This window comes from Bidens hawaiensis, unplaced genomic scaffold, assembly GCF_021521415.1.
Source record: "Bidens hawaiensis isolate Kalapana, Puna unplaced genomic scaffold, B.hawaiensis_p1.1 tig00001087_1, whole genome shotgun sequence".
Classification (NCBI taxonomy): Eukaryota; Viridiplantae; Streptophyta; class Magnoliopsida; order Asterales; family Asteraceae; genus Bidens; species Bidens hawaiensis.
The window spans coordinates 3,741,349-3,842,757 of record NW_027491062.1 but is presented as its reverse complement, the minus strand read 5'-3'; the positions used below and the strand labels follow the sequence as shown (position 1 = coordinate 3,842,757).

At 37.7% G+C, this 101,409-nt stretch overlaps 8 protein-coding genes across 10 annotated transcripts; 4 read left to right on the top strand and 4 right to left on the bottom strand.

The window, feature by feature from the left end:
• Window positions 1-9,469: 9,469 nt before the first annotated feature.
• LOC143558825 (biotin carboxyl carrier protein of acetyl-CoA carboxylase, chloroplastic-like) lies at window positions 9,470-12,809 on the bottom strand. The gene is made up of 7 exons (XM_077047586.1): window positions 12,625-12,809; window positions 12,454-12,507; window positions 11,593-11,708; window positions 11,207-11,522; window positions 11,070-11,141; window positions 10,898-10,963; window positions 9,470-9,733 (listed from the first exon to the last, which is right to left on the bottom strand). Exons 1-7 carry the CDS (start codon window positions 12,778-12,780, stop codon window positions 9,710-9,712), a joined length of 804 nt encoding a protein of 267 aa, XP_076903701.1. The 5' UTR covers window positions 12,781-12,809; the 3' UTR covers window positions 9,470-9,709.
• A 2,234-nt stretch (window positions 12,810-15,043) lies between these two features.
• On the top strand, window positions 15,044-21,278 carry LOC143558817 (diacylglycerol kinase 1-like). The gene is made up of 8 exons (XM_077047576.1): window positions 15,044-15,322; window positions 17,345-18,671; window positions 18,763-19,129; window positions 19,205-19,281; window positions 20,223-20,342; window positions 20,432-20,596; window positions 20,749-20,886; window positions 21,033-21,278. Exons 2-8 carry the CDS (start codon window positions 17,499-17,501, stop codon window positions 21,180-21,182), a joined length of 2,190 nt encoding a protein of 729 aa, XP_076903691.1. The 5' UTR covers window positions 15,044-15,322; window positions 17,345-17,498; the 3' UTR covers window positions 21,183-21,278.
• A 3,017-nt stretch (window positions 21,279-24,295) lies between these two features.
• Window positions 24,296-27,298, top strand: LOC143558795 (uncharacterized). 3 transcript variants are annotated; one of them, XM_077047566.1, is made up of 3 exons: window positions 24,296-24,488; window positions 25,425-25,560; window positions 26,220-27,298. In XM_077047566.1, exons 2-3 carry the CDS (start codon window positions 25,431-25,433, stop codon window positions 27,149-27,151), a joined length of 1,062 nt encoding a protein of 353 aa, XP_076903681.1. In that variant the 5' UTR covers window positions 24,296-24,488; window positions 25,425-25,430; the 3' UTR covers window positions 27,152-27,298. The 3 variants fall into 3 exon arrangements, with proteins under 3 accessions (XP_076903681.1, XP_076903672.1, XP_076903678.1); XM_077047557.1 differs by having other exon boundaries at window positions 25,425-25,566; XM_077047563.1 differs by having other exon boundaries at window positions 24,296-24,539; window positions 25,425-25,566.
• Window positions 27,299-42,201: 14,903 nt separating this feature from the next.
• Window positions 42,202-44,368, top strand: LOC143557407 (zinc finger protein ZAT9-like). Its single transcript, XM_077046488.1, has one exon. The coding sequence runs from the start codon at window positions 43,160-43,162 to the stop codon at window positions 44,342-44,344; it is 1,185 nt and encodes a 394-aa protein (XP_076902603.1). The 5' UTR covers window positions 42,202-43,159; the 3' UTR covers window positions 44,345-44,368.
• Window positions 44,369-50,813: 6,445 nt separating this feature from the next.
• LOC143558785 (uncharacterized) lies at window positions 50,814-54,219 on the top strand. Its single transcript, XM_077047548.1, has 3 exons — window positions 50,814-51,032; window positions 52,680-53,057; window positions 53,143-54,219. Exons 1-3 carry the CDS (start codon window positions 50,922-50,924, stop codon window positions 54,049-54,051), a joined length of 1,398 nt encoding a protein of 465 aa, XP_076903663.1. The 5' UTR covers window positions 50,814-50,921; the 3' UTR covers window positions 54,052-54,219.
• Window positions 54,220-59,776: 5,557 nt separating this feature from the next.
• LOC143557396 (uncharacterized) lies at window positions 59,777-60,243 on the bottom strand. The gene has a single exon (XM_077046481.1). The coding sequence runs from the start codon at window positions 60,213-60,215 to the stop codon at window positions 59,943-59,945; it is 273 nt and encodes a 90-aa protein (XP_076902596.1). The 5' UTR covers window positions 60,216-60,243; the 3' UTR covers window positions 59,777-59,942.
• A 1,948-nt stretch (window positions 60,244-62,191) lies between these two features.
• Window positions 62,192-64,638, bottom strand: LOC143557386 (uncharacterized). Its single transcript, XM_077046475.1, has 2 exons — window positions 64,607-64,638; window positions 62,192-63,061 (listed from the first exon to the last, which is right to left on the bottom strand). The coding sequence occupies exon 2, from the start codon at window positions 63,002-63,004 to the stop codon at window positions 62,246-62,248; it is 759 nt and encodes a 252-aa protein (XP_076902590.1). The 5' UTR covers window positions 63,005-63,061; window positions 64,607-64,638; the 3' UTR covers window positions 62,192-62,245.
• A 3,087-nt stretch (window positions 64,639-67,725) lies between these two features.
• On the bottom strand, window positions 67,726-69,442 carry LOC143558776 (threonine synthase, chloroplastic-like). Its single transcript, XM_077047543.1, has one exon. It carries the CDS (start codon window positions 69,422-69,424, stop codon window positions 67,877-67,879), a length of 1,548 nt encoding a protein of 515 aa, XP_076903658.1. The 5' UTR covers window positions 69,425-69,442; the 3' UTR covers window positions 67,726-67,876.
• Window positions 69,443-101,409: the final 31,967 nt, after the last annotated feature.

Here is a 101,409-nt window from a genome sequence, read left to right as displayed (position 1 = left end):
CTTGACGATCTGAACTTAAAAAAAAAATTATTAGCCAACGGAAGAAAGGAACTAACAGTTGAAGACATATTAAGACTCCCGACAATCAGCAGAAGTTGTATTTACCGTCCTCATCCTCATTAACCTAAACCCTTGAACCACCACAAAATACCAAATCCCTACTCACACAAAACCAACCTATATTACCTTCTAATCTATGCAACCCTTCACAAAGGTGGAGATTTGAAATTGCTACAAGCTTATTTTTCACATGTTGCATTTTGACTAAGAGTGTTCACATACATACATCACAGGTATGATCAGATATAAAACCGAGTGTGAGTGAACATTGTGAGAACGTGACGTTTTGCATAAACGGAAACTCATAAAAACAAAATCACCTTTTTATATATCACTACATATATTCCTATGATTTAAGGTTGGTTATTTTGTTCCCATTTTCTTGGAACTCTTTTGGGGATGTTTAAGCTATAGTCCTAACTTGCTATTTTTAGAGAATCTTGATAAGTAGCTTGCCTTGAGGACAAGCAAGGTTCAAGTGTTGGGATGTTTGATGTATATAAAATTATACATCTTTTTAGCATCAAATAATCTCTTAAAACTGCAACTTCTATCGTATAATATAGTTAAAATAACTACTTATCATGTTAAAATGTATTTTCAGGTGAATCCAAGCCTCAAACGAAGAAACGAATGAAAAAACAAAGAAAAACCAATGAAAACAGCAAAACATGGGGCTGTGCTTCAGGAAACATGGGGCTGTGCATCAGGAAACATGGGGCTGTGCTTTCAGGAAACACGGGGCTGTGCTTTTGGAAACACGGGGCTGTGCTTTTGGGAACACGGGGCCGTGCTTTTGGAAGCACGGGGTCGTGCTTACCTTCCAGAAACGACAAAAATAATTAGCACATGTCACTAAAAAGCGCGGGGCCGTGCCTCAGGAAGCACGGGGTCGTGCTTACCTTCCAGAAACGACAAAAATAATTAGCACATGTCACTAAAAAGCACGGGGCCGTTCCTCAGGAAGCACGGGGCCGTGCTTATCTTCCTGAAACGACAAAATAAATCTGGCACATGTCATAAAAATGCACGGGGGCGTGCTTATTAAGCACGGGGCCGTGCTTATCACTCCAGATTGCCTATAAATATAAGCTCTTGTGCCATTTGAAGAGTGTGCCTTGATAAGAATTCTCTCCGGTTTTCACTTATAAAAACACACACTAACACTCACTTTGAAGATCTAGTGAAGAGTTTGAAGGTTTGGAGTCCATCACCACTAATCATCATCATCAACCATCATCACCATCATTAAGAAGAAGGATTCATACATTTTTGGTTAGATTGTTCTAAGTTTGATCATGTATTTGCTTGTATCAATCATCTTAATGTTTATCATCATGTTTATTATGAGCTAAACTCCTTTTACCATCTAAAATCTATGAAGAAGCTTTGTTTTACTTGATAATTAATCAAGACATGTGATGTAGTCTAGTAAAGTACATGGTTAAGTTACAATTATCTTTTGATGAGAAATGTTTCACCATCTTAAATCACTAAATCAAAGTTGGTGGTTGTCAATATCATTGGCAATCGTTCATGATCGATTCATGTTATTGAAAGATAGAAATACTTTGATACATTATCGAAACATGGATCCTTATATCGTACTTAGAAATGATGAGATATAAGTTATGGTGTATTTTTCTAAACCTTGGTAATCCGAAAATAGCTTTGCTTAGGATATCAAATTAAAAAAAGAAATCATATGTTAATAGAATGTGTAATTATAACCTACATAAATCGATCAATGGAAGGTTGCATAGGTTAACCACAACCCCCCATTGTGGAGGTTGTGAAAGTCAACCACAATCGCCCGAAAGTTGTTAGACATTGGCTATCGGGGTATCGATGTCAATCCTAATCTTTATACTTATGAAACTACTTGTCAACTTAAATCGACATCATTGAGATGGCTTGACATTAGGAAAGGGTCGACTTTAAAATGATTCATACCATCTCCTTAGTGCCGTAGATGCTCACTTTGGGTTAAGGAGCTATCTATCACATATTGCTACGGCAAGTTAATCACATGTCTATATATTAATTATCAATGCTAAAATGGAGTGGATTCTTGATCTTAGATGGTAACCTTCGCATAATTGAACAACTCGTTTAGAATTTCTTATCTCGGTCACCTACATATTATCTATAAGTATTTATATTTTATGAAAAGTTCAAAACTAACCTCAAAATAATTAAAACCTCCGATTAAGGTAAAACGACGATTTATTATTAGAAACCTTTGTGTCCACGGATCGATACTTGGTTCTTACCAATACTATCCTACATATACGATAGGTACACTTGCCTAATTTATGTGTGTTTAGTCTTTGTAGAAATCACTTTTATAAATTTAAAACACGATCTTGTGCAAAAAAGCAAATCACTCCATCTTTCATCTATATTAACAAGACTGCACTGCACGCATCAATCATCATCACCATCATTAAGAAGAAAGATTCATCTACATTTGGTTAGATTGTTCTAAGTTTAATCATGTATTTGTTGTCATCAATCATCTTAATGTTTATCATCATGTTTATTATGAGCTAAACTCCTTTTACCATCTAAAATCTATGAAGAAGCTTTGTTTTACTTGATAAATAATCAAGACATGTGATGTAGTCTAGTAAAGTACATGGTTAAGTTACAATTATCTTTTAATGAGAAATGTTTCACCATCTTAAATCACTAAATCAAAGTTGGTGGTTGTCAATACCATTGGCAATCGTTCATGATCGATTCATGTTCTTGAAAGATAGAAATACTTTGATACATTATCGAAACATGGATCCTTATATTGTACTTAGAAATGATGAGATATAAGTTATGGTGTATTTTTCTAAACCTTGGTAATCCGAATATAGCTTTGCTTAGGATATCAAATTAGCTAAAGAAACCATATGTTAACGGAATGTGTAATTACAACCTACTTAAATCAACCAAGGGGAGGTTGCATGAGTTAACTACAACCACCCAAAGTGCGAGGTTGTGTGAATTAACTTCAACCACCTAAAAGTTGTTAGACATTGGTTCTCGTGGTATCGAGGTCAATCCTAATCTTTATACTTTATGAAACTACTTGTCAACTTAAATCGACATAATTAAGATGGTTTGACATTAGGAAAGGGTCGACATTAAAATGCTCATACTATCTCCTTAGTGCCGTAGATGCTCACTTTGGGTTAAGGAGCTATCTATCACATATTGTTATGGCAAGTTAATCATATGTCTACATATTAATTATCAATGCTAAAACAGAGTGGATTATTGATCTTAGATGGTAACTTTCGCATAATTGAACAACTCGTTTAGAATTTCTTATCTCGGTCACCTACATATTATCTATAAGTATTTATATTTTATGAAAAGTTCAAAATTAACCTCAAAATAATTAAAACCTCCGATTAAGGTAAAACAACGATATATTATTAGAAACCTTTGTGTCCACGGATCGATACTTGGTTCTTACCAATACTATTCTGCATATACGATAGGTACACTTGCCTATTTTATGTGTGTTTAGTCTTTGTAGAAATCACTTTTATAAATTTAAAACACGATCTTGTGCAAAAAAGCAAATCACTCCATCTTTCATCTATATTAACAAGACTGCACTGCACGCATCAATCATCATCATCAACCATCATCACCATCATTAAGAAGAAAGATTCATCTTTCATAAATTAACAAGACACACTGCACACATCAAAAACCAATAGGAAAGGGCCTATTTTGTGTTAATGGATATTTGGGTAATTTTTTGTTTGACTGCACAAATCTTTGACTTGAGATTCCCCTTTAACCTTTAATGTAGGAAAACACTATTTCACCTAAAAACAAAGAATATGTCTTATTTGTTATGTGATATATCATCTTTATTTCACTTACATATGGATATATTTTGTTTTTTAGGTGTTAGAGCATTCTTATCTCATTCTACATCTTTATCTCTATAATTACACTAAAAAAACACTACATTTCTCTCTCATGTTCAATTAAATAATATTTTTTATACCTTTATCATTACAGTTTTCTCTCTTATCTACTCACAACCAATCCAACAAATATTAAAAAATAAATATGGGCAAACCATGTTCCCCAAATTTACAAAAAATCACTACATATTTCTCTCTACCCTATAATTTACACTCACAACCACTCAAAATCTCACCCTATAATTTGCATACTCTCGGGATGGGATGTGAATGCTTTTAAAAGGATATTTAAGCCCTAAAGCCATGTAGCAACCAATGATATAAAGAAACATACATATGTTATATTTTTGGACTCGATAATGTCAATTTGAACTTGCTTTAGTAACAAAACGGTCATCGGTGACCAGTTTCAATTAATTAAGTCATAGTGTACAGTTTGGTTTGCATTTCACATAAAAAATCAGACCATAAGACTTGATTATTATCTTTTAAGTACTTTAGGATAGATATATTTATTTATTTATTTATTTTAGCTTTGTAACTATCTTTTTAAGTGTAATTCTTTCAATATTAAAGAACACGTTTCATACTTTAGTTGAAAACATAAGACCAAATTTATAATTTACTCATGGAAAATAACTAAATATTGGATGATTGGTCTTGGGATTCAAGTTACGCCCATGATAAATAAAAAATAAAAAAATTATGGGTTAAGGTTAGGTGGGATGTTTTCTCACACATATCACACATAATGGTTTTCTCAATGACTCTTGAGAGTTGAATAATATAATAGGAGGGGTATATAACCCGTCAGTGATTTAAATAGGTGTTATAAATATAGCTTTTTAATTATTTTTATATCAAATAGTTGCTTTTTGACTACTTAATGTAAAATCCAGTTGTCAAACATTAAATCTGAGCCCCATCCCATTTGGTGTACCGCTAAAGCAGTAAGACTTGTCGTTTTTACCGCTAAAGTATGCATTTACCTGAGTTGTCATATATTGAAGTTTGTACCGCTAAAGCAGTAAGGTTTGTCGTTTTTTACTTTAAATTTGAATCAAGTGTACCGCTAAAGCAGTACGGATTTTTGTTTTTTACTTTAAATTTAAATCAAGTTACGGTTCATGTTTGTACATGCATGTATTTAATTGTTTTTACTTTTTTTTAACATATCTTGTCTTAAGTGAGACTAAACACAAAATAACAAAGTCTTTTTGTATGCTAAATATAGTTAATTTTTTACTCTCTCCGTCCCATTATAGGTGTCCATGTTTCCTTTTTTATCTGTCTCATTACTGGTGTTTGCTTTCAAAATTAATAAGCCAATTTCGCAATTTACACTTAAACACACACAACTAACAATAATAAACAGTACTGATGGACCCACTTTTCAAGGGCATTATTGTCACTTTTAATTTTATGTTAAGTTGTTTTAGACTTTTAGTTTGTTTGTTGTAAAGGTAATGGTGTAATCTTTTGTCAGTTTAGACGTTTTGGCTGGGTGTTCAAGAAAAAAAAAACTATAGACAGCAAAACATACAAACCAAACCGTAATGCAAACCCATGATTACTATTAGTATTATTATTATGGTCGTCGTCTTCATCATCATGGTAAATAAATAAAGAACTATGAAATGACCGAAGTTAATAAACATAAACACTTAAATAATTTAAAAGTGCGTATGTAACTAGTTATAACGGATCCTATTAAAAGAAATACGAAAAAACAAAAGAATAACACAAATAAACGCAGTACGACGGGACGAAAAATCAATGTATAAACCAATCGGATGTTGGCTCCGACGTCTTACCGATCCATTAGTTGGACAAGCAGACTAGTTGAACAACATTTAAACTAAAAATATTTTAGCACCGGAATTGGACACACACATCAATATTTTAACTAAAAATCATCTTTACAAATTGAGAATTTTGCCATTTGTCTCCCTGGTTAATATACACATTCGATTGGTTTCCCCCTAAAAAAGAATTTGCGAACTTTGGACCATCGTATTATTTGAGCGGGTCTGTCTGTACCCAAACGTTAAATATTTTCGTTAAAGGCTGTTAAGATGGAGGGTGTTTTGGTCTTTTCACAAATGAAATGTTGGTGCTAAAATTGTGCCATTCTGTTTTTTATTTTTTTTGAAAGCTTGGAAAACCATGTTGCCGCTAAAAATGGAGTCCGATCACCGGGTATTGTTTTTTTCCCCTTAACCCCAACCCAATTCCCACCCATCTTCCCCTTCTTTTCCTTTCTTCCTTACCTCCATCTTCTTCCTTACCCACGTCAACTTCTCATTCTTCCTCAACATCTTCTTCTTCATATATATATACCAACTACCCATCACCATCTTCCATCCTCAACACCAAACCCGAACACAACCGTCTCGGCTCCTTCACCGTCTCCGGCTCCCCGCTCCCGTATCCGGCTCCCCGCTCCCGTCTCCGGCTCCCCGCTCTCGTCTCCGGCCCTGTCTCCGGCTCAAGCAACATGGTTCTAATATTGAACCTCAACTTCAATAGGGCACTTTTTGGACTCCCAATCCAACTCAATCTCCGGATTGAGTTCAGAACCCGTGAGATCACGGGTTGGTTGTTGGTCGATTTAGCCGACCGAAACCAGAATAACTTCCACCATCGGTGGAATTTGGGGTCGGGTCTCCGGATGCTACCCATATAAAATCCCGAAGCTTATAATTCGGGTGAACTAATTATTATTATTAGGTATGTAATGTATGTGAAATCCCGAAGTTTATAATTCGGGTGTTTTGATATATGTATTTTGTGTTCGTGTTATATATAAAAAAAATGTTTGTTTGTGTTAATTGTGTTCGGGTTCGGGTGGTTTGGGTTCGGGTTCGGGTGATTTGTGTTTGGGTTCGGGTGGTTTGGGTTTGGGTTCGTCGTTTTTTAGTTAAAAGTTTACTAAAAAACGAGCCGGTTCGGCGTTTTTTAACAAAAAAGTTTGTTAAAAAACAAGCCGGTTCGTCGTTTTTTAACAAAAAGTTTACTAAAATACGACCCGTTTTGTCGTTTTATAACAAAAAGTTTGTTAAAATACGACCCGTTTCGTCGTTTTTTAACAAAAAACTTTGTTAAAATACGACCCGTTTCGTCGTTTTTTAACAAAAAGTTTACTAAAAAACGAGCTGGTTCGTCGTTTTTTAACAAAAAGTTACTAAAATACGACCCGTTTCGTCGTTTTTTAACAAAAAGTTTGTTAAAATACGACCCGTTTCGTCGTTTTTTAACAAAAAACTTTGTTAAAATACGACCCGTTTCGTCGTTTTTTAACAAAAAGTTTACTAAAAAACGAGCCGGTTCGTCGTTTTTTAACAAAAAGTTACTAAAATACGACCCGTTTCGTCGTTTTTTAACAAAAAGTTTGTTAAAATACGACCCGTTTCGTCGTTTTTTAACAAAAAACTTTGTTAAAATACGACCCGTTTCGTCGTTTTTTAACAAAAAGTTTACTAAAAAACGAGCCAGTTCGTCGTTTTTTAACAAAAAGTTTACTAAAATACGACCCGTTTCGTCGTTTTTTAACAAAAAGTTTGTTAAAATACGACCCGTTTCGTCGTTTTTTAACAAAAAACTTTGTTAAAATACGACCCGTTTCGTCGTTTTTTAACAAAAAGTTTACTAAAAAACGAGCCAGTTCGTCGTTTTTTAACAAAAAGTTTACTAAAATACGACCCGTTTCGTCGTTTTTTAACAAAAAGTTTGTTAAAATACGACCCGTTTCGTCGTTTTTTAACAAAAACTTTGTTAAAATACGACCCGTTTCGTCGTTTTTTAACAAAAGGTTTGTTAAAAAACAAGCTGGTTCGTCGTTTTTTAACAAAAAGTTTACTAAAATACGACCCGTTTCGTCGTTTTTTTAACAAAAAGTTTGTTAAAATACGGCCCGTTTCGTCGTTTTTTAACAAAAAACTTTGTTAAAATACGACCCGTTTCGTCGTTTTTTAACAAAAAGTTTGTTAAAATACGACCCGTTTCGTCGTTTTTTAACAAAAACGTTGTTAAAATACGACCCGTTTCGTCGTTTTTTAACACTTTACTAAAAAACGAGCCGGTTCGTCGTTTTTTAACAAAAAGTTTACTAAAAAACAAGCCGGTTCGTCGTTTTTTAACAAAAAGTTTACTAAAATACGACCCGTTTCGTCGTTTTTTAACAAAAAGTTTGTTAAATGACAGTATATATACATATATACAGCATACGTACAATATATACATATACAGTATATACATACATATAATATACACAGACATACATACAGCTACATACATATAAGTACAACATACATACATACAGCTACATACATACATACATATAATACACACAGACATACATACAGCTACATACATACATATATATACAGCATACATACATACAGCTATAATATATACATACATATATACATAATATATACACAGTTTATATACATATATATACACAATATATACAGCATACATACAATATATATATACAGAGTATATATATATACATCATACATACATACAATATACACAGAATATATACACATATACAAGAAACTACTATTTTCAGGTGCTTAATATATATTAGATATTGTGTAGTTTTGTTAAAGGGTAGCTCAGTCCAACTGGTTTGTTTTGTTTGTTGTTAAACCGGGGGTCTGGGCTTCGAACTCCACCAACTACACGAAACAGGGATATTTAGTTTTAAGTTTAATTATAGACTCAGGGGTAAAAAGGTAATTTCACAGTTTTTTTGTCGGTCAACTGACGGCAAGGAGTCAGACAGACCCGCCCAAATAATACGATGGTCCAAAGTTCGCAAATTCTTTTTTAAAAGGAAACCCATCGAATGTGTATATTAACCAGGGAGACAAATGGCATATTTCTCTTTTTACTATATTGGAAATTGAATTCTTATTTTTAAAGTTAACATGTTTGAGTAACGAATGAAATTGGAATTAGAATGAATTTGCCATTCCAGTAATGGTGGCAATGACGGTGTTAGTGGTAGCTATGATCGTGGCAATGATGGTGCAGCTGGCGAAGCCGACAAAGGAGGCCCATAAGTGGTGGTGTGTGTGGGTAGAGGCAAGCTATAAGTGGTGGAGGTTCGACGAGAATTAGTAGGTGGTGGCACCGTGGCAGCAGTTGTGTATTCCAATTTCTTCATGATTCTTTTGTCAACCAAATACATAAAAAAACTTAACTTCTTCATATACCAATCTCGTTTAGACTTGTCAGATTAATGTTTTTATAAAAATAATAATTTTATTCAACATAAAAACTATATAATAAATATTATTACATAGTAACTGATAAAAATAACTAAATACTATTAAGTGAGCTGAGCTAAAGTTTGAAAACTCTTTTGCGAGCGGACCTTCAGCCCTATCAACATCGACTCGTTTATGCAATGTGAATTGCTTTGATACCATAGTAACCAACCAAAAGATAATCGATTTTCCATTCCATTAGAATACAACCGAGTTAATAGAGGATACCAAGTTTACCCATCATAACCAAGATGCTACAATCTTTTCCAATTTCTACTACCTATTTATAACCTGAAAACTAGTTACAAGATCACATGGCTGATAGATTGTCCTCACAAATAATGGTTAGTTGTGCTTTCTTACATAAGGCATACAAAAACGTGTCACGTGACACGAAACAAAAGTGACAGCCTAAGCTAGTTGGTCCTTCCGTCATGGTTCGATAACAACTAGAGGCTGCAGTAAACAATGATGTTCTTAGTCACATTAACAAGAAAAAAGATACAGTTTTGAACTGTTTAATTACGAATGGATTGAATTTGGTTGTGTATCATCTCAACCAAATCAAATCAAGAAGTTTAGCTAAAAGGAGAACACGTCAAACAAGTTAAAACTTAAAACTTACACAACATTCATTTTTGATGCATTAAACCTGCAAAATTATTCGTATACAATAATACATTGTTTTGTGATCATAAGTAGTAGGGGTGTGTTTTTTATCCGTACCCGAATAAGGAACCCGAACCGAAGCGGCTCGAGACCCGAATAACCCGATCCGAATTCACCCGAACCGATTAAACTCTTAACCCGAACCCGAGATAAAATATTCGGGTCGGTATTTGGGTTGAAATACCCTTATTCGGGTTGACCCGAATAACCCGAAGTATGATACATCGATGTATGTATCCTAATTTTTATAAGGTAGTTTAGCGGTGAAGTAACATAGTGACCATATATATTCTTGTTCGGCTTTCTCAATACTCCAATTAATATCTGGATCTATCACATTGGATCCCAATGTATTAATTACCATAAAACATGTTGAGAATGTATTTTCAATTCAAAAAATTAAATAGTATAGTATTTAAACCAATATGTATTGGGCATGTTTTTTCAATCTACACAAGTATTGATCCACATGTTACAACACTCTATCCCGTCTAATGCATGCTTGTATGATAAATATTAGGTTTTGCTAATTATTATAATTCATTATTGAATATGGTTGTATATTACGGTTTTATAACGGCTTAGAATATGTTTTTTTTATATTGTATAAAGGTGGATAAATTTTTTTAATTTGTTGAACCCGAAACCCGACCCGAATTAAACCGACCCGATTAACCCGAAACCCGAATAAACCGAACTTATTTGGGTCGGTTCTTGGGTCAATTTGTTCTGAGCTCAAACCCGAACAACCCGACCCGAACAAACCGAAACCCGAATAAATAACCCGAAGAACACCCCTAATAAGTAGTGTGCATTGATTATTCATAAAAAATCGCACAAAATGCTCATTTTGACCTGTTACCCAACCCACCATCTTGCCACTTTGAACCCTAAACATGTATATTTTTTAACGACTCTGTGTGTGTGTGTGAGTGAGTGAGAGATATATACCATATCAAGACTAACTGGTTTTCCATCCTCAGCAAGAATGTCAACAATCGTTCCTGATTGATCAGCCTAACAAAATAACAGAGGTCAATAATAGCTGCATATCAATATGTATTGTCTATATGCTAAAGAGTGTCATGCCAATAAATATTGAACCAAAAATGTGAAGAATTACCTCAATCTCATTCATCAACTTCATAGCCTCAATAATGCACACAACCTGACCTTTTTTAACCTTGTCTCCAACCTAAAAAAACATGCACTGCATTAAAATGACAACATAACACATATAATATACATTACAATTACAACCTTCACAAAAGGGGGTGCAGCTGGTGCAGGAGAACGATAGAAGGTTCCAGCCATTGGGCTTTTTAACGGAGGATGAGAGGACTTTAGCTTTGCAGGAGTTGCTGGTGCAGAAGGAGATGCAGCAGCCACCACTGTTGGTGGTGGTGGCGGCGGTAGTGGTTGTGATTGAAACACAGCCTGGGGCTGCGGAGATTGCATCATAACCATAGGAGACGCTGCTGCTGGTGGTAATGGTAAAGCTTCCTTCTTCCTTATAACAACTTCACATCCCGGCTGCTTTAGCTCCAGCTCCACAATATCAGTTGAATCCACAAGCCTGAAAATACAAATCATTAATCATTTGTGGTAAAGTTAATGGTTTTGTATGTAAAAGACTTGATTCATACCGAACAAGCTCTGAAACTTGTTTCATCAATGCAGAAACTGATGCATCATCAGGAACTAGGGTTTCTGGTGAAGTTGATTCCACCGGCTTCTCGGAAGACGGTGAAGAATTTGACTTCTAAAAGCAACATTAAATAAATATGAGACTTGGAGCATATCCAGCGTGCAACAAGTGAGCATAGGCCATAGGGCTGTATACGAACCAAACCAAACCGGGCAAAGCCTCGTTCATGTTCGTCCATTAAGCTTTAAGCTTTATCGGACAAACGAATGGTTCATGAACACCTAACGGACCGAAATTTCTTGTATGTGTTCATTAATGAAATGAACTTGTTCATGAACACATAAGAACATAATTATAAACAATATTTTAGTTTATTTTATTTTCTACCCGAAAATGATCAGTGCTAACGGCTTGGTCCGACTACTAAGTTTGTGTTGGTGTTCTTTTGACATTCATATTCATATGTTAATTCACATAGAAATTAGTAAAATAATACTTATATATATTTTTAATAGTACATATAGTTTTACTTAAATCTATATAATAAGATTACAAAAGTCATTAAAATATAAAAAACCTTTAATGAACAAAAATAAACAAACAAACATTAGTGAACATAGACGGACGTAAACGAACGCTAACAAGCACCTTATCGAACTTTCATGAACACAATTGCACGCACAAGGCTTATGTTCATGTTCGTTCATTTAACTAATCAAACGAACTTGTCATTCATGTCCGTTTATTTACTAAACGAAGAAACATAAACGAACTTCCAGCCAAACAGTTCACCTTTCAATTCGTTTACAGCCCTAAGCGAGCATTATAACCGTAAGTACATAATAATAATAATAATAACCTTTTTAAGGTGAGCAGACATTGCCATACCATTGTTCTCATACTTCTTAGATACCTACAGATAACGAAATAACAGTAACTTAACCTAACAGGTTGTGATGAGAAATCAAATCCTAGCAGATATATATAAATATATATGCAATATGTAAGTATGCAACAATAATAGAAGTACCTTAAACCCTAGAGAAGGTGTGGTTCCAGCAGTGTTGGACTTCAAACCCCACCGGATATGAGCAACCGAGTTCTGGCCGTGCTTCGTGTTCCGTCGGCTTCGCTGAAACGCGCACAAAGCCGGTGATTTGGGCGACGGGACGGCGAATGACGCCATTGATGAACGATGGCAGTAGTTACAAGTATGTGAATTGTGTGAGGAATTAATTAATTCGATATGTGGTAATGGGTTGGGATTGTCTTATTCATACGCATATGTTTCGTGAATCGGAACCGAAACCTATTATAGAAAACCGGATCAGTTATAGAACCGGAAAAGTCAGTTCTCACTAATCGGATCGCGAAAACACAGTAAGACCCGGCTCTAGAATGTCAATTGCAAAAGTTCAAATCTTACTTGGAACATTGTTTATGTCAGTATTCTACAACACAATGTTTTAAACATTGGATAGTGAAAATACAGTAAGTTTCGACTCAAGAGATATCCAAATGAGGTAATGTCTTTGAGCTTCCATCCTTCTTATGCTCCAATCTTTTTTTTTAGAAATTATAGTATTCCAAGGAAATTGAGAATTCAAAAACCATTATATTGCTTAGACTATTGAGGCCTAGTCGACCTTGTATACTGAAATGTCTCGAAATTTGTTCTTTATTTTGATTAGGTTTTAATTACTATTTCGGCAAAATCATTATTCATCCATTGTTCTCAAACAAAAGTTAAGATTAGGAATCTTGATTCTAGTGGAATTAAAGAATATTCGGTTGTTCTCAAACAAAAGTTAAGATTAGGAATCTTGATTCTAGTGGAATTAAAGAATATTCGGTTGACCATTTTTTATTAGGTTCTAATATTTTTTTACGCAATTTACTATTTTTTATGTAATTATCTTCATTTTTCTGTTTGATGAGATTGTATTTTAAGTTTTAACTTGATTTATGTTGAATGTTTCTGTTAGTAATTTGTTTGGTAAATTTGCTAAAATAAAATTTAGAAAGAGGGTCTCAGATTCTTACTTCGCTTTAGACCTCCACGACAATTGAGCCGGCCGTTCAAAAGTAAAAATACCTCAAGTTAGTTTTTTCAGTAACCTGATTAATTAGGTAAAATTTTCGAGAAACCAACTCTGGATAATCGACACCTTGAAATCATGATATTAGTTAAAAAGAAAAAACAGAGAAAAAAAAACTTTTAGGTTCGGTGATAATAATATAAGGCAAAATCAACCATAGAATGTTATATTATTATTATTATTAAGTTAAATAAAAAAACATGATATGTCAATGATGGCTAGCTCAGTCGGCAAATCGTCAAACCCTCCACCGAGTTATTACTGAAGCCAGGAGAGTGTTGGGTACCGGGCTTCGATAAACACCCGTGTCAAATCCTCGGACGCATTTACCTGCCAAGACGACAGCCGAGCACCGAGTGCTAATAACCTGATTGGGGCCAGGCACTGTCTAAGTCTCCTATGACGCGCGCGTACAAAAGGAGCCATTACCCTACATGCCGTCCAAAAAAAAGCATGACGTTATAACGTGTAATGTGGATCTGTCGGCACTACTAAAATCCAATGACTAGGCACACATATCATTTTCCTGAGGGGTTTTTTGAGACACAATCGACTAATAGTAACAAATATCCCATGCTCCATAATTATTAATATTATTATTATTGTGACATATCTATACTATATATAATACACCAAATAAGGGCAAATTAAGGCACTTATTTTTAAGTAAATTACAACTTTTAAAGCTTAAAGTACATCTTATATAGCATGTAAGAGATGGACAACTACAAATTATGTCTTGAAATAGTTACAACATTGCCCCCTCAACTATAATCAACTTTTGTAAATATAAGAAATAGTTACTTCTTTGAACCTTTATCTTTACCTATACATTCATTTTAATTTAATTGTAAATAACTTCTCACCAACAATTTACAACGGCCATAACTTTTTCATACGTTAATATTTTTTATAAAAAATTACGCCATAAAAATGAGCATTTTATTGTCTTTAATTTGGGCATGGTATTGCTATAATTTTTCAAATAAAAAAATTAACATATTACGTATGGCGTTCACAATTCGGTTTTAACGGTTTCTAAGTTATACCGTTGGTTCGATTATTTGTTATTGAGAACCGAAATTGAACCGTAGAAACTTTAAACTAAATCGTTACCAATGGTTTTGGTTTCATGAATTGAGCCTTAATAATAAGTTTACCGTCCAGTCCGGTTTTATATGGCCAAATTTCTGTATAAACCACAAACCAAACTGTTTGCTATGGTTTGAACATTCGGAAACCAGCTGACCAAAAGTGATGATTAGTTCAAACGTTTTCAAAGTTTCAAACGAACATGATTACTATGATTTTTTTTCCCGCTGCATCGCGCGGGCACCCGTCTAGTCAAAATCAATATAACCCATGCTACGGATCTGCCACGGGATTGCCACGTATTACCCGGGGGTCTAATCTCGTGTTCTCGCGCCCACATAACGAATCTGAATCTTCTTTTCCGAAACATAATATTATTATTAAAGCTAAAACGCACAAGAAGCTATACATACATACATACAGATCTATCATACGACGACGTTTCCGTGGTGTATGCTGATTGCGTGATCCTCAAGACTTGTTTCCGGCTAGGGTTTTTCTGTTTGCCGGATCATTACACACGGAAACCGACGCGTTGTAAGTATTCTGTTCGTCTTATTGTTTGAATGATTATTACGGTTGATTATGTTATTACTGTGTGAGATTAATAATGGTGACTGTGGTTGAATGCTTGGTTTAGTGATACAAAACCTACAATTTTGTTGTTCAATTGTATTGTATTGTATTTGTTGTGGTTTAGTTATTGTTTACTGTGTTTGTTAGGGTTCTTTATTTAAGACTTTAAACTAGGGTTAGGGGTGTGCCAGAAACCGAAAATATTGATCTGAAACCAAAAATTTTAAACCGAAAAAACCGAACCGACACTTTGGTTTTATGGTTTTGGTTTTGCATGTAATATAAACCATTTCAAACCGAATTCCTAGATTTTTATTTTTTTTATTTTTTATTTAGGTAATTTATAAGAATTTAATGAATATGTAACTCAAATATGTTTTTGCCTAATGTATAATAGTCTATTAGTTAACAATTAACAAAATTATTTATACTTAAATTCATTATTTTTGGATTACTTTTTTTTCGGTCTAAATTCTCAAGCTCAAAAGGCAAAAACCGAAAACCAAAACCAAAACCAAAACCAAAACCAAAACCGGAAAACTGAAACCGAACAGTTTCGAAATATTCAAAAACCGAAAATTTGGTTTTTGGTTTGGTTTTAGCCCCAAACGGCACCACGCACACCCTTAACTAGGGGTGTGAACGAGCCAAGCCGAGCCGACCTGAGCTTTACATCAAAAGCTTGATCTCGGCTTGTGAGTCTACTTTCAAACTCGAGCTTGGCTTGTTTATGTTTATTATATTATATACATATTTAAATACATTTATATATCTTGAGAAAATCCTTAGACGAGCCTAAGCTCGGCTTGAGCTCGGTTATGCTGTGTGAAATTAATACATAGAAGTCCAAAAGTGTTAAAACTTAAAATAAACAAGGCTCGATGAGCCTAAACGATATTCCCGTACAAGGCTCCAATTTTGTCTTGTGTTGGGGAAAAGAAGATTCAGATTCACGGTTTAGTGATAGAAACGTAGAAATTTGTTGTTGAATTGCATTTGTTGTGATTTACTTATTGATAATTTGATACTATGTTTGTAATTCAAGACATAAAATTACTGCTCTGTTCTGGTGATCGGATGGGGGTATATAATATACTACCAGGGGGCTAGTTCTATGATGATTGTGTTGGCGGTGTTAGGTTATTATTAGGCATTACCTCAGTTTTTGTTTTCTATTGTAGTTATTATTATCATTTTTCTTTAATTTAGTCATTATTCAATCTTTGGTTTGAATATTATAAGACTGAGTGTTGTGGTTTGGTTAGTTAAGCCGCCACGTAGGCAGTGGGCTTTAACTGACACACTCTTTAAAAAGGGTCGTGGTTTAACCGAATATTAAAAAAAAGAGTTATGACTGGCTGAAATGGGGTGGGCCCCACCTTTTTAGCCCTCTTGGGTGTTACTGGGATGGCGAGCAGGGGGTGGAAGAGCTTGGCGCTCGGGGGTAGTGGTTTGACTATTGGAGAGATTTGTGCTCCCCACATCACTGCAACACACAGTTTAATAGTTATTAACGTATTATTATGATCATTAGTTTGTTAGCTTTTAAATTATTATTTTTCATTGTAATCGAGATTTGATTTTCAATTATTTAGTACACATAAAAATAGTATTCTATCAATACAGTTTTTAAGTTCCTTTAAATCATTATCATTAGTTGGTTAACTTTATTATTATTATCTTTTTCATTGTAATCTCGATCTGATTTTCAGTTATTCAGTACACGTACATATTAGTTGCCAATACAGTTTTTCAGTTCTTTTGAACTCATTCAATTACATTGTATCTGAATGAAATACTTAACATCTATGGTAGTAATTACTGTAAAATGATACTTTAACTGGGTGATTTGGCTGTGACATAAGTAGAGACATGGGTTTAGAAATTTATACATTAGGTATCGTTTCATTATTGTGTTCAGATTTGCTATCTTTCTGTAACCTGTCTAATGTTCACACTTCACACAATTAATTTTTTTTGTAGGTGATATATAGTGGCTGTTAAGTTATCATCATAAAGTCTAGGCTTATTATATGCTTCCAGATTAACTTTTGAAGACCATCATCATTTGTGTAAAGTGTGTTTGCATGTGAGCATGAGTTGACCTTTCTAGATGCATAATATCCCAAATTAGAGAATGGACGACTACAGTCAGCCTGAGAGTTTGCCTCCAGCATGGATAAACAAAAATCCATCTGAATTAGCAGAATCACCTGTCTTCATCATCTCTTGTTTTGTTGCTGGCATTATTGGTATCCTAACTATTGTATATACTGCTTTCCAATGGAGAAGAGACCTAAGTCTAAGTGTAATGAAAGCTACTGTAAGGAAAAAGAAGGATCCTAAGTTAAGAAACAAGGTTCCTCTAGCCGCTCATACATGGTATCTAGATTCTGGGCCCCGTGCAAAAAACTTAAACTGTTGCGTGTGTTTAAAATCAGTTTCGTCCTCTCAGACTGTTGGACATATTAACCGTTGTAGAATATGTGGGGCTGTAGCTCACCTCAGTTGTTCAAGAAAGGCTCACAGAGATTGTAAATGTGTATCTATGATTGGGGCTAGTCATGTCCTGCACCTATGGGCTATCAGGTGGACCGAGGTGGTTGACCAACCTGATGAAATCTCATTTTGCAGCCATTGTGAAGAGCCATGTAGTGCTTCTTTTCTTGGTGGCTCACCAATATGGTGCTGCTTATGGTGTCAACGGTTGGTTCATGTTGACTGTCATAGTAGTCTTTATAGTGACACAGGTGATGTTTGTGATTTGGGCCCGTTTAGAAGGTTGATTGTGTCACCTCTTCATGTTAAGGAGTTGAGACGGACCTCATCTGGTGGAATCTTGAGTTCCATTACTCATGGTGCTAATGAGATTGCATCTACTGTGCGCGCGAGTATTAGGAACCAAAGTAACAAAAATAAGCAAGGAAGTGAAGTATCTGTGGGAAGTAGTAATAATAATGTAGGGGAATCTTCTACAGAAAGCACCGCCGATAGTAATTTAGCAAATGATGCTTCAAATATAGCACAAGAAAAGGAAAACTACAATGAGAACATAAACACGAAAACGAATGGTTCAAGTCAACACCAAGATGGTGATGTGGTCAAGTTTGGTAGAAAGCTCAGTTTCAAAAGAAGCTTATCAGATAGTAAAAAGATTGAGTCCTATGTAACAGGAATGAAACAGAAATATGAGTTGACTGATTTGGGTCCAGATGCAAGGCCTCTTTTAGTCTTCATTAACAAGAAAAGTGGTGCTCAAAGAGGTGATTCACTCAGGATACGGATGAATATACTCTTGAACCCTGTTCAGGTCAGTGGATCATAACGAGATTCAAGTTTATTGTTTTTATAAAAACTATTGTGTTTTGCCTATATCCGAACAAATGCTCTATATTTTGCAGGTTTTTGAGTTGAGTTCAACAGAGGGGCCGGAAGCTGGTCTTCATCTATTTAGAAAAGTACCTCATTTCAGAATTCTTGTATCTGGTGGTGATGGGACGGTGGGATGGGTACTGGACGCGATTGAAAAACAGAATTTTGTTTCTCCGCCACCTGTTGCTATCCTGCCAGCTGGCACTGGAAATGACCTGGCAAGAGTTTTAGGTTGGGGAGGTGGTTTGGGATCATTAGATAAACAGAGTGGTCTCTGCACAATGCTGCATGACATAGAACATGCTGCTGTAACCCTTCTTGATCGTTGGAAGGTTTCTATAACTAACCAAAAGGGAAAGCACCTTCGATCCCCGAAATTTATGAATAATTATCTTGGTATGTGAAATCTTATTACTATACCTGATTTTGTTATAATCACGTATAAACGGCTTTTGAAAAATGTTACTGTAGGTGTTGGATGTGATGCAAAGGTTGCTCTAGAAATCCACAATCTGAGGGAGGAGAATCCAGAGAAATTTTATAATCAGGTGTGAATTTGTTTTTATTATCTTAAATGTATGTTGAGCCATTGAGGCTTGGAACATGTGCTTTATTTAAATTTGATAGAAAAAATTAATATTAGAAATTCGCATGTAATTGCATGCGGCTCAATTGGCTTATATTAATACTATATTTAAGTGACAACTAGGTTCTCAAACGAACCGAATGAGCATGAGCAGAACATGTTCGGGTTTGTTCATTTAACTTTAAATGAACAAACGCTCGAACACGGACAATTATATGAACATGGTTTTTATGTTCATGTTTGTTCATTAACATTGTAAATGAACTGTTCACAAACGAACAGACATAACTGAACATATGTGAACAAACATATATGTTCATTCATAACTGAGCTAAAACTATTTAACTAACCTCAGGGACTTTATGTTCATGAGCATTCATTTAAGTTCGTTCATTAAGTTTCTTCGTTTTCGTTCATGCATGTCCGTTAGTTAATGTTTGTTTAAGTTCTTCATTTGCATTCGTTAATATTTTATTTAAATGATATATGCCCATTACAATGTACCTAATTTTAATAAACTTTTAGGCCCAACACTTTGTTTTTCACATTTACTTTTATATTGTTTTAGCTCAATTATGTTCGTTCATATATGTTCAGTTATGTTCGCTCATATATGATCAGTTATGCTTGTTCGTTAGTGAACAACGAACTTAGATGAATGTTCACGAATTACGAACAAGGCATGTGTTCATGTTCTTTCATTTAACTATGAACAAACTCTTTGTTCCTATTTGCTCGTTTATTAAATAAACTAACATAAACGAACTTCTCACCAATAACCGAGCGTTTACAAACGGTACACTGAATGTTCGATTTGTTTACAGGCCTAGTGGCAGCTGGTCACATTTTGTTTCCTGTACCCAATTATTTTCACCAAGCTAAAACTAATATTTATCATTGCAGTTTATGAATAAAGTTTTGTATGCTAGAGAAGGTGCTAGAACTATTATGGATAGAACATTTGCGGATTATCCTTGGCAAGTTAAAGTCGAGGTAGATGGCGTTGATGTTGAGGTCCCTGAGGTTAGTTAAATAGTTTTCATTCAATTTAATTCCGGTTATTCATTTATTAATTACTTGTACTGAACAATAATATGGTTTTATGTTTTTAGGATGCTGAAGGTGTTTTAGTTGCCAATACTGGCAGTTATATGGGTGGTGTAGACTTGTGGCAGAATGAGGAAGATAATTATGATAATTTTGATCCCCAATCTATGCACGATGGGATGCTTGAAGTTGTGAGCATATCAGGGACCTGGCATCTTGGAAAGCTTCAGGTAATGTTGTTTCAGAAATGCAGTTTATTACATTATTATGCAATTAACGTGACGGAAATTTTAACCTCTGTTTGCTTCTTGTGTCTGTCCAATCCGTTAACGTCTTTGGTTTTACATATTAATCTAAGAAGAATATTTTATATAATTCTCAGGTAGGGCTTTCTCGAGCTCGAAGGCTTGCACAGGGTCGGACCATTAAAATTCAGCTTCTTGCTCAATTGCCTGTTCAAATAGACGGTGAACCATGGATGCAGTCACCGTGCACATTGACCATCTCACATCATGGCCAGGTTCTCTCTCTCTCAAACACACACACACACTGAGTTGGGATGTGGGCATAGTTTGTGTAGATTTTTTTTTAATTTGAAAAATGAAAGCCAAAAACATTAATTGTTAATGATATTGAGCCGAACTTTTGTTGGGTTATGTTGAACAGGCTTTCATGCTGAAAAGATCTTCAGAGGAACCGCTTGGTCATGCTGCAGCTATAGTGGCTGATGTGCTGGCACATGCTGAAACAAAGCAGGTGATAAATGCGTTACAGAAGAAGACTCTTCTTCAAGAAATGGCACTTAAACTATCTTAAAACGCGCACTATTAGTGAGTTTCACTTGTAGAAAATCATATATATTTATAGCTATATTTTTCTTAGTGTGCATTATGCTTTTCTTTCACACTTGTATACAAACACATATTATAAGTATAAAATGGAAAAGTTTTGACTTGTTTAACGGACCCGTTAAGGTTACACGCCATAACCTCAACTCACGCGTCCCAAAGTAAACAAAACGTGGGCACTTGGGCCACAATCTACTAATGAAACTGCAATTAACACTAAAATTGTTATAAGTTGTATGATCTTAATGAATCCGCCACTGAGACTTGCTATGAACACAAGGTGATGAAATGATTCCGTAATTGAACTTTGATATCAGATTTTGAGGAGCGGTATAGTTCAATTTCACACTTGTGCATACAAGTGGAACAAGTAACAATCACCCAAAAGCAATTGGTGGTCTATAAAATCTATCAAACATCCAAAAGTTTTAGGTTCGAGTGCTATAAAGTAAAATAAATTTTGCCTTAAAAGGAGATACTATAAACGCCTTCAAAAGTTGTTTTGAGTTTATTAAATAAAATCTTTTTGTTTCACAAAAGAAAAACTTCAGAAAGTCAAATAAAACTATAAAAGAAACAAGTCTGCTAATTTCTTTTTATAGATATTTACTATATGTTTCATATGGTAATTAAATAAATGAATTGTGGCTAACAAATAATATGTGCCGCAAGGTATATTGCTCCAACCGCATTTGGTATGTGGATATTGTTTGTATTAATGATTTAGTAGATCACATGTTTTGAAATGCCGTAAATAAAATCTTGATCACTAAATACGTTAATACTAATAGATAATTGAATAGTGAAAATCTATAAAAAGATTTATTTCTATTATGAAGTGTCGAGTAGTGTGTATTGAGGGTTAAATTAACTGAGTTTTCAATCTATCATGTCCAATGGAATAACTAAGATTTAGATGTATACAAGGAAATCGTTGTTTGCAATGAAAAATGCAAGTGTGAAACCTATATAGTCTTTACTTGATTCATCGTCATCGGCGTCGTCGTCATCACCACCACCACCACTACCATCATCGTCGTCGTACTCAGTATATCCCACAAATAACAATATGGTAGGGTCTGAGGAGGGTAAGATGTAAACAACATTATCTCGACCCCATAGGAATAGAGAAGCTGTTTCCGGTGAGACCTCCAGCTCGATAGTAGTTTTGCATCAAGCCTTAGACATAAGACACATAACACTCAATTAACGGGACACCGGCTGATTGGTGCATGTACCCTTGTCTTTCGGCTATCAACGCCACCACATGATGCATGACTAACCTTCCGCCACCTTTAACGTTATTTTCAGGAGATTAGTAAAATAACGTCAAAATTACTACATATTCACTTTTACCCACCCGAGAGTTCACACATATACACATTGAGATTTCACACACATATATATACGTTATATGTGACATATATCCTATTCCATCATGAATAACAAATCGATTATTAAGTCGTCCACGGTAGACAATCTATCACTTTATTGCTAAAGACCTAAGTGGGTTGTTTTGTCATTAGTACCCCCATAATAAGTTGCACCGGGTATAAATTATTAATGGATTTGAGCCAGTGATGGAAAATTTTCTTTTTCTAGATCTTGATTCACATAGAAATTCGTTAATTCTAGTCCTAGTTAACCTGATGATACTCAAATCTACCTTTGTAGAATATGTACTTAAATTCCAGTTTGTAGCATATAATTACAACCCTCCTCTCAAAACTAGGGATGAGCAAAATCGGGATCGGTACCGAAATCGGTACCGATTTGGTACCATCGGTACCGAATCGGTACCAAAGTTTTAAGTTTCGAGATCGGTACGGTACCGGTACCGGTAAGGTACGGTACGGTACCGGTACCGGTACCGGTAAGGTACGGTACGGTACCGGTATTTCCCGATTTTTTTACCTTCGGTACCGGTATAATCCCGGTACCGTCTCGGTACGGAACTGAATATTTCGGTACCGGGATCGGTACCAAGAATTAGGGATTTTCGGGATCGGGATTTTCGGGATCGGTACCGGTCCGATCCCATGCTCATCCCTACTCAAAACCCATGTATGGATTATTCTATTATCGATAAAGAGAAATATGTCGGGTAAAGAATTTGTTGAGAAGTTTATATTCCGCTTGCACTATAAATAGTTTTTACTATATCACACTATAATTCATTTCTTATCCTAAAAACCCTTTACCGTTATAATGTAATTTTAAATAAATCTATACTATTTAATAAATTAAGTTTTCTAAATACCACATGACATCACTATATTGATCCTTACAAAATTTGCCCCTCTCTCTCATATTAAGTGCATTTCTTTTTTTAACATTTTATTTTCAATTTTTAATAATTACATCATAATTTAAAAGAATTAATATCGTCATAAATATGTTAATTTGTTTAATATAAAATATATTTCATTAGTTATTAATATTAGATTTTTATAAGTAACCAATACGAAACGGGTGGGCTTCTTTAACCGGTTAAAGTATCAAACATTGTTCATGTCAAAATAGTTTAAGATTATAATGAGTTTTGATCCACGAGTTGGTTCAAAAAGTAGCAATTTACAACTAATTTTTGATATAGAAAATAACAAATAATTAATTTATGATTTATAAATTTTCTAACAACTTTTTTATTTTCAAATTGCGTAATGTGTAATTTTTTTTACCGTATAATATATTTTTATATACGTGATACATTTTTGTAGTATTTCATATTATATTATTATTTAACAAAAAATACTTATTTTATCCCGTGTGCTACACAGGTAACTAACCTAGTGAACAAATATATACATCCCGATACGGGTCAAGTCATTTTTAACTGTTATAATTATACAAGTTATGCCTTTTTAATTATGTCGAAATATACTTTACAAAATAAACGCGTATAAACCGATTCTCTTTTATTGTTCGATAAGCAAATCCATTTACAACATCAATATTATTTATTTCTTTTCCTTTTATAAGAAAAAAAATTGTACCACAATAAATAAAAATATACAAAATTTAAATTTTAAGATAAAAAAAAAGAAAAAAAGTAAAATAATTTTCTTTAAATTGTAATTGAACATGTGCGACAACAAACGCTGACCGCCGCTTTCCCCCTTTTCTCGCGCAATTGTGTTCATCGATTAATCCCTAAATTCGGTCTCGACTTACTCGGATTCTTCCAAATTACCCACCGATTCTTTCGATTGACATCTTTGCCTTTCGATTGACCTTTTTTTCAACGCCTGCCGTTCAGAGAATCAGTTTCTAGGTTAAGGTTTCAATATTTCGTCGGTTTTATTCAGATCTATAATCTTTTTAGGTAAATTAGTCGTATTGGCCATGCGATTGTTTGTTTTATTGCTATTGGGTTTCAATTCGATTTATGATTTGTATTCGATTAAGGCCAATTCTTGAAAATTTTCAATTTGGATCTAGGGTTAGGGTTTCGTCGTAAAATTTGGGGATTTTTTTAATAATTAAAAATTGGGTTTTTACATGGTTGTTAAAATTGGTTTGTAACGAAAATCTTTTTTTTTTTTTAATTTTGTTACATATATTTTTCTTTAAATAATCAAACTTATTGTTATTAATTATCTATAATAATTATACATAAAAAATTATACATGTTAAGCAATAAAAACCCAAAATATGTTTTGTATTATTACTAACAATAATTATTATACATATTATTTATAATAAATTTTCTTTAATAAATAGGTGTTTATTTGTTTTTGCTAAACATATTATGCTCATACATATAAATTTTTGTCATATTATAATAATTAATTTTGTCACATATATTTTTCTTTAAATACTCAAAAACATATTAATGTTATTATTATTTATAATAATTACTATATTTTTAGTAATAATTTATTATTATTATTATTATTTTCTTGTGCATGTGACAATTGTTTTGGGCTTTATTTGATGTGTATGCCGTTATTGGAATGTTGTACTTTCTAAATATTGTCATAAGAATCTTGTTTTTAGTATAGGTATTTTCATAAAGTTTAAAGCTTTTCTTGTTTCTTGCCACGTCATTGGTCTTAAATGTGTTCATGTGTAGACATCAATAGAGAAACTTACCAATATTTCAAACTTAAATGTCACTCTTTGATGTCCAATTAAATAACTTTTTTATGAACATTGTGATGAAACTATATGCAATATCTTGATAATGAACATGTATTTCATTGTGCAGATAAACATGGTACAGAAGCGTCAAATAGCCGAAGAAGAATATGATTTTGCATCCAAACACTTGAAATTGGAAAACAGTTACCAGTTAGTTTCATGTTTGGAGTTTCCTTCAAAAGACGTGCTCCAAAAACCTTGCAGTTCTGGTGAGTGAGGGTCGTTAAAAGATTTGCTTAGTTAATATTTTGCGAAATTTTTATCGCTGCAAACCACATATTAGGGGGGTGTTTGGCCTAGCTTTTATTTTTAAGCTTATGCTTATATATAAAACTAGCTTATAGCTTTTTTTCTATTATTTGATAAGCTCTTTTTAAGTGTTTGGATTAGCTTATATTCTACAAGTTAATTATGTGTCTTAATAAGTTGTTAAATTCAACATTCTTTAATTTGTTAGAGTAATAATTACTAATCCACCACCATTTGAAGACAAATGAGTAATTTACACCCTTAAACAAATAAGCTTTTAACAAATAAGCTAAAAAACCATCTTCACAAAAGCTTCTCTAAATGAGCTTATATAAGCTTATAAGCATAAGCTTAAAAAGCTAAACCAAACACTAAACTAAGCTTATTTTGTAAAAAAAGCTAAAAAAGCTATAAGCTTGGTTAAAAAAGCTATGCCAAACACCCCCTAGGGTGTGTTTGGATGCGCGTTTAAGCTAATAATTTTGTTTTGAAGTGACAAAAACCAATTTTGAATGATTATTACAGTATCTTTTTGCCAACTGAAACAAAGGCCATTTTATTTGCTTCTTATTTTCTTAAATTAACTCATGCGATGATATATGATCTTTTTTAGCCGAGGACTATTTCCCAATAGTTATTTCTGAAAATGACCGCCAATTTGAAAGCGACAAGATAATCGACAAACCAACAACATTAGTACAGACAGACGATGCGTATTCTCGTCTCTTAAGATTCCCTCCTCAAAAAGTGGTCCCCGTGGGACCCGAATATCAAGCCGATTTTCCTGAGATTCCAGAATGCTGCGCATACGACACAAAGACTGATGAAAATAAGTTTTTAGGGACTTGTATCGTTCCAATGCCCGAGTCAAAGTCAACTGCAAACACGGATCTTGCAGTTGGAAAGGGAAGAAAAGACTGTTTTTGTGAAGATCCCGGTTCTCTTAGATGTGTCAGACAACATATAGCCAAAGCAAGAGAGAATTTAAAAGTAAACATCGGCCGTGAAAGATTTTCAGCCCTTGGATTTGATTCCATGGGGGATATTGTCGCCTGCAAGTGGTCTGAAGAAGATGAACAGTTGTTTCATGAAGTTGTGTACTCGAATCCGGTATCTTTAGGGAAAAACTTCTGGCAAAAACTTGCAGAAACGTTTCCTTCACGAACTAATCAAGAAATCGTTAGTTATTACTTCAACGTGTTCGTGCTGCAAAGACGGGCCGAACAGAACAGATTTGATCCGATGAATGCTGACAGTGATGATGATGAGTTGCAGGTAAGTGACCCATCTGAAGAAGATGATGATTCATGCCCGGATGAGATTCAAGAATACGGGTTTAGTGTTAAAAATCCAGTTTTTGATAATTACGATGAAACGAGGTTTATGTTTGAGGATTCCAAGGTTTGGGATGTCGGGTATTTTTCATTCCCAAGAAGTAAAGCCGAGTTCTTGCCCACTGGTAGCATGATTGAAGAAGTATTTGGAGTCGAATCTTGGAACCTTGATGTTGCAGATAATGATAATGATAAAGGGTCTATGAATTGATCTTGAATATGTTTATATTTGATTAGATTAGTTGGTATTTTTCATTGAAGTCATCAAGGTATGACTGTCCCATGATTCTTGTAAATATTCGAATGTTATTTAAATATTTATATTAGATTGGTCGATTTTATTAAAGGGACTAGCAAGCGACTAGACCCAAAAGCAACACTAAAAAATACAATCAATTACGTCAAACACACAATCGGGTTTTCAAAACGCCGCTTCTCTCTATTTACCACGACTATTCTTCACCCGAAGGAACGTTAATATCCGTATATCTTTTTTGATTTTTGTAATCGACACCCTTGTATTTCTTAACAATGTTTCATTCCCTTAAATAAAAATTATATTGAAGATTGAAAGCTATCAAATAAAAAAAATTATATTAAAGATACACTATTGCATTATTTAAACTTAGAGTATAATACTTACATTAAGTGGAGTAGGCTACTTTTATCATTTGTCATGGTGTATCATTGGGGGACATATTATTCATGATTTAACTATAGCAATATAGTGTTAACAAGGAGTCCCTTTAATGGTTTTTGAAGCCTATTAATGGTCACGTTTTAAAGACGTGATGAATGATTGAAAGACTACCTTTTAATTAGTCAAGCATCTTAATGATTCAAACAGGATTGTCAAATAGTTCCTAAGTACGAATATCACTTATATGTATCCCATAATGACATGTTTGATCTTTATTAAATTAGATCCAATTCAAACATGACTATATTAAAATAAAATAAAAAAGATAGAACTAATCTACATATTCTAGAATAAAGTAAAATAACTGTCGTCACACATCCATCCTCGGTATTGTTTTTGCGCTCAAATTTGCCCATGCTCTATAGGTATCTTGTAGGGAAAGAAGAAAGTGAGACTTATCATTTTGGCTTGCAATAAAGGTATTCAACACCAATTAGTAAAAATGTGAAGCTTTTTATCATTTTGGCTGATGAATAGTTAAATTGTTTACAAACAGATCGGGGATTCGAGTATCATATTGAAAAATCTATCACTGGAGTTGCTACCTAGGACTTTACCAACACCGACGATGGTGTAGTTTATGGTCAACTAAGTTATGCTCTTTAGGACAATGCAAATACTAATTTCAGTTTTTTAATCTACGGTTATCGCTTTAGTATCGAGATTTTAGAAGTTTATGTTGATTGTTGAAGAGAAAAAATTTACCCATAAATACCCTTAAAAGGACTTTCAGTCTTGGCGTGCAACAGACTAGGTAAATTGCTGCATAGTTTGTTATCAATAGTTGTCGATGTGTACTTTTTTGGTGTGTCAGTCTCAACCATTTTGTTTACTAGTGAGTTTTATTTGGGTTGTGTTTTTGTCTTTAATGGGTAGAAAAACATTACTTAAAAAAATAAACAGGTTAAACAAGTTAAATATCCGCATGCCTTGGGCTATAGCCAATGTGTACTACATCATAAGTATATTTATTTGAGTATTTGCTTAGTTATTGTTTCTGGTATTGTATTTATAGGTAAAGTTAAAATATAGAGGGAGACAAAAATGAGAAGTGTGAGAAGGATTTGTGACTATACAAAAAACTCTTTAAAAATAAATTAAAATAAATCATAATAAAAAAATCATAACTCAAAATATAAATAAATAACTAAAATGTTTCCAACATCATTCCCCTTCAATTAAAAAATTTTAAAAATAGAAAAAAGATAAAAAAAATTGACGAAAAGACACAATGCCGAGATCAAAGACACAATGAAAAAAATGAACAAAAGAATTATAACTAAAAAAGACACAATAGATCGCAATATATAAAACAATGCCGAACAAAATATAATACAATGTTGAGTAATATAACACAATATAAAGAAAAAAGACACAATGTCAAGGAAAAAAGACACAATCAATAACGAAAATAAGCACAAAACACAATGATTAACAAAAAGACACAACGACTTTTTTCACTTACCATTATGTTTCTTTTTATGAGAACGAGAAAGACGGTGGAAACATTTTTGTGTTTTTACTTTTTTCATTTTTTTATTATATATTGAGTTATGATTTTTTTCATTTACTTTTTTTAAAGATTTTTTTATGTGGCTACAAATCCTCTTTATCCTTTTTCATTTTTGTTTCCCTCTTTAAAATAATTTAACCCTAGTATTTAATACATAACTCTCAATTAAGATTCGAGCGAATCCACTAAAACCACCGTACATTTAGCTTTCTTCTCTTAACACTTTAGTTTTATATTTATTTTATATTACAGTGAATTATGCATTTTAGAAAATATAAGTTGGTTTCATAAAAATTATTTCTGCCACTTTTAGGCTGGTGTATGAGTTTATATATCAGTTATAATTTTTTATAAACTAAAGTATTTACAATTGTTAATTTAATTCATGATATTTGAATTATACAAATTGAACTTCATAGTTTAGTTGTATTGCAAATTTGCAATTATATGTTTGTCAACACTTTGAACGTGTTAACACTTGCTCACTCCTTCTTCAGGTGACATTACTGAATTATTTAAGAGTTAAGTGCCTTGTGCGTGTAGCCTTGCTGGGCGGGTAGCCTTCCCTGATGGCTAGTACCGTTGCTGCGGGAACAGGCGGAGTACGTCGACATTGGGAGGCTTTTCCTGCGGGAACAGCTTGCGTACTGCGCGTAAGGACGTCACGTCTCTGAGCATGGTGGGTCCTGCGGATCCAGTTGGTTTCTGCGCAGACGTCTCTTCAAGGTGAGTCTTGCGAGTTTAGCCTTTGCGCAGACGTCCCTGTTGAAGGTGAGTCTTGTGGGTTCAACTGCGCAGACGTCCCTATTTGAGGTGAGTCTTGCGGGTCCAACTGGGCTCTGCTGGGACCTACCTCTTCAAGTCCCCCCAGTCCAATGTTCTTCTCATGAATTGTTAATAAGTGAGGTGAACTTTTGGACTTAAGCAAAGGGTTTTGAAAAGGGTTTAGTTTTAAGGTTTTCCATGGGGATTCTTCCTGCGGAAGTCCTAATGTCACGTGCAGAAATTCCCGACTTTTCTGCTTGATCTTTGGGTATGATGCGGGTAGGTCTGTAACCTCCTCGCAAGTCAGGAGCGTTGAGTTCCACTTGTATAGATTCTCCATGAGGGTTTGGTAGTTTTGAACATAGTGATCAATTATGTTAAAACAACCAATTCCATCTTGGAGCTTCAAACAATCTAGTTCTCGACGTTCCCGCTATGCGGGGATGTTATTCCCGTTTCCGCAAGCATGGCCCAGAAGATCCTTCTTGGTTTCAATTCCCTGCGGAGTGCTAGGTATGTGAAGGGTTTCGCCTTGACACTGTACCCGCACTCGTCTTATAGTTACTTTACTTCCAAGGTATTCCTGGCTTCAATTCCCTGCGGGTGCTAAGTATGTGAAGGGTTTTGCCTTGACACTGTACACGCACCCGTCTTATAGTTACTTGGTCGCCGAGGTATTCTTGGCTTCAATTCCCTGCAGGTGCTAAGTATGTGAAGGGTTTTGCCTTAACACTGTACTCGCACCTGTCTTATAGTTACTTGGTTGCCAAGGTAAGGGGTATAGTCCCGCTTACTTTTGAATCTTTTTGAAATTCGAAGAGTTGGTGAAAGGATAAGAACAGTCCAAACTGTTGAAACGTCGTCCGACGGTTTCTTCTGACAGTGTCAGGACGTGCAGGAAGTTATGACGACGTGACAGTATATGGTCATTCCAGACGCTTTTTCAGGCGCGTGGGCGCGAGTTTTCGGGCGCGTGGCCGCGAAGTTAACGGCACGCGTCCTGTCAACAGCTGTTGCCAGCTTGCTTTTTCCACGTGTCATAGTTTCATTGCACCAGCGTTTTCCTCTCTCTTCCGCATTAAATTCATCGCATTCATTGCGATGAGTATATAAAGGGAGGAGAGGTTGCATCTCAACTCACAGTTTCACCTCTCTTCTTCTTCTAAACGATTTCCGGCGAATACTCTAACTTTTCTGTCGAGCATTCTCCTGAAATCGTTCTTGTTTACATCCCAAACATGTCTTCTCATGATCCTGAGGTTACTGTCGAGGAGTCTGATGTATACCTCGAGAATCCGTCGTCCACGTCGGACAAGGATGACAAGAGTACTGCTGGCGAGTGCCAGTGTGCTCTTCCGGTCGACCTTTATCAGTACGTCGTCAGGAAGTTCATGCTTGAGCCTTTCGAGCCTGAGTTTCCTGCACCTCATCAGACGGTGTACGATGCCCCCAAGGGCAAGATAGGGGTGTACGCTGCATTCTTCGTCTATGGGAATCTCAGGTTCCCATTGACGAAGTTTGTATACCGTGTTCTGGAGAGACACGGTGTGCATCTGACTGAGGTACACCCAACGGCGATCGCCAAGATCCGCCATTTCGAGTGGGTGTGTCTCATTCTGGGTGTGGAGCCCCATGTTGACCGCCTGATGACCTTCTATTCCTGGAGGAGCATCCAGGGGTGGTATACCTTGGTCAATCGGATCAAGGGTTTGAAGATCTGCGCTACCGAGCGCAGTCTTCGATCTTGGAAGCGGGAGTTCTTCTATATCTCCGCTCGCGTCGTCCCCATAGCGATGACGTTCAAGAACGGGAGAGCTCTCCCGAACCTTCACGCCTCCAACTACCAGGAGGCGGAATGGTTCTCCAAGGTTTCCCGGATCCAGTCTCCGGTTTACCGCTTTGCGGAGTCCGGGATGGTGATGCTCGGGATGAGCCGGGTGTGGAGGGAGGCGTCACAGATTCCCATCGTCCTCGAATACGGTTTGAACTCTGTCCCTTACGGTATGCTTCATATTATCCGTTAATTTAGGGTTTTTGTTCTAACCGTTTTTTCTTTTTGTTTTCAGAGGGAAACGACTTGCAGTCTCTCCTGCAGCCGCGGGAGAGTGATGGTCCCGCTCGGATGGGTACTCGTGCTCTAGATGAGAACGAGTTGCCCATCCTTGAGCAAACGGCGGATCGGTTCGTGGAGGTCTACCCGCCAGGCCACGAGATCCTGAGCGCCAGGCGGCCAGGTAAAGAACTTTTTGACCCTCGCCCTCTCAATGCTCAAACCTCTGCGGGAATTCCTCTAATTTTGTCATCTTCTGATGAGGAATCCGCAGATGGTCCTTTATTGGCGAGGAAGAAGAAGGCTGCCGGCGGGAAGGGCAAGGCGAAGGTTGCCTCCACTGCCGATCAGGGGAATCGGTCAGAGTCGGAGACCGGGAGTGAAGAGGTGGCGGGGAACCCTGGTGGTGATGAGACCACTGTTCCGGAGGTTGAGACAGCTGTCACCTCCGGGCAGCCTAGTACAACGACGGTGACCGGCGTGAAGAGGCCGGCTCCATCGGGTTCGTCCCCGCCTATTCGCACCTTCAAGCTCAAGATGACTCGTAAGTGTAAACTTTAACTTTAACTTCATATATTTCCGCCATTATATTTAAATATGTTTTCATGTAGGCGTGGATGCAACCGCATTCCAGGGTGGAGCGGGGAGGAGCACTTCTGGACCCATGACGGTAGGTTTGGTCAACCTACCCGAGGCGATGACCCAGGCGGCTTCGCCTGCTTCACGTGTTGGTTCAGTTACTCACTCGGTTGAGGCAAATGTTCCAACTGTGACGTCGTCTCCGCCGGCTGTCAGTGCCATATTCACTGATTCCTTCACTGAGCCGGCGGTGAGTTTTTCTGCGGGCTCTTCCGCAGCGGCGACCACGGTTGTGAGTTCACCTCCGGTGAGTTCACCTCTGTTGGTTCCTACGACGGCGGCTTCAACCGCGCCTCCGGCACCGGCGACCACCTCGCCCCCGGCCGGTTCAGCAGGCATGTTTGGGGTTGGAGCGTCTAGCCAATCTCTGCCTCCTTCCCATCTGCCTGACCTCTTGGATGGATATCCGTTACGTTCGGGTGATGGGTTTGGCGGCTACAGGCCTGTCGTCGACCCTACAGGTGCGTAGGGTTATTTTGGCCTGTTATGTTTTTTTTTATCATCTTTTCCTAACTGCTTTTTGTTTTTGCAGTGTCGGATTCGAATGAGGTGTTTGTTCCGCGGTGGAACATCCGCCGGGGAACCACCCTTCGGACGGCTGTGGACTGCGTCGAGTGGGCGCGCCACGCCGCCCCCAGTGGTGCACTGGGAGAAGCTATGTCAAGCTACCAGGAGGGTAGGCTGACAAACGAGCTTCGAATTCTCCTTGCCCGGATGCAGCCGCGCGTCGAGCTGCTTTGTCGTGAAAACGACAAGTTAAAAGCAGCTCGTATCCAAGAAGTAGCTCAGGCGCGGGCTGTCCGGGAGGAGAACAGGAGGCTCTCCGCAGTTGCTGCGGAGAAGGAGAAGGCCTTCAAGGCCCTTGAGGTTGAAGTTCAAGCCCGTCTCGAGGCCCGTTCCAAGGCTGCCCAAGCTGTTAACGAACAGCTTCGGTTAGCTAAGGAAACCGCTCGGAACGCAACTGAGAGGGCCACCAGGGCTGAAGCTGTTGCTGAGCCTCTACGCACCGAGAATGAGGAGCTCAAAGCCAAATTAGAGAGGCTCCAGCAGGCTCATGACGCCTTGGCCATGGAAGACGCCAAGAAGCTTCAAGAAATCTTGGACCAGAGGGGTATGCTTAACCATACTGAGCGTAAGCTAAAGGGCGTTGAAGAGGCTGCTGCTAAGGAAGTGTTGCTTGCCAACCTTAACAAAAGTGAAGCCGAACGCGCCCGTAACCAAGCTCAAGCTGCCCTCCAGGAGGCTCTGGTTACCAAGGAATGGCTTCTACGAGAAGCGTTGTCGCAGGTAAGCTTAGCTTCATAATGTCTTCACGCTTTTCTTTATACTTAGAAAAGGTTTTGATACTTGTATTTTTGTTTTGTAGGTTGTGCATCGGGTCTTCACGGACACATCATATGACGATGCCATGAGCGCAGCCCTCAACGCTTCTCATGAGGATGGGGAAAAGGCTGGCTTCCTGCTTGGTCTAGGGTTCATTGAGAAGGGCATCCCGCCTTCCAACTTCCCTTTATATGATGTGGATACTGAAGCTGCTTATGACCAAGCAGTGAACCAGTATGCTGCCTTCCCGCATCCAGTGGTGGAGAAGGTGAACGAAGTTGCTGCTGCTGATGATGGGTTAACCATTCTCAAGACCTTCCTTGAACCGCCACAGCCAACTGATGGTGCGGGTACAAGTGGGTTTGGAGGGAGTGGTCCTGAAGCTTGAACCTTTAGATCCCTTCCCACTGTTAGGATAGGTTAATGTTTTTGTATAGATTTACACTCTTGTAGGCGGGTAGATACCTGGCCATTCTTGTAATACTTGAATTTTTATGGAATGTAAATCTTTTGTGCGGGTAGGACCATCACTCTTGCTTTATAAACGTTATACGACTTGCTCATGCATATTATAGTTTAATTTGGCACTTGTTTTGCCGCATAAACAATATATGATTCGCTTGTGCATACTTTAGTTTAACTTAGCAATTTCTTAAGTACTTTGGATAAGTTAACCTTTCAATGTGGCAGATAATAGGTTAAAGTTTTGCTTCCTCTTTCGTGATTGTGCGGGTAAGACCGTCACTTTCACTTAGTAGGATGGCTAAACTTTACCTATATCTGACCTGCGTGGAGGTTTTTCTCATTTTTTCCTTAAGAGATTTTCTAAGTGTTTTGAATAAGTTAACCTTTCGACGCGCGGTTGTCAATAGGTTAATGTTCAGTTTCCTCTATCATGATTGTGCGGGTAAGACAGTCACTTGCATTTAGTAGGATGACCAAACTTTACCTATGACTGACCTGCGTGAAGGTTTTCCTCATCTTTTCCTTAGAAATTCTTGCCGTTTTTTGTGTTTATGCGGGTTTTGCCGCCTTCCACACGCAGCGACTTCTTTTCACACTTATTTATGCGGTGAATACCGGCATATCAGTGTTTTGGATAAGTTAACCGTTCGACGCGCGGTTGTCAATAGGTTAACGTTCAGTTTCCTCTATGATGATTGTGCGGGTAGGACCGTCACTTTCATTTAGTGGGATGACCCAACTTTACCTATAACTGACCTGCGTGAAGGTTTGTCGTTTTTTATGTTTATGCAGGTTTTGCCGCCTTTCACACGCAACGACTTCTTCACACTTATTTATGCGGTGAAGACCGGCATATCAGTGTGGAAAGTTCATAAGTATAAATGTAAGATTATCAGCGTCAATGTGATAAGGAGAATCATTTCCATTAGAAGTGGCTCTGGGCCTTTTCTTTTACAAGTTTGGAATTGATCTACATGCACTGTGTAATTGAGCTCCCTTCCATGTTGTTTGGATGGGAGTGCCATCGAGCCGATATGCACTTGGTTCGGAATCTCGTTGTTTACGCAGTATGTAGTCTCCAACATTGTAGCTGTAGTTTCGTGTTTTTCCCAACTGGGGTTCTACACGCGTTGGCCTGCTCAGCATCCTTTACGCCACGAGGTGTGCGAGTTCTCCATCTCTGACGAATGTCTCGATGATGTCTTTCAAGTCTATGCATTCGTCGGTGTTGTGGCCTTTTGTCCTATGGAAGTCACAGAATTTGCTCTGATCAGCGTTGTGACGCTCTCGGATTATTGGAGCCTTTGGCCATGGGAGCCTCTCGGTGTCGAAAATCTCGGTGACGCTTTTGGTGAGCGGCGTCCACCGGGGGTTCCGGTTCGACGACTGCCTGTTGTCCTTTCCGCCTAACCGAGGGTGCGAGCCGGATGAGGTGTCGAAGTTTACCCTTGACTGCCAAATACCTAGCTTCCTCCTTTTGTTTAGTCGGGCGGTAAGGACGTTATTTTCTCTTGTTTTCTGGGTGTAGAGGTTTGTGCTTTGGGGAAGATCTCTACCCAATTGCTTTTCCGTTTCCGCGAAGCGTTTAGCTGCTGTCATGATGGCATCCCATGTGGATGGCATGCCATCTTTACCCGTTAAGGTGCGGATGAGCTCTGGGTCTTTCGCGGCCTGGATGAAAGCAGCGCGAACAAGATCTTCGCTAATACTGCCCAGACTTAGCTTCTTTGAATTGAAGCGCGTGATGAAGTCTAGTAAAGACTCATCTTCCTCTCGGATGCAGTTGAGGATTGTCCATTGCTCTTCAGTGTACTTTCTTTGTTGACTGAAGTGTTGGCTGAACTTCTGTTGGAAGTCTGCCCAATCGTAGATGTGGTGGACCAGTAGACGGTCGAACCACGCTCTGGCTGCTCCAACCAACGTCATCTAGAACATATAACACCACGTGGGTTCCGTCCAGTTGCTGACGGTTGCCCCCGCTATGAATCTGTTCAAATGATCGTCTGGGTCGGATATACCATCATAGGTGCCGATGTTTGACATCTGTTTGACACTTCTTGGGGCGATTGCTTCCGCAATGTCCCTTGCAAACTTGGAGGTTCCCGCATTTGCAGCGGTTGGTCTGAAGGTTTTAGAGAAGTCACGTGGGTTTCCACCCGCGTTTTTTGGTTTGAAGGTTTCTCCAAAATTCCTTCTTGGTTGGAAGTCCGTTACCTTACGCTTCCCTTTCGCCTTATGGCGAGGGTTTACGTCGGTGTCGGATTCCTCCGAATCATCGTCCAAGTACTCGCACTCATTGCTCATGTTGAGCTGTTGTCGAGTGCTTCCGAATTCGTCAGCCTGTTGGAGTGAACGTAAGCGTTCATCCAACTCAGCTTGGAATTCCCTTTGACGTTTTTCCGCCCACGCTTTAACTTGTTCAAGTGTTTGGCAGGGGGGCCTCGTCTGTTTGTCTTTCCACCTGGGTATCAATGAATCCCAGGGGAGGATTGTTTACTGCACTTGCCCCGGCTCGGGTAACCGGGGTAGTGTTCGTAAAATTTACTGCACTTGCCCTGGCTTGGGTAACCGGGGTAGTGTTCGTAAAATGTGTGTATTCGCCGGTGTTCCCCCCAGTAGCTGGGGTTGTGGTTACCGGGGTTTCTTGGTTACTCCCTGGCCTGGGGACCGGAGTAATGTTAACCATCTTTTCGGAGGTTTTGAAAAAATTGAGAGAATTAGTTCTAGCTTTTATCCCACGGATGGCGCCAATGAAGAAACACTAATTGACCCCGGGCAGATTACGGATAATCTGGGGGTTAAATAGATGTTTCCCACGAGGAGTTATGTCCGGCAAAGATGGTTCTTCTGGTGACCTGCAAAACAGACACCGTGAGCTCGTCACTTAGAAGGGGGGGCGTACCTCCTTGTGACCACCCTCCGGCGTGAGAATCAGACTAGATTGCTCTTGAATATAAGTGTATATTAAGAGATTGCTAGAAAAGATAAGATGTGATAAGGTAATGCAATGTGTCCATACCATTCCAAGGTGTTGGAGTATTTATAGTCGAAGGTAGGTTTCCAAGCAGGTACAGCCGGCTGAATAGTATTCCTGTTCTGCCAACTGTGGGCTACGCACGTGCCATGCTGGTGGTTGGTGGGTAGGCAGCGGCTGATAGTGACCAGGCCGGCTGTGTACTATTCCTGTTCCACCAACTGCAGGCTATGCACGTCCTCCGACAGGTTGGTGAGTAGGCAGCGGCTGATAGTGACATACAGTACAAGAGCGTGCTGCTCGTCATACTGTTGTAAGTGAGCTGTCGTATCTTTGGTCAGATCTTTTGTCCATACCTCGTCAGGTACAGTATAAAAGATCCTCCAGTATCGTACGGACTGGCTCATTTGTGCGGGAGTGTTCCCGGCTTTGTGCGGGAGTGTTCCCGGCTTGCTCACTCCTTCTTCAGGTGACATTACTGAATTATTTAAAAGTTAAGTGCCTTGTGCGTGTAGCCTTGCTGCGCGGGTAGCCTTCCCTGATGGCTAGTATCCGTTGCTGCGGGAACAGGCGGAGTACGTCGACCATTGGGAGGCTTTTCCTGCGGGAACAGCTTGCGTACTGCGCGTAAGGACGTCACGTCTCTGAGCATGGTGGGTCCTGCGGATCCAGTTGGTTTCTGCGCAGACGTCTCTTCAAGGTGAGTCTTGCGAGTTTAGCCTTTGCGCAGACGTCCCTGTTGAAGGTGAGTCTTGCGGGTTCAACTGCGCAGACGTCCCTCTTTGAGGTGAGTCTTGCGGGTCCAACTGAGCTCTGCTGGGACCTACCTCTTCAGTGTATGAGTTTATATATCAGTTATAATTTTTTATAAACTAAAGTATTTACAATTGTTAATTTAATTCATGATATTTGAATTATACAAATTGAACTTCATAGTTTAGTTGTATTGCAAATTTGCAATTATATGTTTGTCAACACTTTGAACGTGTTAACACTTGCTATAATTGCTACTTTGTTATGATGCAGATGATAAACATGTATTTAGTTTTTTTATTTTTTATCTGAAAGGGTAACATAATTGTTTATATATTTGTCATAGATGAAGCCCATGCTATGAATCTATTATATGTATAAACGAAAACCCAAAAATCCTAGGTGTCGCGATGTGGTCGATCCCATTTTTTTGGAGTCGCCAGATTTGCTTGATTTTTAAATAGAGGTTTCTCATTCATTTGACCCGAATTCATGGGTATGGGTCTTATCAAACCCAGATATTTTTTAAACAGGTTATAATATCTCATTAAATTAAAAATATTCTTGCCACATTATTGATGTGAAAATCCTATAAAATAGGATATACTAAAAATTATTATATGACTTTTTTTATAAAAAATATTATTTATAATTAAAAAACAATTTTATAGTAAAAAAAATAAGCGGGTCTTGGGTGTTACCAAACCTAGATAACTTTTAAATCGGGTTATAACATCTTAGTTATTTGGGAAACCTTTTTATTATCAAACTTTAAGTATATTATAAATTTCATTACAATAAATAAAATTAAACCCAAAAAAGTATATAAATACTAAAAACGAGTAATGTAAAACAGCCCCCGTAATACGGGGGATAAAAACTAGTGAACTATATTTATATATTTTATTGGAAAATTGGTTTTAAATAATCCCAACTATACCCTATTGGTAATATCAGTCCTAACTTTACACTTGCCTGCTGGCAGTACCAACTATTTGTGTATTTGTTTTTAACGGGCCGCGACTAACGGGAGGACTAACCCCGTTAGTCCGATGATGATGTGGCATGCATACGTGTCAAAAACGTGCTTATATGGCAAATACGTTGCAAGATCGAGCTTACGTGGCAGATTGCACAATCACAATTACTATTACCACCACCACCACTCTCTAATCACTCTCTCTATCTCTCTCTTCTCTTCTCCCTCTCTACTCTAGTAACTCCACCACCACCGGCCCTCCAACATCACTTATCACCTGCCGCCACCAGCACCTATCATCAAACCCTAATCCTATTAATTTTTATCATCTGCTTCTTTTTCTAGGGTTAGGGTTTATATGGCTCGAGAATTGGGGATCCGGCTTGATTATTTTGCGACGGAGATAGTGGTGACATATTATTATTGGGTCTGCGTGGGGAATGGACATATTATTCATGATTTAACTATAACAATATAGTGTTAACAAGGGGTTGCTTGGTAGCCTTTTAATGCAGAATCGGTCAAAGAAAAGAGACCGTTTAATGGTTCTTGGAGCATCTTAATGGTTAAGTTTACAGACGTGACGAATGATTCAAAGACTACCTTTTAATTAGTCAAATATCTTAATGATTCAGCACAAGATTGTCAAACAACCCCTAAGTACGAATATCGATTATATTTGTCCCATAAACATTGATCGAATTTGATTTATATAACACTGATCTCATTATAACATTAGCACTCAATTAAACTTGCTAAATATATCAAACTTAATTTGTTTATTAAATATGTTAGATATGATAATATAGCAAAATCTGATTATTTTAATGTCGTGTTTGTGTAATTGATATACTTCAACCACATGAACGCGTATATCTTTCTTTCTTTACTTGTGGACCTACATATGATCCATTGGTGTATGATCCAACTAATTTGGAATGGGGTAGCTCATAGGTTTTGCCACCAAGCATTTTTCTTGGTGATATGATTGATATTTATAGAGCTTAAAAGGATTACTTTTTAAGCATGGTTGGTATACCGACATATATAACATATCACACCATTGTCAAGGGACACATGCTACTAAAATCATTTGTCCACATACTATACCTTATATAGATTATTATAAATATATACAAACCAATATTCTGCTATAGCTTTTGAATTTTAATATACACAATCCACTAAATTATCAAACTATCTATTTATATAAATGTTTATCAAAAAATCATAAGTGCCATACTCTGATAGCTCCCCATCCTTTATGGAGCCACCGAAATGCTTCATTTATAAATGATGAGTCTCATTGATTTAGCGTGGCTTTGACCCATTTACGGGTCTCGCGGTCACGGGTCATATCAAATATATATTAGTTAAAATAATCGAACCAAATATAATAAAATATATTACGATAACATGGGTACACATCCATGTGTTTCAAACTCATAGTACAAGTATTTATGCATGATGTAGAACTCATAAAGTAACAATATTTGCTAGTTAGTGGTTAATGGTCAAAGACAAAGTAAACTAAAATAGATGCAACTAGGGGGTGGTCGTTGGACAACTCCTTAACAACTGAAAATGAAACAACTACTTCCCCAAAGTTTCACCAAAAACCTTTTTTTATAACATTTTTGAACAAAAAAACGTTTAATTTTATAACTTTTTAAGCATGTATGTGGACGACATGAATTGGTCTTAAGGACTTGTAAACAAGCGACCCATAAAAAATCACTAACGAATTCAAAGCATATAGCGAGTCATGAACTTAACTCATGTGACTATATGAGTCTCTTCATATAGTGGTATAAAACTAGCTACTTACATTCATGATCCAGTGTGAGTCAACTCATTTGACTACACAAGCTTATCCAAGGCTCGAGCTTACACTACTAAAATTTGACCTTAATTTTTCGAATGCGACTATGCAAGCATACATTGCTTTCCGCTTGTCACATTTTAGTGATGCTGAGGAGCCTACACTTTAATAAATGTAACAAAATAAAATGGCTATCATGAAATTTCACTACACAACATAAGTAGCTTGTATCTATTGTTGAGTAAGGAATACTCATTTATCCAACCTATTTAATTAACTTTTAAGCTCTAGCTCAACTTGGACATGGCATGATTACTGTATTTATAATAATAACTTTATATATTATAATCATTATCAACTCGGTATGTCAAGTTTGGACTTAAGCTTGCTTATTAAATGAGCTCCTACTTAAGCTCGAACTCGGTTATGCTTGAGTTATCATTGTGTTTTTATCAAATCAATCTCGAGTAATATACAAGCTGCTGGCCTTAAATACTCAAATAACTTGAGATTAAGTTTTCAACCCTTAGATTGTAGTGAAAAACAAGATAATTTATTTAACCTAATCCAACAAAATTATGTTCTATTATTCTATTTTATGGCCTTGGAAAAAAAGGACAGTTGGTAGCATAGTAGAATCAGTTGAATTCTTTTAGAAAATTGTACCAAGATGACAAAAATGAGGCTCCAACCACATAACTGCTTCCCTATTTGCTAAAGCTTTTACCTTTCTTGCTTTCAACAACTATGAAGGCTTCTAGTTGTAGATTCCTTGCTTTCAACCACTTCATACAAAAATTAGTTTCACATTAGATATTTTTATTTTTATATTTTATTCAAGATTCAATATTTTAAAATTCTAACTAGTGAAACTTAATATTGTTCTTCACACATCTGTAAATCATTGGATTTTATGCTTAATTGTCGTGACCGGGCTTAATATAGAAATAAATTACTATGTGTTCGTCGTCATCATTCACATTCTTCTGCTCACTTAACAAAATTTGCTACTAGTTTTTACATAAATATGCATTGGCGAAGTTTCATTGAGGCCCTGTTTTTTTGCGCAGTAGTGTAAATTTACCCGTTTTCGGCCGAAAATTTGAGCATGCCCCCCTCGTTTGTGAAACTTCGTATACATTTTGAGTTCGCCCCCCCTCGGTGTCTCAGTCCAAGCTTCGCCACTGTAAATATGCACCAGTTTAAATCATCACTAATATAAGAAAATAAAAAGTATAAGAGGAGTAGATGATGGCAATGCATGCCAAAGTCATTATGTAATGAAAGTAGATAGTTAGGTTAGAAATCTTGAACCTAATAATTAAAAGTCATACTTTTTTTATTTATAACCGACTTAAAGGTTTAACAAATTTATTTCTAAATATATTTATATTAAAGTTTACTGTCACAAATATTAAATAAACCTAATTATAAGTTACATGCTACATCAAATATTCATTTTTTGTTTTAAAGTGTAGTGGTCCAGTGGAACATTTCAACTGTGTATGTGCTTACAATGCAAGGAATAGTTGAGATACGTGTGGGTTGAATCAGGTGGAAGAGGATCTTTGCTTCCAGAACCTAGGATTGGCCACGTGGATAGATCTCATCCGTTGGTTTGATGCTGGTGTAGAATCCATACTCAAGTACACGTGCAGACATCTTTGCTTTAGCTTCTTTTTATCCTTGCTTTCATGCATGAATTTCTCCATCTTTCTCCATATTTAGCCTCTCTCTCTCTCTCTCTCTCTATATATATATATATATATATACACATATACATACATATATACATATACTCTTAGTGTGAGTGTAACCCACTCTTTCCCTTTGCTTGTTCATCACCATCATTAGCAATAAAGGTAAAATATTAACCGACCCATCATCTTAATTAGCTTCTACTCAATTCCCACCTTCAAATCTTGTTCTTTATGATAAAAGATATGAAATTTGAGATGGGTTCTTGATATTACTCAATTCCCACCTTCAAATCTTGATCTTGATGAATAAAGATAAGAAATTTGAGATGGGTTTTTTGTATTTATGTTCAAATCTTGTTCTTGATGAAAAAAGATATGAAATTTGAGATGGGTTTTTGTTTTTATCTTCAAATTCTGAATTTTTACTCAAGTTTTGACCTTTAGATCTTGTTTCTTGATCTTGGTGTCTTTCAAGTTACAATCTTAAATTTTTGGATCTGGTTCTTGAATCTGATCAGAATTGTTTGAATTATTCGATGGGAGAAACCGGTGAGGAGTCGATGAAACACATGTGTAGATTTTGCAACAAGAGCTTCTCTTGTGGTAGATCATTAGGGGGTCACATGAGGTCTCATGTGATCAACTCCACTGATCAATATCATGATCATCATGTGAAGAAGATAAGTTGTGAAGGTGTTCTTGATAAACTTTGTAAAGAATGTGGAAAAGGGTTTCAATCTTGGAAGGCTTTGTTTGGGCACATGAAATGTCACTCCCTTAAGAACAAGAAGATTGCAAGTTTGAATCAAGATTCTTGGATTAGCCAATTGGATAATAAGAATTCAGATGCCAAAAATGGTCCTATGAGGAGATCAAGATCAAGATCAAGTTTGGTGTCCGAAATCGAACAAGAACAAGAAGCAGAAGCAGAAGTTGCTATGTCTTTGATGATGTTGTCTAGAGATATGGGAACAAGATGCTCAAAATCCTCTGTTTTGGTTAATTTGAGAAAAGTTGAGGGTAAAGATTTTATTATTAAAAACGGTTCTAAGATGAAGAAATTTGATGAAACCGAAGTTGGTTTCGATTTTCTTGAGAGATCTGAGGTGGGATTGATCAAAATCAACGGTATCGGTTTGGGTTTTGGTGGATTGAAGGACTCAAACAAGAGAAAGTTTGAGTGTGTTACTTGTGACAAAAGCTTTCATTCTCATCAAGCACTTTGTGGACATAAAGCAAGTCACCAAAAAGTACTCAAGAGAGATTTTGATTCAAAAATACAAAGTGGAAACAAAATCAAACACGAACCCGTGTTAGATCATGATCAAACAATTAATGGGTATGATTCAAGAACATCTTATGATCATCAAGAATCATCAAGTTTCAATCTTGATGTTGGTTCTTTAAAGAAGAAAAAGACGGTGGCGTTGAGAGCACACGCGTGTCCAATTTGCTTCAAGGTTTTTACATCAGGACAAGCATTAGGGGGTCACAAAAGATCACACTTTAATCAAGAAAACAACACCAATGTGATCAACAAACCCGATGAGCCAGTTCACGAGGCTTGCGGGTTTCTTGATCTTAACATGCTTCCCAAAGAAGAAGAAGAAGAGATGAATATGAGCAGTAGTACCACAGAGTACAAGTCATACTGCTGGGAAGATAGTAGTGGCCACCATAGTCAACAATCAAGAATTCTATGTTTGCTTTCAATAAGCTAATAGTAGTTCTAAAGAACACAAGCTTCAAGATTGTACATGATTCATCCATTTTCTAAAAAAAACACACACACATTTCCAAAAGTCAATATTACAAACTTTATATATTTCGATATGTTTTAAGTGGATTCCAAGATTTCTTGTTAAGTAGCTTTGAGTTTGCTAATAATCCAATGAATTATAATATGTTTGTGTGTATGTCTTCATGTGATTATATATAATAGTATTGCATTAACTATATTAATGTCAATGTATGCTTACTTTTATGTGGTCTAGATAACCCGTACGTTTAGAATTTGGACTTCTTATATATATACACATAAAATTGTATCTATTTATTATATTTGTCTTTTTTAGGGGGAAAAAATGGCCCGCCCCAAGGGTGGGCGAGTCGAACCCCCCCCCCCCCCCCCCCGGCAAACACATACAATTACAATTGGTGTGGTAGAAATTGTTAGTCGTCAGTCAGGCGGTAGGAACTGACGATTAATCGTGATTAATTAGACTGAAATTTTTATATATAATTTTCTATTTTATGTACACACATTTCTATATGCATTATACACACATTTTTATAAGTAACTTTTAAAAATATATACACATATTTATGTAGGCCCCGTCCCGATTCCCTACATTGGCGTTAGATATACTCATAAACACAGTTTTAATTATCAGAGTTATTAAAAAACTTTCACGGAAATAAATAAACTTCAAACTTTCAAACTTGTCTTTAAAAACATAACATAAAAGTATCTTATTTAAACATTATGACGAGTCTTCAGATGTCAGCCTACTCAATCCTGCCATGTCTCCCTCAGGCTAGCTGCTTCAGTCTATTTACCTGCGTGCATACTAAAAGTCAGCTACGCTGAGTGAGTCCTAGTTAATCAGGTAATGGTGTATATAAAATTATACATCTTTTTAGCATCAAATAATCTATAAAAACTGCAACTTATATCAAATAATATAACTCAAATAGCTACTTATCATGTTAAAATGTATTTTCAGGTAAACTCAAGCCTCAAACGAAGAAACGAACGAAAAGCCAAAGAAAAATAAAAGAAAACCCAAGAAAACACTTAAACACGCCTCCATGCTTCACTGAACATGCCCCCATGCTATCCTGTGCAAGAAAAGACAAAAATCTGCAAGAAAATGACAAAATACTAGACAGATTGACACGGGGTCGTGCGCCAGTAAGCATGGGGCCGTGGTCACCTTTCAGAAAAGACAAAAGAAATATAACAGATTACAAGAAACACGAGGCCTTGCCCCATGAAGCACGCCCCTGTGGTGAGTCATCATGTACGATTTGACAGAACATTAAATACGACTGGACACCTGTACATGGGGGGCGTGCCTCCTCCTACACAGGGCCGTGCCTGGTCCTTCAGACAGCCTATAAATAGAGGAGTATTGCACTCATTTGGTGTGCTTGAAAAAAACTTCTATACGGGTTTCTCTTATAAAAACACTCACTTTACACTCATATTTAAGGTCTTGTGGAGAGTTTGAAGGCTTGGGGGTTATCATCACAATCATCCATCACCATTGAAGAAGGAAAATTCATCCACATTTGGTTACATTGTTCTAGTTTGTTCATGAGTTTGTTATCTTCATCTCTTTTAATGTTCATAACCATGCTCATTATGAGCTAAACTTCATTTACTATCTAATTTCTATGAAGAAGCTTTATTTTACTTGACGATTATGTTGAACATGTGATTTAGTTTGGTAAAGTACATGGTTGGTTTGCAATTATCCTTTGATGAAGAAATGTTTTATCACTTTAACTCAATACGTCAAGGTTTATGATTAATAATCATTCATGATTCACTCATGTTTTTGGAGACTAGAAATAGTAAAAAGGATACATTGATAACTTATTCAAGATAAAACATGGATCCTTATATTATACTTAGAAATGATAAGATATAAGTTATGATCTATTTCTTTAGTTCTTATAATTTTGAAATAACATTGTTAACATGATTTCTTAGGTTATCATGCTAGTTAAAGAAATAATATATCAATGGAATGTGTAATTATAACCTAATTAAATCAACCAAGGGGAGGTTGTGTGAGTTAACTACAATCACCCGAAGTTGTTAGAATTGGTATTTGAGAAATCGAAGTCAATCATAATCTTTCTACTTTACTAAACTACTTGCCTACTTAAATTGACATTCTCGTGGCATTATGAGAATAAGCAAGGATGGACTTGAAGATACACATGCTACTTTCTTTTATGTCATAGAATATGTTCACTTAGAAATGATGGGTTATTCTATAATATATTAAGGCAAGTTTATCACATGTTTACTTAATAATTATCAATGAAGAATGAAGTGGATTATTGATCTTAAATGGTAGCCTTCATATAATTGATTTACTCATTTAGAATTTCTCTTCTTGTCACCTCATATTATATATAAGTATTTCTATTTTATTGAAGTTTGAAAATCAAGCCCAAAATGATTAAACTTTCCGATTGAACTAAAACGAAGATTTATTATTAGAATTATATGTGTCAACGGATCGATACTTGGTGACCGAATTTGTGTCAAGATAACGCCTCAATGCTCATGACCGACAACACTTAGGTTTTACCACTGTCCGGATTCGCCAACCAAATAAGCATCATCTTAAGTATTTTGTTTTTCTTATATATTAATGTTTTTATATGTCAATTTGATGAGTTAATTTTTGGGTTTTAACACTCAAATTTTACCAATAGTGTCTATATCTTAACGAACGCAGCTGGTACTGACCGAATTCGTGTCGACTTATCGTCGTAACGCCCGAGTTTTACCAATGATGACCGTCGTTTGAGTCAATCAAAAACCTAATTATTCTAAATAGTTAGAGCAAGTAGGGTATCGTATCACAAGGTGTATGTGGTCAATGAAATTCATGTACAGATTCAATATTATGAAGTAACTGGTTTTTTAGTGTTGATCACACAAGCAGTTTAAGTGAATTTAGAGAACTAAGCAACGAACAAGTAAACGAGTTGTAAGCATTTAACAAAGCAAATCACACCCGGGAATTCAAGTAAGCAACCAACAGTTATCTCATGCAACCTAACAAATTAATTATTAACGATTAACTGAAAACTAATCAATCAGACAAAACCTAAGACATCAACAATTACTTTACACACGACACTGGTTATCAAACAGTCATTGCCAGTGTGACTCAGTTAAGGGCAATTGTATGTTTTATCGTATTCAATCTAACCAAACAGTTATATGATTAATTATGGTAACAGATCGTTCAGACCAACGTAAACCTAAACCGACCGAACACACAGAAATACCAAACATCAATAATCACATATCAATCATCAATAAATATACACCAGTGTTCTTAATCACATGAGAAAAACTGTAAAGATTACAAACTAAACATCCCGGGTGCGATTCTAGGAGATTAGCCGAGCCTAGACATCATCAAATCTTCGATACGGGTGATATGGATCATGTGAAAGGTCTTGGCACAATCTATGGTGGTGGAAATCGCCTCTTGGAGCTGCTGGAATCGCCTTTGCTTCGTCAAAACGGAGTTAGGGTTGTTTATGATAAAGAATATCATTTAACCTAATTTTCTTGTCTGCACACCCGTCGCGGTACGTGACGGGGTCTTCTATGGTCAATCGCGTATTGCGATTAACCAAAAAGTCAACACTTATTTTTCACCCATCGCGGTACGCGATGGATCCTTCAGCAAGCCCATCGCGGTACGCGATGGGTCATGCTACAACAATCTTCTATCAATTTCATTTTTTCACGTGCTGGACATCCCGGGTCTTCATTCTGTGTCACAACAGGTCCATATTGAGTACATTAACGTCTGTGACCTGAAATCCAATAATACATGTATGAAATATCGATAGTTCTAGAATAAACAGTTAAAACTAAACAATAAACGAACTAAAACATATACAAATTAACCGACCATCAACCAACGCTTGGGTTTCAATGCTAGGGTTTTACCAACTGCCTCAGCGCAGTAGAAAAACTAGTTTAATTATAAAAACAAATTTTCTTCAAACTTTATATAATTTTCAAAACCTCCTACATCCAACTCTCTATCATATTCTAACTCGCAAACATTTATTTTATTATTATTTTTTTCTTTTTATATACTCACAACAAAATACATAGGGTTAATCATGGGTCTCTAATATAGATACGCGCTCTAATTTTCTATATATAAATTATTCTCTATTAGTGAACCGATATATTAACAACCTGCAACAAAAGCCCACCCCCATTGTGTAACCTTATCATATCATATCGTTTCTAATTCTAATTAATTCTCTACACACTTTATCTCATAACATAAGAAATATAAACATACAAAACCTTACATCGAATGTAGTACTATTTTATAATTTTCTAACAACAGTATCTACATAAAGGGTTAAAAAACTTGTAAATTCATGATAGAACTTTATTTTAAATAGTTAAACAATATATAAACTTTTCAAATTAAGCTTAGTAGAAAAGGACAAAAGGTATATGATTTAAAAAGAAAAAAACTAATAAAATAAGGGAAAATTCTCAAAATAGCTCTTTTTAGAGAGAGAAAATTAAAAATAGCCATAAATTTGAAGATATTCTCAAAATAGCCCATCTAATTTGGACCGGGTAGATGAGATCTGAAAAAATCCTCCGGCCAATTAAATTATGACAAGTGTAAAAATCCGACGAGATTTTTAAAAATATTGGGGGACCAATCCATATTTCCTATTAAAAGTTCTTGAAATTAAACAGTCTTTTCCGACAGTTTTATAATATTTCCTAACGGGTCCCCACAACTTCCAAAAACATGGGAAAATGTGCCTTCAAATTCAGTCTTTCAAGATGCATTTAGGGTGAATTTGTACCGAGAATATCATAAATTTAAAAATATTGAGGGATCCCTCCATATTTTTGAACTAAAATATATATTTCAAAGTTGTCTTGCCAGACGAGTTATATAAGTTTCTTATCTGGACCCTCCATATTTTAACCTCATGGAAAAATGTGCCATTAAACTTTGTCTTTTAAGACACTTACTTGAAAATTTTGAACGGGGGAGATCATATTTTTAAAAATATTGAGGTACCCGTCCATATTTTTAAGAAAATCTTAATATTAAAATGTTGTCTTGCCAGACGGGTTATATAAGTTTCTTATCTGGACCCTCCATATGTTAAACTCATGGAAAAATGTGCCACTAAACTTTGTCTTTCAAGACATTTACTTGAAAATTTTGAACGGAGGGGATCATATTTTTGAAAATATTGAGGTACCCGACCATATATTCACGAAATCTTTATATTAAAAGTTGTCTTGCCAGACGGGTTTATTAAGTTTCTTATCTCAACCCTATATTTTTGAACACATGGAAAAATGTGCATAAAAATTTGTCTTTCAAGACACGAATCTTTAAAATCTGTACGAAGGAGACGTGTCTTTAGTATATTCTTACTTGTCCGTCCATATTTACATTATATCTATCTTCATCAATCCTCATTCATTCACATAATTTTATCAAATTTCAACTCTTGAATAAATCAAATCATGAAGTTTAAGAGGGGTGGTCAAGTGGAGGTTATGTATATGGGTCCCGGGTTCGTTGGATCCTATTATGACGGCAACATAATCTTGACGTTCGGAAACGAGTACATTGTTCAGTTCCGCACGCTGCTGGAAAATGATGAGTCCGGTCCTTTTAAGAGAATTTAAAAATATGGACGGGTACCTCAATATTTTTAAAAATATGATCTCCCCCGTTCAAAATTTTCAAGTAAGTGTCTTAAAAGACAAAGTTTAATGACACATTTTTCCATGAGGTTAAAATATGGAGGGTCCAGATAAGAAACTTATATAACCCGTCTGGCAAGACAACTTTGGAATATATATTTTAGTTCAAAAATATGAAGGGATCCCTCCATATTTATAAATTTATGATCTTTTCGGTACAAATTCATTCTAAATGCGTCTTGAAAAACTGAATTTGAAGACACATTTTTCCATGTTTTTGGAAGTTGTGGGGACCTGTTAGGAAACATTATAAAACCGTCCGAAAAGACTGTTTAATTTCAAGAACTTTTAATAGGAAATATGGACTGGTCCCCTAATATTTTTAAAAATCTCGTCGGATTTTAACACTTGTCAGAATTTAATTGGCCGGAGGATTTTTCAGATCTCGTCTACCCAGTCCAAATTAGATGGGCTATTTTGGGAATATCTTCAAATTTAGGGCTATTTTTAATTTTCTCTCTCTTAAAAGGGTTATTTTAGGAATTTTAAACTAAAATTTTCCATTTTTGGTGAGCTGTCCGTAAAAAAAAAAAATAAAAAATCATCATTATCATTAAAGTAATACAGTAAAAGTTAAAAAATTATTGATGAATTAATGAAAACACAAATCCCATGTGATATGTTATACCATGTAATCAATCTATAATATTAATACAGTCTTAACAGTTGGATGAAGATGAAAGATCCTCTACTCTCCACTCTACAAAAAGTAAAGTGATTTCAATTTCAATTTCAAAACTCAAAACCCAAAAAAACCCAAATCACAAATGTCAGCAATCATCCCCAATATCCCCAACAGAAACCCTAATCCTCTCACAGATCCCTCACAATACACCTATTTGCAAGACCCATCTGCATTTCAGCAAGCATACCCACATGTAAAGTTTCTTTCTTTTTCATTATTTGGTCACTTTTCTGCAACCTAGTTAGTAAAGTATTAATCTTTATGCAGATTCATTACTGGGTCTCATCAATCTTGTATGCTTTTTTAGTTTTAGGGTTTTGATTGTTTTAAATGTGTGTTTTTGATTTTTTAGATGATATAAAGTATTATGCTTGGTATTACCTTGCAATGTTTTTTCTTTTTTCCTAATTTGTGAGAAAGTTATGTGATTTTTTTTTGTTTAGGGTTTTATTTTTTCTAAATGTGCTAAAAGAATCAATTTTTCTTTTTCCTAATTTGTGAGGACATGATTGTAACTTAAGGCACATAAGGTGTAAAGGGTGTTTGATTGTTCTAAACTTGAAACATTTTATGTTCCACATTATCAGTTTTTGTAAAATCAAAATAAGATTGAGATGTGTGCCTTTTTTTTGTTTTACACGGGATGAACGACTCGTATGTGAACACGGAAGAAGGGTGAAAAACGTATCGTAACTCACAAAATAATCATTATAAAACTGTTTTTAATAATTTTATTGTTTATTTTATATTGTTGAATTTATTGTTTATTTTAGTTAAGTTTATTCTCTTGGTTATGTTCACTGGAATAAAAATTTTGGTTATGTTTTCAATTTCATTTAAATGGTCTAGTCAGTATTTTGGTTACTTTGCTCGAATTTAACGTGTGCGTTATTAGAGTAATATATGAATTGCGGCTCATTGTATTGTTAAAGATAACTTTGAATACATCATAATATAAAATGATGACGCTGAGAATATAAAACAATAAGAATCATATCAACCAAGCTAGTTGTTATGGATAGATTACGATAAGGGCATTCAGATCACCATCTCATCGGCTTTAAGGAGGAACGACGAACAACTTTCGAGAAAAAAAGGTTAATGATTAGTCGCTTGAACTGAGTACCTCTGTTGCAACTTCAGTGGGACAAATGACTATGAGGACGTGCAGATCACCATTGAAGGCGAAATAGTTCGGCAATCAACCAAGTTCAAGTATTTAAGATTGTTTGTATGGAGCGATGGGACGTAGACACTGATGTAGCCTACTGCGTTTAGGTAGGGTGGTGTCAGTGGAGAGCAGCCTAGGGGTATTGTGTGATAGGAGGTTTCCAACGAATTTAAAAGGGAAATGTTTATAGGGTTGTAGTTCGACATGCTATGTTATATGGAAAAAAAATGGTGCCCATCCAGAAGACACATGCGCTGTCATGCGCATAAGTTGGAGGTAGCAAAGACGAGGATGTTTCGTTGGATGTATGGGCATACAATGCTGGACCAGGATAGATTAAGGTGACTAGTATATCAGATAGATAAATTATAAGTGGTGGGGGGGGGGGGTATAGACGGTTTGGGCATGTGAAGAGGAAAATGACGGATGGTGGTAGTTATGAGATGGTCGATACTCAATCGTATGACATGTGGGAGTTCACATGTCTTAGATATATGTACCTTGTGTGTAGATATTAACATTATCTTGTAAGGTGTGTAAACATGAAGGTTTTTTTTAACCACAAGTAACTAACTTGCTATCTTGTTAAGTCAACCTAATTTGGTTTTTAGTTTAATATATTCATTCTATTCTCGTGAAATATAAACACAAAACTTTTGTAAAATTCAGGTCGGTGTGCCTATGAATGAGGCTACAAACACTGTCTTCGCTACAACAATGCAACCTGAAAATATCTTACCATTTTACTGTGAGGTATGCAACATTTCTTGTAATACTAATGAGGTGCTCGATGCACATAAACGAGGTAAAAAACACCTTAAAAATGAAAAAAAGTTAGCCGAACCATCTGCCAGTGCACCGCAAATGGTGCCACCACAATCTGTTGCAAGTGAAAATTTACTCGATGATTTGGAGAGTAAGAAGCTCAGGTTATTGCAAAATGGAGCGACACCTGAAACATTGCTATTATGTGAAATTTGCAATGTCATATGCAACAACCAAGATGGATTTCAGAAGCATATCGCTAGCAAAAAGCATTATGCAAAGGTAAATTAAATAAAGTTACATGCTTTCGGCTTAAAAATCTTAACTTTTATAGTTATAATTGATATTTTTGTATGTTACGATGCAGGCAATCATCCAGCAGGCGAACCCAATTGCAGTCTTTGATACCACATCAGCTTCCAGCGCTGCTTCACAGAAGAAACCCGACACCTTTCCATGTGGAATCTGCAAGATCACCTGCTCCAGCAATGAACTCTTGAAGATGCATATTGCAGGAAAGAAACACCTCAAGAAAGTTAAAGAGTTGGGCCAAATACCAAATCTACCCACCAACGTTGTGGTAAAATCCGAGTCCGATGAGGACAAAACCGTCAGTTTGCCCCAGGTGACACCACACACCAACCTTGTGGTAAAAGCAGAGCCCAATGAGGACGAAACTGTCAATTTGCCCTCGACCCCTATTGTTTCACAGGCGACACCGCCTGCCAGCCTTGTGGTAAAATCAGAGCCCAATGAGGGCATAACCGTCAATTTGCCCTTGACCCCTATTGCTTCACAGGACACACCCCCTGTCAAGAGCAAAACTGTAAATTTACATGGAGTTAAATCGGTGTGTGAACTTTGTGGGATCATTTGTGACACCGATGAAATGCTGAAAATTCACCTAACTGGAAGAAAACACCGAACTAATGTAGCAAAATCTGAACAGTTAATTGGACCGAAACCCGCTCTTACAACTGAACCTGCAGAAACACCAAAGTTGATTGGACCTGTGAAAGAAGAGGGCGAAATGGTCAATTCAAGCGGGCGTAAGAGGAAGAACGGGAAAGGTGGAGGAGACGATGACGTGGAAGCAAAGAAGCAGAGGGTTTTGCAAAGTGGGACTGCTTCGGATTCTGTAAAAGTTTGTACACTGTGCAATGTTGTTTGTAACTCACGAAAGGTGTTTGAATCTCATCTTGCGGGTCAGAAGCATGTTGCGATGGCTGTAAAACAAGTGGAAAGTCAAGCAGGAGCGACAGGTCAACAATCTTGAAGCTTTTGTCATTTGTGTTTCATTTTGATTATGTTTTTAACTTGCAAGTAGGATTGTTTAGTAATTTGTGGTTGAAAGTTGAAACTTAAGGGTTATTGTAGAAAAAACTTGATATGATCGACGGTTCGATATTATCTATGGTTAGATAAATTTTCTTGTTGATGGTGGTTCTCAATCTGGACCTCATTTGATGATTTGTCTAGGCTCAGATGTTTAGGTAACGGTTTCGATTAACTAGAAATACGAGTTCAATAATTCGGGTGGATTATGGGTTTGTATTTGATAGAAAAGTAAGAAGATGGCTCTATGTGCTCCGAGTCATTATTATGTTATAAAGTTAGAGCTCAAATTTGATTATAGTTATTATTTGATTACAATTTATTTTACTAGCAAAAAAAAAAGGTTTAATAGTAAATTTAATGGTTTTGTAAAATTTAAACGAATGGATTTTACAAAGGTTTTTTTTTCTATAATAACTAAAAGTATTTGGGATTTTTTTGTATTAAGTCAATTGATTATTCATTAAAAGTTTGATGCTTTTTTTTTAATTAATGAACTTATATATTGCATCAAATTTTAGTTTACTTTTTTTAAAAAAAATTATATATAAAAAAAGGGGGAAAGTTAACGTACGAATGAAATTAACGTGTTAATTATTAGAATCAAGTAGAGTAATTATATAATTAAATTATAGGGTAATTATGTAAATATATAATTACTCTACTTGATTCTCACAATTAATACATTAATATCACTTGTATTTAATCAAAACCCTAAAAAAACATGTATGACTACATGGACTGTCATGTAAACCTTTATTTTTATTTTGTGATTTATGTTTTAAACGTAACAATTAGAATCTATGATTTTATTTCCCCACATGTTGAGTTACTTTTAGTACATTAGATTAGCAATAATAAATAAGTTACCTGGTGTAAGTAAAGTACCCGAGAAGTAAAACTAGTATTAAAAGATATAATATTTCTTGCTATGAGGTGTGAGAAAAAACTATCAAGGACGACGAGTCCTTCAAAGCATGACACCATAGACAAATCTCGCATCATTTATAAATAAAAGAGTTATTGAGCTATTATGTAAATTTTAGGCTCAAATACTACTAACATATTGTGGAAACTTTGAATGTGGATTAGAAGGTGAGAGGACAAGTGCACATCTAAGTATTATTGTGTAGTAGAAACTTCATGAATGATAATCTTGTGAAAAGTCTCCAATGGGATAATCTCAAAAAGTCATAATCAATACAAAGTTGTAAACTTTTGGTAGGTAAAACGAGTAATATTAGTTGATATGAGAGACTAGATGTTACAAAATTTGTTAATACGTTTAGGATGCTTAGCCAAAAATGTACTTGAGTGAGTTAATCTTCATATATATTGTACCAAAAAAAGTCAAAGCAATGATCCAGTTATTAAATCCACATGATGGAACAGAAGAGTTGTAGTCAAAACATTGCCTTTTTACTTCTTACACTTTTGATGGGAGAAGTACAAGTCTTAAATGCATTTAGTACAACCCCTTAAAGCCAGCATTTTAGATAGTGGTGGGTGGGTGAGGTAGTTAATACTCATATGAAGGAACAACTTTAACTGGTTATTTGCAGTTTTGTACGTAATAAGCATTTGTCCTAGAATGTCCAATCTCATATCTACATCTACCTTTTAAGGTTTTATTTTATAAATACAAATATTATATATAGTTTTTTAAATCTTGTTTAGTTCCAATTAGTATATAGTTTGTGTCATGTTGTACATTACAAAACACAATATTATAACTGTGGTTTTCTAAGCGTTTTGATTAAATACAAACAACTCTTAACGTGAAAAACGCATAAATAATTAGAGTAATTGCTATTATTGAGGGTAGTTTGGTCATTTTACACGCACTAATCTGGAAAATTTAACGGTGTTAGCTGGTAAGGACCACCATAGTTACAAAATTCCATGCCTCTTGACCACCTTAGTAGTAGGTTTACAACTATTAGATACAAGAGTGTAATTATTAAATGTTGAGGACCAACGACAGAAATTTTTATTATAAAACACTTACTCGTTTGATTAGTTTATGTCTATATGTTAAATATTTAAGTGATTCAATATGTTGAAGAAACATGTAACACTATTGCTAGCAAAAACAAGCATATGGACTTCAATGGGATGTGAAAAAAAAATGATTTTAGGCTTTAGTTACACTTAGTGATGCATGTGTTAAGAGGTCACAAACATATTGTTCCTATGTCTTTTAATGGAAAGAGCAAGATTTTGTTGAGGGTTTAATTCATGTTTTGAAAATGTTAGCTTTTTTTTTTAAATAACATGGTGACTGTTACATTAACTCAAACAAGTCACAAACGACAAACATCGATATACCGTCGCTATTACGAGTATGATTGCTTGCACCAGGTTCTAGATATGCAATTCCAAGAGTTTGATAACCGTTTTAATGAGATAGAATCCGAATTAGTTATTTGTATATGGGTACTTGGGTAATTTGAGTACATGTGATCATTTTGGTGAGTTTGATATACCAAAGAAACTATGGTTAACTGAGATATATCATATTGTTTTGAAGACCATGATACAGGAGGACTTACGATTGAACTCCCAAATTATTGTGATTACCTGAGAGCAAATATATGATTTGTCAGTTTGAATGATCTATCAAGTCTTGAAAGATTGATAGTTAAAATAAACACATTGCATTTAAGTTGGTGTAATGTTTATTGAAATTTTGTTGGTTGTAATAAATGTTGAGAGATGCATTTTTGCAATGAAGTATGTGAAATATGATTTGCATAATTAGATTAGTGAAAAAAATTTGAGCAATAGCTACATTTGTTAAACAGTTGCTACAAAATATTTCTTTAAACGATGAAATGACTCGCTTTAAAAAAATGAAACCCATATATAGCAACCGCAAAGATATTATATTTTTATTATGTGTTTTATAATGACGATTTATATACTTATACTATGTATATGAATTTTGAATCGCTTTTATTTTTGTCATGTTACCTGACCTGAATCGGACCTTAAAATCTAAAATATAATGATAAATAACAAAGACCTGAAACTCTTTACACTATGAAAACAATTCTGAGGTCTATTACTGAATGAAACTATGATTTATTTAAGAAGCAACAAGTAACATCAGGTTTAGAAAAGCTTAATACACCAAATACTTTTTCATGGGAAATGAGAAGGTATGTTTTTTTATAATATTAACCCTAAAAAGGTAAAAAGTAACTAATAATCTATTGTTTGAGAATATAGAAAAATGACTGAATGATTATATCATCTTTAATAGAAAAAAATCAAATTTTTTATACTAAATATAAGAAACTTTTTGACAAAATCAAACTGTATACATATGCATAACTTAATAAAAATTTCACTCATATTTATCAAAATTTTTAACTTACTATAGCATTTAATATATCATCTAACCAACAAAAAGAGAAGGCATGTCAGCTTTATACATGACCATTTTGAGAAGCTTTTTAGTTTTTAGTCCACTGCTGGTCAATGTGGTCAACAGCAATCTAGGTACCATTTGGGCAAGAACCTACAAGTAGTGTGTCCAACCCTAACACTAACCATCTAACAACATTCTCCAAACAGCTTTGAGTCGACTTAACCCGTTTTGGCCCCCGCAAAACAACCCATCTTGACCGAGCCCATTTTGACCCGTACACGGATGTGAATGTAAAAGAACCAACAGCTTTAGAATTATACAACTTTGAACCGACCCGTTTTTGACACCCACAAAAAGACCCATTTGAACAAAACCCGTTTTGATCCATACACAGATACGACTGTTAAAGAACTAACAGTCGGCTTTAAAATGATACAGTTTAAAACTGACCCATTTTGACATGCACAAAACGACCAATTTTTTTAACCAAACTCGTTCTGAAACTCACAAAAAGACACATTTTGAACCGAACTCGTTTTGACCCGTACACAGATATGAATGTTAAAGGACTAACAGTCAGCAATAGACTGATACAACTGAACCGAGTCAACAGACCCATTTTGACACCCATAAAAAACCCATTTTGAACCGAACCCGTTTTGACCCGTACACAGATAAAAATGTTGAAGGACTAACAGTCAGCTTTAGAATTCTGCCAAAAGTGGTAGCATTAGATACATGTTTACAGGTACACAAGGCACAAAAACCATATTTGTTTGAAACCTAGCACCAGTTGTAGAGTTATAGAGTGGAAGTCATAATAAATGATTTCAAACTTACGAAGTCATTGACACTGTTAGAAAGAACTGTCATCATACCTGCAATCAATTACTGTTGCAGCATATGAAACACACTTAAATTCTCATTCTGGAATCAACTTATATTGCTTCACTACTAGTACACCATGCACAACAACTTGTATCTTCATCCACTGCAAAATCCAAGAACCTGGAACAAATTAAGCTATAACAAACTCCTCCAGACAGAATTTCTAACACATGCCCGGGCCCTGCTGACATGTCATTAAATATAAAATAGTAATATTTAATAATTTTCAGAAGCTCCACTGCTCCAGCAAGTTTAAACCAGTCTACCCAGCCCGTATTTCATGCACCGGCCCATCTAAGTGATCAGAATAATATCATCACAAGTAGTAAAAACCTCAAGAACAAAACCATATTATCCTACTTTTGCTACCGAATTGTATAATATTTGTTTTTAGCAGCATTTATGCAGCTCAAAACATTTCTTATTTATTTCCATAAACTATCAACAATACACCAGCCACCATTGCCACTGCAATCAGAATATAACTACCATGAAGATATCTTTTTTCAGCCACAAGATTCTAGCAGCCTTTTTTCTTTGTTGCCTGATCGCAACAATGAAAGCAGCAGAAGACGGCAATCCTAACAATTATCATCAGGCTAAAAGGCAGAGTGGACTATGTTTCCGGTGTCGGTTATTGTATGAGGGCCCACAGCTGCCACCTATCCTATCTGAAAAGAGTGATACAGAGTTCAACATGACAAAGCGATTGGTTCCTGGTGGCCCGAACCCTCTTCACAACTGACACTTATGTCAATCTAAGCTAAAGGTTATAACTTTATTATATGTATTAATGTTTTGGTATAACTTAGTGGCTAAAGTTTAGAACTATTCAAGAGCTTGTATAAGTGCATCAATCGATTCTTAGTGATTTCCTATTTCTATTTCTTGAACTGTTCTGCTTTAAAACACGTACTCTGTCTAACTAACTACAATGATCATCGCATAACATTTCAATTCACTATAGCTAACTATCCTCACTTATAGAATCATCAAATAGAAATAAGTAATAACCATTATGTCTCAAATATCAATTAGTCCTGAGTGCATTCATACATGATACATATATCTCTCCTTGATTAAAATTATTATATATACAAGTAGGGTAATTATAGTGTAGTGCAATTACATCATAGTGTAATTACACTATGATGTAATTACATAATTACACTATGTTGTATATATAATTACACTACGTGGTTCACACAGTTAACACGTTAATTTAATTTGCACGTTAACTTTCCACTATATTTATATATCTATAAACAAAAGGTATAAACTTTTATCTATAATAATTTAATTAAGGAGAGATAAATGTGTCATGTGCACTCTTAGAACGTTAATTTAATTTGTATTTGATTCAAACCGGGTTAATAATTCTAAACAATAAGCAAACATAATAATATTAATTTGATAACCACAAGGTACACAAAATTAGGGTTCTAAACAATCTCATAAACTATTAAAATTGCACTACAAAACCATATTCCCCAATATAAGAAGCACATTCAACATCAAATTATTATTATTTTGAAACCCTAACAACACATAACAAATACCATCAAAACAAATCAGTGTTTAACATCCATGATGCTCTTGATCTTGGGCGCGTAGAGCGAGTACACAACGGCCTGTCTTTTGGCGACCTGGAGCTGAGACTGGCCGTCGGAGAAGGCGGCGGCGATTGATGACGTGTCCGTTAGGGTTTTGTTGTCGCGAAACGCGTCGATTGTACGGCGCTTGGTGTACTCTCTGATGTTGTAGTCCGTGAACTGACGGGATGACCGGAGAAGTGACCGGAGAAGTGAGATGATTTCCGTCCGGGACGGCGGCGGCGGCGACATTTTTCTCCGGCGAAGGGTTTTCGTGTGGTTTATTTTATTTTTATTTTATTTTTATTTCATATAAGAATAACAGATAATTGCATTCTAGTCCTCAGTGTATTATGAGTTTTACTTTAAGTTTGTCCTATCTATCACTCACAGTCACGGCACGGGGGCCATCACTTTAGACCTATCGATGCTTTTTTCTTAATTTTATCTCAAAGATAACCTTGCATTTATAGATTTCATTTTTTCTAATTTGTAACTTTACAAAAATAAATATAAATATAAATCGATTTTATTTATGTTTGCAACGCGTGACGCTCATTGTTATTCGTATCTATGGTTTTCGATGTAAAACACTTGCTAATATAAATTTAGGTGTGCCTCATTTTATTGCGTTAACTTTTTGAGTAATATGGCATGTGTTTGTGTTCTTAGATGCTCTGGGCGTATTTCCTTTGTACTAGCACTAGCATAAATTATGTAGTATTGATGTTTAGTCCTTATTAGTATCTTTTAAAGCATTGTTGCAATGCAAACAAGTCAAACTTAGGAACCTAATTTAGAACCACAATGACGTGGCTAGAGATGAAGAACCGCGCGCAAGTTTAAGTACTGCCTCGAGGCACATATGTTCTAAATAGTTGATCAAATGTTACTTTCTGCAGCGAAGCGCGGGGTATATACTAGTTATAAAAAACATTTTTGTTAATAAAATAAATCTTGATTATGAAATCATATACTTTTAATAATTATAAAATTATAAAAAGAATATACATGTAAACATTTGTATAAAGTTTTGTCAACCGGTTTACAAACCATTTAACATGTTTTACAATCTATATACAGTCGACTAACCGTTTTGACCATTTTGTATAAATGTGCTACACAAGTCATGTTCTAATATGATTTAAACATGTTAAAAGAATAAAAATTATATCTTTACCATAAATAAATATACGAGTCATTTCCGAATTCATTAATTCTAACATGTTAACCCCCACTAACAATGCATTACGGATAAACATGTTACACAAGCATGCTCTTACATGAGTTAAGCATGTCCTGATTCAAAATGATATCTTTAACACGAATAAATCATAAATGTACGAGTCGTTTACGATTTCATCAATTCTAACTTTTAAACCCACCAACTACATTGTTTACGAGAGCCTTTGTCTACTTTGTTTTGTTATTTTATATGCTTGGTTGAACTAGATAACATACTAAGTAGAAGGTTAAAGATATCAAAATTTATGATGCATTCGAGTTGCTCGTATACAAACAGGAGTGTCAATTGTGTTCTTGAGTTAAGAACTTGATGATTCTCATGTTGATGCCTTGATGGGTTGAATTATCAAAGCGCGACCTATCTATTTACTCGTATTGTGGCAAACACACTTAAAATGGTGTCGTGTTCAGATCGAGTCATTTAATTTTCATTGCAGTACGAGTAATACTAGTGATTTGGTAAATAACTTAACACCCAATTCTTATTTCTTGTTCCCGTTTTACAAACTTGATTATATACGTTTAATGAAACAAGACAAAAAAAGTTACTTTCATATTTAAAATTACCAGTGAGGGGGAACTAAGAAACAGATAAACACATCCAAAATAAACCATATAATCTAAATAGGAACTCTTTCAAAAATCATTTTATTTTAAACAGGTTAAAGTTTAACCGGTTCTGTCTAGATTAACCCATTTATTAAACAGGTCGTAGCCCAAAACCTATTATTTTTATGTCATGTTTCAGGTTGAGTCAGAAACTGTCATTCCTATATTCAAGAGCATGATTAAAATCGGACTGAAACTGTGAAATTTACTAATATGTGCTAGTTCTGTAAAGTTTTATAAAGTTTAAACACCATAAAAACTTGCAAGATGACCACAAAACATGCAACAAAAAAATTCATAACTACATAAAGAACCAGATACTAACCAAAAGATGACAAACTTGTCGTCTTAACGATCAATTACAGACTCAAATCTTAAACAAACATTTTCTTCGACAAATTTCACATTAGGATCACCTAATTGCAACCCTAATTGACGATCTCCCTAATCAGCCAATCAAGACTCGGGTATGCAAAATACAAAACAAGAAAAGACGGAACTGCAAACAGAATTGTAAGAAGAATGTACACCACTAAGATGATTGCACTTGCAGGTATAGCATATATCACAATAAGCAGAAACATAAACACCAATGGAAACTTAGCCGTCAAGTGCACGAAAAAGATCAGTGACTTACGAAGAGACGATTGAAATCTTTCAGCCCGAGAATCTTGATTATGACCCAGCTCACGGGTGCACGGTCCAGTTGTGGTGTTAGCCTGAGTGGTCTGACTGGAGGGCCACCCACAGTTCCATGGCCAAGAAGACACGGGCAGATGGTCCCCACAGGATGATGAGTGAGATTTGACCCGATCACCGTTCATACTCTCGACCATCCAAAGAAGAAAATAATTCTTTTTAGGGAATTTCAAATTCCCTTTGTAAACGAGGCGGAAGGACAACAGGTTGCACCAAGGGCATGAGATGAAAAATGGGAGTTGAATTGGGAGAGTTGGTAGTTTAACAACCGCCCATTGGAGACCGAGAACACAGTTCTTACAGAGGGTGTGACCACACCATAACACGTAAGGCACGTTTTCTACAATATTAAAAGATTCCCAGCAAATAGGGCACTCGAAACCTTCGTCTCCACTGTTGGAATCTGAGATCTCGTCATCTGAACAGTCGTTTGTAAGGCGTTTTAGTGCAGAAGAACTGGGAAGAGAGTTTGAAGAAAAACCCCACATGTTGAACACGAACACCAAAGTTTTATCACCAAATGCACCAGTTGGTTAGATCCATGCCTGCAAATTTTAAAAAGTTCATAACTTTATTTGCATGACAACATGAAAATGAGTAAAAAGATTCATTCGAGAGCAAATGAAAAGTGAAAATTAGTTCAATATGTTAAAAGAGCCCAAACAGAACCATACAAAGAACATTACTTAAAGGCAAAGCATTGATACATTAGTCAAATTCAAGCACCTAAATGTTGAAAATTTTGAATAAGGCTAGCCTAATGATGGTTTGGAATTGCATAAGACAAATAATGTACAATTTAACTGAATAATGACAGAAGTAAGAAACAAGATGATGAACAAAAATCCATTAAACAATTGACCACTTAATAAAAAAATTCCACGCTTCTTTCTTGTAGCGAATTATACATCTTAGATTATGAAATTTTCAGTTACTGTAGACTTGCAGAGGAGCCACTGATAACTTCTCAAATTGCATCATGAAATTTATATACTATTTCATGAATCATACATCTTCTATCATCGAACTTCCAGTGACTATACCATCGTATTTTAAAAACTCACACTATAATAAGACTCCCCCAACTATCTTATGAATACAATTAGGGGTGTAAACAAGCCAAGCTGCTTGTGAGCTACTCGAGATCGGTTCACAAAAATCTCGAGTCGAGCCAAGCTAAAACAACTCGAGCCCGAGCCTAAAATTAATGTTGTTTAACAAACGAGCCCGAGCCTAAAAGAAATCTTGCTTAATAAACGAGCCCGAGCTTCACTTATCGGCTCAAGCCAGCACGCAAGCCTAGACGAACCCTAGTATGTGCATAGAATTTATTTAATATATATTTACTTAATAATTATAATTATATATATAATTATGATAAAAGTAATCAAATAATACAAATTATCATCATCATCGTACTCAGTATATCCCACCAATAGCAAAGCTATGGTAGGGTCTGAGGAGGGTAAGATGTAGGCAGCCTTACCTCTACCCCATAGGGATAGAGAGGCTGCTTCCGGTGAGACCCCCGGCTCGAAATAATACAAATTATGCTATATATAAATTTATAGTTATAGTAACTATAAATTTAACTAATAAATATTAAACGAGGCGAGCCCAAGGCAAGCTCGGGCTTGGAATCTACAAACGAGCCAAGCTCGAGCTTTAGCTTTAGAAATTGAGCTTGAAACGAGCCGAGCTCAAGCAGTATGTAAGTTAAACGAGACGGAACTCAAGCCTATCCAGCTCGGCTCGTTTACACCAGTCCCCTTGTAATTAATAAGCAATGAAAAAAACAACAAATGTACACACTGTAATTTAACCATATAAATATGATGATGATGATAACTGGATTTAAAACTAATCAATCACCCAAATAATATATAACAATTACATATTCCTAAAATTAGGGCAAAATGTTGGAAATTAATGAAAGAAACGGAAAGCACACGTTACGTTTAACGACTGAAACACGCATACATTTCCGTACGAAACTGAAATTAGCAACAAAACGGCAAGGTAATTGTGATTGAATAAGCTAATCGGAACCCTAATTTGTAGAAATTGAAGGAATTAGAGAGAATGATTACCGATTGAGATGAAATTAATAATAATAATAATAATAATAATAATAATAATAATAAGATCGGTGAGAGTCAGAGATCCATTAACATAACACAGAGAGAGAGAGAGAGAGTGTGTGTGATTACGGTGACCAGTGACCACTTTGCGACCACATGCATCCAAGTGTTGTCATCATGTCAGGATGTAAATTGTACTGGGTCTACTTCGGTTGGGCTTACACTTTGACCCGATTCACTCTTCTTGTTGTAAATGTAATTACTTATCCGGAAAATTTTTATAAAGTTTATAAATTTTTTAAAGTCATGTTTTCCTCAACGATGTCTTTAACATTTGATCCAATAGTGTACCGTTAGATAGGAACATCCATTAGATAATGACCGATTGGTTGTAAGCCATCTCTGACTATTAATGAACAATTCAAAGTGTTTTTCTTACGTCTTCTTGATAAACCAATAATAAATATAGGGAATCCCCCCCCCCATTCCTTTTTCATTTTTATGATATTTTCAACTTTAGAGCATCTATTAACTCATATTTCTTTTTCTATTGTTTCAATTGTAATGGCACCTCATTTGAGTATGAAAAACCTATAGCTATGGTCGTTTTAAATAGCGTGTTTGGGGGGGGGGGGGGGTTGAAAATGAAGTTAAAAAGTTGTATTTTATTAAAGATGAGTGGGCGAAAGTATAGTAATTTGTAAAAAACTAAAACTTGAGTAAAGTCTATAGGGCAAATATGTAATTAACTTATAATTAATTTCGTGGATGAAGTTGGACAAAAGATAAATTTATCCTCGTTACCCTTGCATTAGATGATGCATCATAATCTCTTAATCTTATAATTACTTAAAGTTTGTGGCGTCTTAACTTGCCCATAGAAAATATATTATATAGTAGCATAGCATCATCGAGACAACAACCAATAAACTTTTTTACTCTTAGAAACGGGCGGGTAAGGATGTGTGGGGTAGTAAGTCATATCAACCTTGGGTGAAAATAAACCGTTTTAAAAATGATTAATTTGGCTCGAATCAAAACGTGTTAATCGTTTTAGTAAAAGCCTTTGATTATCTAGTGTCGTATAACATCACAATAACATTTGATATGGAGGCATGCAGCATTTCTTCTGAAATATCTATTGCAATGATTGATAGACATTAATGAATGTATGGAATTTATGTAATGCTATGTTTTTGAATTTATCTTCTGCATGTTTGTCAAAATTAGGTAAATTTCGTTAGCATTTATTTATTTTTCAGTTCCTAAATCAATCTGGTGTGCGTTATTCCACAAATGAAGCGGATAACGAACTTTTAGGGGTGCAAACGAGCTGAGCCATTCAACGTTCATGAGCTACTTAAAATCGGATTGATACAAAGCTCGAACCAAACCTATCCGATCCTGGGCCTAATAAATCTCATTTAGTAATCAAGCCGAGACGATATTGACCCTCATAAATCTCGTTTAGTTATGTACAAGAATATCGTTTAGACTCATGGAGTTTTATGCATTTAAATTTGAATTTTTGGACTTCTATGTATTAATTTCACACTACACAACGGATCTTTGGCTCGTTTAAGGTATCGCACACGAGCTCGAGCTGAGCTTATTAGGCTCTTTTAAGTTATTTTATCAAATTAACTAGAGCCAAGTTGATTGATCTCACCCTTCAATATCTATATCAGCCAAGCTCGAGCCAAAAAACATAAATTTTAATCCAGCCGAGCTCGAGTATCTAGGGTGTTAATGGTCCGGTTCATGTGTTTTTTTCTAAAATTTTGGGTCGAATCGCTAACTACAGATTTTGGAAAAAGACAAACCGAACCGGCAGGTTTTCATAATTTTACAGTTCGGCTTTTAAGGGTTTTAGTCTTTTAGACACAATATAGATCATTTTTTAAACATGTAGCTTGCTTGTGTGGACCACAATGGGGTGTCCCCTCTTGTCGGGCTTAGGGACACCGGGTTTGTTGCTAGGCAGACCATGTTAAAGGCAGAATCATGAAAAATTTTTGAGCATGAGAAGGCGTGTGTTAAGAATCAACACGCTTTCATTCCTTAAAATACCCGAAAGCACCCCTAAAAAGTGCAACCTTTTAAAAAATTCAATATATACCCGAAAAATACCCTGAAGAAAGCCCTAAAAAACTCGAAAATAGGGTTTTTCAATACCCAAAAATAGGGTATTAAAATACCCGGTTCTATACCCGACCCGCACCCGATACATAGGGTATGGTTTATAGAGACAATACCCGGACCTGAACCGACCCCGGTATTACTAATACCGATTTTCAGTACCCGGTCATATGACCTGAACCGATTTTTTTATGACATTTATGCAATTAAACCAATATTCAATTTGCTTTTATATCTTAGCAGTGAGCATAACAGCTTAAGCTTATTTTCTTCACAACCTACCAAATACAAAACTTATGATACTAATAATGTTTTATAAACATATTGGTCTGGTGCATAATCGATCACCGAGTTGTAAGGTGGTGGTGGGATGAAGGTTACGGCGCAAGGCAGAGGTTGTGGCGGGGTGACCACATCAACATGGACAGTGCCAGCGGCGATGGTCACGAGTGCAATGACCGCAACCCTGGCATACCGGGTTTTGACAATAAATACGTACTGGTCTGCAATATCAAAGCTAACATTCTTTCTATAGACACTCAATCCTTGCAGTTCAAACCAGATATATCAAATCAATAAGAAGCACTAAACTAAACTGAAATCAATTAAACTCGAATGATCATATAACACATAAACACAACAGTCAAAACATTAACTCAAATCAGAATTTAACCAGCATTCTGTACTTATCAAAACAAAGCAATAAAACTTTCCTTCAACTATAATCCATACCACTACATTAAGCTACCAGCATGTTAAAAGCATAATTAAACCGGTATCGACTTCGCAACATTTAACACCTCATATGATACCCCATAAGTTCTACTACATGCATATATTCTTTAAATAACAAAAGTCTAATTAAACCAATACCAGTTATTAATCTTCAACACATAACACTACCAAAAACACCTTATTCTTATTCTTATTCTTATAAACAAACAACAGATTATAACAAACACTTGCCCACGAGCAAATCCGCAAAGATGAACAAATCCAAAAGGTTCACTTAAAACCATAAACAACTCAATGGTACCCAAACAAATGGAAACCAGAAGTTACAAAACATGTTCCCCAAGTCTTACCAAAACACATTACACCACTAACAACTCTAACACCACCACTAAATCTACAAATACCTTACTGCCTTGATTCTTTGCTCTCCAAGTACTTCTTAAGCACATCCATAACCGACCCAAAATCCGCCTTCACATTAACCGGCGGGTTCGCCAGCTTGCAAGCCATTTCCGGGATCGCTTTCGAGTGATAATCGATCTTTGACTGCGTAAACTTCAACCCGTGCGCAGTACTAACCACAACAGTCCTATCGGTAGCCTTGATCACACCACTGTTTCTAAGCTTAACCAACGCAGTCAATGCCACGCCCGTATGCGGACAAATAAACATCCCGGTTGCATCCGCCAGCGCCATCGCGTCCATCAACTCCTCCTCAGTAGCCTCCTCCACAATCCCATCCGAATTCTTGAGCGCGTACACCGCCCGGTCTATCGAAACCGGGTCACCAATCTGTATAGCCGACGCAAAAGTCGTCTTCGCCTTAACCGGACTAAAATCCGACCACCCGGATTTAAAATGCAAGTAAAGCGGATTCGCGTTCGCAGCCTGCGCACAGACAAGCCTCGGAATCCTGTCGACCAACCCCAACTCTTTACACATATGAAACCCTTTATAAAATGCGTAAATATTCCCCAAATTACCCCCGGGAACGATAACCCAATCCGGCACCTCCCAATCAAACTGCTGCAAGATCTCGATCGCAGCCGTCTTTTGCCCCTCTAACCTCAAACTATTCAACGAATTCGCTAAATAAATCGGTAACTCAGACGTAACCTCCCTAACCAACTGCATACACCCATCGAAATCCGTATCAAGACTCAACACAAACGCCCCATTCGCAATCGGCTGAACCAGCTGCGCCATGGAAATCTTATTCGCGGGTAAAAAAACAATACTTGGAATACCCGCGGACGCGCAGTAAGCCGACAACGCAGCCGACGTGTCCCCGGTCGACGCGCAGCCCACCCCGACGACGAGCCGGTTCATTTTACGCAAACGATTAACCTGACTAACTAACACAGTCATACCCAAATCCTTAAAACTACCCGTGTGACTAATCCCACAATGCTTAACCCACAAATCATTCATACCCAAATGCTGTTTCCCGAACCTTTCGGCCCAGAACATGTTCGAGTTACCTTCGAAAGCCGATACGATGTCGTTGGAGTCGATCTCGGGCAAGACCCATTCTTTTTTGGACCAGACGCCTGACCCGTAAGGCCACGTGGTTTTCCCGATGCGTGAATCGAATAAGGACTTCCAGTAGGATCCATCAAAGGCTTTTAATGCTTCGATGTCGTGTTGGACGTCGAGTAATCCGCCGGAGCGTGAGCGGTAGACGATCTCGTCTAGGGAGTAGGACTCGGTGGAGGTGGGGTCGTTGAAGGGGACGTATTTGGCGGAGAAGGTGGTGTGTTGGTCGGAGGAGTGGCGGCGGTGGGCTTCTTGCCGGATGTTTTCGTCGGCGGGGCGGCGGTGTTTGGTGGAGGTGGGTGTGGGTTTGTCTGAGATGGTGGCTTTGATTGTGAAGGGTTTGGTGGTGGTGGGTCTAGGGTTATTAGGGTTTGAGGTGAAGAAGAAGGGTGATCGGAGGAGTGATGCGGCAGCCATTGGAGAATAATAATAGTGATGGTGTGCGGCGAGTTGTGTTTGATGGGAAATGAAGTTATTATTATTATATAGGTGGGGTGATGTGATTGAATTGTGTCTTCTCCTGTCCACTCAACACAAAAATTGATTGAATATAATCGACCTGGCTCAAGCTCGGCTCGTTTTTTTTATCGAGCTGAAAAATCAAGCTCGAATTCGTCAAACCAGTCTCTTTTAATTTTTTTATATTTTTATTTAAAATGTTGATATATAAAAGGGAAAAAAATATAATGTTAACATACATATTATATAAACCTATAGAGGGGAGGAGGGGTAGAGGACGACCGAAATTGACTTGGGATGAGAGGATTAGGCATGATTTGATAGACCTAAACCTCTCCGAGGACATGGTTGAGGATAGGAATTCGTGGAGAAGTAGAATTAAAGTTAAGGATTTTTAGAGAGAATTGATTACCTTAGGGCTTAGACTTAACTTATTTAGGTCACATACCATAATGGTATTTCCCTTACATATATTATTATTATTATTATAATTATTATTAGCTTTTATATAGCTGTTAAACTGTGATCTTATTATTAATATTATTATAATTAGTAGTAGTTTTTATATAACTGTTAAACTTTGATTTCCTTTATTTTGCTTCAAACACATGTACTTAGAGCCGAGGGTCTCTCTGGAAGCCACCTCTTTATTCCTTTGGATAGAGGTACGGTGTGCCTACATCCCACCCTCCCCAGACCCTACTTATAGCTTTGCTGTCGGTGGGATTTTACTGGGCATGATTGATTGATTGATTGATTGATATACATATTATATAAAGTTTATAAATTAGAGAATTTATAACTTTATTTTTTTTTTATTTTCGTTATTCTTTTATAAGCTTTTATGTATCGAGTGACATAATATATGTATAAATATGATATTATTATATATAAATATTAAAATTTAGGTTTAATCTAAACGAGCCGAGCTAACGAGTCGAGCCAAAACCGAGCCACGAGCCGAGCTGACCCTGGCTCAAGCTCGACTCGTTTAGAAATCGAGCCGAGCTCATTTAGAATCGAGCTTTTTCGAGCCGAGCTTTTTTCGAGCGAGTTTCAAGCGAGCCGCGGGCTTTTTGAACAGCCCTAGTCTAGGGGTGCGACTAATATTGGTACATGCTGTCAGATCGTCTAATAGCTAACACCGCTATCTTCTATCTTCTATTCATGTTAAATAGATAATATACGTTAGCAACACATGTTGGTGAACATATTGGTTAGGGAACACCATATGTATTTGAGAACAATAGGTAGTACCGTCATTTTTATTCACAACCTGATCCGAATAATTATTAACTCAAACCCGAAGATAGGGATGAGATCGGTACCGATACCGAAATATTCGGTTCGGTACCGGTATTGAAAGTAGAATTCGGGAAATACCGGTACCGAAACTCAAAACTTTGCTACCGATTCGGTACCGACGGTACCAAATCAGTACATTTACCGAATTTGCTCATCCCTACCCGAAGGTATCCATACTTATGAAACCCGAACCAGAATCTAACAAACCCAAGAGCAACCCGAATTAATATGAGTCAAGTATCGAGTACTTTTTAATGGGTTTCAAGTAAGCTCGAATAAGTTGTTTGACTAAGTCTTCTATTTAGTTATTATAATCTCCGCCTTAGCCTATCCAATGAATATCACTGTCTATTCAATTCCGTTGATCATAAGTTTTCTCATTTAATTTTTGGGTTTGGTGTTGGTACCGTAATGAAGCCAACCGATACCAACCAAATTCGTGTCGCTTTGATCTTAACTTGTGCGCGTGACGATATCGTTTTGGCTGCTCACATATTTATTTCTTGTGAGTCATAATTGTGTGCTTAAAGAAGTTAAATTGAGGCAACAACAGTATATTTATTTGGCAAATATCGTTGCTGCGTTTTGCTGTCAAAATGTACTTTTACTAGGCAGTTTCGGTTCTAGAAATACCAATTTAATGAGTTAAATGACTTGCCATAGTGCTGTCCAAAATGTATGTTTAAAGAGGTTGAATTGAGGTTATTAAAGTATTTTTAATTGGCAAATATTGCTGCTGCATTTTGCTGTCAAAATGCGTGTTTATTATGTTGTTTCGGTGCTAAAATTACCAATTTAATAAGTTAAATGACTTGCTATAGTTGTTGTCTGAAATACATGCTTAAAGAGGATAATTTGAGGCTATAATAGGTTATTTATTTGGTAAATAATGCTGCTGCGGTTTGCTGTCAAAGGTACACTAGTTATGTTGTTTCGGTGCTAGAAATACCAATTTAACGAGTTAAACGAGTTGCTATTATTGATGTCCAAAATGTATGCTTAAAGGGGGTAAAATTGAAGCAATAGTTTATTTATTTGTCAAATAATGCTGCTGCGTTTTGCTGTTAAACTGTACATTTACTATGTTGTATCGACGCTAGAAATACTAATTCAATGAGTAACATGAGCTGTTATAGTTACTCGCATGTAAAACGAGTTGTAGAAAGTGACCGAAGTTATGTGAATAATAATCTTTAAGAAGAAATCTTTTGTAAAAAAATAAATCGGGACCTAATTTACGCAAAATGTTTCATATTATGTTATATAAAATATGGGGTGTCACAAGTAAGCATTGTTGGTGGCGTCATAAATCTCCCACTAGGCCATGTGGCATACCGTTCTTGTGTCACGTCATCAATTATTTACTTTGTTCTTTTTTTGTATCAGAAGTTATACGACTATACGGGTGCCAATGTTGTTTTTGAGGATTTACTAACTTACTTTTTGTGTTTAATCCAAGTGGCGTATGCTTTTTGACATATGTTAATTTTGTTAATTTTTCATAATAAGCAATATGAGTTCCATACTATTTTCATCGTATACGAGTATCGATATTGTTTTGAACGTTTGCTAATATAATATTTGGTGTTTTGTGAGCGTATATTTTTATTTAAATTATGTTAGTTTTTTTTAAAAAAAATTGTTGCAAGTATCGTATTTGTTTTCTTAATATGTTAATTATTTTTATTATAAGTAACAAAATTAAGTCATAACAACAGAATGCATATTAATGTACCATCTTTACGTAACGTGTAGGAAACTATTTGATGGTAAATTACTAAATCTAGTATTAGTTGGTAAAAGCAAACAATTCGGAAATGAAATATGGTTGGGCAAAATTTATTGTCTATTAAACACACATAATTCTTCTACAAGTTTGAATGTTTGATCCATTTATATTTATATTTGATTTCACCATCTACTTGTTCATGGTCTTCATCTTCTCCTTCTAGATCGATGATATTGATGATATTAAAACAAACCGGTGGTGGTCGATTAGTAATAGTAAAGGTAACTACTAATATGTTTGATGTTCTTATTCTTTTCATTTGTTTACGGATCGAGTAGTGTTTAGTTTATATTGATTTATTATCTATAGATGATTATGGTTGTTTTAGGGATAATTTGTGTTTATCTTGGAGCTTAAGAGGTTAACGAGTGGCACGCTCGAGTCTTTGACGCCGTGTATGACTTGGGCCGATGATGCATAAATTTAGGCTTACACTTCCTGGGTTGTGGTTGTATTGCGGGTGAGTTCGCTTCTAAATTATCTTTCTTTCAGCTCTGTATAGCAGCATGGAATCTAGATAGATCAGGAGTCCCACTACAAAACCCAAATGCCGATCTCGGGTTGTGTGGTGAGAATTTGATTGCTCTAGATCCTGAAGATTTGTTCTCTACTTTTAGATTTCTAGACAAACAAACTACACAATGTAGATCCCCCCTGAAGAAACACTAAGTGACCCCGGCAGATTACGGATAATCTTAGGGTTAAGTAGATGTTTCCCACGAGGGTTAGGTCCGGCAAAGATGGTTATTCTTCTGATGACCTGCAAAACAGACACCGTGAGCTCGTCACTGAGAAGGGGGGGGGGGGGGTTCCTCCTTGTGACCACCCTCCGGCGTGAGAGTCAGACTAGATTGCTCTGAATATAAGTGTATATTAAGAGAAATAGCTAGAGAAGATAAGATAATGCAAGATCCTGATACCGTTCCAAGGTGTTGGAGTATTTATAGTCGAAGGTAGGTTTCCAAGCAGGTACGGCCAGCTGTATAATATTCCTTTTCCACCAACTACAGGCTACGCACGTGCCACGATGGGAGTTGGTGGGTAGGCAGCGGCTGATAGTGACATTTTGTACTGGAGCGTGCTCCTCCTCGTACTATTGTCGGTGAGCTGTCACCCTGTGATTGGTTCATGGGCTGCTTTGGTCAGATCTTGTCTATTTTGTCCATACATTGGCAGGTATAGTACAAAAGATCTTCCAGAAGCGTACGGACTGGCTCTTTTGGGCGGGAATATTCCCGCCCTGCTCATTCCTTTTTCAGGTGACATTGCTGAAGTATAAGAGTTAGTGCCTTATGCGTGTAGCCTTACTGTTAGTGCGGGTAGCCTTCCTTCTTGGCTTGTACCCACAGCTGCGGGAACAGGTAGGGTACTGTACCAAGGGAGGCTTTCCTGCGGGAACAGCTGGCTTACTGCGTGTAAGGTCTTCATCTCTGAGCATAGTGGGTCCTGCGGAACCAGTTGGTCTTTGCGCAGACGTACCTCTTCAAGGTGTGTCTTGCGGGTCCAACTGGGCTTTGCGGGGACCTACCTCTTCAAGTCCCCACAGTCCATTATTCTTCTCATGAATTTTTAATAAATGAGGTGAACTTTTGGACTTTAAGCAAGGGGTTTTAAAGAGGGGTTTTTGTTTTTTAAGGTTTTCCGTGGGGATTCTTCCCGCAGTTTTCCTAATGTCACTTGCAGAAATTCCCGACTTTTCTGCCTGATCTTTGGTTATGATGCGGGTAGGTGTTTAACTCCTTCGCAGGTCGGGAGCGTTGAGTTTCACTTGCATAGATTCTTCACGAGATTTTGGTAGTTTTGGACATAGTGATCAGTTATGTTAAACCACCAATTCCACCTTGAAGCTTCAAACAATCTAGTTCTCAACGTTCCCGCCATGCGGAGGTGTTATTTCTCTTTCCGCAAGCATGGTCCATAAGATCCTTCTTGGGTTCAATTCCCTGCAAGTGTTGAGTATATGAAGGGTTTCGCCTTTACACTGTACCCGCACTTGTCTTACGGTTTCTTGTTTTCCAAGGTATCTTGGCTTCAATTCCCTGCAAGTGCTAAGTATGTGAAGGGTTTCGCCTTGACACTGTACCCGCACTTGTCTCACGGTTTTTTGGTTTCCAAGATAAGGGGGTATATTCCCTCTTTTTTTTGAATCTTTTTGAATCTTGAAATTTGAAGAGTTGGTGAAAGGATAAGAACAATCCAAACGGTTGGAGTGATGTCGGCGTCTCCTGATGGTTTCTTCTGACAGTTTCAGGACGTGCAGGAAGTTATGGCGACGTGACAGTATATGGTCATTCCAGACGCTTTTTCAGGCGCGTGGGCGCGAGTTTTCGGGCGCGTGGGCGCGAATTTTACGGCACGCGTCCTGTCGACAGCTGTTGCTAGCTTGCGTTCCACGTGTCGTCATCTCATTGCGCCTGCGCTTTTCTCTCTCTCCCGCATTAAATTCATCGCATTCATTGCGATGAGTATATAAAGTGAGGAGGGGATGCATCTCAACTCACACTTTCACTTCCTTCTTCTTCTTCTAAGCGATTTCCGGCGAATACTCTAACTTTTGTCGAGCATTCTCCTGAAATCGTTCTTCTTTACATCCCAAACATGTCTTCCCTTCACGATCCTGAAGTCATCGCCGAAGAGTCCGACGTGTATACCGAGAACCCAACGTCCACTTCTGACAAGGACGATAAGAGTACTGCTGGCGAGTGCCAGTGTGCTCTTTCCGTAGACCTTTTTCAGTACATCGTCAAAAAGTTCATGCTCGAGCCCTTCGAGCCTGAGTTTCCAGAGCCTCACCAGACGGTGTACGATGCCCCTAAAGGCAAGATAGGGGTATATGCTGCATTCTTCATCTATGGGAATCTCAGGTTCCCATTGACGAAGTTTGTATACCGTGTTTTGGAGAAACACGGTGTACACTTGACGGAGGTACACCCAATGGCGATCGCCAAGATCCGCCATTTTGAATGGGTGTGCCACATTCTGGGTGTGGAGCCCCGCGTCGACCGCCTGATGACCTTCTACTCTTGGAGGTGCATCCAAAGCTGGTACACCTTGGTCACTCGGATCAAGGGTTTGAAGATCTGTGCTACCGAGCGCAGTCTTCGATCTTGGAAGCGGGAGTTCTTCTATATCTCTGCCCGTGTCGCCCTATTGCGATGACATTCAAGAACGGGAGATCACTCCCCAACCTTCACGCCTCCAACTACCAGGAGGCGGAATGGTTTACCAAGATCTCCCGGATCCAGACTCCGGTTTACCGCTTTGCGGAGTCTGGGATGGTGATGCTCGGTATGAGCCGGGTGTGGAAAGATGCTGGGGCAGAGACGCCACAGATACCCATCGTCCTCGAATACGGTTTGAACTCTATCCCTTACGGTATGCTCCGTCTTATTTGCTAATTTAGGGTTTTTGTTCTAACCATTTCTTTCTTTTTATTCTCAGAGGGAAACAACTTGCAGTCACTTCTGCAACCGCGGGAGAGCGGCGGTCCCGCTCGGCTGGGTACTCGTGATCTTGATGAGAACGAGTTGCCCATCCTGGAGCAGACGGCGGATCAGTTCGAGGAGGTCTACCCGCCGGGCCACGAGATTCTGAGCGCCACGCGGCCAGGTAAGGGATTCTTTAACCCCCGCCCTCTTCATGCTCAAACCTCTGCTGGAATTCCTCTAATTCTGTCATCTTCTGATGAGGAATCCGCAGATGGTCCTTTCTTTGTGAGGAAGAAGAAGGCTGCCGGCGCGAAGGGCAAGGCGAAGGTTACCTCCACCTAGAGGTGGTCAAAAAAACCGGTCCGGGAACCGGTTTGCCGGTTTAAACCGGAAACCGGTTTTTAAGAAAACCGGTTTTTTAAAAACCGGTTTGACCGGTTTACAAACCGCCGGTTTGTATATCGGTTACACGTTTTAGAGCCAAAACCGGTTAACGAACCGGTTATAAAAAAAACCGGTTTTTTTTAATAACCGGTAAAAAAACCGGTTTTTTTTAATAACCGGTTATAAAAAAACCGGTTAACCGGTTTTTTTATAAACCGGTTTTTGACCGTTATAAAAAAACCGGTTATAAAAAAACCGGTTAACCGGTTTTTTTATAACCGGTTAACCGGTTAAAAACCGGTTTTTTTTCCGTTGTATAACGGCTATATAGCCGTTTTTTTTTTGACCGTTTTTTTTTTTTTACCATTTTACCCCCACAAACATCTATATATAGTTTAGGTTGGGTATTGTTAGATCACACTCGATTATACAACTCCAAACGCTCTAAACGTTTATTTCATACGCGATTATTTTGTTATCTCACGCTCAATTATACCACATTACCACTCCATACGCTCTTATTTCGTAGTCGATTATCATGGCCTCCCAAAGTGCTGCTTCATCTGTCAACATGGGTGCCTCGAACACGGGAGAAACGGTCGTTCGGGTCATCCCCACGAAACGAAACCAAGATGTTTGGCAACATTTCGACCTATGCGAAATGTCTAACGGTAGCCAAAAAGCTCGATGCAAACATTGTTTGAAGTTTTATGGCAAAGATGCAAACTCCACTTTAAAAGCGCATGTACAAAGGCCCTTTTGCAAGGCCTTGAAGGACGAATCGGGAAGTAGTTCGCAGCCGGAGATGACGAATCAAGGAACGGTGTTTGCGTACGACCTTGAAGCGGTACGTCAACAGTTTTCAAACTTTGTGATTCAACAAACACTTCCTTTCAACCACTTCGACAACCCTCAATTCACGGAGATGATGCAAAAGTATGTTCAACCACGCTACCAACACGTAAGTCGTTCGACCCTTAGAAGAGATTGTCTTAAAGCATGGAAAAACGCTAAATCCGAACTAATTTCATACTTTTCAAACTTACAAACTGGTGTAAACTTAACAACGGATGTGTGGTCGGTACCTAATGGTTCGCCCGACTCATACATTTGTGTGACGGCTCATTGGGTTGACCCCGAGTCGTGGCAAATGATGAAACGAACCGTTGCGTTTCAATTGTTTGATTACCCGCACACGGGTAGAAATATTTTTAAACTCTTGGATAAAGTCATTCGACAATACAAGATTGAACATAAAATCTTTTCAATTTCGTTTGATAACGCGTCCAACAATACGGCCGCGGTTGGCCATTTAAAATTAAAGTATAAACCTATTTGTGATGGAGCGTTTTTTCATAGCCGATGCATTGCACATATTATCAACTTGGCCGTGCAAGATGGGTTAAACGTGATCGAAACGCAAAGAAACAATTTTAAAAGAATGTTACGAGATGTTTTTAGCAACAATAAAACATTTTCAAGATACAAAAAATTTTGTGTAGAAGCTAATTGTCAATGGTTGGGGCCAAATTGGGATTGTCCAACAAGATGGAACTCGACTTGTGATATGTTTGAGAAAGACATCCAACAAAAAGAATCACTAATTGCGTTTCATCAAATTTTGTCAAGTAGGGGTAAATGTGCACCGTACGATCCTAGAAACTGGTTATTGATTGAGATCGTTACGGAGGTCCTTCAAATTTTTAAATCTTGCACAACTAGTTTATCCGGGGTTTACTATCCAACAAGCCCCATTGCTTTACCAAAAATTGCTGTCATGTGCACAAAGTTGAGCGAACTTCATTGTAGGGGTGCACCTTATTTTGATATGGGTGTAAAAATGAAAGAAAAATTTAGAAAATATTTTCAACAACTACCCGCTGTTTTGACATGTGCTGCTGCGTTAAACCCTTGCATCAATGTTGGTGGTGTTGAAGCTTTAATAGAAAAAATTTGTGATGAGCTAGAGTTAAACGACGATCAAAACCCCTATTATAACCAAACTTTAAAGAATGCTTGCAACACCACCTTGTCTAACATGTATGATGTTTACCTTACAAAATACGGGTCGTCTTCCCAAATTCATGACTCGTTAAGAGCTGTTGCCCAATCCCAATCCCAAACCGACCTTGAAATGGGGATGTACTACATGATTTGGGAAGACGCCGGTAAACGTCAAAAGGTAAACACCCCAAGCAGTGAACTTGGAAGGTATGGTGGTACCAACTTTGTGAAACACATGACTCCGGATGAATTTAGAAGTCTTGATTTGCTGGCTTGGTGGAGAGGTAAGGAGGATGAGTTTCCGATCCTCGCCGCCATGGCCAGAGATTTACTAACGGTCCAAGCTTCCACGGTAGCTTCGGAGTCTGCTTTTTCTGTTTCTGGCAGGGTTATATCGATTAGGAGGACTCGACTCACTCCACCAGCTGTAGAGATGTCGATTTGCTACAAGGATTACTTGGACTCTTTAGATAGGGCACAACATCAACGCTCACTCGAGGGGGAAATGGACTATGAGGCGGGCTTGTATGAAGACGAGGTCAATCAAGGACACACTCAACCAATGACCGATGAAGAAGCCGCGTACGACGATTACCTAAGGAATAGCTCGGGATCGGGTAGCGAAGATAATTAGTTAAAGAAACAGCAAACATGGAGACAAATAATGAGTAAGAAACAGCAAGTTGTTAATGTAATCGTGTCTAAGCATTCTTTAATGTTTGTATTTTTGAGTTACGAATATGCGATAACGATTTAATGTTTGTATTTTTAATGTAAAAGCTATAAATGAAAGTTATGTGTTTTTAATCTTCCAAGCAAAGAACCCTAACAACGAAAGCAAAGAATGGAGTCAGTCCGTTTTGCCTTGTAGTTACCGGTTTGCCTTGTAGTTACCGGTTTGTTTATACTGTGAAAAAATAATGGTTATTTAAAAAAAAAAAAAAAAAAAAACCGGTTAACCGGTTAGACCGGTTATTAAAAAACCGGTTAATAAAAAAACCGGTTTATTAACCGGTTCTAACCGGTTTCTAAACCGGTTAGACCGGTTAGGGTTTTCAGATACAAAAACTGGTTATTAACCGGTCCGGTTATTAACCGAACCGGTTTTTTTCCGGACCAAAAAAAACCGGTCCGGTTAATAACCGAACCGGTTTTTTTAAAAAAACCGATTTGTGCACCTCTACCTCCACCGCCGATCAAGGGAATCGGTCTGACTCGGAGACCGAAAGCGAGGAGGCGGCGGGGAACCCTGGTGATGGTGAGACCACTGTCTCGGAGGTTGAGACAGCTGTCACCTCCGAGCAGCCCAGTACGACGACGGTGACCGGCATAAAGAGGCCGGCTCCATCGGGTTCGTCCCCGTCGATCAGAACCTTCAAGCTCAAGAAAACCCGTAAGTATAAATTTCTCACCTTAACCGCATTTCTTTCCGCCATTATATTTAACATCTTGTCTTCATGCAGGCGTGGATGCAATCGCTTTCCAGAATGGTGCAGGAAGAAGCAGTTCTGGACCCACGACGGTAGGTTTGGTCAACCTACCCGAGGCGATGACCCAGGCGGCTGCGCCTGTTTGCAGTATTGGTTCAGTTGCTCGTCCCGTTGAGGCAACTGTTCCATTTGTGACGTCATCCCCGCCGGCTGTCAGTGCCATTTTCACTGCATCATTCACTGAGCCGGCGGTGATTTTTCCTGCGGGTTCTTCCGCAGCGACGGCCACGGTTGTGAGTTCACCTTCAGTGAGTTCACCTCCGTTGGTCTCTACCGCGGCGGCCTCTACCAATGCCTCCTCCGGCACCGGTGACTACGGCCGGTTCCTCAGGTATGTTCAGGGTTGGGGCTTCTAGCCAATCTTTGCCTCCTTCCCATCTCCTTGACCTTTTGGATGGATATCCCTTAGGTTCAAGTGATGGGTTTGGTGGCTACCGGCCTGTTGTCGACCCTAGAGGTGCGTGGGGTTATTTTGGCCTTATATCCCTTTTATCATTTTTTTCTAACTGTTTTTTGTTTTGTTGCAGTTCGTGATTCCAACGAGGTGTACGCTCCTCGGTGGAGTATCCGCCGGGGAACGACCCTCCGGACTGCTGCGGATTGCGTCGAGTGGGCTCGCCACGCAGCCCCAAGCGGCGCGTTGGGGGAGGCCATGTCTAGCTACCAGGAAGGTAGGCTAACGAATGAACTCCGAATCCTCCTTGCCCGGATGCAGCCGCGCGTCGAGCTACTTTGTCGTGAAAACGACAAGTTAAAGACGGCGCGTAGCCAGGAAGTGGCTCAGGCGCGGGCTATCCGAGAGGAGAATAAGAGACTTGCCGCCATTGCTGCGGAAAGGGAGAAAGCCTTCAAGGCCCTCGAGGTTGAAGTTCAGGCCCGGCTCGAGGCTCGTTCCAAGGCTACCCAAGCTGTTAACGAACAACTTAGGTTGGCTAAGGAAACTGCACGGAACGCAACCGAGAGGGCCACCAAGGCTGAAGCTGTTGCTGAGCCTCTACGCACTGAAGTTGAAGAACTTAAAGCCAAATTAGAGAAGCTCCAGTAGGCTCATGATGCCTTGGCCATGAAAGACGCCAAGAAGCTCAAAGAGCTCTTGGACCAGAGGGGCATGCTTGACCGCACTGAGCGTAAGCTGAAGGGCGTTGAAGAGGCTGCAGCCAAAGATGTGTTGCTTGCCAACCTTAATAGAAACGAAGCCGAACGCGCCCGTGATCAAGCTCAATCTGCCCTCCAGGAAGCTCTGGTCACCAAGGAATGGCTTCTTCGAGAAGCGTTGTCGCAGGTATGCGTAGCTTCATAATTTCTTTACGCTTTTCCTTACACTTAGAAAAGTTTTTGATATATTTCTGTTTTGTAGGTTGTGCATCGGGTTCTTACGAACACATCTTATGACGATGCCATGAGCGCAGCCCTCAACGCTTCTCATGAGGATGGGGAAAAGGCTGGCTTTCTGCTTGGTCTAGGGTTTGTTGAGAAGGGCATCCCGCCTTCCAACTTCCCTCTTTATGATGTGGATACTGAAGCTGCTTATGACCAAGCAGTGAACCAGTATGCTGCCTTTCCGCACCCGGTGGTGGAGAAGGTGAACGAGATTGCTGCTGATGATGATGGGCTAGCTATTCTCAAGGCTTTCCTTGAACCGCCACACTCAACTGATGGTGCGGGTTCAAGTGGGAGTGGTCCTGAAGCTTGAACCTTTAGATCCCTTCCCACCGTTAGAATAGATTTATATTTTTGTATGCGGGTATATGCCCAGCCATTCTTGTAATACTTGTATTTTTATGGAATATAAATCTTTTGTTAATGCCTTGCCTTATAAACCTTATATGTTTAGCTCATGCATATTTTAGTTTAACTTAGCAATTTCTTAAGTATTTTGGATAGGTTATCCTTTCAACGTGGTAGATAATAGGTTAAAGTTTTGATTCCTATTTCGTGATTGTGCGGGTAAGACCGTCACTTTCACTTAGTAGGATAGCCACACTTTATCTATATCTGACCTGCGTGAAGGTTTTCCTCATCTTTTCCTTAGAAATTTTTACCGTTTTTATGTTTATGCGGGTTTTGCCGCCTTCCACACGCAACGACTTACTTCTTTACACACTTATTTATGCGGTGAATACCGGCATATCAGTGTGGAAAGTTCATAAGTATAAAGATAAGGCTATCAACACAATGTGATAAAGGAGAATCATTTCCATTAGAAGTGGCTTTAGGCCTTTTCTTTACAAGTTTGGAATTGATCTACATGTAACATTTGCGTAATTGAGCTCCATTCCATGTTCTTGGGATGGGGGTGCCATCGAGCCTTTCGAGCCGGTATGCGCCCTTTCCCAAAACTTCTTTGATAATGTATGGCCCTTCCTAGACCGGGGCCAGTTTTCCTAGGCGCTCTTGGTTCGAAGCCTCGTTGTTACGCAGTATGTAGTCTCTGACATTGAAGTTGCAGAGTTTTGCCCGCGTGTTGTAGTATTTTTGCATTTGTCGCTTGTAGTTCTCTTCCTGCACTGCGGCTAAGTCTCTGCGTTCTTCGGTTAGCATAAGGTCTAACCGTCTTTCCGCATCATTGTCTTCTAGTTGAGTCAAGACTCTTGGTGAGGGTAGACCAATTTCGACCGGGACCATGGCTTCAGTGCCATAGGTGAAGCTGAACGGGGTTTCTCCCGTACTTGCCTTTTTCAACGTTCTGTTCGCCCAAAGGACATGTAGAACTTCGTCCACCCATCCAGATCTATGCTCCAAGAGTCTTTTCTTTATACCGTCGACAATGCTCTTATTTGCTCTTTCCACCTCACCATTACCTTGCGGGTGTGCCACTGAGGTAAAGGTGTGGGTGATTTGAAGTTCTTCCAGCCACTTTTGTAGCTTCTTGTCAGCAAAGTTGGTGCCGTTATCGCTCACCAGATTCTGTGGAAGTCCAAAACGACATAATAAATTCCCAGATAAATTTTTTGATATGTTTTGCGGTTGTCTGGGCTAAGGGTTTTGCTTCTATCCACTTGGTGAAGTAATCGATAGCTACCACTAGGAATTAAACGTTCCCTGCTGCTGTGGGAAATGGGCTTGTAACGTCGATGGCCCACTTCTGAAATGGCCATGAAGAAGTGACTGGAACAAGTTCATTTTTTGGGCGATGCGTGTTGGGTGCGTAAAGCTGGCAGGACCTACATTTTCTGATGTATGCCAGCGCATCCGTATGCATCCCCGGCCAAAAGTATCCCGCGTTGTTTAGTTTAGCTACAACTGCGCGTGGACCTGCGTGTACTCCACAGATGCCTTCGTGTACTTCCCTTAGGAGGTAATCAGCATCTTGGTTGTCCACGCATCTTAGTAGTGGGCCAAGAAAATTACGTCTGTAAAGGATGTCATCAACGAGTTGATAGTTCAGTGCTTTACAGCGTATCTTTCTTGCCTGTGTTTTTGACTCTGGAAGTATACCCGCCGCAAGGTAATTTATGATTGGTGTCATCCACGTTTCCGTGCCGGTTTGGATGACACAAATTTCCTTGTGCAGGACTGATGGTGCTCCAATGAGTTCAATGCGGATGTCTTTTCCCAAGTGGGTGAAGGCTAACGATGCAAGCTTGCTTAACGCATCCGCTGATTTGTTTTCGCTTCGCTTGACGTGTATGACTTTACAATCGTTAAAATCGCGCATAAGGGTTTTTGCTTGTGCGAGGTACAGGGCCATTGTGTCGTTCACGGCCGTGTACGTCCCGTTTATTTGGCTGTCTACTAACATGGAATCCACGTAGGCTTCCAAGTTTTTCACTCCCATCTTACGCGCAATTCTCAACCCGGCCAAGAATGCTTCGTACTCCGCTTCGTTATTCGTACTTGGAAAATCCAGTCGAATAGCGTAAGTGTATTCTTGGCCTGCTGGGTTGGTTAGTTTCAACCCTGCGCCTGAACCCTCGTTGTTGGCTGCTCCATCAGTGTAGAGTCGCCAGACATCATCAATGTCCTGTGCTGGAGAGGGTTGAGCCTCCTCCTGGCACTCTTTCTCCCGCGAAGCGGGGACTTCTGCAATAAAGTCGGCCAAGACCTGGCCTTTTATGGCTGGTCTTGGCTTGTACTTTATCGCGTATTCTCCCAATTCTATTGCCCATTTGGCTAGACGTCCTGACAACTCGGGTTTGCATAGGACGTTTGCAAGTTTGAAATTGGTGAGAATGGTGATTGGGTGACCTTGGAAATATCGTCTTAGCCTGCGTGAAGCCTGTACAACCGCTAAGACTAATTTTTCCAGGGTAGAGTACCGGGTTTCTACGTCTGTTAAGACGCGGCTAACATAGTAGATTGGCATCTGGATGCCTTTCCGTTCTACCAGTAGAACTGCCCCGGTTGCTCTGTCTGTGGCGGAGAGGTATAGGATTAATTCCTCCCCCTCTTCTGGTGCTGTGAGCGTTGGGAGTTCGATCAAGCGTGACCGAATTTCCTGAAAAGCTGCTTCCGCTTCTGGTGTCCAGCGGAAGTGCGTTTTCTTTAAACAGTTTCTCAATGTTGACACGAATGGGAACGACCTATCCGCATGGTTCGCCAAAAAGCGGTTAAGTGCGACTAGCCGTCCATTCAGTGTTTGAGCTTGTTTGATGGTAGTAGGTGATTCCATTTTGATAATGGCTTCGACCTTTTCAGGGTTCGCTCTGAAGCCATCTTTGGTAACGATGACTCCTAAGAACTTCCCTTCTTCCATCCCAAAAGAACACTTGCTCGGATTGAGCTTCATGTTTATCTTTCTGAGCGTGTTGAAAGTTTCTTCGATGTCTTTCAACATCGCTTTTGGCTCAAGGCTTTTGATGACCAAGTCATCCATGTAAACTTCCAAGTTCCTCCCAATTTGGGCATGAAACTCTTTGTCCATCAGGCGTTGGTATGTGGACCCGGCATTCTTAAGTCCGAATGGCATCATTTGATAACAAAATGTGCCATCGGGCGTCCGAAATGCGGTTTTGTCCTGATCGTCAACGGCCATGTGGATTTGATGGTATCCCTTATACGCATCAAGGAAGCATTTAAGGCGAAACGGTGCTAACGAATCTACCTTATGGTCAATTTCGGGTAACGGGTAACAATCTTTGGGGCATGCTTTGTTTAAGTCTTTGAAATCTATGCACATGCGCCATTGTTTGTTAGATTTCGGTACCGTGACGGGATTTGCAACCCATGTTTGATATCTGCTAACGCGTACGATGCCCGCGTCAAGGAGTTCCTTGACTTGGGTTCTACACGCGTTAGCCTGTTCCGCCCCCATTACTCGACGCTTTTGTATGACTGGCGTAAAAGCCGGGTCACACTTGAGCTTATGCTCTGCCTTACTTTGAGGTACACCAGTCATGTCAGCTGGTGTCCACGCGAAGATGTCAGCGTTTTTCTGCAGCAAGCGTTTGAGTAAGGTGCGTGTAGGATCGGTGATTGTTGGGCCAATGGTAACAGCCTGGTCAGGGTATTTGCCATTGAAGGCCCCCATTCTTCTGGTTCGGTGATGGTTGGTTTAGCCATCTTTGGTTTGGGTTTAGGTGAGACAGATGCGATGCATACCTGGGGAATACCGGTGATCATCGCTACACCCTCAGCTGTTGGACACCCCATCATGCCGTGGACTGAAGACACCACGGCATTGAATCTTGCCATCCCGTCTCTCCCGAAGAGAATGTCGTACGTGTGGTGTGGCTTCCTCATTACGACGAAGTCCACGTCTTCTGTGCGGGAGTGTTTCCCGTCCGTGAGAGTGACGGGGAAAGATAGGATACCCAGGGGGGTATTTGTGCTGCCATCGAACCCTTCCATGGAGGCGTATACCGTTTCCAGGCGTTCCTTGTCTTCGTCGTCTAGCTTGTCGAAGAACTGCCTGTACATGACCGTTGACGAAGCGCCGTTAAAAGCAAGAGTGCGGGAAGTGATGTAGTGCCCCAGCTGACTTTTGATGACTATAGGGCCTTCTTTGCTGGGTCCACCTGGCACTCGCGGGAAGCGCACTTCAGCTTCCTTCCACGCACATGGTTCTGTCGTTCGTTGTTTTCTTCCTCTGACGTTACCGTGAACCATGTGGATGCTGATGTCAACGGGCTTTCGTCCGTTGCCCTTGTACCGATTATCATTCCTCCCTCCATTCTTGATTGATGCCACAAGGTGTGTAAGTTTTCCATCTTTGACGAATGTTTCGACAAAATCCTTCAAAGATGTACACTCTTCGGTGGTGTGGCCCTTTGTCCCGTGTAGAGGTGTTCAAAAAAACCGGTCCCCGAACCGGTTTGCCGGTTTAAACCGGAAACCGGTTATCTAAAAAACCGGTTTTTTTAAAACCGGTTTGACCGGTTTACAAACCGCCGGTTTGTATATCGGTTATACTTTTTAGAGCCCAAACCGGTTTTGAAACCGGTTATAAAAAAAACCGGTTTTTTTAATTAACCGGTTACTAAAAAACCGGTTAACCGGTTTTTTTAAAAAACCGGTTTATGACCGTTTTAGAAAAACCGGTTAACCGGTTTTTTAGTAACCGGTTAACCGGTTAAAAACCGGTTTAATGCCGTTGAGAAACGGCTATATAGCCGTTTTTTTCATTTTTTGACCGTTTTTTTTTTATTTACCATTCTACCCCCACAAACATCTATATATAGTTTAGGTTGGGTATTGGTTAGAACACACTCGATTATACAACTCCAAACGCTCCAAACGCTCTAAACGTTTATTTCATACGCGATTATTTTGTTATCTCACGCTCTATTATACCACATTACCACTCCATACGCTCTTATTTCGTAGTCGATTATCATGGCCTCCCAAAGTGCTATTTCATCCGTCAACATGGGTGCCTCGAACACGGGAGAAACGGTCGTTCGGGTCATCCCCACGAAACGAAACCAAGATGTTTGGCAACATTTCGACCTATGCGAAATGTCTAACTGTAGCCAAAAACTCGATGCAAACATTGTTTGAAGTTTTATGGCAAAGATGCAAACTCCACTTTAAAAGCTCATGTACAAAGGCCCTTTTGCAAGGCCTTGAAGGACGAATCGGGAAGTAGTTCGCAGCCGGAGATGACGAATCAAGGAACGGTGTTTACGTACGACCTTGAAGCGGTACGTCAACAGTTTTCAAACTTTGTGATTCAAAATACACTTCCTTTCAACCACTTCGACAACCCTCAATTCACGGAGATGATGCAAAAGTATGTTCAACCACGCTACCAACACGTAAGTCGTTCGACCCTTAGAAGAGATTGTCTTAAAGCTTGGAAAAACGCTAAATCCGAACTAATTTCATACTTTTCAAACTTACAAACTGGTGTAAACTTAACAACGGATGTGTGGTCGGTACCTAATGGTTCGCCCGACTCATACATTTGTGTGACGGCTCATTGGGTTGACCCCGAGTCGTGGCAAATGATGAAACGAACCGTTGCGTTTCAATTGTTTGATTACCCGCACACGGGTAGAAATATTTTTAAACTCTTGGATAAAGTCATTCGACAATACAAGATTGAACATAAAATCTTTTCAATTTCGTTTGATAACGCGTCCAACAATACGGCCGCGGTTGGCCATTTAAAATTAAAGTATAAACCTATTTGTGATGGAGCGTTTTTTCATAGCCGATGCATTGCACATATTATCAACTTGGCCGTGCAAGATGGGTTAAACGTGATCGAAACGCAAAGAAACAATTTTAAAAGAATGTTACGAGATGTTTTTAGCAACAATAAAACATTTTCAAGATACAAAAAATTTTGTGATGAAGCTAATTGTCAATGGTTGGGGCCCAATTGGGATTGTCCAACAAGATGGAACTCGACTTGTAATATGTTTGAGAAAGCCATCCAACAAAAAGAATCACTAATTGCGTTTCATCAAATAATGTCAAGTAGGGGTAAATGTGCACCGTACGATCCTAGAAACTGGTTATTGATTGAGATCGTTACGGAGGTCCTTCAAATTTTTAAATCTTGCACAACTAGTTTATCCGGGGTTTACTATCCAACAAGCCCCATTGCTTTACCAAAAATTGCTGTCATGTGCACAAAGTTGAGCGAACTTCATTGTAGGGGTGCACCTTATTTTGATATGGGTGTAAAAATGAAAGAAAAATTTAGAAAATATTTTCAACAACTACCCGCTGTTTTGACATGTGCTGCTGCGTTAAACCCTTGCATCAATGTTGGTGGTGTTGAAGCTTTAATAGAAAAAATTTGTGATGAGCTAGAGTTAAACGACGATCAAAACCCCTATTATAACCAAACTTTAAAGAATGCTTGCAACACCACCTTGTCTAACATGTATGATGTTTACCTTACAAAATACGGGTCGTCTTCCCAAATTCATGACTCGTTAAGAGCTGTTGCCCAATCCCAATCCCAAACCGACCTTGAAATGGGGATGTACTACATGATTTGGGAAGACGCCGGTAAACGTCAAAAGGTAAACACCCCAAGCAGTGAACTTGGAAGGTATGGTGGTACCAACTTTGTGAAACACATGACTCCGGATGAATTTAGAAGTCTTGATTTGCTGGCTTGGTGGAGAGGTAAGGAGGATGAGTTTCCGATCCTCGCCGCCATGGCCAGAGATTTACTAACGGTCCAAGCTTCCACGGTAGCTTCGGAGTCTGCTTTTTCTGTTTCTGGCAGGGTTATATCGATTAGGAGGACTCGACTCACTCCACCAGCTGTAGAGATGTCTATTTGCTACAAGGATTACTTGGACTCTTTAGATAGGGCACAACATCAACGCTCACTCGAGGGGGAAATGGACTATGAGGCGGGATTGTATGAAGACGAGGTCAATCAAGGACACACTCAACCAATGACCGATGAAGAAGCCGCGTACGACGATTACCTAAGGAATAGCTCGGGATCGGGTAGCGAGGAAAATAATGAGTAAGAAACAGCAAGTTGTTAATGTAATCGTGTCTAAGCATTCTTTAATGTTTGTATTTTTGAGTTACGAATATGCGATAACGATTTAATGTTTGTATTTTTAATGTAAAAGCTATAAATGAAAGTTATGTGTTTTTAATCTTCCAAGCAAAGAACCCTAACAACGAAAGCAAAGAATGGAGTCAGTCCGTTTTGCCTTGTAGTTACCGGTTTGCCTTGTAGTTACCGGTTTGTTTATACTGTGAAAAAATAATGGTTATTTAAAAAAAAAAAAAAAAAAAACCGGTTAACCGGTTAATAAAAAACCGGTTTATTAACCGGTTCTAACCGGTTCCTAAACCGGTCCTAACCGGTTTGACCGGTTATGGTTTTCATACACAAAAACCGGTTATTAACCGAACCGGTTTTTTTCCTGGACGAAAAAACCGGTCCGGTTAATAACCGAACCGGTTTTTTTAAAAAAACCGATTTGTGCACCTCTAGTCCCGTGGAAGTCACAGGATTTGCTCTGATCCGCGTTATGGCGCTGCCGTATCATTGGAGCTTTTGGCCATGGGAGTTTCTTGGTGGCGAATATCTCCGTGACGCTTTTGGTGAGTGGCGTCCATCGGGGGTTTCGGTTTGATGGGTGCGTGTTATCCCTTCCGCCTAATAGAGGGCGAGAGCTGGATGAGGTGTCAAAGTTTACCCTTGACTGCCAAATACCTAACTTCCTCTTTTTGTTTTACCGGGCGGTCCGGACGTTGTTTTCTCTAGTCCTCTGCGTGTAGAGGTTTGTATTATGGGGGAGATTCCTACCCAGTTGCTTCTCCGTCTCGGCAAAGTGCTTGGCTGCCGTCATGATGGCATCCCATATGGATGGCATGCCGTCTTTACCCGTCAACGTGCGGATAAGCTCTGGGTATTCGGCGCCCTGGATGAAGGTGGCGCGAACAAGATCCTCGCTTATGGTGCCCAGACTCAGCTTCTTTGAGTTGAAGCGAGTGATGAAGTCTAGTAAAGATTCATCCTCCTCTCTAACGCAGTTGAGGATCGTCCACTGCTCTTCAGTATATTTCCTCTGTTGACTGAAGTGCTGGCTGAACTTGTGCTGGAAGTCCGCCCAATCATAGATGTGGTGGACCGGTAAACGATCAAACCACGCCCTGGCCGCTCCGACCAGGGTCATCTGGAACATATAACACCACGTGGGTTCCGTCCAGTTGCTGACGGTTGCCCCCGCTATGAATCTGTTCAAGTGATCGTCCGGGTCGGATATGCCATCATAAGTGCCGATGTTGGACATCTGTTTGGCACTCTTCGGGGCAATTGCTTCCGCAATGTCCCTTGCGAACTTGGACGTTCCCGCATTTGCAACAGTCGGTCTAAAAGTTTTGGAGAAGTCACGTGGGTTTCCCCCCGCGTTCCTTGGTTTGAAGGTTTCTCCGAAATTCCTTCTCGGTTGGAAGTCCGTTTCTTTACGCTTCCCATTCGCCCTATGATGGGGGTTTGCGTCACTGTCGGACTCCTCCCAATCTTCGTCCAAGTACTCGCAATCATTGCTCATGTTGAGCTGTTGTCGAGTACTTCCGAATTCGTCATTAGCCTGTTGGAGTGAACGTAAACGTTCATCCAACTCAGCTTGGAATTCCTTCTGACGTGCTTCCGCCCACGCTTTAACTTGAGCAAGTGTTTGGCGGGGGAGCCTCGTCTGTTGTCTCTCCAACTGGGTATCGATGAATCCCAGGGGAGGATTGTTTACTGCACTTGCCCCGGCTTGGGTAACCGGGGTAGTGTTCGTAAAATTTGTGTACTCGCCGGTGTTCCCCCCAGTAGCTGGGGTTGTGGTTACCGGGGTTTCTTGGTCACTCGCTGGCCTTGGCATTGGAGTAACTTTAACCATCTTTTCCAGAGGTTTTGAAAAAAAAAGAGAATTAGTTCTAGCTTTTATGCACGGATGGCGCCAATGAAGAAACACTAAGTGACCCCGGCAGATTACGGATAATCTTAGGATTAAGTAGATGTTTCCCACGAGGGTTAGGTCCGGCAAAGATGGTTATTCTTCTGATGACCTGCAAAACAGACACCGTGAGCTCGTCACTGAGAAGGGGGGGGGGTTCCTCCTTGTGACCACCCTCCGGCGTGAGAATCAGACTAGATTGCTCTGAATATAAGTGTATATTAAGAGAAATAGCTAGAGAAGATAAGATAATGCAAGATCCTGATACCGTTCCAAGGTGTTGGAGTATTTATAGCCAAAGGTAGGTTTCCAAGCAGGTACGGCCAGCTGTATAATATTCCTTTTCCACCAACTACAGGCTACGCACGTGCCACGATGGGAGTTGGTGGGTAGGCAGCGGCTGATAGTGACATTTTGTACTGGAGCGTGCTCCTCCTCGTACTATTGTCGGTGAGCTGTCACCCTGTGATTGGTTCATGGGCTGCTTTGGTCAGATCTTGTCTATTTTGTCCATACCTTGGCAGGTATAGTACAAAAGATCTTCCAGAAGCGTACGGACTGGCTCTTTTGGGCGGGAATATTCCCGCCCTGCTCATTCTTTCTTCATGTGACTTTGCTGAAGTATAAGAGTTAGTGCCTTATGCGTGTAGCCTTACTGTTAGTGCGGGTAGCCTTCCTTCTTGGCTTGTACCAACAGCTGCGGGAACAGGTAGGGTACTGTACCAAGTGAGGCTTTCCTGCGGGAACAGCTGGCTTACTGCATGTAAGGTCTTCATCTCTGAGCATAGTGGGTCCTGCGGAACCAGTTGGTCTTTGCGCAGACGTACCTCTTCAAGGTGTGTCTTTGCGGGTCCAACTGGGCTTTGCGGGGACCTACCTATTCACCCCCCCCCCACCCCAAAAACATTCACCATGGTGAGCTTATTGTTTTTATTTTTAAAATTTCTTTATTTCTGGTTGCAAAATAAGAGTTTGAAGTTTCAAATTAATCTCACTCAAATGATTCATTTGTTGATTTGGAACGTTTCAATCTAGATCTTCATCTGCTGATGATTTTATTATTATTATTAAATGTTTTTACTTTTATTTATTCTTGCATTTTGTTTTTTTTTTTGAACGGCTTTATTCTTGTTAGTATAAAAAAAGTTTGTAGTCGGTAAGCTTGTCATTTTCGGTCTATTCTCTCTCTAAATGTATACAAAAAAAAAATGTATTATATTAACTTGTTTCTCAATTTATATAACATTGCAGAAAAAATGACAATTAAGTCATTTGTTTGTGGTTAAAATTTTTTGATTTAAACTCTTCTTTAAGTGGATACAAAAATTTAATTTACTCGTTTTTCAATTATTTACTATAGCCGAAATTATAACTAAGCCATTTATTGTGGGTGGTATAAAAATTCTCGGGTGAGTTAACGTACAATAATCGCTTAACGTACATTACGTACGCGAAATACGTTCCTCTAAAACGTTCAAGCAAAAATCACAAAAACTTTAAACGTTCAAGGTTAAAAACACTAATACGTTCATCAAAAGCACAAACTTTAAACGTTCAAAGGTTAAACCTTTAAACGTTCAGGTTTAAAGTTTATCAAAATTGATCGATTGAAGCTTCAAATTGATGATTAATTGGATTGATTTCAAGGTTAATTGATCAATTAGGTTCAACAATTTCAATTTTAATTTCAATTGCTCAATTTGACAACTAACCTGTGAGCAACGATTGATGGTTGTGTCGGAGAAGATGGTGGTCACGACGGTAGACGATGGTCGCGACGGTGGACGAAATTGTTGAACGGGGATGGTGAAGGTGGACGGAATCGACGAAATCGACGGGAGAAGAGGTTGACGGAGGCCGGCTCGCGTATTTGTGATTTTAGGGTTATTGAAGATCGACGATTCATAGCCTCGCGTACGTAATGTGCGATAAAGGATTTTTGTATTCCATCCTTTACCTAAAAATTCTAATTTAAACTCTTATTTAAAGGGATAGAAAAATTTAATTTACTGGTTTTTCAATTTATCTGATCTTTTACCCTAAATGGAAATTAAACCATTTATTGTAGAACTCTCCCACCTTATTACTAAATTATTTATATAGCTACCATTATTCACAAACATTCTTTTACCATTTAACATGGACTTTTTCTTGGCATTCAAGTTTGTACTCAAACTTGTTTTAAAATTAATTAATCAAGTCTCATTCAATAATCCTTATAATTAGCCGATAAAATATCCAACTACAATAAAAAGGCAGGTAAGCGAGCAGCAAGCCGTGTCACCACCCATTTTGAATGGCAAAACAGATCTTATTAAAAATAAAGTTATAGTTCTTTGGTGTCGATAAGATATTGTGCACGACATTTAACTTTTTTCAAAAACGTAACTGCTTGGCAAGGAACCCAAATGCATCAAAAGCAAAGAAATGAAAACATGTTGATTCTCAGTATAAGCTTTCTCTTGCTTAGCAATTTTCCTGATTTTGTCTTCAACAAGGCCTGCTTTAAGAGCAAATGAAAAGTGACCCGGTGTCTCTAAGCCCGAAAAAGGGGGGACACTTCAGTAAGGTCCACATAGACATGCCCCTGCACATCAAACACAAGAACGGCCGCTAGCTAGAGCGTAGACCTCCATTCCAGCGGATTAGTCAGAATATTCACCAAAGCCTCATTTTTTTTGCCGAAATCCACGTTCACTTTTACACATCACAAATGACATACCTAACTAAATCATGTCTATATTTAAACCCCAGAAGACATTCTAACACCGTTCTCTGGCTAGTGGATAGGTCAAACTTCTCTCCCAAACTTTGGACGATTGTACTATGAAGGGCAATCACCAAAGAATTTTGGGGGTTTTTTTTGGGGTTGTCCTTATTAGAAACCCGTCAAGATCAGGATTGAGAAAGGAATTGGGCAAACAATCTAACACACATCCAAAATCGGAGCCCAACACATCAACACCACAATTATGCAAAATGTGGTTATGTAACTTCCAAGATTGTACCCTTGGACTACGAAAGAGTAAGTAGAAACATCCTCAACCGAATATAAACCTAAGCCCCTAAAACAGATTGGTAGAGAGGCTAGTCTCCATTAAAAATCCCCAAAAAACGACCCCACATACCACAATATACTTGATCGCCTCCCGGAGTCCTTTGTCAAAAACAGAGACGACATACTTAAAAAACATAAGTTGACATGTTCAGAAACCGAACAACAACTTAGAAACACCCACCCAGGAGTGAAGCAAGAGTAGCTCACATTGAGGGTCACACAGGAGAAAAAGACATCTCATTAGGTTCACTGCCCTTGAAAAAAAATTCAACAAATCATATAACGGTCCGTTTAGTGCATTGCTTAAATCCTTGCTTTCTTAGGCTAACGCCAACAAAATTGGCCTGATAATTGGGCTTATTGTTGCTCTTTTGACCATTGATGGTGTAACCTACATACTTGTAGGCAACCATCATTTAGATCCTCCAAATAATCGACACATAAAATATGTCTACAAGATGCTCACTGGAAACAACAACCTTGTTAAAAGTGGGGTTTTTCGTATACGGTAAATTGAAGGTGTGTCTTGAAGCCACATTTTTCTTCAAGAAGATAAAGGCTAAATGGATGCAAGAGGGTTCGCACCTCTTATGAGAGCACCTACTCGCTATCCCAACATGAAGAGAGAATAAAACTAGATTTCAAGACCTACTTGAATGAGGAACTAGTTAGGGATTTAAAAAACATGATATGCATAAGAGTGGCTGACAACTTTAATATGGTTGTAAAGCCTGATATATTTTTGGGCTTTCCAAAATCTAAGCCACATGTATACTTCATTTGTGAAGTTACATATGACACTCTCTGTGATATCATAGGACTTCCAACAGATGAACACTATTATATCATGAAGAGCGTCATACGGAACTTCACAAACGAAGTTATATGTCGGTCAGATTTTGGAAAGCCAAGAAGTGTATATGGCTTGACCATAATTTTAAAGTCGCCATCCATTCTTGTCCATAACATGTTTTGGAAATACCAAACCAGTTCCTCATTCATGTAGGTCTTGAAGACTGGTAATATGATCTCTTCATGTTGAGATAACGATTAGGTGCTCACACAAGAAGTGCAGACTCATAGTTTCCATTCAGCCTTAGCGTCGTGAAGACAAATGTGGCAATTTCAGGACACGCCATCACATTATCGTGGATGGAAAAACTGACTTTCGAAGGGGTTTTCGCTTCTAGTGAGTACCATCTGAATACGAGCTATACATCTTGTTTTTCGAAGAGTATCTTGAAGTTGCCACAATTGTCTTCACGACGCTAAGGCCACATGCAAGCGATACATCTTCTAGTGAGTAGTTTGTGAATATACACGAGCGGTAAAACTCTCCCACCTTATATATAAAATGCTTATATAGTTGTCATTATTCACAAACATTCTTTTACAATTTAACGTGGATTTTTTTTTGTGGCATTAAGTTTGTACTAGAACTTGTTTTAAAAAAAATTCAACGAATCATATAACGGTTCGTTTAATGCATTGTTTAAATCCTTTCTTTCTTGCACCAATGCCAACAAAATTGGCATGATAATTGGGCTTGCCGTTGCTCATATTACCATTGATGGTGTAACCTACATACTTGTAGGTAACCATCAATTGGACGCGTCGCTTTTGATTCTCCAAATAATCAACATATAAGATATGTCGCTAGCTTTTACAAGCTACTCACTAGAAGCAATAACCCTGTTGAAAGTGAGTTTTTCATGTTCGATAATGTAAAGGAGTTTCTTGAAGTTGCCACATTTTTCATCAAGACGCTAAGGCTAAAAGGACGCAAGCGCCTCTGGTGACAAAACCTACTCTCTATCCCAACATGTAGAGATAATATCCCTCGACTTTGAGGCATACTTGAAGGAGGAACTAGTTTGGGATTTCCAAAACATGATATGCATAAGAGTGGTTGACGACTTTAGTATGGTTTCTAAGCTGTATATATCTTTGGGATTTCCAAAATATAAGCGCCATGTATAGTTCGTTTGTGAAGTTCCATATGATGCTCTCCGTGATATAATAGAAATTACAACATTTGAACGCTATTATATCAGAGAGAGCATCATATAGAACTTCACAAACAATGTGTATATGACGGTTAGATTTTGGGAAGCCAAAAAGTGTATTTGGCTTGACCACAATTTAAAAGTCGTTGGCCACCCTTATCCGTACCATATTTTGGAAATACCTAACTTGTTCATTATTCAAGTAGGTCTTGAAGTCGAGCAATATGATCTCGTCACGCTGACAAAGAGAGTATGTGCTCTCACAAGAGGCGCGAATTCTCCTGCTTCCATACAACCTTAGCATCGTAAAGACAAATGTTTCAATTTCAGGACACGCCTTCACATTATCGAGGGCTGAAAGACTAACTTTCAAAGGGGTTGTTTATTTTAGTGAGTAGTTTCTGGATGCGAGTGATACATCTTGTATTTCGAGGAGTATCTGTAAGTTGCTAAATCTGTCTTCACCACGCTAAGGCCGAATGCAAGCGATACATCTTCTTGTGAGCAGTTTGTGAATATGAGCAACGCAATTCTCCCAACTTATAAATAAAATGCGTATATGGCTATCATTATTCACAAACATCCTGTTACCATTTAGCATGGACTTTTTCATTGCATTCAAGTTTGTACTCGAACTTGTTTTAAAAAAATTCAACGAATCATATAACAATTCGTTTAATGCATTGCTTAATCCGTGCTTTCTTGGGCCAATGCCAACAAAATTGGCATGATAATTGGGCTTACCATTTCTCATTTTACCATTGGTGGTGTAACCTACATACTTGTAGGTAACCATCAAATTTATGAATCGCTTTTGATTCTCCAAATAATTGACATACAAGTTGTGTCTCTAGCCTTTACAAACCACTCACTAGAAACAATAACTTTGTTAAAATGAGTTTTTCGTGTCCGGTAATGTGAAGGCATGTCTCGAAGTTTCCATGTTTGTTTTCACGACGCTAAGGTCAGGGGCGTAGCTTTAATAGGGCCAGGGGTGGCCCCGGCCCCCTCCGTTTTTTCGCTCGGTAGGGTAAAGTTATCCTTTTTCGGCTGAAATTTTTAAAAATAGTGTAAATTTATCTGTTTTTGACCAAAATTTTGAGCCCGGCCCCCCTCGATATTTTGCTCGGTAGTGTAAATTTGTCCACTTTTTTCCCCGAAAATTTTTATACATAGTGTAAAATTACCCGTTTCCAATCGAAATTTTAAGCCCGGCCCCCTTTTTTTCACTCGGCAGTATAAATTTATCCTTTTTCAGCCGAAAATTTTTATACATGGTATAAGTTCACTCATTTCTGACCGAAATTTTGAGCCCACCCCCATCTAGTCTATGAGTTTTTTATACATATTAAATCCGCCCCCCTCGACGTGTATGTCCAAGCTTCGTCACTGGCTAAGGTTGAGTGGATAAGAGGGTCCGAGCCTCTAGTGAGAGCACCTAGTCACTATCCCAACATGACGAGATAACATCCCTCGACTTATCAACATGAACAAATCCTAATTTATCAACAAATCTTAAAATCACGGCCATTTGTTCTTTATTAGAAATGTCTCTCGATTCATCAACTAATATGGAAAAGATATCATCTTCAAGTTCTTCACATATCTTCTTTAATACTTCTTCTGCAAAGCAATAACAAAGTTATTTTTGGATTGATGGAGACGTCATTTAGTTATTCTCGTGAGCATGACCTAATATAACATTACAAATTTCTTCATTTAGCTCTTTAAAGACTTTTAAGACCTCGATAAAATTTCCTCCATAAAGAGACTTCAGACTCATAATGACCACGAAAAGTTAACGAACCATTCAACAATGTTTTAGTTAGTCTAGCCGAAGCATGTAATCGGATTCTGTATTGTTTTTTTATGTGTATCAGATCCTTTATTAATGGCCACATGCATAGAATGAGCTTGGTTAAGCAAGTCTTCCCCCTTTGTACATGCTTTGTTGTGAAAACTATTGCATTTACCAACATTTTTGCTAAATTTCTCCCGACATCTATTCCAACGTCGCAATCCTTCAATTAGAAAAACATCATTTTATCCACATTCCTTAAACAAGTAACTGTTGGAAAACTGGATAATGTGAATGGATTATTAATATGAAATTCTTTATGTCACTTGTTTGATTTATTAGAATTTATATTAATATTAAATTCTTCATATGATGAAAAACTCTTTAGTAGAGCTCTTTATGAATTCGATTAGTTTTTATTAGACTTTATGTCTCTAATTAAATTTCTAATTATGAGAGATTCTTCACCATCCATAACTCTTATACATAGTAGGCTATGTGCCACATTTTAGAATGCTAGAAAAAGTATTAGCTTGAAAATACAAGAAAAAATGCATGCATAGATGAAGAGTTCCTGGTGAAGTAGAAAGTCTTGAAGACTCATATGTTGAGAACCTATAGAGATGAGTTTCTCTATTTGACTCCTCTACCTTTCATTCTATTTAATTTTTTCACAAGTTCTAACACTAAAATTTACCTGATGTAACCTCGGGCGTGTGGACATCTCTAGCAGTACAAACTGCTTCGGCTGTTGTACCCTGGGAAACAGACGCGTTGTCTTATGTAGATGCGCGAAATCTGTTTTAAGGGAAGCGTGTTGAACAAGTGTCTCAGCCTCAGTCGCCAACTTTTGTTTTGTTCATTCTTGCAACCAAAGAGACTACTAGTTGTCGTTGTTGTGGTAAAACTAAAAATTTTATTTTAAGTTTTTGTGAGGGAGATTACAAGAAGATGTTGCTGATTAACAAGTTGAAGACTTTATCATATGAAGTTCTTGAGTTGAATAATTTAACATATTTATTATGTTTTTATTATTTATTTTTATTTTGTATTACGGTATTTGCACTACTTATTTTCTCATGTTAATAACGAGAGTATCGTTATTATTTGTATTAATTTTAAAATAAAAAGTGACCCATATACCTACAATCTTAAAACAGATTTCCGTGAGATTGTTAAGGCAATCTTAAATCTATTTACTAAGGATATTGGGTTCACGGAAAATATTAAAATTATTTTGTGATGGTTGCAACAATCATGTGTATTTGTTTTTGAAAATATGTATGTAGCACAAAATTTTGTGTATGGATTTACATAGATGTGGTAAAATCTTAAATCCTATACCATGATACAAGATGAATGGTTTAGGTTTCAATCATTCAATTTAAGACGGTTTTTCAATCAAATTTTTCTAACTTGTGTGCTAGACCGGGTTTATTGGTGTAAACATATGTTCTTTATGAACATTAAATTCTAGAACGGGCATGTTAGACCGGATGTATTTTTAATCAATACATTTTGTATATACTTTATTTCCTAACATGTGTTTTAGAAATTCTTACAAGTTATAAATTGTATGGTTTAAAACATTTGTCTAAACGTCTCGTTTCTTAAAACAAGTGTTAGAAGTTTATTTTATATATACTAATAAGCCTTATAATGGTTTTTGTAATCAATTATTTCGTAATGAGTGTGTTTTATAACAGTTTATGCAATCGTTTATTCCTAACAAGTGTGTTAGAAAATAGTGCACGCAGACGTCCATTGGGTGCATTTTAGTGAATATAAATAGACTTTCGTGTCTATTTATATTCCTCTCACATAAACTAAAGAAATGTTTTAGAATGATTTTAAACAAAGTTTTCCATATTTTAGATAATTCAAAATGGTACGATACTTTTGCTAAAACTAGTATATGTTAAACTCGGATAACGTTCTCAATGATACTCTAAGGTGGAAAACAACTTCGTGTTGTGTAAACAAAAAAATTGATTGTTCAAGCTTCGTTACTTTGATGTTCTTTTGAACATATTTGTTCAAGAGTATAGTTTCAAAATTAGAATGAGGATACGAGGATATGTGTGCATGGAGTTCTATTTGAGTTAGCACCTTAATACATGGCTTAAAATGATATCATTGAAATGATTTCGATCGGAAGATGAAAGTGTTGAAGATAGTATAACACTTTGAGATTTGATGTCTAGATGTCGTCTATCTATCCATTTGAATATTTATTATTAAAAAGTGTTTTACACTTTATGTTGTAGTTTCAGGTGTATTATTATTTTGTGTTCAATATCTTAGGGTAACACATACTGTTTTACAACCAAATACAACAATATTTTTTGTGACGTGTAAAATCATTTTATAAGATTTTTCTAAAAAAAAGGATAATTGTAAATGGACAGTGCAAAAAGAATTTTACTTAAGAAACAACTAGTGAGTTGTTGCATTGACTAAAGTCTAAGACGACACATCAAATGTATAACCATATCATGAGAGGGTCATGGAATAATGTGGTGAATGTATTAAGATGAAATACACAAGAATGCGATATTTACCTCCTTGGAAATAAGTAAATGTGAATTAATATATGTTGATGGTGTATTTAACTCCTTGGAGATTCACTAAATGTGAATTGTAACGTAATATCGTTAATGAGATATTTATATCATTGGATATTCATTTTTGAAAATTCACCAACTGTGAATCATAAGAGATCTATTATGTTATTATTGTAATTGAATTTAAGTAAATCTTAAAGAGATTTATTATAATATGCTTACAATAGTGATGAATAGATAGATGTTTCTACTCCCATCCATTTTTGAACTATGTGAAAGTTTGTCTTTCATTTTGAGAGAGTATCTCAGTAAATAGTTTCAAGAGACAAAATGAAATGTATAAATCCTTTATGCTAGCATGAATTCCAAAAGTTTGAGTGTCAATCTAGTTGACTTTATCTCAACATAATAGTGATTGTAGACGAGTAGCGTTCATCTTGTTGGTAATAAATGTATTCATCAAAATGATTTTGATTAAAACTTGTGTTTAATGTTTATATAAGTCAATGATGAAGTCTTGAAGATCAAAGACAAAAGAGTTATTTTCCTTAAATGAATGAGAAGTTATTTATGCGTTACATACTAACTTGCGAGATTTTCCAAAAGAAACATTTTTCGATTGTGAACAAGTCTCATAACTTTGTCTATGCTAAGAGGTGAATGTTTCAAAGTGATATTGTAATTATTTAGTGGATGTGAAGAGTCAGAATGATGCATTTTCTGTTCACATGCTAAAGTATTGTAGTCTAAAACATGCTAGACTAGTACTTGTTAATTATGGTACTTTGCGAAGACAAATTAACGTGAAACATTCAAAAGATACACAACACATGAATGAATTTTTGTATAGAAAAATTTGAAGTGGGTTTTCATTAAATATAAGGAAATAATATAACTTATGGGGATCTTAAGAAGACCTCAACTTTCTAGGGTTTCCTTAGAGGGCGATTTAGAATCCTTCTAAGTTGGTGAAGTTCGATAACAAACTTTTGACAAGTGTTACTTTATTAATAAGCATTGATGAACTCACTGATACAAATATGTGGTTTTGTTCAAATCATGAGTGTCAAGTTGTCTTCATAAGTAAAGTTAAACAAACTATATCAAAATTCAAAAAATGTGGAGGGAAGTCATTTAAGAAACTACTATTTAAAAGTGTGTAGAACTAGTAATTGATATGATTTATCAAACCTGTGTAGAAAGGATGAACATTTCGTTACCCCATTATGTTATCCAATAGAACTTAAATGTGGAGGTGTCTTGAATTTGAACTTGGAAGGTTTAGCAATGAGGATTATTGTAA

What these genes read in the sequence shown, in the direction of transcription:
- LOC143558825 (XM_077047586.1), bottom strand. Translation starts at nt 12,780, where the DNA reads ATGGCGTCATTCGCCGTCCCGTCGCCCAAATCACCGGCTTTGTGCGCG. An exon ending in CACCTTCTCTAGGGTTTAAG is followed by an intron (nt 12,508 to 12,624) that starts GTACTTCTATTA and finishes CGTTATCTGTAG; the next exon opens with GTATCTAAGAAGTATGAGAA. An exon ending in TGTCTGCTCACCTTAAAAAG is followed by an intron (nt 11,709 to 12,453) that starts GTTATTATTATT and finishes TGTTGCTTTTAG; the next exon opens with AAGTCAAATTCTTCACCGTC.
- LOC143558817 (XM_077047576.1), top strand. Translation starts at nt 17,499, where the DNA reads ATGGACGACTACAGTCAGCCTGAGAGTTTGCCTCCAGCATGGATAAAC. An exon ending in CAGAGAAATTTTATAATCAG is followed by an intron (nt 19,282 to 20,222) that starts GTGTGAATTTGT and finishes TTATCATTGCAG; the next exon opens with TTTATGAATAAAGTTTTGTA. An exon ending in TTGATGTTGAGGTCCCTGAG is followed by an intron (nt 20,343 to 20,431) that starts GTTAGTTAAATA and finishes TTATGTTTTTAG; the next exon opens with GATGCTGAAGGTGTTTTAGT.
- LOC143558795 (XM_077047557.1), top strand. Translation starts at nt 25,431, where the DNA reads ATGGTACAGAAGCGTCAAATAGCCGAAGAAGAATATGATTTTGCATCC. An exon ending in CCAAAAACCTTGCAGTTCTG is followed by an intron (nt 25,567 to 26,219) that starts GTGAGTGAGGGT and finishes GATCTTTTTTAG; the next exon opens with CCGAGGACTATTTCCCAATA.
- LOC143557407 (XM_077046488.1), top strand. Translation starts at nt 43,160, where the DNA reads ATGGGAGAAACCGGTGAGGAGTCGATGAAACACATGTGTAGATTTTGC.
- LOC143558785 (XM_077047548.1), top strand. Translation starts at nt 50,922, where the DNA reads ATGTCAGCAATCATCCCCAATATCCCCAACAGAAACCCTAATCCTCTC. An exon ending in TTCAGCAAGCATACCCACAT is followed by an intron (nt 51,033 to 52,679) that starts GTAAAGTTTCTT and finishes TGTAAAATTCAG; the next exon opens with GTCGGTGTGCCTATGAATGA. An exon ending in GCAAAAAGCATTATGCAAAG is followed by an intron (nt 53,058 to 53,142) that starts GTAAATTAAATA and finishes GTTACGATGCAG; the next exon opens with GCAATCATCCAGCAGGCGAA.
- LOC143557396 (XM_077046481.1), bottom strand. Translation starts at nt 60,215, where the DNA reads ATGTCGCCGCCGCCGCCGTCCCGGACGGAAATCATCTCACTTCTCCGG.
- LOC143557386 (XM_077046475.1), bottom strand. Translation starts at nt 63,004, where the DNA reads ATGTGGGGTTTTTCTTCAAACTCTCTTCCCAGTTCTTCTGCACTAAAA.
- LOC143558776 (XM_077047543.1), bottom strand. Translation starts at nt 69,424, where the DNA reads ATGGCTGCCGCATCACTCCTCCGATCACCCTTCTTCTTCACCTCAAAC.